Source organism: Gobius niger (assembly GCF_951799975.1).
Source record: "Gobius niger genome assembly, chromosome: 14".
In the NCBI taxonomy this organism is placed as follows: Eukaryota; Metazoa; Chordata; class Actinopteri; order Gobiiformes; family Gobiidae; genus Gobius; species Gobius niger.
Genome location: NC_136865.1, coordinates 7,469,246 through 7,591,141, shown reverse-complemented (window position 1 = coordinate 7,591,141; position 121,896 = coordinate 7,469,246). Strand labels below are relative to the sequence as shown.

At 41.4% G+C, this 121,896-nt stretch overlaps 4 protein-coding genes across 5 annotated transcripts; 2 read left to right on the top strand and 2 right to left on the bottom strand.

Annotated features, from left to right (window-relative positions):
- Window positions 1-4,106: 4,106 nt before the first annotated feature.
- Window positions 4,107-20,000, bottom strand: matcap2 (microtubule associated tyrosine carboxypeptidase 2). The gene is made up of 7 exons (XM_079570716.1): window positions 19,816-20,000; window positions 13,884-14,533; window positions 9,404-9,547; window positions 7,416-7,548; window positions 6,836-7,141; window positions 5,560-5,657; window positions 4,107-4,323 (listed from the first exon to the last, which is right to left on the bottom strand). Exons 1-7 carry the CDS (start codon window positions 19,838-19,840, stop codon window positions 4,165-4,167), a joined length of 1,515 nt encoding a protein of 504 aa, XP_079426842.1. The 5' UTR covers window positions 19,841-20,000; the 3' UTR covers window positions 4,107-4,164.
- Window positions 20,001-21,391: 1,391 nt separating this feature from the next.
- On the top strand, window positions 21,392-38,718 carry anln (anillin, actin binding protein). Of its 2 annotated transcripts, XM_079570714.1 has the most exons (24): window positions 21,392-21,547; window positions 22,704-22,854; window positions 23,010-23,450; window positions 24,593-24,924; window positions 25,105-25,390; window positions 26,286-26,488; window positions 26,577-26,681; window positions 26,788-26,896; window positions 27,923-28,275; window positions 28,463-28,590; window positions 28,662-28,803; window positions 30,187-30,322; window positions 30,488-30,664; window positions 30,824-30,953; window positions 31,040-31,088; window positions 32,503-32,556; window positions 33,038-33,070; window positions 33,155-33,173; window positions 34,218-34,330; window positions 34,886-34,939; window positions 35,644-35,730; window positions 35,810-35,917; window positions 37,198-37,370; window positions 38,417-38,718. In XM_079570714.1, the coding sequence occupies exons 1-24, from the start codon at window positions 21,530-21,532 to the stop codon at window positions 38,529-38,531; spliced, it is 3,516 nt and encodes a 1,171-aa protein (XP_079426840.1). In that variant the 5' UTR covers window positions 21,392-21,529; the 3' UTR covers window positions 38,532-38,718. The 2 variants fall into 2 exon arrangements, with proteins under 2 accessions (XP_079426840.1, XP_079426841.1); XM_079570715.1 differs by lacking the exon at window positions 34,886-34,939.
- Window positions 38,719-44,441: 5,723 nt separating this feature from the next.
- asns (asparagine synthetase) lies at window positions 44,442-53,030 on the top strand. The gene is made up of 11 exons (XM_079571133.1): window positions 44,442-44,709; window positions 44,780-45,017; window positions 46,397-46,582; window positions 46,880-46,981; window positions 47,633-47,760; window positions 47,856-47,982; window positions 48,781-48,887; window positions 49,037-49,137; window positions 50,309-50,390; window positions 50,481-50,636; window positions 52,568-53,030. The coding sequence occupies exons 1-11, from the start codon at window positions 44,461-44,463 to the stop codon at window positions 52,775-52,777; spliced, it is 1,686 nt and encodes a 561-aa protein (XP_079427259.1). The 5' UTR covers window positions 44,442-44,460; the 3' UTR covers window positions 52,778-53,030.
- Window positions 53,031-58,308: 5,278 nt separating this feature from the next.
- tac1 (tachykinin precursor 1) lies at window positions 58,309-62,220 on the bottom strand. The gene is made up of 5 exons (XM_079571395.1): window positions 61,869-62,220; window positions 60,741-60,849; window positions 60,608-60,631; window positions 58,996-59,052; window positions 58,309-58,910 (listed from the first exon to the last, which is right to left on the bottom strand). The coding sequence occupies exons 1-5, from the start codon at window positions 61,986-61,988 to the stop codon at window positions 58,864-58,866; spliced, it is 357 nt and encodes a 118-aa protein (XP_079427521.1). The 5' UTR covers window positions 61,989-62,220; the 3' UTR covers window positions 58,309-58,863.
- Between the last annotated feature and the right edge of the window lie 59,676 nt (window positions 62,221-121,896).

The window sequence follows — 121,896 nt, the reverse complement described above, 5'->3', positions numbered from 1 at the left end:
AAGAAATAATCTTTCTTCTGACTTACTGGGCATAAAGTTTAATTTTCATTCAGAAAAAAAGACCAAAAGTATATTGTATAAAGTATTGTTTTGTTGGGGAAATTATCGAGGTAATGAACACTTAGGCTCATGTGTAAGGTAATGTATGGTGGACTGGTGCCCCCTTGTGGAGTTGTTGGTAAATTGGATCAAAAGAGCTTCTGCCAGCTATAGGAAATATAAATAAATTAAAGTAATCTCCATCAGCGACACATGGAGAAAAATTGAGAATACATAGAGTTGAATATTTTTGATTGTCAAAAGTTTTTTGAGCGTTTTTGAGCTTTGGACACATGATACAATGTTCTCTCAACAATCAGGCACATACAGTCAGTCAGTCAGTCAGTCAGTCAGTCAGTCTGCAGGTCTTTTTCCCAAGTGCTCACACTCTTCCCACCCGCCACTTGAAAATGTCATGAGGTGGTGCTCTTCAAAATGTGCTCAAAATGCTCTTCAAATGTTTTCAAAGTCCATAGAAAAATACAGTAGTACCGTGTTATTTTTGGCGACTAAAATTGGACTAAATCTAAATGAAAAGTTTTTCATGAGACTAAAACTAAGACAAAAATGTCCAGATATTTCCGTCGACTAAAATAAGACTAAATAAAAATGAAAAGAAGAGACTAAAATCATTCAAGTTTGAATCCATCAATCATTATCATTTAAGTCCTCTGCCAGAGGAACAGCTCTGAGCCTCATGTGAGAGAAGCTCTATAAAGCAGAGGACCTTCATTAAATATGATTATGATAAATATTGTGAACGTAAAGTCGACTAAAATTAGACTCAAATTGAAGAGATTTTTCTTTAACTAAATCTCAACTAATATAAATGTCATTTTTCCTTTCCTCTAAAACGCAAACCCACCCTATCAATTCGAATGACTCATGTGACCGAGGTACTTCTCTCAAGTTTGGTTCTGCTTCTACAGTAAAATCTACTTTGCACCATCAGAAGACGACAAAGATTTGTTTCAAACAATCACTCACTCTGTACCTATTATTATATTATTATCTTGATTTAATTATTTAATGTTTTTTTTTTTTTTTATTTAATGTTTTTTATTTAATGTTTTTTTATTTATTTAATGTTTTTTTTACAATATAGCTTATATGTGCAATTGCTACCTTGTCTCTTGGCCAGGACACTCTTGAAAAATAGATTTTTAGAGTTTTAACCTCGTTAAAGGGACTAGATAAAGTTGTCATTTTTATACTCGCTACTGCCACCTCAGGTCTTACACATAACTGCAGTTTCTTTATTCAGCTGGTGACAGTGCTTCGAGCCGAAGTAACAACTTTTTGAGTGACAGTGCTGGATGTTGATAGGGGTGTCAATCTTGTTTGTGTCGTGGGCCCATAATCAGCCTGGGGCAGACTGGCCATTTACCACATGGCTATGATATGCTGTGTATATCCCGATCTCTTATTGCCCTCTCCTGGACAGTTTTCCTTTTTTTTAATTTAAGCTGCCCCCTAGTGGCTGGAGTGAGCATTCTGGCTATTTCTTTAAAAATTCACTCAGCACAGTAGTGGGCGAGAGACTTTGACATACTTAGAAATTAATTTGGGCTCTACAAGGGGCCGGATTAAATCTTCTCCGGCCCGCGGGCCTCGTGTTTGACACATGTGCATTAGGACATTACTGAAGCGCGTAGGGGGTAGAAAATACATCATCTACATATTAAACTCCACCTAGTCCCGTTAAATAAAGAAGAAATAAAAAATTAAGAAAAAACAATCTAGAGAATAACAAGCCTCAAAGCAAAGAAAGGCTACAGTATCTCACTCAGATTCTAACAAAATATTATGCAACTGATGAACTTGCAGCTGGTGTTATCCTTCTAAATAAGTCATATTTTCAAGAGCATAAAACCTGTCATATGCATTTGAACTGCAATCTCCTCTCGCTAGTCTATTTTCTACGCTTTTTTCGACTCCGTGAATTCCCCAAAACGCTCACTGTCTATAAGGATTGTGCCAAACTCTTCCAGTGGCTTTTTGTTGTTTTATTCTCATGTGCTTCTCCATGGTCCTCAAGGCGAGAAGCCGACATTGCTGTAATACCATCCCCTTGTGGCCAGGGGCGACTCCAAAAGACACTTGGAACATAGGATTCTAATGGGACTTCAAACCTCCCAAGAACGGCTTAAAAGCCTGGCTCCAAAGAGTTTTCTTTGGGACCATTACCGTGAATGGGGCTGAACGGGACTCACTCATCTGTATTATATTATACCTATGGGCCATACATACCTGAGTAGACAGAAGCGGGAAGTAAATAGTTGCCATGGGTTGCTGCTGTGAAAATGCTGTGACAGGACGTGCTGTATGTGAATGTGTGAATGTTGAAAGTGCTGGTGTCCTACCAGAAAAAAGGTGAACATTATTTCTTTATTTTCTCCAAACAGAGTACAGAACATAGAGGGTTATCATCTTTCAACAGCAAGTGACGTACACTTTCTACAGTGGGATAATGCCCATGCCATCAGTGCAATTTGAGAGTCATAAACACAGGGAAAAGAGTGCAATGTTTAAATCGGGCTTCAAGTCATTGTCCGTAGACTGAGAAGACTGGCAGCTCGCAAGGATTTAGATAATGCAAACACAGCCCACCTACAAAGTTCATCAGGACTTGGAATCAGTGCAAGAAAGTGTTTTTTTTAAGAGCAGGTAAGTACACTTATAAGAAGAAGATGGGAGGATAACTACCCTCTAATGACATCACAGGACAGCATAAAAGCGTCTAATGACTAAAGTTCCTCTAACAGGCTGAAGGACATAGTTGTTTCCCTGGGTAACAGGTTAGCTTAAAGGAATAGGCCACCGTTTTTATATACTAAGACATGTTCTTACCTAACCTTAGTCGAGTTAATATATACCCGTCTGGTCTTTGTCCGTGCGCTCTGTCACGCAAACGGAGCACATACGCAGCCTCTCCCACATGTCACATAGCTCCAAAAAAGCTCACGATAGAAGCTACCAAGCTCTTCCACGTGTTCCCTATTTAAATAAAGTTACGTGAAGTGTTTTCATGCGAAGTATATTTACACAGAAATGTAGCATGTCGATTTTATAAGCAGATAAAAAGGGGGACTATAAAGACTTCCCCTGCTCACTTCCGTCAATAACCTTTAGGAGTTACTGCGCGGACGTTTTGCTCCTCGTATCATTACGCCTCACAATATAGTCCCCCTTTTTATCTGCTTATAAAATCGACATGCTACATTTCTGTGTAAATATACTTCGCATGAAAACACTTCACGTAACTTTATTTAAATAGGGAACACGTGGAAGAGCTTGGTAGCTTCTATCGTGAGCTTTTTTGGAGCTATATGACATGTGGGAGAGGCTGCGTATGTGCTCTGTTTGCGTGACAGAGCGCACGGACAAAGACCAGACGGGTATATATTAACTCGGCTAAGGCAAGGTAAGAACATATCTTCGTATATAAAAACGGTGGCCTATTCCTTTAATATAAATCTTTTTTCCAGCGTAACATAATCATTCAAACAAAGCTTTCTCAACTGTTAAGGACCGAAATTAGCTCCTACACAGATCAAGTATTTTATTTTGACCTGCCAGCTATATTCAGGGACAAAAAGACTGTAATAAATTATACGAAGAACGAATATTCCAGCTTTGCGAACGAGAAATTGTTTCATTTTCAAAATGCTGTCAAGGCTACAATGTCCAAATGGCAATAGTTAAATGCGCGTTCCATGAAATTGACTGCCCTGAGAGCTTTATAATGTGCTAACTGCGGTTTTGAGTCATGACTTTTACTTATTGCTCACCTAATCGTTTGATTGATTGATTTGACAGATAAAACAATACCAAAAAAGCAAACCGAGACAAACCTGTGAGAGAAAGATTGGCACTAAAGATATATCGGTAAAATAAAGTGTCAAAAACAAGTTTAAAGATTGGCACTGGTAAATATTTAAGTAAGCCTACAATCCCCCTAAGATGTACATTAAAAGTCATATACTGCTTAACAGACCTTTGAAGGCTTTTAAACAGGACAAAGGAAAAACATTGAGCCAGTGCTCCTCACACTGGAGTCAGCCTGGCAGTGCGTTGCGTCATTGACTTTATTCGCTCATGGGGGGACCATTGTCGAAGTGAAACTTAGATAATGGTCCTCAGTTCTTCGTCCGTGAGCCGGTTCACCGCCATGATCTTGGTCAGCTGCTCGTGGTACTTGGCCTGGTCCTGCATGAAGTGGGGGATCCGAATGTTGTCCATCTGAGCGAGAGACTTCAGCCTGTCCACGTCCTCAAATGCAACCTGAGTGAGGACGGGGAAAAAGAAAACACACAAACAATTACATTTGACAGGTTTATTTTCTTTATTTTTTTACTCAACCCCCAAGCTCCCCCCTTGTTGTCTCCTCTTCTGAATAATAGTCCATATGTTTATCTTATATTATATTTTTATATTATATTTATCTATTTTTTTTCATTTGTACATTATGATGATTTAATGTAAAAACTACACATTGTTGCATCCTTGTCACTTGGTGTTGTTTAAAGGCGCATTATGGAACTTCTATGTAAAAAAAAACAAAGAACATTGTGCGTAACTGACCTTTCAGTGACCTCATGGCTGCATGAGTGGTTTGCATGGTGCCTTTACTTTCCATCACAGTGGCCTCTATGACGCCCCAGGATCAGCTGCTTTTTGAGTTTCTGGTAGGGGACTGACCCTCTCACGAGAAAACCTACAAAGCAATGAATCCTGGAGCGTTGTAGAGGCCACTGTGATGGACATTATAGGTGCCACGCTGACCACTCATGGGGTCACAAAAAGGTCAAGCACAAATATCACGCTTTTTTAGTTTGCATAAAAAGTTGCATAATGCGCCTTTAAAGTGCATGTGAAAGGTTTTAATGCTGTTGGAAAAATGACTTATTTCAAAGGATAACATCAGCTGTAAGTAAATAATCATCATTTTATTTCAGTGAAGCAGCCATTTAATGAAGTTTTTTAAGCTACTAACAGGAGGTGACATAGAGAGAGGTAAAGTTCCACAGCAGTTTGAGTCATTTCCCATTGACATAACATGGTTGGCACGGCAACAGTTTAAAATAGTTGTCCTCTATCTATGTCACTTCCTGTCAGTGATCCAATAAGGAAGTGAAACTATAAACATCACAAAAATAATAAGCTGGGTAGAATTTTGAGCAAAATGTTAAATATAATTGTGTTAACTATGTTTTAGCAGTTTAATGTGTTTAATGTGTTCTATGCACTTTAAATAAAAGGGGAAACTCATTTTCTATCATTTTGAACACATGATAATGCTATAATACACTCACACTCTTAACCCTTGACTTCAGTTTCACCTCTGAGATCGTTCTAAGAATCCTAAGAACTTTAAAAGAAGTATGGAATTTGGAACAATACAAGGTTATTGTGTTTATAAAATATAACCTAATTCCTCTTCAAGAAGGATTTCTATCTATTGGAGAACAGAGTTAGCACCAACTCTTACTGTGTTCTTTGTGACCAAGACAATGTTACCTTTCCCAGCGACATGAGCAGCGGAAAGTTGATCTTGTCTCTGTATCTCAGGATCTTGAGGATTCCCTCCAGATAAACCTGGTCTTTACTAAAGCAACCTGTCACAGAAAAGACAAACCAGAAAGTTAGGAGTAGGTCATTATCTGTAGTGCAATCTGAAAAAACTACAACATACACGATTATCTTAGTTCAGTATAGTGCCAATGTATGTAACCACTACTGTATGTGGCAATCCCACAGCTCGTAACGTGATCTCATCCACATGACAGAAACATCATCAGAAATATCAATGGACATAATGTTTTTAAAAATGCCTCAGACGATCATCTCTCACTGCCCCCTGCTGGCGTCTTGCCTCTTTGTTTTCTGTTCAGCTGCAGGTTTTTCCGTTTTAAATGCTTTATTGCTATGGCCGTGATCCTAATTTGAAATCCCTTGAAACCCATGGATAGGTTATCGATTGACTCAAGTCTTTATTATTGAACTAAGCAACAAAACGTATTTAAAAGTGTGTCTTGCAGAGTGTAAGATTTTCTAAAAAAAATATCCAAGGAGACCATTAGCGCTGTCAATCGATTTGTTTTTCAAAATCAAATGAATCACAATTTTGAAATGTTATTAATTGCGGTTAATTTTTCACAAAAAATATATATGTATTATTATTACAACGCTGGCATACAAGGCTCAAATTTTAAGTACTTGCTCACATCTCACTAAAAAAAATGAGTTTTTTTTTTTTGTTTAATTAGCAAAATAGACAAGTCTCTTTCACGCATCATTTGCGATTAGTTCATGATTAATGCACAAGTAGTTTTTTTTTATTAATCGTGAGTTAAAGCTTTATCTTTGCCCTATTTTCAACCAGGGCAGCACTACCGTCTTAAAGTGACAGTCTGGAAATCTAAATGTTGTACAGATCTGATAAAATGTGCAAAATCAACCACCTGGTCTTGTATTTTGATGTAAAATAAGTAATTCTATATACATTTTTGTAAAGTCCCTCCTTCACGGATCTCAGAAACTATTCTATTCTAATCTAATCAAATCAGAGTGTAGTATCCTCCCGTATTGGCCAATGAGACGATCTCTTCCTGTTAACCAGCCTGTCAGGTCCAATCAAGAAGGAGGGGGAGGAGCTTGATCGTTTACTTTTGGATATTCTGTTCCTGCTCTCCTCGTTGTGCAAACTAAGAAGGGCTTCCTGGTTAAAGAGGGGAGGGATTAAGCCCCTCCTACATTCACAGAATCCTACTATACGACATTAGGCGTCTGGGACCTGGCTGTGCGGTGTCCGTCTGCCCCCTCTTGGCCCTGACGCAGTAGTCCCAGCGGGTGTGGGGGTCCTGCACGAAGCGGCCCAGGCTGTGGAACAGCTGGCTGAAGGACGCGGTGCTGGCCTGGTGCACGGTGTAGTAGAGCAGCGCGGCCCTCCAGAGCGTGGGGTCGCGCCTGAAGAGCACGCTGTGGATGCTGGCCAGACCCTCCTCCGTGGGGTTGAGCGGGCGTAGGTTGTGTTTCCTCCGGCCCGCGCTGCTGCTCCACGGCTGCTGCACGTTGTTCAGGCCACGGAAGTAATGCGTGCCTGTGAAAAAAAAGAGTTTAAGACATATATGTGGCTCAACATGTAAATGCTATGCTGCAAAGCTCTACAAAAGTGGCAAACAGTGGTATTGTTCAGTCATAGCTAGTCAAAATAATAGCTGTTAACATTGTCAAACATCCTCCACTGTAATCATTTTCAGATGATGGAATAGAGACTTAGAAAAGAGTTTTACCAGCATGCCGCCACCAAAAGTGACCAAATCTTTGCTAAATTGCTGTCGTTCATCTTCAGCGCATTGACAATGTCCACGTACCGATCTCATGGCGGAGCATGCCCTCCAGCCAGTGCTCTCGGGCTGTGGCCGTGTTGATGGTGAGGGTGGGTCTGCTGTTCACTACGGTCATGGAGGCTCTGGAGAGAAGGTCATCCGTCACCTGCACCACGATCTGACACAGATACACCAGTTTTACATACTCAAATTACAACCAGTTTTATAGATTTATGAGGATAGCAGCAGAAGGCAGAGGGGAATTAGCTGGAATCGTTTTACTTTTAATTATAGGTTTGTGAGTTTTGATCAGCCATGCCACACCCTCTTCAAGTCAACTCATCGCTAGGGCTGGGACAATATATTGTTTAGCAGTATATCGTATACAGTATACATTGCAGTATACAATTAACATCTAACAAGTTCTAGACAATTTTCCATCGTTTTTGTCCAACTCTCGAAATATTTTTTTTATATCTTATGCACAGTATTTACAAATAAAAATACACAACCATTCATGTTTGTTCACAGCGACACATTCTCTCGCTCTCGACATGGACAGTGTTTAATCACAGTGGAAGAAACAGTTTGTAGTTTGTCCTGCACTGGCCGTGGTGTTTGACCAACGCTGTCCTTGCGCCAGGCGGAAGATCAGGCCCTGTCGCTTTTATGTGTTTCTTGAATGCCAGGAGAGCTCCTGACTCTTACTTCTTTCTGAAGTGCATTCCAAAAACTAATTCCTGTCACTTTTTTCCACAAAACCAAGTATCAATACTTTATCAAAGTATCAATACTTTCAGTACTTCTTGAATGTAATATTTCTTCTTCAGGAACAGTTGCACAGCAACTGTTGAATCCTACAATTTGCTTTGGTAATGCACACTCCTGACACTTCAAAAAATGCCGGGTGGCATTTGGTTTATAACTTTTGGAAACATCACTGTTTTCTTGTTCAAAAGTTTCACAATACGTATTGGATTGTGTTTCAGCTGAAGTGGATTGTCCCAGCCCCACTAATCGCCGCTCAGGGCTTGTTTTCGGTCGACTAAAGACTTCTTCGGCCCTCGCTCAGTGGCACATCTCCATTATGTAACCTGCACTCGTTTGTTACATAAACCGCTGCAAGACTCAAGTGAAGTGCTGCTTTAGCGATGGTTGAGGCAACGTCCAAACAATGGTCACATGTGAGACTATTTTCTTGATTGAGATATATTTTCACATGGCCGTGTGTGTCACATGAGTCACTCCAAGTCATGGTGATATTATCGGCTGAGCAATAGCAGCACAAAATGACATTAAAGCAGAACTAAGTAACTCATGCCCCTAGAGGCCATAAGTGCCACTGCAGGTGTCGTGCATGTTTTTTTTTGTCCGTGAGAGTAAATATTACGTCAAGACAACGGGAGAGAGGGATATTGTACATCCAATTACACAAAGAAACTGTTTACACGGCCGCTAACAGTTAGCTTTGCCCGTTAACCAGTTAGCTTCTTCTTCTAGTGATTCTATTGGTGTGTATTGCGCCTCCGGGTCGGAGCAGAGAAAGTTGCAATTGTGGTTTTCTGGCCAGAGACAGCAGGGGGAGATTAAAGACTCCCCAATCATCCCATCAACACTTGAATTACCCCCAGAGGGACTACGAAAAGGATTTATTATTCTTGGTTAATGTCATTTAAAGAATGATTTTCTTCTGTCAACCATGACAATAACTACATCAGTCAGGAAAAACAAACATATTCATTTGACTTGACATTTTTTAGAACTTCTCCACTGGGCGGCTGGGCTTTTACTGTATCCTTGTTAAGAACTGGGACAAATGGGTTAGAGAAGTTAGAGTTTGGATCAAAACAACAAACAATGCCATTTTCTCCCCTCTCTTTTATTGTTTTGTAAACAAAACAAAACCTGGACCTATCAAGTCAATGTATCACTTGAAATTTGCCTCGTTGTCTCTTTCAGTCTGAAACATCACACGTTATTCACTGATTGTCCCATTTGCAATGTCGAAGGTTTGCATTTAGTGCAGTGTTTACCTCTCCCACGCAGCCCTCTTTCTCCATGTACTTCTTGACGCTGGTCCAGATGCGGCTCTTGCTGAGCAGGCTTCCTCCGGTCGCCTGTTCGAAGCGCTCGTAGCTGCCGTAGCGCTGCAGGGCCACCTCCATGATGTGCACCGCCTGCCAAACACAAAACAACACAGCACCGTATGTCCCGGCGGCATCACCTTCATTCTATAGTATAATAACTATAACTACAATGGTTTAGCTTTAGCTTTGTTCAGTGTTGATTTCGTCAACTGAAATGTTTTGGTCATGAATTTAAGTTTTATTTTTGCTGACTAATGTTGGACCAAAACTAAATTAAGAAGACTACATACAAATAAAAAGAATAGATTGAAAACATAACTGATCTTTAACTTTGATAACTTTGAAAGAGCATAACCAAACTCGAATGGTCAGACAAGCATAATGTCTTGAGTTAACGTCTCCGGGCACTGATGGCACATAATTAATGCATCTTCAGCAATTATTAGAGGGGAAAATGCAGTGTTTTACAAATATCAAACTAATTCAATTCTTATTTGGGTCACGGCTTGTCATCCTAGGGCAGCTGAGCAAGAACTACTGCTCTGATTAGGCTGATCCGCCCGTTTGTCAAGTATCAGTACCTTTTATAACAATGGCTTTTTAATGGACGGACAAACCGCCTTCAGAAATGGTAAAGTAAGCCCTCCTTAAAATATTGAGCAGCACTTATGGTGTAAGCGCTGCCTTTCCTCCCTCTCCCTGTGACACAGCATGCTCTCCTGTAAGTGGCCCGTGTGCATACATGCATGAGGTGTAAGGGTGACAAAGGAAACTGTACTGAAGTAGGCCAGGACTGAGGATCGCCCTGCGGAGGATCGCCTTACCGCCCACCTCCTGCTCACTCCTCACTGTCACTCTGCCCTAAGTGAGTACTACCCGTGTACTTGCGTGTACCTTTGGTGTACCGGTGTCACGTACAGCCAGCAGCGTCCGCACACGTCTATGAATAATGACTGACGACACGTGTCCTACATCTAACTGATTTGGGCCAAGTTCATGGATAACGTCCGGAAGGGAACGCAGGACTTTGATAGTGGACATGTCATCCATTGAAACCTTCAAAACATCCTTTTGAGGGATTCTGCATTCAGAACTTTTTGCCCTGAGCTCCCTCTGCAGGCAGCAGTGGGAACGACGCAATGAGAACACAACAAGCTTTCGATAACACCTAACGGCAGCTATATGACAAGCACACACTTTGAGGGTGATGGATTATGGGCTTTCAAGTTGTGGAAGACAGTTGTGTTTTATCTAATATTTACACGGTTTACACGGGTAGAAGCAAGTTCAATTTTTAATGCCCAAATACAAATCTTAAAGGGGGGGTGTTATGCAAAATCGACTTTTTCAAGCTTTACATCATGTTATTACGTCATTCCCTCATTAAAAACATGCCTGAAGTGTTGCCTTGGCACATTCAAGTATTTTTGAGAAATCTATAAAAACTCTGATGGCGGCCATTTTAGGGATAGGTTTGCCTGAGTCCTCCTAGGAACGCCCCCACCTCCTGGAGACGCCTCCGAGCTTTCGTCACCAGCCGAGTAACCAACCACTGCTCCTCAGCAGAACCCCCTCCCCACTGATGCCCCAGACAGCGTGTGGAGGGGGCGTGTCTGAAAGGCTCAGAGGTTCTTAAAGAGACAGAGGCCTATTTCAAGACATTCACTACAGCCATTTTGAGAGAGCAATTTTATACAAGGCAGTTATTCTAATTTACTGCCTTTACAGACCAACAGAAGGTTTGGTCATCATTGTAGTGTGATATAGACTGGTGCTGTGTGATTGAAAAAAGCAAAATACCCCCTCTTTAAGATTTGCAAACATTTTATCAAAGAGAGGAAAGAGAATTGGACAAAACGTGCAACTTTTAACCTTACATTTCTGCCAACACTGCAGCTGTATATGTTTCAGACCATAATTTTAGTATTTAGACACTGAGGCCGTGATTTTGGCACAATTGTAGAGGCTTCATGAGTTTTTTGGAGGAAGAAAAAAATTGCATTCCTAACCGAACAGTTCTATTGTGGTAACTATGGTAACCGTCAAAAGGCTGCATTTTGGACCTGGTGTATGGTTCGTATCGCTGTAATGGCTGGACCTACAAACATGAAACAATAACGGTCACAAAGTTCATTGTCTTCTCTCTCAGCACTTATGAACCAAGGTCTAATAACAGTCTCATAAAGGTGTCCCAAAGCGGAGACAATATCCAAAATGGCGTGCTGGATGTTGGACAGATGAGAGGACGTTCAGGCATGAGAAGAACGTGGCAGGTTTGAGGATCCAATCACATCCACAGTAATGCAGTTTCTGTTCTCGAGCCATAACGTTACTCTGTCTGATTTAAATCCCAGTACCTGTCCGCAGTCAAGTCTTTAGATTAAATTCTTAAGGTTCTGAGCTTTCAAATGAGGCCAGGTTCGGATATGATTAAGAGTAACTGCTGAGCCTCGACAAGCCACTGCCTGATTATAATTCAAAAGCATTTTTCTAATTGGATCTGTACCACAAGCCTTTCAGCCAAGGTTCAACACGAGGAGGGATGGTGTAACAAAATACTGTGTGCAGGAGTCATATTTGTGTAAAAGTAATTACTGCGCAGTATCGGCTAACATGTCACTGTCTCTGCTTTCTACACACAGAGACAGGGTTGCGTTTACAACATTATTATTAGTCAATGACAACAATGCAGCCTGGCAGCTCATTTGGCTGTTGCTGTGCTGTAACGTCACTTGCATCCCCTCTCTTGCTTCTCGTCCTCGCATGCTCCTGGAGGAAGTGTCTCCAGTGCTCAGGTGGGGAAGTGCTTGCACAGCAGCCCCCACAGTCAGGCAGAGCAGACAGGAGCGGGTCTGAAGCAGCCAGCTCAGCACCGCTCACTGGGTCACTGTGAAGAATGACCTGTCAGTGTCACGTTGACTCTCAGTCTGGGGGGCAGGTACCGGCAGGGTGACGTAGCTTTGTTGAAAGGGAAGAGCCTTTCCTGCTGTTCAAGCACTATAGGCTCCAATGTTAGCTTTGACAACAACAACAACAACAACAACAACAACAACAACAACAACACATTCTTATTTCTTTTTAGTCCAGATTCAGGCAAATAATTCAATTACATTTAAAGCCACACAGCGTAACATCTCACCCATAAAATACACTCAAATATGTAACAGCATTTGGAGCATTAACTAAAGGCAGCCAAATACTGTATAAGATTTTAAGTGCATATATATATATATATATATCATCTTTTAGTTTTAGTTTGAAATTTTTTGTGATGTTTATAGTTTCACTTCCCTATTGGACACTAGAGCTGAATGATATAGACAAAATTTAATATCTCGATATTCATGCCAGATATCTCAATATCGATTCGATACGATATAGCTATGGGTTGGGTGAAAACCAAGCATTTCTCAGAAAAATAAAAACATAATAAAGAAAAAGAGCAGTTTTATTGATGAAAATCTATATCATTTATGTCTTGCTTTTTTTTATTTGAATGTTTTGAATGTTCATATCTCGATATCGATATGTCTTTCATTTCCATATTGGACGCTGACAGGAAGTGACATGAATCCAGGCAAAATGAGTGAAAAATACAAATAACTTTTCTGCCCAACATTTCTTCATTAGAACTGCTGCTTCACTGAAATAAAATTAGAATTATGACTTACACCAAATCATAGTTTCAAAAGCAATAAAGTAGTACTAAGTAACTCGTGCACCCTAGAGGCCATAAGCGCCACTGCAGGTGTTGTAGCATATTGCGTTTTTTTTTTACTTATTAATTGTCCGTGAGAGTAAATACTGACAGAAAAGACAAAGGGACAGAGGGATATTGTACATCCAATAACACATTGGAGATCATGTTTTTAACTCAAACTGTAAATACTGTTTAAGTGGTGCTAGCCCACAGTTAGCTTTGCCCGTTAGCTGTTAGCTTCTTCTTCGTGATTCCATTAGTCGGTATTGGTGACTCCGACCCGGCAGCAGTCAAGTTGCAAGCATGGTTTTCTGGGCAGAGACACCAGGGGGAGATGAAAGACCCTCCAATCATCCCATAAACACTTGTATTACCCCCAGAGGAACTACGAAAAGGATTTATTATGGTAAACAAGTTACTTAGTACTGCTTTAAAACCTGTCATATGACCTTAAAGCACAACGAAGGTTCAGAGAGAGAGATTCAGTCTTATTCAGGTGAGTCCTGGCCCTAAAGGTTTCTAGCAGGAGGGAAACCTGAAGCATGAAACCGTCTCCGAAATGAGGTAAATATTGCAAACTTAGCGCAGAAAGGCCCTACTCAGTGCTGGAATCAAATACAGCAAAATTACTGTATCTGTTGGTATTACATTATTTGTAGCCTTCAAAATACATGTTTTTACACCACAAATACTGAATGAAAGCATCTCTTCCAAACGTTTTCTTACCTGTGTCAGAAAGCGATCGGACGCGCTGCTGTGCCTGGCCAGCGCGACCTGCGCCAGCGGAGAGCTATACTCGAACTGCGGATTGTAGGTGAAGTCCGACTTGAAAAACCGCGCCTTCTCCTGCTCCACGTTGGTCGGCTTGATGGCGGTCAGGACGCACAGCTTCTTGGAGATCTCCGCTTCCTCCAGCCTCGCCGGCTTGCTCAGAGAGGGCAGTTTGGTCGGGGGCAGGCTCGGGACGTAGGCCTTCCTGAGGTGCGAGCGCGGGATTAAACCTAACGTACTCCCCATGACCGACATGGCTTTGCCCGTCTTGGGCAGATTGGACGCGCTGCTTGAAAAAATGCAGCTGGTTTGTGTCGCTTTACCTTCTTGGCTCTTTCTTGAAGCCAGGCCAGAGTTCTTTTTCTTATACATCGGCAAACCTTGCTTCGTCACCTTCCTCTTTCTATGCGGCGAGCGCTTGGGACTCTTTTTCTCGCCTTCTTCGGCCCGTAGGAGGACATTGTAGCTGCTGGAGCGAAGCGTCAGGAGGTCTTTGAGGACTTCGGCGGGGAACTTGTCCAGATAAACCTGGCTCGAACTCATAGCCTTGTCACTGTGGAGGACGGACTTCTTGGACATTTCCACTTTGGGCCAGTGGAGGCATTCTGCGAGAGAGCGGAGAAGAGCTCATTTAAATAAGGTACACTTTATCATCATCACTGTAGTGTGGGGAAAAAGTTGTGATATTCAATAACTGTAATATCGACTTTAGAGTTCAATAAATCATAGATGAAACAATATATTCCATAATCCATATTTATTGTCATTGTATCTTTTTGTTTTCAGTAATAATTAAACATTTTCACAAAGTTATGTATGTTTCATATACCAACTCAAATGTTACTTGAAACACGGTTAAGTCAGACAGAACCAGTGCTTAATTTGATCTCCCGTTTGGGGGAACGCATTTCCCCAATTCAATTTTTTTCAGGGTAAAGGATCCGGGAAATACAAAAAATGTATCTGATGTTTGGCCTGTTCCCCCAATCAATCACATCAGACCAAAAGTGTTCCTGAAAATACTAATTTAAAAATTAAGCACTGGACAGAACTAATCGATTATTGAAATATTATTTTTAGTAATTGATTAATCATTTTCAGGTGAAAAGAGCAAACATGACATGGAAACAACACTATGAAAAATGTTTGTTTTTAAAGGAACAGGCCACGGTTTTTCCATACTGCGATATGTTCTTGCCTGAGCTTAGACGAGTTGATGCGTACCTGTCTGGTCTGTGTGCGTGCCCGTGGAAGAGTGTGGTAGCTTCCAACTTCACCCCCATTTGGAGCTATAGGAATATGCAGGGAGAGGCCAAATGCTAACAACATTTTTGGTCGCTTTGCGTGACTGAGCACACGCACAAAGACCAGACAGGTACGCATCGACTCGTCTAAGCTCAGGTAAGAACATATCAGTCTGGAAAAACGGTGGCCTGTTCCTTTAAAGTTAGGGTTAGTAGAGTGTTCTGTACGTTGTAAAAGTCATAAATATTATCCCATCAGAAAGAAGATTTAGCTCCACCAGTTTGGGAATAAACTTCCTCAATCCCAGCTCTTGTCCTCGATAACGTTCCAGTCAGTGCCAGTGCAACCTCCTGTCGTTACAGCTCAGTGGCTGCACTCTGGAGGTGCTTAGCTTTCAAATGTAGAATGGCCTGTTCACAGAAACGTGTGCTTGTAGTACTACTAATAATGCCTCCCACTTATGTAGCGCTTTTCCAGATGCTCAAAGGTGCTTTACAGTTTTATTCATTATTCACAAAGTCCTTCCCAATGGTGGTAAGCTACTAATGAACTGTAACCACGGCTGCCCTGAAGTAGACTGATTTGAGTTCATGTGCCACTTTGAGCAGTTGTAGTGACTTTTTAAAGCACTAAGAGCCTCCAAAAAACATTTACTCTAAGTTTACTCCATCAACATGTCCGTCACGTCAGCTTTATGTGGTAAAAGATGTGAAAAAGTACTAGTTTCACAGCCATTAACCGATAAATCGTAAAACAAATCTGCAGATTCATCGGTCACCAAAATAATCCTTAGTTGCAACCTTAGTATACATGTGTTTCTAATGACGTCACACATAGATCCCGTGGCCATTTTGAATACCAAAGTAGCATTATGAAGTGCTACAACGTGTAACAATATCTCTTCTCTTTACAGTTTGTCAGAGAGAGTCTCAGTCAGAGTCAGTGTTTAAGCTGCTCAAGACGTTAGCATGCTACCGGTTAGCAAATGTCATCAATCAACTGTGGTGTTGCTGACTGTGTGGCTCACATCTATGAACCCTGAGGAAAAACTACAGTACTACAGGTTCAGGGCTTTCTCTTGGAGAGGTCAGAGCTGAGCTGTTGAAGCAAAATGCTAACCGGTAGCATGCTAACATCTTAAACACAGACTCACTGGTCTCTTCACATAAACGTGCGTCTCTGGGGCCGTGTTTTTACTGTTATCTTTAATGATTACGAGTACATAAAAATGCCACTGTCAATCAGTTCATTTTCATCCTGAGTAGAGATATTGTACTACATAATGCTACTTCGGTATTCAAAATGGCCGCCATAACAACACAGGTCACACGACTGAAAGGCATGCATAGTACAAAGAACACTGTGATTTTCATGCATTAGGGTAAAAATTTGCTCAACTATAATCTTAAATAATATTGTAATAATAATATTTGCATCAAAATATCAAACTTCCAATTTTGTGACAGGCCTGGCAACAACCACATTATTGCAATCCTTGTAAACCAAACAATTTCTTGCAATGTGGATATTACGTTGTGTCGTATTGCGATACCGATAACTTGGCAAATTCCAGATCTTGAAGCGATTAGGGCTTAGCTATTGTGCATGTTTTGGATGGATCGGGACAGCACCCAGAGGAAACCCCGAGGATCCGGGACCTTCATGCTGTGAGGAGAGGTTAGCGACACCCGCGGCGCACGTGCAGAGCTCTCAGAGAGATAGACTAATCCTCTTAACGCAGCGGGGGGAATTAGAGCTAGTCTCAGCTTGCAGCGAAATCAATACCATTTGGACGGATGTGTGAAGGAGAACAATGATCGTTAATCATAAGGGTTTGTCGTCCAGGGCTGCGTCCATTCCAAAAACTACTTATTCATTCCCATTGCGTAGTTTTGTAAAGTCATGCTGTCATTATCTTGAGGGGCTAAAATGATGGTACGGGATGAACAGCAGTGGCCAGTAGACGGTCACTCAGACAAGACGATTTAGAGCACGGTAATATGTAAATTGTAATGCGATTTTAAAAATGCTGACAATGTTTATCTGACCTTGTGTGACATCATCAAGCGTCTCTCTCAAAGTATAGTATGTCCTTGTGTTCCTTAATTACCCAAAATTATTATGCCATTTTTTTTTTTTTTACAAGAAATGTGCACTGAGGAAAGTTTTGCAACATTGATGAGACCCATGGTGGTCACTGGTCACACTGTGTGCTCTGGTGGAACTGATGAGGTTAGATAATGATTTGGTGATAGGTCGTCTCTAGTCCAGGGGTCTCCGGCCTATGACTCAAGAGCTCCCATTAGCTCTCCACCTCTGTCCCTGTCGTGCCCTGAAGCAGTTTCTTATTGCCCTGAAGCAGTTTCTTATTATTATTATCTTATTATGCGTCAAGCAAATGTTATAGATGCATTTTCTCTTTGCGCATGAAAAACAGTGAGTCATAAACACAGTCTGAGAACAATTTCGGAAATAGAATAAAGTGTAAAGAGGATATTTACTTCATATCGTCTTGACTAGCAGTTGCTCAAGGTGTATTCCTCCTTTCAGGCCCATATTTACTTAAAGTTGCACTGAAAAAACTTGATATCGGTGCATATTTGACCTTTTAGTGTCTCAGTGGCGTTATGGGTGCAGCATGGCACCTTCGCGTTCCCTCACAGTGGCCTTTATGATGCTACAGGCTCACTTGTTTTTCGGTGTCCGTACCAGAAACTGTCCAGTAAAAACAATTGACTCTGGAGCGTCAGAGAGGCCACTGTGAGGGAAAGCAAAGGTGCCGTGCTGCACCCATAACGCCACTGAGTCACTAAAAGTTTTCTTTTTTTTTTTTACCACATAAAAGTTTACATAGTGCACCTTTAAATATCCTCAAAGCAAATGAAGCTCTCTGGATTTTTAATTTCCTACAAAGCATCACACAAGTGAAAAAAAAACAACAGCAAAAACAAAGCAGTAAAAATAATCAGTGGTGGGGGTAACATATTCCAAAAGTAACAAGCTATAAAAATATATTGCTTTTTTCAGTGACTAAGGAATATAACAAACTACTATTACTTTATCATTTAAGTAACTCAGGTGCATAAGATGTGCAGTTTTGCGTAAAGCTATTGTCGTTAAAAACAAAACAGACAGAATAGGGGAAAGAGAAGGAAAAGGAAATCTTTGACTACAGTTTTGCTTGGTGGTATATTACTATTTATATTTTGCCAAAAGTAACTAAAAAGTAACTCACAGTGGTGTACAGCAGGGGTAGGCAAGTTTGAGTTGAGGCGGGCCGATTTTCATCATCGCCAAAACACCAAGGGCCGAACCTCAACATTATAGCCCAAAAGAACTTTTCTTCTGCAAATGCTGAAGTTTTACATCAGTGGTTCCCAAATCGGGACCCAAGGTTATCCTCGGATGACAGGCCCAAATAAAAAAAATAAAAAAACTTACATTTGTCATATACTAAAGATTGTGTTTACCCACACAGGTTTTTATTGACCAAGCAGTAAATGTGCCTTTAAATCTGAAATTCCATGTAGTTCCAGAGGGAAAATATTGAAAAAAAGTTTCTTCTAGTCTCGCGACCCACTGAAAAAGGTTCCGTGACCCACTTTTGGGTCCTGACCCACCAGTTGAGAATCACTGTTGTGTTACATACTGTAGGACCAAGTAGGATATTCTGCCAGGGCATTTTTAAAACACTGACACTACTTCTTGCATTTTTAGAGTACTGTAAAAGCAATTTGATCTCTTATTTGCATAATAATGCTTCTCAAAACAATCTTGAGGGCCAGAGGTTCTGTGCTGGAGGGCCGGATTTGGCCCGCGGGCCTGACGTTGCCTACCCCTGGTGTACAGTAACTCAGCTACATTTTTGAAACGGTAATGTGTAGCTGTGTAATACAGAATATATTACAGTTTTAAAGTAACTTGCCCAACACTGGTAATAATAGGATCATAAAGGACAGTGCATTTTACAAATTGAAGTGTATTGATTTTACAGCCCTGTTTCCACAGCCAAGCTTCCTGGTCATTAGAGTCTTGGGTGAGGACTGGATTGCCTGGCCTGGCCTGTCAGACACTCCCCCTGTCTTTGAAATATCTTGCATGCAGTTGTGTAGCATGTAGCAGGCCAGGCAAAGGACTCCAGAGATGTAAAACACGCCGCACAAGTGCAAACTAAAGGCACGTGTTATGGCCTCATCCTTCACTGTCAGGGCACGATCTAGCAGCTCTCTGACGAAACAAGTGCGTCGAGGTAGAAACCACGCAAACACAAACGAACCAGCCTCATCAGTCATCATTCCAGCCATCCTCCAGTGAATACGACAGCCCAGTCAGCGAACCAAACAGCGTTACCTAACAGCAGCACATTTACTCTGTGAAAGTTTGTTTTTCTCTCTCAGTAATCGTGCAACTGATGCATTTTACAGCGAAGTTAAAACGAAACTAGCGTTCATTGAAAGACAGATGGGGGGATGTAGAACAAGATGACCAAAAAAATCCTCCTTGACTGCGATAACTTTTGCTAGCTTCATCCAGTACATAGGTTTGACACGTGTGTGAAGTGCGATGTACTTTGAGGTAAAACATTAGCCGTTAACGCTGTAACTATTGCACATCAGGATAAAAATAGATGAGAGACACTTACCTGTCACGTTTATAGACTCCAGCATTGTTGATTCACTGTAGTTTATATCAACAAGAAGAGACTAATTCAATCTGGACAGAGATTAGCTGCTGAATGACGGAGCTTTACGGCAGCTCCAACTAAACGTGGAGGCTGTGAGGTTTAAATACCAGTATAAACGCCACGAGAATAAAAATAAATAAAGAAGAAGGAGAGAGAAATAAACTGTAGCAGGAAACGACACTGTTTTTGATCGACTCGCCCTCACAGAGCTCACTCCAGACGAGTGTGCAAAAGGAAAAGCTCTCCTCCGCATCCACTCCGCCCGTTTCCATGGTTTCACTGAGAGCGTGGCGGCGCGGCGCGAGAGGAATTGTGGGAAATGAAGTCCACCGCAACATGAATAAATAAACAAAGTAATTAATTAATAAAACAAATAAAATAAAAGGCGCACTGCTGTTTGAAACAAGCCGGAATGACTTATTTCAATCTTTTATTGTTGTTTTATTTGTAGAGAAAAAAAAAACACCCCGCAAAACTGACTCATTGAAACATGCAAATCATGAAAGATCATAGTTTGTGCAGGAAAAATCAGGTACCCCAGCTTTAACCTCTTAACTCCCGCCTAAACCGAGAGGATCTTTTTTTCCTCACGTCATCATATTTTTTATCATCTTTTTTTCTTGGGTATTCAACTAATTTATGTAACTTTTTTGTATTTTTTGGGGTAATTTTTTGTCGCATTTTTGTCATTTTTTTGTCAATTTTTTGTATTTTTTTGGTCAAATTTTTGTCACATTTTTGACATTTTTTTTGTCACATTTTTGTCAATTTCTCGTGACATTTTTGCCACTTTTTCATTAATTTTTCGTCACTTTTTGTCAGTGTTTCCTCGCTTTTTTGTCACATTTCCATCATTGTTTTCGTCTCCGTTTTGTTGCTATTTTCCCAGCTTTTTTCCAGAAGCTTTTGGACTGGGGTAAAGCCAAACTGGAGAAAATGTGCTCGGTTCAGGTGGGAGTTAAGGGGTTAACTAACCACCTTTATAATATGTATATATTAAATCATTTTATTGATAGAATATGATGACAACGTTTTCCTTTCTTTAGTATTTGAACTAAAAAGGAAATACTTTTATGTGTTCTGTATCTTGGTGGCCAGTAGCCTACACCACACACACTAGCATCGTACCTCCCCTTGAGCAAGACACTTTATCCAGACTGTTTTTGTAGTTTGGACCAGCATTTGTGAACATCAAAGCCTTGTCTGAATAGTTCACTCATAAACTATTGGTGTTATCTGAAAATAGCAGACTGAAGAGTATGTGGAGCTGTGGCGGGCTGGCAGCCGCCTGGATGAATCATGAACGCCTCCATTGCCTCAACAAAAGCAACACGTCCATGAGAAGCACAAGTGTCACATTTTCCGAACATTCCGCCTCTGATTGGCTCAAACTTTTAAAGCCCGAGCCCTCGCCTCTGATTGGCTCCGCGCGCTTCCGGTGAGCGGTTGGAGTCTGCGCAGTAACCGCAGCGCTGAAATTCAAATTTTGAACTGACGTTGTTTTGCGTAGAGGGAGCAGAGAGCGGATCCAGAGCTGAGCAGAGGACGGGGAGAGCACAAGGCGAGAGCTCCTCACGTCTTACGTCTTATTTATACACACACAATCGCGTACTATTACTTGTAATACACGTAGTTTGTGAAATACCGCTGGATCTGGCGTACGGTCTACGACATGGATCCGTTTACTGAGGTAAGTCCTGGCTAAACTAGCATACAAGCAGGAATCCTCTGGTTAGCTCGTGTCTCTACGAGCAAAAATGTTTCGTAATCTCTTATTTGTGTGTTAGAATGCACTGCTATGTACGTGTTTATGTGTTTAACCCTCTATCGTGCGTCGGTTTTGATACGAACATAAAATAGTTTTCTGACATTGCACCGATTCAAAACGGTGAGAGGTGTCACGTGTTGGCCTTTGTTTTGTTCTGACTAAAGTGTAGATCACATTTTTACACAAGGAATGCCCGTTGATTTGTTTTCTCCTCATACATTACTATATTTACAAAAAAAAAAGGTTTGCAGATTAGGCTATGTTCATATATTTAATTTGTTGCACTATAAGTATGAGACAATGCATAAATGTTTTGTAAAGACCCTAATCTTGTATGAATGTAGCTATAGTTTAGTTGTATTCTTTGCTTACTTTAGTTGTTTTTTGCTCTTAATCTTGTATCATTTTTATATTTAGCTATTTATGATTAAATATAATAATATCCTGGACACATTCATTGTATCCTGTCTAATCTAATGTTTTTCAAGTGAATAATCAAGCCCCTCTCCTTGTAAAGCAGTGGCTTATTCAATCTACTCCAGTGCAAACCTCTGAGATTTTTGACCTTATAAGTGTTTGTCAGCTGTGAGGAGTCATGCGTTTCTGTGTTTCCCGACCACAGCCAATAGGATTCAAATTTGAAATGTGGTTAACTGGCAGCAGGAGTGGCTCATGGCTCGGGAATGCTGTAAAATGTGACTTGAGGTTTTTTCCACTGTGCACAGAGAGGGAGCAGAGCACAGTTACAGCAGGAATGTGTTTGGACTTGCAGCTGAACGTGCAGCACTATTAATCAGCTTGTGCGACAGGCTGAGGGAAGAAAAGGAAGGGCAGAACAAAACGGATGCCGTTATCTATTTTAGACAAGGGCTGTTGTGTGTCAGTTAACTAGGGCATGTAAATAAAAGAAAAGCTCACTCAGAAAAATGTGGCAGGTTTAAGAATACAACCACTGTCGGATATCATGAAAAACATCTGCACATTTTCTTTTTGTAAAAAACGGGACCTTGTCATGATCATCAAAACTATCCATTTCAGCCTCACTCCAAATTGACTTATTTTTCATTTTCTTAACCAGAAACTTTTGGAGCGGACGAGGGCTCGCCGGGAGAACCTGCAGAAGAAAATAGCAGAAAGACCCAATGCCGCAAACAGGCAAATGGTGAAGCGGCCTCGAGAACCGCTGACTGAGACCAACAGCCTCATCTGTGAGACGCCGATCGATCAAGGTATGATCAAGCTACCAAAATATCGAAGAAATGAAAGGATGCGACAGTCTGGTGGTGACTTTAGAAGATGCAACACACTTGACCTATGTCCCATCATTAACCTCTTTAGCTTCTCATTCTTTCTTTTTCATTCTTTTCTCCCGCTTCTCTTACAGTCCCCCAGGCCGCCCCCAAGCCGTCCCCATCCAAGCGCAAATGTTCGGGGGAAAACATGCCGTCTCCCGCGGTAGACGAGGAGAACAAGGAGCCGGTGCCGCGCAAATCTGTCACCGCTCTCCTCCCGGACCCCAGGACGGACAAGAAGCCCCCAGTGGGCCCCGCCAGCATCCGGAGCACCCCGTCTTTGGAGAAAACGAGCAGGCCTCCTGTCCCGACTCGAGAGGAGAAGATGGAGAGCGAGGAGCCTGAGAGGAAGGCTGTGGTTGAGGAGGCAGTGAGCAGCCGAGAGGAGGAGGAGGAGAGGATGGAGGTTTCGACGGTACAGCAGAGCAAACCCGAGGAAGAGGAGGCGGCGGAGAAGCCTGGCCCATCCGCAACAGGCATGAGGTCCCGCCTGCAGATGCTGGCCAACCAGAGGAAGGGCTGGGAGAGTGGGGGTAAGGATGGCACACTGGCACAAGCTTTTATTTGTGCAACAAGCTACAAAATGCATTTTTTGGACAGATCTTTTTTTGTTCACAAAAGCATGGGTGTTTAAAGCAGCACTAAATACCTTGTTTACCTTAATAAATCCTTTCCGTAGTCCCTCTGGGGGTAATATTAGTGTTAATGGGATGATTGAGGGGTCTTTCATCTCCCCCGATGTCTATGGCTAGAAAACCATGCTTGCAACTTCACTGTCTCCGGGTCGGAGGCACCAATACACACTAATAGAATCATGAAGAAGAAGCTAACAGGCTAATGGACAAAGCTAAGAACCGGTGAAGCTATCTGTACTTTTAATGGAGTTGTGGAACAATGTACAATATCCCACTCTCCCTTTGTCTTTTCTGTCAGCGTAGTATTTACTCTCACGCAATTAATAATAACATGCAGTGATGCTTATGGCCTGTAGGGGCATGAGTTACTTAGTTCTGCTTTAAGTATATCAGTCATTATCTAAAGGTGAAATGATAAAAAATAGTACAGTGATGGGTGGTTAGCATCTGGGTACCGCTACATTTTATTGTTAATATTATTTTTTTACCAGTACCTTCACGATACTTGGGTAACAATACCGATACCTGAACGAGAAAACAGAGCAATCATGTGTGGGAGATAGGCACATTTCCAATATCGGGTTCATCTCCAATATCAAGAAATGTGTAGAATAATGAGGACTAATTTGTCACACACAAAAAGGGGGGGGGGGGGGTATTGAGGCAAAAATAGGCAATAAACTGGGAGAAAAACCTGCTTACCTGCTTTTGATTTGACTAGATTATTTTTGCGTCGAGAGCATACTCATCAAACTTTAACTTAAAAGGCCTAATATCTGATTGTGTCATTTTATTTTAGTTTATAAGGACATTTCACAACGTTCAGGGTCACTTTTACTGTAATAAAAAGATAGCCAATCAATACATAATAATTACATGAACACTGAACTGTATTTTTTCACACTTATTCTATATACGGAAGCAGGATGAAACAAACTAGTAAAAAAAAATAAAAAAAATCAGCTACAGCGAATTGACAAAGCTTGTGTGTTTATAAGGTCTACAATATCTGACTGATCACTGCAAATCCGCTTTTGTAGATCCCACCGCTGCCCCAGACTGCCCCCCTCTGGCCATGATGAGGAGACAGGCCGATGTCCTGCCGAGCCCTGCTCCCTCCTCCTCGGTGTCCGCGGGTACTCCCCTGGGGCGCAAGGGCAGACTGGCCAACCTGGCCGCCACCATCGGCAACTGGGAGGACGACCTGAGCCACGCCAACATCCCCAAGCAGAGCGTCCTGCAAGAGAAGCCCTCCTTCTCCGCCTCTGTCCCTAAAGCGCTCACCAGAGAAACCAACGATGCTGTTAAATCAGCCGGCAGCGTGGTCACGAGTTCGACTGCTCAAGACAAATCAGCAAACAAATCTAATCAGGTAGGCTTTTACAACAAAGGGCCCGTCTTTTTGAGTGACTTTTAGCTGTGCCATAAAGTACAGTAGTAATAAATGTAGTGTCTCACTGTAAAATCTATGTAAAATATGTGCATTTTACTTCCAGTTGAAAATGATCATGTTTTTCTGCTGTCGTAAATGGGGTATTTTCTCTCCCCTCAGCCCATGGTTTCCTCTCCAGTCAAGGCCAGCCAAGTAATGCCACAAAAAGCCGAAGCACCCGCTGCTCCGTCAGCTCAAAGTCCACAGAAGACCTCCAGGCAGGATGTGTCCTACACCTCCAGCCCGCGAAAGGAGTGCCCCAAAGCTGTTGCATCGAGCCCGGTGAAAACCCCCCTCCCCTCCAGAACACTGGGGGTCCTGCCCAGTCCACACAAACCAGACCTTCGGCCCAAACCCGCCGATTTGAGCTCCTCCAGCATCCAGGAGAAGAGCGCCGGAACCCCCAGTAAGTTTTGTTGAAATTGAGGAAAATCTAAATTACAGTTTTTCCTGAAATCCTCAAAAATCTACAATTATTTTGCTGATCTAATGCCCCATGCAAACTACAAAACATGCTCACCTTCTGCAAATGCAAGGCGAGAACTGACTGAACTCCCAGCTTTCCTGCTGAATGTACAAAATGTTGAAAATTCGGTCACGGATCAAATGTATTTTCTCCATAAGTACAACACAAATACAAAGGATATGGTCCCAAACACGCTTAGGGTTTAACTTAATTTTTTTTTTTTTTAAATGTCCTTTTATTGTTTAGGTTAATTCTTTTTTTACTTACGTTTTTGCTCAAACGTTATACGATATATTGCAAAAAAATATTGTGTTGTTGCCACATTTTTCTTTTTTTTCTTTTTTTACAAACTCAACATAAAAAAAAATGCATTGAACTTATAAATGTGCAGTTCTGTTTTTGGTTCTAATTGTCCTTATTTAGTTCTATTTTAGAACTGTTTTAGTCCCAATTTTCTGAAAAACTAATTCCATACGATGATAAAATTGATAAGAACAGCGTCAATACTGCGATATCGTTGCTGCAATGATGCACACACATATCACAAGTTTTTTCAATATTGTGCTCTGCTACTTTTGATTCAAATTTCCATTGAATTAGCCAAAATATCTTTCTTTGTTTAGTGGAAAGATTTCAAAGCTTGAAACATACATTTGTAAATAATAAAAAATAATAATAATGGAAATGGGCATGGTTGATTGCACAATGCACAGTTCTACCCTGTTGTAGTGAATGTTTAGGAAAACTTGAACATATAGATTTTTTGCACTGTGACAATCGGAATCTCGTCACAAACGATGGCCCTGACTCACGAGCTTTTCAAAAATGGTTGCAGGCGTAAAATCGTTTCTGGAGCGCTTTGGGGAAAAATGCCAGGAGCGCTCCAACCACAGCAGTCCAGCAGGGGGCAGAAGTCAGTCCAGGACTCCCACTGTGGCTTCGGCGGTGACCCCAAACACCAGGCTGGTCCAGGAGAAGCTGCGAGCCGCCCAGTCGGCCAAAACCACATCTGCCGACCTCACCCAAAGGCAGAAGATGGTGAGTTGGGCCAGAGTACAGTTTTTTTTTTTTTTTTTTGGTATCCACTCCTTAACCAGCCGTGCTCATGCGACACAAACCTTTACAGGAGCGCGAGTCTGAGCTGGCTCAGATCCGCAACCGCTTCCAGAAGGCCAACAACATGTGGAAGAGCAAGGACGAAGGGTCAGACAGGACGATCAGCGACACAGCGGTCAGCCACATTTATTAAAGAAGGACCTCGAAATAAGAGAGGACACTTTGAATATATTGGCGGAATCACACTGTTTAAAAGAATGTTTCTATTTTTCCTTTCCTAGAAACCAATGAACACAACAGTTGAGAGTGAAGTTCCCTCCTGTCAGTGGGATGAGTCAACCGCGCCCTCTGTTGAGAAAAGTCAGAGCCCCACCAAAAGTATTGTTTCAGGTACTATTCAAATGTTTAAAATACTCTTTAGACTGAAGACTCTCAGTATTCTGCTTTATTCTGTGTACTTTGGTGGTTCTTCATCTGTGTTTCCTGTATTTTTGTGCGTAAAGATATAACTTGTAAGTGCGGTCTTCCTTTTTCAAGCCCGTATATTATCCGAGGGCTCTTTCTGAGTAGCTCTGCACTCAAACTGGGTTTAATATGGAACAGAATGGAAGCTTATTTATGTAGCGGTTTTCATATGACACAAGTCACCCGAAGCACTTATGGCAGGGGTAGGCAACGTCAGGCCCGGGTGCCAAAACCGGCCCTCCATCACCAAACTATGGCCCTCGAGATGATTTTGAGAAATATTATGACCCAAATCAGAGATCAAATGCCTGTTAAAATACTCTAGCAATGTGGAAAAATACTGTCAATTCCTTAAAATGTCTTAGCAGAGCACCCTTTTAGGCCAGAATCCTAAAAGAATACTCCAAAGAATACCAAGAAATGACTTTAATCTACTTGAATTAAGAGATTAAATCGAAAGATTGAGTAGATTTGGTCTGGCCTTAGAGCAGATATAACCTATTCTTGCCAATGGAACAAGCACAAGTTTTTTCATAATTGAGATAATTTCAAGTGAATAATAAATATTTTTTACAGTAAAAGTTAATTTGCCTGATTTCCAGTGGGATTTCTATTTGTTCCATTGGCATTAACGTTTTTTTTATCTGATCTTAGATTAGTTCAAACAGACTCAAATTTAACAATCATCTCATTTAAGATGGACACTTTTACAGTGTATTTGATGTACAACACTGGCATATGTAGAAAGTGATGCTTTACTTCAATTGCTTCAGTTGGAGGGTCCGGCCCTTGGTCTTTTGACGATGAAGAAACCCGGCCCTCCACCGAGCAAACTTGCCTACCCCTGACTTATGGCATTATAGCTGTTTATTGTTTACTCTAAAAGAAAAAAGAAGCAGCAATGTAACATGGACAGCACTGAATTCTTTACAATGCGTTTTATAACTTTAGGTTTCTTAGATTCACCCCCTGCATCGACGTCCAGCCCGCTCAAACCCCTCGGCCATATCGTCAAGGAACCAGCCAGTGAGAGCCCAGAAGAGGAGAAGAAGAAAGAGGAAGAGGAAGTCAAAGATACCGAGATGAACGTGGACGGATCTGTTAACTCCGCCGTGACCAGTGAGCAGAACGTGAACGGCTCCATCACCTCCGCCGTCATCAACGATCTGTTTGATGGAGTCCTGGAGCAGAGTGATGAGGAGGAGGAGGAGGACGAAGACCCACTGAACATCTCCTCCATGTCTCTGCTGGCTCCGCTGGCCGAGACCGTGGCCGCCGTGACCAAGAGCCCAGAGAGGATGATGGTACGTCGTAGAGTTGAAACAATTCTTCGTATAATTCTATGATTTGAGAACCACAGTTCGGATGTTGACCTTTAAATTAAGGAATATTTCATGTAATTGAACTTGTGGTCATGCAGCCCTCCCTGTACTTTATCGAATGATGTTCAAATGAGTCTTGATTGGAGCTAAAAGTGTCTTGTTTCTGCAGACCTCGACTCCAGCCAGTTCGTTTATCGTGAAGAGCCCACTGGAAAAGACCCCGAGGACCAAACTGCGGCGGTCGCTTTCGTCGGACAGCATTCACGTGCTCAGCCCCGAGCACCGCCTGCCCTACAGGTAAGGAGATCAAGATTCTGCTGTGTGGAAGCTGAACGGTCTAAATACATGTGAGCTTCTTTTGGGGTTAGCATTGACGCGTACAGATCCACCAGAGTGAAGGATACGGAGAGGCCTAGCATAAAGCAAGTGATCGTGAGGAAAGAGGATGTGTCCCAGAGAGCAGAGGAGCACAGAGGCTCCAGTCTGTTCAGTGCCAAGCAGAGGATGAAGGTATGTGCTTCAGTTTCATGTACATTGTGGGATGTATGGGTTTCCAAATCACCATTCAGTTCAAACTGCATTTAGCTTTAAAGCAGTACTAAGAAACTCAGGTGTCGTACTGCAGGTGTCGTAGCATGTTGCGTTTTTTACTCATTAATTGTCCGTGAGAGTAAATACTACGCTGACAGAAAAGACAAAGGGAGAGAAGGATATTGTACATCCAATTACACGATGGAAATATTTTTTTTTTTACTCCAATTTGGCTGTAAATACTGTTAATGTGGCGCTAGTCTGCACCTGTTAGCTTCTTCTTCGTGATTCCATTAGTGTGTATTGGTGGCTCCAACCCAGAGGCAGGAAAGTTGCAATTGTGGTTTTCTGGCCAGAGACACCGGGGGAGATGAAAGACCCCCAATCATCCCATTAGCACTTGTAATACTCCCAGAGGGACTACGGATTAAAGTAAACGAGTTACTTCGTACTGCTTTTAAAAAAAAAATCAGCTTGTCATTTACTGTGTATGGACTTAATGTTCAATATGAGACTTCCTAGGGTAAGAATTGTTTCCTGTCTGTGTTTTATTCCTATGGTGAGTTAGCCGTGTCTTGTTGAATAAATACATATATATTTAAAGAGTACATGGCACAAAACATGCAGCTCTTGGTTTAACACTTACTTAAAAAACTTTACACAGGATGTAAATACTTCACTGGTTGAGACGAACTGTAAGTGTTTTAGCCTTGAAGCTAAAAGCTAAAGCTAATTTAATGCTAGCAAATTGTAAAATAGAACCACCATCTGAACTAATTCATATGAAGCACACTTGTCTTCATGTTTCTTTAAGTTTTGTTCTGTTTTTCAAATCATATGTTATTTATAAATTACGTTAAGGGTTCACTGTGCAACTTTTTATGTAAGGAGAAAAAAAAAAGTATTTGACTTTTCAGTGACCCAGCGGGTGCTTGGGTGGTTAGCACAGCGTCTTTACTTACACTCCCGGTGACCTTTAGAACACTCCAGGATCATTTGTTTTTTAGGTTTTCACTGCTGATTGAACCCTCTCCGTGGTAACATACACATTCCATTACAAAAACCTACGAGAAACCCTAGTAAACCTGAAATAAAATTGATCCTGAAGCATCATAGGGATGAAAAACGTAGGTGCCACGCTAACCCGCCCGTACAGCTGGGTCACGGAAAAGGTCAAATACGCCCCAATATGAACGTTTTTTTTACAGGAAAAGTTGCATAGTGCACCTTTTAAAATGTGGACAGGAAGTTCTCAATTTATTGGACTTTATGATATGAGATTATTCTAGTCATAATTCAAATCCCGTTTACGAAACACATTACAAAGTTGGTGTTCTTCATGTCTTCCTGTTTTTGTTGTAGGTTCTGACCAATGACATGAACCTCCAGCAGACGGTGATCCACCAGGCCAGCCAGGCCCTGAACTGCTGCACCGACGAGGAACACGGGAAGGGCTCCCAGGTGGAGGCCGAGGCTGAGCGTCTGCTGCTGGTGGCAAGTGAGTCAGTGCAAAGGATTGTAGAGTCTGCCAAGGTTATATTTGTCAGCTGGTTATGGTCTAATTTGGGTGAATAAAAAGAACTGCCGACATGGCTTGACCGGCTTGAGGGAGATGTGGGTCTGTGTGTTTGTTATTTGACCATCTCCCTCTCCTCCTCTTCAGCGGAGAAGCGTGAGGCTGTGAAAGCGGAGTTGGACCGTCTCAAAGGGGACCCCTCCAGTCACAGGAAGGCCCCCCCTGAGCACTCCGGACTGTCCGCCACCCGAGGCTCCATCACCCTGCACGAGCTCCGACTGCCGCTCAAGGCCGACTTTGTCTGCTCCACCGCCAACAAACCGGGTAACTACAGCCGGCAGCCGTCCTCTTTTTACATGTACAAGTTATAGTGAAAGACTGCAAAAACCCTTTGATAATACTGTTTTAAGAATGTGTTTAGAAAACCATCCATCCAAGTCTCATTTCAAATCTTGACTGAATTGGACATTTTACCTTTTGCAGAAGCGGCCACCAAGCACTCGTTCTTTGTGATGATCAGGGCCGGAGCGGAGAACACGGTGGCCACACCTTTAGCCAGCACACACCGAGGCCTGAGTGGAGACACACTCACCTTCCCCACTAAATTCACTATGTAGGTGCAGCGATACATCACGCTCTCACCCTAAGTACATCATCTTTGCACTTTGATCAGCAGATTTATCTTTTCCCTTTTATCAGGTCTGATGTCTCCAGCGACTTTCAGATTATGATTGAGGTGTACTGCTTGGTAAGTATCTCTTATATAAATGTTGTATATGAATTTATATGTATTTAATCTAGCTTTTTAAGAGTCATTTACCTTTTGTTAATAGCTCCTTTATCCACATTTATTAGGGCTGGGATGACTTTTGTCACGATCTGATACTACCGTGTTTTCCGGATTATAAATCACTCCGGACTATAAGTCGCACGAACCAAAAAATGCATAATTAAGAAGAAAACGTGTATAAGTCGTACCATCCCTGGCAACTACCTGGACATGGAGGCATAACTTTACAAGCCTTTCATGTCGTTCAAGCTCCCATTTGTAAACTCATTCCTCTAGCTGTGTGGCCAACTAGCTCTTAGCCTGCAATTAGCTTTTTTTAAATGTTTTCTTAATTTCTAAATCTTCAGTGGTACAGGAGTAGCAAATACACAAGTCTAGAGCGCCCTCTAGTGGCTGTCAGTGTGGGGAAAAAAGTTTTTTTTTGACATGTATAAATCGCAGTATAGTCCAGTATAAGCCGCACTCCTAGCCAAACTACAAAAAAAAAAGTGCGAGTTATAATCAGGAAAATACAGTAAGTAATTATAAGTATTATAATTCACCATAAAATGTCTAAAAGTCATGTGTCCAAAGTTCATAAACCATATGCCATTTGACATTTAATGAAGCGTTAAGATTGAAGTGCATTAACACAAAATGTAATAAAGAGCTGTTACTGGAAAACAAAGGAGTGCAGGAAATGCCTCAACACAAGTATTGAAAGTATTGCGATACTTGATACATGGTATTGCGATCCGATCCGATATTATTGTCCCAGCCCTAACATGTTGGTCAACATTCAATAGAAATGTAGTAAATTAAAGGTAATTGTAAAATCAAAATATATATTGGCAATTTCTTAAAAAGTCCTGGGAATGGAGCAGGACTACCGCTGTTTCGACCTCTGTTGTGTGCAATCAGATATTTGAAATGTTTGTCGGGGCCAGCAGGGCTGTCATAGGGCCGGGTTTGGGCTCCAAGCCTAATGTTGCCAACTGGTCTAGGGTTTGATTCCCGAACTGTGTGGACCTTTTCTGTGATGAGTTTGCACATGCTCCGGTTTCTCCCTTCAACCCAAAACATGCACAAAACTGAATCCTCCCGCTTGGTGATTCTGGACCATAACCTTAACCTGAGCGCGTCAGGAGCCGTGCCATGTCCAGACCTTGAACTAGGTCGATGGGGGAAATTGAACTACCTGGAGGAAGCCCATCAAGGCAAAGCGTGGGAGATGACACAAGCAGAGATCATTCAAACTCCGCACAGAAAAGCCTGACCAGCGGAAACGGGAGCTTCTAGCTGTGAAAATGCAAACTGTCTTACATTGTTTAGCTTTACATCTTTAAAATTGTATTGTTACTCGCTTGTTACTAAACAACTATGGCACCCGCAGGTCCAGAAGCGAGAGATGTGCGCTGACAAGAAGAAGAAAATCAGCAAGTCAAAGGTAGAAGAAACCCCTCTGTGCTTTTCCCCTGTTGGTTACTGACTACAAGTTTGTTGAAATCCTTAATCCCCGATCTGTCGCGTTCAGATGATGTGGCAGCAGGTGCATGAGGCCCATGATTTGTGTATGTCGGTATGAACTGTCACTTTTAGTCCCGCACGAGTTGGTTGGTGAGCACTGGAAAGAGGAGGTGGTTTCTACTACTAGGCGTGGGCAATAATGAAAAAAAATCAAATTCCTTTTAATGTGCATGTGAACGCCATGGGAACACACAAATGGACCAGTTTATGAAGGTTTTCTGTCATTCTTAGTTGGAACAGAGCAGATTTCTCCAGTAGGAGTGCAAAACCGCCACTCGAAGTTAGCCGATAGCATGTAGCATGAAGCGAACGTTAGCATTCTCTGTAATTTATGTATTTATGGGCTGTTGAACCACTTTATTCTGAATCTTTATAGTTATAAATCTTTTTTCTTTTCATAGGCTATCACTCCAAAGAGATTCCTTGCCATCACGGTGAGCATTTTTTTCCTTTTGCACATTTATTTATGTATAAGCCAAGTTTTTTTAATTGATCTTTTTTTCTGTTTTGTTGTACAGAAAAGTGGACAAACGCCAGGTATGTTTTGAATGAACTTACATAATAATGCTTACATGACTAGGGCTGGGTACCGTTAAACAATATACCAGTATGGTAGTACTGGGGGGAAAATGTGTTTTGATGCTGTTGGTCCAGGGATAGCATTAAAGGAAGTGACTTGGTTGTTTCTGCTCAAATAATACATTTTTTACACCTTTTTTTCCCGCATACACTTTTATTTTTTTTATTTTTCAGAATTGTTCCTCGATTTCTATTTCAGGCAAGGCAGGTTTTATTTTTTAACCTCTTGACCTCCCTGAACTGAGCACATTTTCTCCAGTTAGGAATTACCCAAATTTAAAACTTCTTGAAAAAAAAAATGCCTCAAAATGGCAATTAAATCGAGAACAGAACGAGCATGAGAAGGCAATGAAAAAGCACCAAAAAGTGCCCCAAAAAAAATCCACGAAAGAGCAATAAAATGGTGACACAAAAAAAACAATGAGGTGCAGCAACATTGTGACAAAAACTCGACAAAAGTGACGCAAATGCAGTGAAAAAAAGCCACACAAAAAAGTAAGCAAGTACGAAAAGGGCAACAAAATCACAACAAAAATGTGACAAAATATCGATAAAGTGCGGCGAAAAAAATCGACATAAAGGTGGAAGAAAATTGTTACAAACGCAATAAAAAAAAGTCACAGATATATCAACAGAAAAGTAGCAAAAATTAGATGGAAAAAAGCGGAAAAAAATATCCGATCTGTTTTGTTGGTCTTAGCTTCCAGTCCAGAAGCACAAATTGGCGGGTTAACATAATTTTTCCTTATTTTTTGCCACAATTTCTCCCAATTGTTCCCATATCATACCCTATTTTCACATTTCTTGACTTTGGAGATGAACACGATATTGTAAATTTGCAGGTCTTCCACACATTATTGCTCTGGTTCTGTAGTATAGGTATCGAAAAAGCCTCGGTATCGTTAAAGTACCAGTATGGAGAAAAAAAAAATGCCACAGTCCCCATCCCTAATGCACGACTAACACAAATGAATTGACACATCCCGGTTTCGTCTTTTGCAGTTGTGGCCAGTCCAGGAGGTCCCAATGCAGTGCGGACCAGCAACTTCATCTTGGTCGGGTCCCACAAGCTCACCCTCGCCTCCATCGGGAAAAACAAGTTCCCTCTAGAGAAGGTATGAATGGTTTTAATCCGCTGCAGGTTTGTGGAAACTGTATTAAAATTACTGAAGTTAAATGTATAGTTTTGACGATTTTTAATTGACCTCTTAACCCCCACCTGAACAGAGCACAATTTCTCCAGTTTAGCTTTACCCGAATCTAAAAGTTCTTGGAAAAACAAGCATCTAAAAACTTTGACGAAGAAGTGAGAAAAATGGACAAAAAAGGCGATGGAAAGAGTAGCAAGAAATTGACAAAAATGGTCAATTTTGTTGGTCTTAGCTTTCGAATTAGGCGTTACACCGGCCTTATAGCCTCCAGTCGAGAAGCTTTTAGATTTGGGTAGAGCTGAGGAGTAAGAGGTTCAGTTAATGATCATCAATAATTCCCCTGTGGCTTTTGTTTGAGACATGTAAGACACAGCTGTGCTTCACTGGAGCCTGAAACGTTCCTGCTGTTTCCTGCTCTGTTATTCTCTGTCACACTCCCTGTTTTATGCTCAGAAAACATCTACGCTTCTTTTTCCTCCCACAGTAATTTCTGCATTCGCTTATTTTTTTTGTTTTTAGATCAAATGTGAAGGAAGCGAGAGAGAGCTTCTCGGTGACAGTTTTCTTAACCAGGTTACTGCTCCCTCTCCGGGTTATGGCTGTTGCTTTTGGGAATGCTGCTGGTGCCACTAACCCAATCTTTGCACTTGACTAACTTGCAGTGATTTGCTCGTGTGTGTGCTTTTGGCTGGTGCTTGAAGCTGAATTACAGTGGGTTCAGAAAGTTTTCAGACCTCGGATAATTTCTCTGTTGTGCTGCGTAGCATTCCGTTACTGGAAATGATATAGTAAATGTGTTTTCTGTTGGTCAAAATTCTACACTTGTGACTTACACTGATTTAATATCCTCATGAGAGTGAATCTGCTAACATTAAAACAAAACATCTGGACTTGCTTTTACAAGAGAAGCCGACGTTTCACTCTCCATCTGAGGAGCTTTCTCATGGCTAACTGCACATTTCCGATATATTCACTCCTATCTTCGTCTTCTACACTCAAAACAACAACCTTGATATAGAGGTATTTCTTGTCCAAAGCCATGTTACATTATTCGAACTTGTATGATAAGAAACGCCAAGACCAAGCTGTTTAAAATGGCAGAATAAACTTAAAGCAAATGAATAAAAACGTCAGTGTTAGTATCAGCATTTCAGAAGATTAGCCTTGGAATAAACAGAGGGTTTTTATTTCTTTCTGAACCCACTATACGTTTGTTTCTGTTGTTAGGCATGCTAGGAATATTGACATCAACGGTATCCCTTTTTTCAATCATCTAGGTCCCGTTCCTGTGTCCCCTTGAGGGCCACATCTACATGAAGATGCAGTGCGAGGTGGGCTCCAATGTGGAGGAGCGGGGTTTCCTGGTGAGGCCAAAACACTTGTGTTAAAATGGAAAAGTGCTTTCGAATGGGAGTTGCTAACTGTTGTTGGGCTTTTCTGCAGACCATGTTTGAGGACGTGAGTGGATTTGGGGCGTGGCACAGGAGGTGGTGCGTCCTGTCGGGATACTGCGTCTCGTACTGGACCTATCCCGACGACGAGAAGCGAAAGGTTAGCAGAGTTTCCGCCGGGCAGTATAAAGCCATTAAATTAATTTAGGCTAAATCAAGGCCTTAAATGTTCTCAAAAAGCATTAAATTAGATTCAAATTGGCAGTCAATCAAAATTTATTGGTAAATTATAACATTTCTCAACAATTTTTACTGTGCAAGTCCATCGAAAATACTGATGATCTAAAACATATTCAGTTGCAGTTTTGGCTTCAAGCAGTACTAAGTAACTCTTGCCCCTAGAGGCCATAAGCACCACTGCAGGTGTCGTAGCATGTTGTTTTTTTTACTCATTAATTGTCTGTGAGAGTAAATACTACGCTGACAGAAAAGACAAAGGGAGAGAGGGATATTGTACATCCAATTACACAATGGAATGTTTTTTTTTTTCACTCAAACTTGGCTATAAATACTGTTTAAGTGGCGCTAGCCCGCAGTTAGCTTTGCCCATTAGTCTGTTAGCTTCTTCTTCATGATTCCATTAGTGTGTATTGGTGACTCCGACCCGGTGCAGGGAAAGCTGGATGTGTGGTTTTCTGGCCAGAGGCACCGGGGGAGATGAAAGAGCCCCCCAGTCATCCCATTAACACTTGTATTACCCCCAGAGGGACTACGAAAAGGATTTATTAAAGGGGCTAGTTAGCCATTTTATACTCACTGCTGCCACCTCAGGTTATACGTGTAACTGCACCTTCTATATTAAGCTCGTGCATGACGGCACTTGCGACCCGAAGTAACACCTTTTTGAGTGACAGTGCAGGATTTTAGAGGCAGTTGTGATGATTATGTCTGGGCTCATTCTTCACCTAAGGACATTGTTGGAACATGTAGGGGGAGGAAAATACATCATTTTAATGTTTTTAAACTCTGTATAGTCCCTTTAAGGGAGACGAGTTACATACTGCTTTAAACTAACCACACATTTTCACTCAAAAGTTGCTGTCTCTGGTGAAATGTTTGCAATCGTGACAGCTTTAATGAAATATGTGCAGATTTCTTTTGGCATTAAAATATAGTATTTGGGCATTAAAAAGCATTAAAATGGACTTCTACCTGTATGTTCATACAGCTTAGAAGATTTATCTGTCCGTTATATATACTTCTTGGCCCAACCTTATATCAGGGCAGCTGAAGCTTGCCACCACTTATGGTCCACTTTAGGGTTTTGAGAAAGTTTGTAAAGCTGTGAATAGAAACCTTTTATTTCCAGTCTATGTCCTAATGAGGCAGTGGGATCAATATCCCAAACAAACATTCATGAGAAACTTTGTGTCTCATCAGAATCCCATCGGCCGAATCAACCTGGCCAACTGCACGAGTAAGAAGGTGGAGCCCGCCAACAGAGAGTTCTGCGCCCGGCCCAACACGTTTGAGCTGATCACAGTGAGGCCTCAGAGAGAGGACGACCGCGAGACTCTGGTCAGCCAGTGCATGAACACCATGTGTGTCACCAAGTGAGTACCAGTCTGTAAAAAAAACTATTCACTTTTCCTCTGGGAAAGATGGCAACACACTATAACATAGCTAGATAGTGAAATCGTTTTTAATTAAATGGCAAGACAACTAAAGGATAAGGGTGAAATGGCAGGCTAACAGTTGCTAATGCTACTTTTGAGTTTAATATTATGTATTGTTTGTGCAGTAAAACAAGTCTATGGGGCTCATACCAGTACTTTAAATGGATATTTCAGGAGTTTTGACATAGGGCCTCATTTCCTGGTTATCCAGAGTGTTGCTGGTACCTGGAGATATTTTTTTTGTAATTCATGCAGTTCTTATGTTTGAAAAGTTTCGTGGCGCTAGGCTAGTGCAAGGCTAGCACATTTCTACAGTATCAGCTAGCCTGCATTAAAAACAGTCTGACTCGCTCCACAGTGCACCTGAGGCAAATCACTTATAACGCCAGACTAACCGTATAAATGTCTGTGTCGATAGAATAATTTTAACCATTTTGCATTTAAAATACCTTATATTTGAGCAGCATCAGCTTTGAGTTTGTATAAGCTACGCTGCGGTGGAGTGATCTGCGAGAAAATAGTCCCTCAAAAATGTGATCATTCATGTGATGCAAGGTCAGTTATATTCCAAAATTTATTCTATCGACACAGACATTTATACGGTTAGTCTGGTGTTATAAGTGATTTGCCTCAGGTGCACTGTGGAGCGAGTCAGACTGTTTTTAATGCAGGCTAGCTGATACCGTAGAAATGTGCTAGCCTAGAATTAGCCTAGCGCCATGAAGCTCTTCAAACATAAGAACTGCATGAATTACAAAAAAAATATCTCCAGGTACCAGCAACACTCTGGATAACTAGGAAATGAGGCCCTATGTCAAAAATCCTGAAATATCCCTTTAATGATACTTGGTTTTCGAGAGTGAGTCATGAACAATATCTTTTTTTTTGCAAATTTACAATATTGGGTTCATTTCCAATGTTGGAAATAGGGAAAATATTAGTACTATAACTGTCTTATATTAATAATCATGTGCATTTTACAGAAACTGGCTGAGCGCTGACACGAAGGACGAGAGGAACTTGTGGATGAGGAAACTGAACCAGATTGTGGTGGATTTGCGGATGTGGCAGCCAGACACCTGCTGCAAGTCGCCATAAACCTAATCCAGCCCCGCGTTTGGACTTTCCACATCAACACATGCAATTACTAAGTGCAATACCAAATGACAATTGTTGAATATTTTTTTTAACTTGGGATTGTTTTACCTTTCACGTTAACCACCAACATAAGTTATAGGAGTGGGAATAGTTAATAAAGCCATACATTTTGAAACATTTCAGTATTTTGTGACGATTTCACTTGTGCGCATGGCTTTAAATATTATGAGAGCTGAAATCTGTTTCCAAAATTGCAGTATAGTTTTTATCATTCACAACTGCTGTACGTTGTATCCTGCATGATGGCATGGCACGCGGCACAAGTTTTATCTAATCGTTTACAGCTCGATCAGGATCTTGGATTTTATACTTATGTTCCTGTGTGTGTGTGTTTCCTATGTGTGTCTATTTTTCAATGTTTACTCGTCTATGGGAAAGTCTGTTGCAGGCTAAGGGGTAATATTTTAATACAAATTGATTTATACACTGACTGTTTCTGCATAGGAGATGAAAAAATGACTATCCTATGCGCAGTGGAAACTATATAGAAAGCTTGCAATAGACTTGAACCTTGTCTTTTTGCTCTGAATTTAAATGTTTTTTGTTTTTTACCTGAGATAAAAGATGGCCGATTTTATGCTTGTTGTTGAACACAATTTTCTATTCAATTTCTTAACATTTCAACTTGCCAGGTATTGTAGAACACTGAGCATAAATAAATACCTGCTTTGGAATGCCATTTGATATCCATGTTTTTTAATGTTTATTTTTTCACAATTTTGATGAATTTATTGTGGAGAATTAAAGGCTGGATGGAGTTCGAAGCACAACCAAATAGTGGGTCAATCATTGCATTCTGTTTAACTATTACACCCAGTGAACCACTTATAACTTGTTTTGCTCTGTCTATTCTCAACGTTTAGGCGCCAGTTTTAGTCTTGTTCAAAATTCTGCAAAACTGTCTTCACGTTAAAATGGTAGGCTTACCTGTTACTGCCTAAAACATGTACAATAGGAATCCTTCTATGACCATGACTCCCGATCCTGTCAGAACTTGGAAGCTAAGCAGGAAGGTCCTGGTCGGTACTTGGATGGGAGACCGTTCAGTAACATCAGGAAGCCTGGGTGAATGTACTGAGTGGTTGGTGGTGGTCAAATAGCATCATAGCTTTGATGTTGGATTTCTTAAAATGCATAAAATGTCCTTAGCACATCCAATTGTGCATGTTATTAATTTGTCGATTAAGCACTCCATTGTACCACAAACATGGAAGGTGGCCACAGTTACCCCCATTTTTAAATCAGGTGATAGAACTAATATAAATAATTACAGACCAATTAGCATACTGTCAGTTTTTTCAAAAGTTCTTGAGAAATGGGTTGCAAAGCAGTTAATTGAACATCTGCAAACGGGCCAAACTCCTTTGCACCCAATGCAATTTGGCTTTCGCGCACATCACTCAACTGAATCTGCCATAGTAATGTTTCTGGAAAAAGTCAAAAGTAGTCTGGATAAAAACAATTATGTAGGAGCAGTTTTTCTTGACCTGAGAAAGGCGTTTGATGTAGTGAACCATAGTATACTATTGTCAAAGCTGAAAACTTTCAATTTCTCTGACCAAGCCTTAAAATGGATGTCTTCATACTTATCAAACAGAAAACAAGCTACTGTAGTCAATGGAAAGAAATCGTCTTTATTGCATTGTACACTAGGGGTCCCCCAAGGGTCCATCTTGGGACCTATTTTATTTTCACTGTTTATAAATGATTTACCTGATGTTTGTAAGGATGTAGACATTCAACTATACGCCGATGACGTGGTGATTTATACAACTGCAAAATCATCTGAGGAAGCAGCCCAAATTCTTACGTCAGCCCTAACTCGAATCCAGCATTGGCTTACTCGATCATGTCTTCAGCTAAACGCACAGAAAACAGTCTGTATGTATTTCTCAAAAAAAAACTTTAATATTGCCCGCTCCAATGTATACTTTGGAGAGCAAGAACTGCAATTAGTTCAAGAGTTTAAATATCTTGGTGTTTTGTTAGATTCTACGCTGTCCTTTAAAAATCATGTTAAAATGATATCAAAAATAATTAGATTTAATGTGTCCAACTTCAACCAAATACGCAGGTCAATGACTGATCAAGCTGCTATGATGTTTTTACATAGTATGATCTTTTCGCACGTAAGCTACTGTATAACTAGTTGGTCTCTGACAGGTCTAACGATTCTTAAACCAATTGAAAGACTTTATAAAAAGGCACTGAAAATCCTTGATAAAAAAACATTTGGTTACCACCATTGTAATATCCTCTCCAAATATAATTTATTGAGCTTTGAACATTTCATAACATTTAAAAACTGTTGTCTAATTTATAAAAGCTTACATGGGTTGGCTCCACCACCCCTAACAAGATATTTTAAATACAGAACAAGTGCCTCGAGAACAACTCGGTCCATGAGCAGAGGCGACTGTGAGGTTCCTGTGAGGAAAACCTCCTTTGGTCAAAATGTCCTGTCCTATAAAGGCAGTGTCCAGTGGAACAAACTACCAACCACTGTGAGGGAGGCAATCAGCTTCAAATCATTTAAAAGTCACTTAAAGGAGTGGCTCAGATCAACACAAACCTGTCAACATAATCGATAACATTTTATGTAAAACGTACCTTAGGGCACCACAGCACTTTAGATAGGTATTTTAAAGAGAGAGAAAAAAAACTTAATGAAATTTTAGATTTTTATAAATCCGTAGCAATTAATGAATTAAGTCTTCCCCTGGGTTTGTGGAAGTGAACCGCCTTCGCTCCCATTTTCTGCCTCACCCTTCCCTGTCCTCCCTGTCCTCTGTCCCGTCCAGTCTTTTGTCATTGTATTTGCCTGAGATCCCTAATGTTCTTTGTACAGTATATTTGAATGTGTATCTTGTGGTCCCATTGTTCCTTGTCCTGCAGTCGTTCTGTTCCTGTACTGTCTTGTGACTTTGTTGTGTGTCATTGTTAAATGTTCAATGTGAAGTTTCACATCAGCCTGTCTAGGGACAACAGATGGAAATTAGCCTATGGCTAAAATCTGACATATTTACATATTTTATATGTTCATTAATATGTACTGTCCCTACTTAAATAAATAAATAAATAAAATAAAAAGGGGCCCATGGCACAGACTGGTTGCCTCGCTTCCGTCAGTCTACCCCAGGGCAGCTGTGGCTACAACAGTAGCTTACCGCCACTAGTATGGAATGAATGAGTAATGGTGAGAGTAGTGCTTTGAGAAACTTGGTAATACAGGCTAATACAGACCTGAATTTTAACAGTCATATTAAGTCCATTACATCAGCAGCCTATTACCATCTAAAAACATTGCCAAAATGAAAAACGGTGTCAAAACCAGATTTGGAGAGATTAATTCATGCATTTGTCTCCAGTCGGTTAGATTATTGTAATGGCCTGTTCACTGGCCTTTCCAAACGAGCTGTCCGACAACTGCAGTTTATCCAAAATGCAGTGGCTCGAGTCCTGACCAGGGAAATACGACCATGTTAGTCCAGTGCTCCGGTCTCTGCACTGGCTTCCTGTCACTCAAGAGAATAGACTTTAAAACAGCCCTGCTTGTGTATAAGTCTCTTCATGGTCAGGCACCAAAGTACATCTCTGACATGTTACAGCCGTATGAACCACCTCGGGCCCTGAGATCCTCAGGGAGGGGCCTCCTGGTCAGTCAACATATTTTATTTTAGTTTTTGTCTTAGTCTTTTGACTAAAATGTAATTTAATTTTAGTCAAGATTTAGTCAAAAAAAAAACTTTTCAATTTTAGTCTAGTTTTAGTCGACTAAAATGAAGACTTATTTAGTCGACTTATATTTATAATATTTATTATAATCATATTTGATCAAGGTCCTCGACTTCATGGAGCTGCTCCACATGAATACAGCTTAAACCTGTTCATTTGGCAGTGAATTTAAATGATCTGAGGCTCTTTCAGACGGTCAATAGAAGTTTGGATGATTTTAGTCTCTCCTTTTCATTTTTATTTAGTCTTATTTTAGTCGACTAAAATATCTGGACATTTTAGTCATAGTTTTAGTCTCATGAGAAACCTTTAATTTAGTTTTAGTCCAATTTTAGTCGTCAAAAATATAACTTTGACTAAAATTAAGACAAAAGTCTGGAACAGTCTCCGTGAGGATGTGAGACAGGCCTCAACCCTGACAATGTTTAAGTCCACGCTAAAAGGACACCTTTTTACTGCTGCCTATGGCAATTGATTGTATTTTAACGCATTTTAACATATAGATATATATATATATATATATATATATATATATATATATATATATATATATATATATATATATATATATATTATATTATGATTTTATTGTGTTTTAATGCTTTTTATTGCATTTTTTGTGTGTGTGTTTGTGTGTCTGGTGTTGCTGTGCGGCACATTGAGTTGCACACGTACATGAAATGTGCCATACAAATAAACTTGCCATGCCTAAAGTGCAATAAGTGTAAGGCATTATTATTATAATAGTTGGTCTGGCACATATAAAAGCCAATGTTCTCATTAGTATTAGATTATAGTATTAGACACTTTATTTTTGTATAAAAACTTCTTAGCCTGTTTTAACCATAACCATCTGTAACCTTAAGCTACATATCTCCAAAACACCGTTATTAAAACCGCAGCTTGGCATATGATGCAATATTTCCTCCTGCTTCTTCTGCAGCTTTATGTTAGCATCGATGTGCCAGTCTAACGGTGCACACCCTTTTTCTATGTAGCACATTGTGCATTTGATCCTCTAGTAAGGTGCTACACTGTAGTGACATAAGTGAAGGATGTCTTTAAAATGTATCGAACATGTGAAAAGTGATGCAACACACTACCGGCATCAAGCTCCGTGAAGCTCATCCAGCAGCTTCCGGTCAGTACAAATAAAACACTAAACTCTTCTCTACCTGAAACGGTCGCCTGTCATTGTGTCTATAAAGCGGTTTCTAAATCAACATGTTTTCCCTATTATTCAGTATTCACTCGTTTTGTGTCGATATTTGACACAACTGAAGTGGTTTAAAGTTGGGCTCTTATTACGAAATTACAACTCAGTTTCCGGTTCGTTGCGTTTACGCAAACAGCTTTACAGGCGCGTGCGTCTCCGTCTGCATCCCCGAACTACTGCCTGATTCATCATTCACTGGATTTCGCTCTGAAACAGGTGAGTGCCTGTAGAAACGAATCATTTAGCGAAGGTACCTGTAAAAACTGTTATGGTTTCACGTCATTTCAATACTGCCCAGATTGTGTTGGCCACCATATGTGCCAAAGTTTGTTTTGACTGTACTCCCCTTCCCTTGGACCGCGACTCTGACTGAATCTCCCAGAATTACGTCAACTTTTGTGTCTTTCAGTATGACAAGTCAGAAGTCCAATTGTATTTGCTTCTAATCGACAAATCCAATAGCACATCTATAAAAACATCAAGCATTTGGAAAAGGTTTTGTCAATTAAAGCAAAATGCAAACAACTCACATGGTTACTAGAACAGTAAAATAATTCAAATCTGAACTAATTGCCAGGATTAGTTGAGATCAAACACAGAAAAGAGTCGATGATCCGCTTGTTTGAACTTGCACGACAGTTGGCTCACCCCACAATTAAGTGCATTGCAATAATCCAGTCAGGTCACAAAAGCATGACAGTCTCAAAGAGCTGGTTCTCATCCAAATCCATTCTTTCATTTCAACTGAAGGGGCCTGGCCAGAGCTACTTCACCTCTGATTTCTCCTGGTTTAGATCCATGTTTTCTCAAGATGGATCCAAGCGGGTGTATATATATTTCTTCTTTGTCTGTGAGATAAAAAATGATAAACTTTACATCTGGCGTGTTTCCCCCAGTTAGCCTCCGGACCTCGGGACAATGTGTGGTATCTGGGCTTTGTTCGGCAGCGACGAGTGCCTGTCGGTCCAGTGCACTAGTGCCATGAAGATCGCTCACCGGGGGCCCGACGCCTTCCGCTTCGAGAACGTCAACGGCTTCACCAACTGCTGCTTCGGCTTCCACCGCCTGGCCATCGTGGACCAGCTCTACGGCATGCAGCCCCTGCGGATCAAGAAGTTCCCCTTCCTCTGGCTCTGCTACAACGGGGAGATCTACAACCACCTCACGGTACGTAAAGGCGGGCCGGCAGCGAATCCACAAAAGCATAACGTAACTTGATTGTTTGTTGTTTCTGTAGCTGAAGGAGCAGTTTGAGTTCGAGCACCAGACCAACGTGGACGGGGAGGTGCTGCTCCACCTGTACAGCCGCTTTGGCATTCAGAAGATGGCCTCCCTGCTGGACGGGGTGTTCGCTTTCATTCTGCTGGACACTGCCAACAGGAAAGTCTTCGTGGGGAGAGATACGTACGGAGTCAGGCCCCTGTTCAAGCTCCTCACCGACGACGGCTTCCTGGCTGTCTGCTCCGAGGCTAAAGGTGAGAGTTCGTATGTCTGTGTCATCTGGTCAAACAACTCTGGCTCCACAGCGCTGGCCCACGCTGGCTGCCCACTGCTCCTACAGCTCGCCCCAGTGGCATTGAGGATGGGCCAAATGCAGAGAGGAAATTTCCCTAAGTGTGATCTCAGTTTGGATGCCTGATTTTTGTTAAATGATGCTGGAGGAAAGCATTTGTTTGAGTTTGAGCTGAGGTTTGTATCAAAGGTCTGTCTGAGTTCATGAGTCAGCTACATGCATTTATTTTATTATAAATATGAAGGAATAAAATTGAATCAAAAATCTAAATTGAATGATATTAGGGGGGAAAAGCCCTATAGGTAGCAGGTAACATTTATTTATTTATTTATTTTATCTATTTATTTCTGAACATATTTTTATTGGAGGATCTGCCCCAGGTCTCGGCGGACAGTGAGTTACTGATGAACATGTTAAAGCGCTGGTTGTAAATTTAATATTTCACTGGAGGAAATTCTGTGATCATGAGGGTAGAAGTCCACATCAGTTATAATGTAACCGATATGCTGCGTTCAAGAGGACTGGGGCGCTCGTTTAATAGTAGTTTGTGAGTAAAAAAAAAAAAGCATGTAAATTTACTTTTTGCTAGCATCGATGTCGGGCCATTTCACTTGGCATTTTGTTACTCCAAGGATGACGACGGCTCAGACTTAAGTAAGTGCTTTACTTGTCATTGTACAACCATACAACGAAAATTGTGTTCCGGTGTTAGTCCTGAGCCGCGCCGCCACTGTGGGCCGACCTGACCGGCATGTTTTTGGAGGTCGGGGAAACCGTAGCACCTGGAGGAAACCTGGCTGGCTGCCTTCAGTGCCCCTCTGATCCTCTGAAACGGTGAACCGCCTCCTGGGTGTGTCCCCGTTTCAGAGCGTGGTGTCCTGCACTGGTCAGCTCCCTAGACTCCACAACAGTCTTTCACCATACTCTGGGAAAAGTCAGTTAATCTGTTTTATTCTCCATTAGCCAGAACAATAGAAGGCATGTGTGGCCTAGCGGAGAGTCTTGCCCGGATACCTCCTTGTTTGTCCGTTTTGTAGGTCTCAAATGTCTTCTGAGTTCCCCAGTTGTGTTCACGTGCATTTTCCAAAGGACCACATGAACGGTGTAGGTTGTTGGTGTCAGTATCGGTGGTGACACTTAACCCCACCATATCGTAATAACCATATTAATATTACTTTAGTCGGTCGTAACTACATTTATATATAATATTTTTAATAATTCAAGTCATTTCTGTCTTGTTTTCGTACTGCACGTTTACTTTATCCACCCATCTGTATTTATCTTTCTATCTAAATCTGTGAAACGTCGATGTGTTTAGCTTCTTATTTGTTTTGATCGCAGGCCTGACACAGCTGTCCCACACCATGTCCTCTCCGGCCAGTATCGACCCCTTCCTCCCGGGACACTTTGAGGCCTTTGACTTGAAGCCGAACGGGAAGGTTGAGTCCATTCAGATGGCCCAGTTTCACTGCTGCACCAAGGAGCCTGCCCACGCCGCCTACGACACTGTGGAGACACTACACACAAGTAAAACCTCACCCTGCTCTTGACAAAACTATGTAGAGTTCAGATTAAAGCTTCACCATTATGTTTTTACACAAACTTGTATTTTTATTTCATATGAGCTTTTCATGTGTATAAGAAGTATGGTGTGAAAATAACTCTTACAATTCCAAAAGTTTCTCTGATATATGTCTTTGTGTAGCTGATATCTACAGATCTACAGAAAAAGAAATCCCAAACAATGAAGCCATTTTTTTTTTAGTTTTTCTGACTGTGGTTTGTTTGTGATATTGACTCCCATGTGTTGCCAAATGTGTGCAGGTTTTGATGAAGAAGCGGTGAAGAGCAACATCAGAGCTCTGTTTGAGAACGCTGTGAGGAAGCGCCTCATGTCCCACAGGAGAATCGGGTGTCTTCTCTCGGGTACCACCATTATTTACCAGGCTCTTGACTCCAAAGCAGGAGACATATCATGCAAAAAAAAAAACTTTTCGAGATTTTAGCCATGTTATGATATTGTTCTTGTCAAAAACGTATCCATTCAGTCTGCATTAAACTGGAATGCAGCCTGACTGTATTTAGTCCTGACTCTGGGACCGGCAGGTGGACTCATGGCTCTAACGTACTGATAGACCATGAAGAGACTTGTACGCAAGCTTTTAAAGTCAATTCTCTGAGCGACAGGAAGCCAGTGTAAAGACCTGAGCACTGGACTAATATGGTCAATATTTCCTGGTTCTATGTAGTCAGGACTCGAACAGTAGCATTTTTGATATATACAGATCGTTCTGTAAGGCCAGTGGGCAGACCATTACAGTAATCGAACCTAACCTCAAAGTACAGTTTCACTTGCTGATCAGAAATTGGTAAAAGTTAGAGGTTAAATGTATTTCTGACCTTGATTCTTAAAAAAAATTATAATACCCGGTGTTCTATAAATTGCAACTGTTCTCAACCCAAAGCCACCATTTCCAAACCATCATCTGAAGCAACAATTTTATTATCATTATTGTTATTTTTGTTTTTATTATGTAAATGCTTCATTCCCTAATGCATAATCTATTCTGTCCACAGGCGGCCTGGACTCCAGCCTGGTAGCAGCCACTCTGGTGAAGCTGGCCAAAGAGGACAAGCTAAAGTACCCCATCCAGACGTTCGCCATCGGGTCCGACGATAGCCCAGACGCACTGGCTGCGCGCAAGGTCACCACAGCTTCAAATCTCCATATTGTTTTTATTACTCCAGTTAAATGAGCAGCTGTGTGGACTGAGACGTGCCGGTTGTGTCTGGGTGGCAGGTGGCGGCTCACATCGGCAGTGAACACCACGAGGTGAACTTCTCTGTGGAGGAAGGGATCCAGGCTCTAGAGGAGGTCATCTATCACCTAGAAACATACGACATCACGACCATACGTGCCTCTGTCGGTGAGAAGCAATTCGTCGATCTTTAGAAAGAGTACTTTTCTTTAGTTTTGGTAACAGACAGAAAGGAAGGAAAACTGTACATTGACCGTTAAAACACACGTCCACCCAAACATCCATGTGCTCAGTGATGTGGTAAAAACGTGTCTGGAATGTGTGGTCCCCTTCCTCCTCACTGGCTTGATTCAATAGGCTAGTCAAACAGAGGCCCAGTAGAATTAGTCAGAAGTCATCCGTGGATAGGAGATTCTTTGCAGCTCAAAATCAAATCAAAAATCAATCGAAAACTTTATTTATAGAGCGCTTTTCATACAAAGATGTAGTGCAAAATGCTTTACAGATTAAAAACAATTCCCGCCCGCCCAATTCAAATAACAGACAGACTGTGAGGAAGGATAAATAGACAGTGAGTTTAATATTGGTATAAGTTTCTCTCACTCAGCCTCAGGACCGATGACTAAAAGTTAAAAAGTGCATCTATTGGCGGGAGATATGGAGGTGTACAACTGTGTATCATCAGCATAACTGTGAAAGTTGACTCCATGTCTCCTGATGACATCACCAAGAGGGAGCATATACAGGTTAAAAAGCACTGGGCCTAAAATTGAACCCTGAGGCACACCACATGTGGTTTTGTGGACCTTAGAGGAGAAGGTATCCACACTTAACATGAATGTCCTGTCTGTGAGGTAGGGTAAACCATTTGTGGACAGCACCAGAGAGGCCGATGTGTTTTAAACGAGTTAAAAGAATAGTGTGGTCGACTGTATCAAAGTTATCATCTGGTCAAATGTTTCGTAGCCATGTACCTGTTGTCCAAGTACATCCGGCAGAAGACCGACAGCGTGGTGATCTTCTCCGGGGAAGGATCGGACGAACTGACTCAGGGATACATCTACTTCCACAAGGCATGTTCCCAACTCATCTGCTGTGAAGTCCAAAGTGTCGTAATGCAAACTAATGAATGTAAAATGTTTTCAAAGAGGAAAGGTCATGTAGAAATAAAACAGAGAAGAAGTTATGGTAAAGCAAAGTAACGGTGCTGTTTTGTTCCTAGGCTCCCACTCCCAGAGCAGCCTCAGAAGACAGCGTGCGGCTGTTGAAGGAGCTCTACCTGTTTGACGCGCTGAGAGCTGACCGCACCACGGCTGCACATGGGTAAACCCCTCTCTATAAAAAGTCAACCTAGACCTGCATTATGCTTAATGAACAGCAGAGGGTGGTGTTTACTCACCTTTCCACACACCATTATATTATTTGTGACATTCAGCAAAAGACCTTTCAGGAGATTACTATTTGAAATACACATATAATCGAGGGCCACCTATTGATGTTTATACGCCGTTAAGGGCCACAGATCGGTGGTCAATGCATAGAAACCTTCAGGTGCATTTGAGAGAGCTTTTATCCATGTACCACACCATACTTTTAATTTGACTTGAGGTACGTTTTGAGCCAGGTCTTAAATGTAGAGACCGTGTCTGCTTCTTTACATGAGCTGGGAGTTGATTCCATAAAACCGGAGCTTGGAGCAAAAGGCCCTACCTCCTACAGTGATTTTGGAGACTCGAGGAATCACTAGGAATTAAGTAATTAATTCACAGTGGTGGTGCGCTCAGTCGCACCTAAACACTATTTTGTTGTACAATTGTAACAAACAAATTGTTACAATTGTAATAAAGCACTTACGTACGTAAAACTTCAACATATTCACCCTGATGCAGTGTAATGTGGTGCATCTTTAGTTTTTTAATTTTTCATTTAAGTCTCATTGTATTTGCCTGGCTCTGCCATACTATTCCCTGCCCATTCCATGCGGGCCAAACTCGCACAGATTGTCAGTGAAATAAACCAATCAGCCATTAGCGGACGTGACGACAGCTGTAGTCCAATTCACAAAATATGAACTGAATATAAACTCACACGGAGGCAAAATCCATGACTGGTTTTGGCTGATAACTTCTGCACGTGTCACTGTTGATAGAACTACAACATAGTAGTGCAGCGAGGGACGTAGCCTTGTCTCTCTGATGGCTTTAGCCGCCAGTCAGTCACTTGTTCACCGTGTATGTCCAGACCCACCTTCTTTGGCGCAGAAAAGAAGTGGGTGTGGTTTACCAGGCGTCATCAGCATATCATTATGTGAGTGCTCTCAGATGTAAATGTTCTTGGAGGTGCACTGTGAACTGAATCGACACAATTAGCTACAGTATTTTGACAAAAACCCTGCCCGTCTTATTAGAGGCCATTTAACTGACGTGATTTTACACCATCAGCCAACAACATCAGTTCATTGCGTTCCGTTATTCACCCCATATTTCTTCCCCAGCCTGGAGCTGAGAGTGCCTTTCCTGGACCACAGGCTGACGGCGTACTACCTGTCTCTGCCCGAGGAGATGAGGATCCCCAAGGTGGGTTGATTTATGCTCCCGTCGAGCCTTTTTACTGACATGTTATTGTTATATGGAGCCTATTAAAACAAGGCCTGGTTCTGTAAACAGAGCGGAGTGGAGAAGCACTTGCTGAGGGACTCGTTCAAAGGCCTGAACCTGATCCCAGAGGAGATCCTGTGGAGGCGTAAAGAGGCCTTCAGCGATGGCCTGACATCCGCTAAGAAGTCCTGGTACATGTGCCTTCAGGAGCACCTGGAGTCTATGGTGCGTATGAGCAGAACATGCCCTTTTCAGATCTGACTGATGCATGATATTAAACAGACCGGGATTAAAGGTAAAGTATGTTTTGGAAATATATCATAAATGTGGCCATAGGCTACTACAGGAACTTTTATCATTGTGTGTCATGCTCTTGTACAGTTATTCTAAAACTGTTTGTGTTGTATGCAGAGCTTAAGACAGTCTGACATTGCTTGTGTTGAATGAGATTAAATAAAATCAATAGCAGTAGTACTAAAACAAGCACTAAGTCAGAGTAGCCCAGTGATTCTGAACTGGTGCGTCTGATAATAATTGTCTAATAATTACTGTTGATCAATTGTTTTGATAATTGTGGATAGTTTGTTTGTTTATTGTCAACGACCTTAGTGATATACTGTGTTTTGGTATTTCTAAAATGGAAAACAGGGTATTTTTTTCTTTCTGAAAGGATGAGTGTAAGAAAAATCAACTCTTTAGAGCTTCTCAGCATGTCACAATGTATCAAAAACATGCTTGAGTAATGCTTGAATCTTCTCCGGTGACTAATTCTAGTGCTGTAGTGGCAGAATATACAAAGCTCCTCTCCAAGCTCCTGCCGCAGCTCTAAGTAACCAGGAAAGGTTTCCTTACCTCACAATCTCTTGCACAATTTATCCCTCCATCAGAAAGCAATAACATTGCAGAAGCTGCAACAGCACGCGGTATGGGCATTTTATATGTTTTTATATGGGGATCGAGGGGAGGAGCGCAGAGAGCCACTAAGAGACGACGCTCTTGGTCAATCAGGAAGTGATAAGCCGTTTTAGATCCATACAGTGTTCACATTTGAAATTCATATATATATTTTTTATTTGGATTGGGACTGGTGTTGATAGGTTAAAGGTGGTTCCCTGAGGCAGTGGCGGTTTGCAAGATGATTTTGAGACTATATTTAAGATATTGAATTTGATGTATGTTCAATTTAAAACAGCGTATTTTAGTGAGATTAAGCCAAACATCAAAATACAGAATCCAAACTAACAACATTAAAGGGACTGTACAGAAAGAGTTTAAAAATGTTAAAATTATGTATTTTCATCCCCCACATGTTCCAGCAATGTCCTAAAATCCTGCACTGTCACTCAAACGGTTGTTACTTCGGGTCCGAATTGCCGTCATGCACGAGTTTAATATAGAAGCTGCAGTTACACATATGACCTGAGGTGGCAGTAGTGAGTATAAAATGACCAACTTGACACTTGCATCTAGTCCCTTTTAAACCAGATTTGAAATGTCTTAATTCATAATTTAAGATGATTATAAGTGCTAATAACATTTTACAGAAGGGGGTCTGGAATTGTTGGTTGAGTGATTTTTGGGGGTTGTGGCCTGAAAAGTTTGGTAACTCGCTTGACAACCACTGGACTAGACCACTGCAGGTGTAAACTAGAGCTTAACTAGTTCAAAATCGAGACCAACAGCACATGAAGACGGGGTCCTACTAGTTTTCTCAAAAGCTGCGTTAAAATGGCCTTGGCTTGTTTGAGAATTGCCTATGATAAAAGAAAAAAAACAACACACTGTATTTATCTAATGTCATAAATGACTAAACCAAAGCTAAACATAATACAGCACAGTGTCAGAAAGGAGCTACATGTGGAAATTCATGTGAGGGAGTGGGTGGTTCGTGCAGCTGCACAGAGTCATCGCCATCATACGTAATTATAATTACTTCACGACACTTTCAGAGCTGAACACCGTGTAACTCGTGTGCAAGAACGTTTATGCATATTTATACAGACTGACAGGTGTTGGACAGAGCCAGCTAGACATGCACCGATAAATGTTTGAAAACTTTCTGAAAATGTGAAAAATCTGTGTAAACTTTGGCAGCTTGTTATCAGTGCCGGGTCACCTGATCGTAAACCCCTCGTGCTCACGCTTTGCTCCTCCAGGTGAACGACGAGCAGATGAAAAAAGCCCACGTCACGTTCCCTCACAACCCGCCTCACACCAAAGAAGCCTACTACTACAGGCAGGTGTTCGAGAAGACCTTCCCCGGACGCGCTCAGTGGCTGTCCCATTTCTGGATGCCCCGCTGGATCAACGCCACCGACCCCTCGGCGCGCACCCTCAGCATCTACAAACCGGATAAGGACGAGTGACCCGGACTCTGTCAGTCACACAGCAGCACTTAGCGGTCCCACATGAGGTTTTATCCAGGCTTTATAAAAAACAAAGTAATTCGAGCACTGAAACGATCGTGTTAAATCCGGCTGTCTGGACTTTAGATTGGATTTAAATTAAAGTGGCTCATTGCACGATGTGGCTATGCTACTTCCGCTAGCCATTTCTAAGGAAGATGAGCCATTGGAATTATCATTTTTTCATATTTTTTTAATTGGTCCTAGTTTGTGGAAGCAGGCATGAGCAAAAGTAGCATAACTGTTAGCTGCCTCTGAACAAGAAGCTTCATAGAACTTGAGGCGAGACACGGCAGGTGAAAGTATTGATTTTTTCACGCAGTGGTCGAAGTGGAGATTTGTATCTATTTTCCTCCCTTTACATCGTAGTTTTCATGTCAGATATAAAAATGACAAAACTCACCCGCATGATGTTTATTTTATGATGTTTTGTCTGCGAGGCGGAGGTAACCCGGAAGTAGCTGCTGCGGCGCGTCAAAAGTCCGTCTTTCCCGCGGGTATCCATTCACAAATATTGACAGATTTTACGTCCACGTGTCCTGCTAAGGGGCCCCGTGATGACGCTTTCACCCAAATATGGTATTTTTCCTCCAACGAGACGCCCGGTGCGGAAAAGCCAAAGAACGGGCCGCGCATGCGCACTCGCTACAAAACTTCAGGGCTGGTTTTCTCTGAATGAGAGAAGGCCGCACTCGGACAGCGAGTGAGCTCTTACAGCAGGATCCAAACTTTCCAGTCTTGGACTTAACAATATTTTGAAGGTTTTTCAGAGGGATTTTTTAATATCTAATTCCAAACCTGATTTATTCAGTTTTGAAACCAAAAAAACAGGCGGAATTTGAGTTTTTACAGATTTTTTCACTTATGATTAGTTTATTGAAAAACTAAACAATATATCCAAAATCTGGGCTCTGAAAAAATCTTAATGACTAAAACGTCAATAAAATTAAACCATACATTTTAATCTGGCTCAATCCATTATTTGCATTTCGTTGCCCAAAATATAGGATTTTTTGGCCATTTTCATGCACAAAATGCCTTATTTTTATATGAAAACATAAAATGACAGAAAAATACATTTTTTTCTCATATTTGTATCAGTCATGTTCAGCAAAAGTTACAAATTGATATCTCTACATTTATTTTTTTCCCCTATTCACCTGCAGTGTCTCGCCTTAAAGGGGTATTCTCCTGTAAGGATGTATTTATATGTATGATTTAAAAATTTCTATACAAAAATCAAAAGTAACATAATTTTACTAAAAGTACATATTTAAAAAAAAGATAAATAAATAACCCTATATAAGTACTGTTGGATCAAAGGTTTTCCATAAGTAGTCATCTGTTCTGGGTTTGAAATAACAATGTCTCGTCTCTCACTTAAAAGACTTCTTCAGCTCCTGTGTTTCCCGCTGAACGCTGCATTTAAGTTCTCTTCCTGTGGCGAGGAGTTGGACTCGCCTTGACTCTGGTTACAGACGCCATGAACTAATTGTTATGCCTCATCACTGAGCTAATTGTATCAGCTCCGCCCGGTCTACAGATCGCAGATCACTGTTTGAAAACCTTTACTTTGATTGAAACTCCAGCACGACTTACACAAGCGTATAGGCGGTGTTGGGTAGTAACTGAATGCATGTATTTAGTGGAATACATGCAGAAAAGTGAAAATGACTTAACGAGTTGTTTTGATCACAATTCCAGATTTAAAGGCTGATGTAATAGTTATTGACTAATGATTTGTGGGGAGAATACACTATTTGCATTGTATTTAGCTAATAAATGTTTTTTGGGGGTTACGGCTTGTTATCCCTGGGTAACAGTGGGTCCCGAAGCCATACCAGTTGAAAACCACTGATTGAGAATCCTTTTTTTTGCTTCAGAATACTCATTTTACAGGTTACTGTATTCAGCTACAGTAGGAATACCTACATACAATTTCAAAGTATTCTCCCCAACACTGCGTATAGGTACTGGTGTTTTTCAGGAAGTCAGTAAACGTATAAAACATTCATTATTTTGGTTCATAACTGAAATTATGTTTGAAGCTGCTGGCGCATCTTTGAGTAATCTTTGAATCTTCTCCAGTGGCTATTTTATCATCGCGACGGCAGCTCAGAGAAAACTCCTGTTCCCAAGCAACTCCTTCTGAGGTCCTGCTTATCCTTTCGTCAAAAAGTAAAAACATTCACCATAGCTTGACGACATCCACCCGAGGCCACTGGTCTACTTCTGTATGTCCTTCCTTTTTTTTTTTTCATCACGGCAGCAGCAGCAAATCGAGTGGCAAGTCTGCGATGATTGTTGCTCATGTTTGCTTTTCCAAACTAGGAGTGGAGTGAAAAATTGCTAACTCGCCATGGCTCATTTTAGAAATCAAATTAAATGTTGTTTCATTTCAAAAGCAGACACTGATTTGCGCTTAAGTCTCCACTGCACGGGGCGGTGTTGCAGTCGGCATAATACGAATGCAGATTAAGGAGGAACACATGAATCATATTGCCAACCAGCATTCCCTGTCCAATCATCCTTAATGAGCCACTTAGTCTTATCCATGGAGTCAAAAGCGGAGATGCAACTGCTTAATTCAGTGTTGTTAAAGAATGTGATAAGATTTGCTACTCCATGTTGTGAATTATTCTTATATTTGTGTGAAAATGAAGTATACATAATTGATTTGCAGCCTTTGGACCTCAAAACTTTGCAAATGCCCGTGCGGATTCGCTGTCATAATGTCACAAATATGTCAAAAAACGGTGCAGAATGGACACCTGTTGAGTTGGGCTCCCATATGGGCTCCGTGCGAGAACAGGCAAGAGTGGGCGGGTGTCGTTGAACAACGCAGCCCGGCAAACCCTCTACTTATTTTGTAATCTCCGAGCAAAACCGAACAGAACACATCGCTACGGAACACATTGAATTTTGAAAAGCGTATTTGTCATTTTCATACCGTGGTTCCTCTAGGATTTGTATTTTAAACTCCAACTATTAAAGGGACATTTCAGGATTTTTGACATAGGGCCTCATTTCCTGGTTATCCAGAGTGTTGCTGGTACCTGGGGATGTTTTTTTTGTAATTCATGCAGTTCTTATGTTTGAAGAGTTTTGTGGCGCTAGGCTAATGCAAGGCTAGCACATTTCTACGATATCAGCTAGCCTGCATTAAAAACAGTCTGACACTCCACAGAGCACCTGAGGCAAATCACTTATAACACCAGACTGACCATATAAATGTCTGTCGATAGAATAATTTTAACCATTTTGCATTTAAAATACCTTATATTTGAGCAGCATCAGCTTCGTGTTTGTATAAGCTACGCAGCAGCGGAGTGATCTGCTAGAAAATAGTCCCTCAAAATGCGATCATGTGATTCATGTGATGCAAGGTCAGTTTTATTCCAAAAATTTCATTTACATTTATATGGTTAGTCTGGTGTTATATGAATTACAAAAAAAATATCTCCAGGTACCAGCAACACTCCGGATAACTAGGAAATGAGGCCCTATGTCGGAAATCCTGAAATATCCCTTTAAGACTTCATTATAGAAAGGTGCATTTCTATCATCAAAATTTAGTTTTAAGATCCAATCGATTTAACTCGAGTCTTGCGTGGTCATCGTAACATTCTAAAGTTTAAAGTTTACCTTGCTGTGGGGGCAGCCGTTTAAAGGGGCTGTACCCATTTTCAGCATCGTTGTAAAACAATTAGCATGGCTGGAGGCTAACGCTGTGTTCATGTGAAATGTGAATTGAGGGGCTCATTTCCCAAGATGGAATGTCGTTTGTTTTCACCAAATAAAAATAGTCATTTATCACTGATTAGCGTTTAACTAAGCTAGCCCTTTAAATTTGGTGTTAACAAGTCAGAAGCTATAGGTCGGTTTGGTGATTTTATAAAATGTCATGTACATTTTCTTTTTGCTAGCATTAAAGTCCGGCATTTCTCACACAATTATTACTGCGAGGACAATGACAGCCAACAGTAAAACTCAAGAAAGCAGCTGCGTAAGCTCTCATTTAACCATAGTCAAAGTCAAGTTAGCTGATATCCGCCGCTAGGAGTGAGGGAATCTTCTTTTATCACAACTTCCCCAATTGCTAGCCCAAGTTGAGTGGGCGTTCATTTGCATTTTCCAACTACTCTCTGAAAACATGCTTGTAAAAACGCATGTGCAAACAATCATGAAGTTAGCAATGTAATGTGTTTAAGTTTAAAAATGAACAAGCTAAAAAGAAGAAGCTATTTTTCAGTTTTAGGTGCAGGACCTTTAACTGTCATGCTGTGCTAGTCCTGACTTATCTTTCTCTGTGACTACTGGAACTACTCATCTGAAGGAAAAACAGTCGCCAGCTTTAACGGTTCTTATGCCAGTACAAATGTTTATTTTTCTTACAGTAGAGTCGAATCACGGTGGAATTGCTCAAATATGTAGGCGTGTTGCCAGTTGAAAGGAAAAACGATTTCCAAGCCTTGGTACGAATGAATACAAAGTTAAGTGGCTGCTTTGCAATTCAGATCTTAATTTTCTTTGACAAACTGTGCAAAATTGTCATTGTCATTGTCAGGGAGGGACACATGTTGACTATATTAACTTGCCCGACAAAGCTGCTAAATAAAAGAAACGCTGTGTGAGGACTCTGACTCTGAAGTTGCCCCGTCTATGCTGGATGAATAGTTGGGAAGTCCGTGTGAAGAACATCTTTGCAGTTTCTCATTGATGCTGATTCACGTGTCCGTGCCAAAGACTCTGTCATCGCATTTTTCACCGCGGAACAGGGCTGTGCTTAGTCATGCTATGCAAACTGTACTCACATAGACCAGTGGTTCTCAACCTGGGGGCCGGCAGAGGGTATGAAAGGCATTTTGAAAGGCCCTATACCTGATCTCCTTTTTCTCGAATTGGAACGGAATTTGATTGGTCCTCCTTTAGTATATTGGAAACTCAAGACATTTGTGATTAAAAAACACTGCGTCTAATTATAAAGTATTTGTATGAATTTAATGACATCTGTTTTGTTTTTTTAAGCATTTCTGTGAAAGTGACCTTGAAAAGTTGTGAAATGTGTCCTCTTCCATTGTTTCATTGTCATTAAAATCAGGTATAGGGCCTTTAAGTACATTGACTGGAACATGCCCTGTGAACAGCCACTCTTATACTGGGGGCCTTGACTTAAAGGGTTGAGAACCACTGATATAAGTAATTACAGTGCGGGTAATTATAATGCACCGATAGTATTAGCCTTTTTGTTATTGCCATTCATCTGTTTTTACATTTCTTTTTAATTAGTAATTTGACATCTTGCTGCTTGTGCACTAAATAAAGTAATTGGCAACTAAAATGATCTTTTGTAGCCTTTTTTCATTTTATAATAGTCTATCACGATCAGTTTAACGTTCTCAAAGCCACCTGTCCTTCACTTTCCTCCCACTAGAGGGCCCCCTTAACTAAACCTCTCACTTCCACACGCCACACATTAGAAGCCACGCTGATTGAAGTTGAACAAGTAAAGAAAATAATTTTAATATTTCTCCAGTTGAACACACAGATATGCGCATGTGAGAGGGGGGGGAAAAGAAATTACAGCATTTTAAAAGCCCCAAAAAAAAATTCTACAAGTGCTGAACTGTCGGAACAATCCATCGTAATCAATCCTATGAGGCACTAAACAGCGACTTTGGCAGTGCAGTCTTCTCCCGCAGTGCAGCCTTGCTTCTGATGGTCCACGACGACATGTGTGGTCTAAAACGGTCACAAAAAACTACAAACATGGCAGCAAATGAACAACATTTCTTTCATTTTTGTCCCGCCGTACCGTTTTTAAACCCCTCCTCTTTCCAACTCTCCGCTGGGGACAAATCAAAAGTCGGCACGGGTACAGCACTGCTACGTCACTACCAAATGTAAACAGAATCTTTTTTTTTTTTCCTATTTGACTTAACGGCTACGCACGGGTCGGAGAAAACAAATATGGCGCTTGGTACCCCTCCCATGTACAGAAATGAGCGCTGGCTAAATGAGAAGCGTGTCGGTTGGTGGCAGTGCTTTTAGCGGCGTTTGTCGTAACTATGTATTGTGCTCCATTCGTAGGAATCTGCGAAAAAACAACAAGAGACGTACAATTTTTTGTTATTTGAAAGTTTTCTTGTTTTAACTTTCCATAACAGATAAAAGCGTACCTGGCTCTTCGTCACTCCGTTTTCCCATTAGCCCAACAAACGAGTTGATTTTATGCCCTGGAAGAAAACACAGTTCATCATGAGAGAAAAAATAATGTACATTTCTCTTTCTTTTACTTTTTCTCTTTGTAATGGAGCTAATGGAGCTATTCTTCTCCCAAAGTTACAAGCATCTTATTGAATTAACTTCCAACTATGAGAAAAATATCCCGGAGTCCAGTCTGAAATGCTTCTCTGAAAAAAAAGATGTCTGGCCTCTGCATAATTTGATGGACAGTAGTGATTCAGGAGAAAATGGCCGCCCTGCCAATCACTGTAATTAACTGTAATATAATCAGGATTGGCTGAGGGGAGTGTATTAGATCAAATTGGGGAGTTTGGAGGGACGTGACACATCGATATTTGTGTGAGCCTAATATGAGAGGGCGCTGAATCTATAGGAATGTCTGTCTTCGGTCTTTTACAATCAGCCCAGTCAGTGCAGATGCTGTTGGCTACAAGTGGGAAGTAAAAAAAAAAAAAAAAGAAAAAATCTGCGGCTCCTTCTTCCCGTCCGCGAGCGTAAACAATCCAATTTCACTTGGCGGATGTCCTTGGGGCATTGATCCCAGTCTCTCGCTCCCTAATCATGAGTGACTTATGGTCATGGCGGCATAAGAGCAGAAATGAGATGCAGACTTGCGCCGCTGTGTTGCATCAAGGAGTGGGTGACTAATTTGGACGGGAGAGGAGTGACAGAGGGGGGAAAGAAGAGGAAAATCCCTTCCTCTTGATTCGTTTTATCTGTTGCCGAGGCTCCCCCACTCGCAAATGACTGTTGTCGTCTTCAAAGACAACGCAAGGAGGACAATCACTGGCCATTAATTAAACGCTGCCCACTCCTCTAAAACTATTGAAATGTTTATCTAGCAGTTTGGCAGCGTGGGGAGAATTCAAGAGTTTGGAACTTCATGCAAAAAACTGATTCATGCTGTGGCCAAAGTAGATGATTAATAACTTCAATTATACTAAAATGTAAAGGCATCACTGCACTGTTTATTGAAAGAGAAAAAAGTTCCTTCTTAAAAAAAGTCTACTGAAACTACTATGCCGAAGGTGTACAGTACAGTAATTTGCTTTTAATTCCAATGATAAAAATCATCGCAGGGCAACTATGTAAATGTACGATTGTGAAATCTACAAAAAGAATAACCTGACAATGTTAATAAAAGAACGTGAAAAATGTATCAGCAAATTCTTCCACTTTTCAAAGCTGTTTTTTTTTCCAAACCGACGTCCCTTTCATGACCAGCCCGAAAATATTCAAGTCTTACTGTGGTACGTGCAACCAGCTTCCGGAAAGTTACGTCGTCAACGCCACGTCGAAGCTGCGTCGACCGCGTTTTTCCCCTGACGTCATTGCAACGTCTCTACACAGGGCGACGTCACGTGAAATCCGGACAGGTATGAGGTCACGAAACGCCATCGCCTTGATAAATAACCAGTGACTCATCCCTCCCGCTGCGCAACTTCTAGCACCGTACCCACCCCCACCCCCACAGGTCACGACTTGGGCTTTTTGAGGGGGAAACAAACGGAGCAACGTGCAATTGTGGCTGTCGCGCGCACTTACTTTTGTGGGTGATCTGTGCGTTCGCTGCGTGAGGGGAGACAAAAGGGCACAGTTATCACAAACCCAACTGCAAAACAGACAACGAGTGGGCGACGAAAAAGCCGGAGCGAGGAGGTTTTTTTTTCGGTCATACCCAATGTGGCGCGCTTCCCCATCAGCCCGATGAACTGGTGCGGCCGTGGCTTCCTGGTCAACCTCAGGAGGGCTTCTCTGAAAGACTTGGGGTTCGAAATCCAGTCGTCCTGAAAGGCAAAAACGGGGGAGAAGATTGATGAGTTCGGGTCGTTAAAAACAGTGACATTCAAACAGGGAAAGGATATTGTGAATGGACGGCACCTTAGCCCCGCCTCTTAGCACTTAGTCATTTTGAAACATCATCAAACATGTATCTCTACAGTGTGCATTAGAGCGAGTCCCCAGGGCCGGTAACGTCTGCCGGGGCCGCCGCGCGAGCAAAGAGATTTATGGTCCATTCATCTGCAGAATGGAAGTGGCCAATAAGTTGAGAGTATTAGCAAAGAAGCTTGGCGCGCTTCCAGCTCGCAAAGTCAAACCCTGACGTGGGACGTGAGCTTCATGTCAATGGGGGGGGGGGGGGGGGGGGGGGTAGTCGTCTGGCCCGTGGAGCTCGCGGTGTAACGGAGAGCACTTAAGGCGTGATTCCATTAGTGTTGGGTAAGCCTTTTTCGGAGCACCGGTGCGCGCTCCTCTCCGTGTACACACAGGTGGGTCGATCTCATGACGTTATGCCTAAAAGCGGGAACGTGCCAGAACGGAATCTCGTGTTAACCGGTGAATACGACGGTGAGAATCGGTATTTGGGTTCGCATCGATTTTTTCGAATCCTAAAAATGTGTTCAAGTAGCGAGTGAAAAGGGTCAAATGAATTGCCATTTCACTTCTGAATATGTCAAATGCCAAAAGCCTAAATTAATTTTGTGTAAATTGCCATTCTTGCTAATTGAAACTGAAATATTTATACTAATTCGTTTTAGAGAAGAAAAGGAGTTTCCATTTCAAAATAAATTATATAATCAATAGCAAATAGGAATGGGCAAAATACTAGCGACCCAAAGCTAAAGATGTCGTGTTATGCAAGTGCACACAAAACAACCAATTACCAATCACACACGCAACAATATATTTTTTTTTAATGATTAATGATTTTACCACATAAAGTAAAAGCTACTGTTTCTTTGTGTGTCTTCCATCACCTGAACTGTCTTTCCCCGGTGGACTGCGGATCAAAAGAACCCTTTACCTGCTGTATCTGGTTACTGCTGGTCCAGTAGTCAACATCTTCTCTGGGGTTGCTCTCCTCACCGAAAACTTCGCATGTGGCAAAAACGGCCATCAAAAGTGGTAAAAGCAACAATTTCATCTTCACGCAAACTGTTTTTTTCCGACTTATTCTCAGTATTCAAAAGTAAAAAAAACAAAAGTGTGCGAAGTCGTGCGTTGCGCTCGCGCTGCTGCGGTGCGGGATTCTGCTCTCTCCGGTCTCCACTCAGCGTTTAGTCCATAGCGCGTGCGTCGGTCGGACTCCCGCCACTCAGTTTTCTCTGCACCTCCTCGCGCTTGTCGCTCTTTTCTTGTTGCTCTTCTCCTCCCGCACGCGCTCCTATTTAAGGGTCCCGCAGTGTTGCCTGGTTACGCCATTACTGTAACGCGATTACCCCCGTGCAGTCACGAGGAGGTGCGGCGTCACTATTTTTTTTTTTTTTTTTGCGGAGAAGCAACTTTCTGTGAACTTTGTTGTCGCCCCAGCCTGTGTTTTTGTGGACACGCAGGATTACGTACTTGTGTCTTCGCACTTGTAATGGACGACTCTACTTTATCTACTCTGTCATTCTAGTTTAAGGACAGGTGGCTCGTGATTAGCCTCATCAAACTGCGTAAAATGGCGTTTTAGCCCATGACTCACTGTAACTAATAGAACATAGGCCAAGGAAAACAACAGGCCGTGCTAGTATTGTAGCTGATGTAACATTTCTCAAGGTGACTTTGGATTAATTGGCCCAAATGCAACAATGCACTCCTAAGCCTAAGCCTAGTTTGTTTTTAAATCGTTTTGTTCCAGATAATATTACATTCCACATTAAACCATAACGTTAAAGGTTTGATCGTTTGAACAGGACAAAAAGTTGCATCGCTGTAATGGCATCACGTAGGCCATACACTTGTGATGACGCAGGTCGTCTCACGCAGGTTTACGCATCCCCACACTTTGTGGCTGGCCTGGAGCCAGGCCATATTTGGATTTTATTTCATTTCAATATTTCAGCCCCTTTGACACTAGTATAATTTATATATTTTCTGTGAGGATGCCTTAAATCTTTTGGACTCATATATTTCTTTCTTCTCCCGTCCAAATCTTTTTTTATTTCGCTTACTATATTACTACTTTACTTTTTATTTTTTTCCTTTCCAATAACTTGTGCATTAGCCTCACCTTTCAAAGCCTGCGCTGATGAAGGCAGAGCGTGCCCAGAGGTAAGTGTGACCTCAGGGTGCCACTCATTAACATTAGAAAAGCTGTTTTTTTAAGAGTGAGTCGTTGAGGATGAATAGAAGAATACACAGCCACATCAAGTTCGTCGTCTGTACACCTCAACGATGCTTGTTTGCTTAAGTGGCCCTCTTGTCTCCACAATAAGTTCATATTATTTACCCATGTGCTAACATGGGTAATTCATATGCATGTGCGAAGGGAGATTTACATAATTCTCAAGTAATTCTAAACATTTGATCTTTTTTTGTACAATTCATGGCTTGCGTCCTGCTTTAGTGTAATGTTGTTTTCCTGCTGTACACAAGAAGAAAAGGCTGTTGAAAGCTTAAAGCAAACTTTTGCAAAGACTATTCATGCTTTATAAAAAAAAAGCTTTCAAGTTTGGTATTTCACTACTTTATAACTTAAAATAAATTATGGATAACGGTATATAATTTCTGAGCGTGCCAAACTCTTGGACCCCCTGCTGACACCCAATGGAGTGAAGCTGAAAACAATTGTTGATTACTGATCTTGATAGAATGGAACTTGTTTTGCCGTGTTTCTGAAACGTAGAAGTGCACCTTCTTCCACCACGTCATGTCATGAGCCGGTGCAGGTCACGTTTTTTGAGATTGACTGAATAAATTGGTTTAATCAAATAAGCATGAATGAAAACAACTCCAGGTATGTTTTTTGATGTGTCGATGGTACGTTATTGATACATTATTATGGTCGTCAGTTCAGCAAAATATGGGCTTTTTTTTTTTTTTAAGTTTCCATTTACTATTGCTCAGCAACTCCTTTAGAACACAGTGTGAAAATGCCTGGTGAACGTCACTGAGGGTAAAGCCACTGACTTTTTATACCTGTATACAAATATCATGAAACGGTCTAAATTCAGTCAACCTACTTGCTTTAGGCCCCTGTTTGTGCCATGTACCTTATTCTTCTGTTCATTAATAAAAATGACATATGATGACATTGTATAGTGCCTTTCTACCTCTCATTTAAACATCTGTCTTTGCAGGCGTGGAAGTCAAGGAGGGTCAAGTGTCTTGCCTGAGGACACAACGACAGTGAGCACTGGCGAGAGACGGGATCACACCACCGAGCTTTGGATCAGTGGATGAAAGCTCAACCAACTAAGCCACTGCCGCCGATGTAACCACACGCAGCGAAACCTGAAGCACAGATCTACACGGTTTGCTTCTCATGTTTTCCCTTGAAGCCGTACTTGGAAATTCTCACTCCTCTTCACTCTTCGTGTGTTCCAGGGAAGACCCGGTGGTCACGGAGCCACTTCGGACTTGAATTCAATCATCCACACAACTGTGACAGCTCATCCAATTAACAAACAGAAGGGGGAGGCGAGAGAGCGAGGCTGCAGCCCTGGGAGGGACTGAGCTCCACAGAGAGGACGACGTAGGAGGTAAAAGCAGCACCTATTCAAGTCCAGCGCTGATAAACATGTGCATAAGAGCTGCCGGTTTACGCCCCGGGCCGATGACGCTAATCAGGGTCCGTTAATGTGTCTGGCTCCAAACCGGACGCGAAACGTGAACGCATCCGTGCGAGATGGGAACGGATCCAGAGCTGATCACTTAGTGGAAGAGAACGACTGAGTCAGACTGACATGGTGCCAATAATTAATGCATGAGCGTCTCGATACGGGGAACCCCAGGTGTAAACAGGCAGGGATTAAATAGAAAAGAAACAGGGAATTTACATTTAAACCAAGGCGGCATAATGGCGACTGGGAAAGAAACAAACATTTAAATGATTTATAGTTCAGAAAGGCTGTCATTTCAGTTTCATTTGAATGTAGAGTAATGTAATAGGGGTGGGCTATGTTGACAAAAATAAATATCGACTTTGTGTGTGTGCGTGCGTGCATATGTATCAGTTTCCATTTCGCTGCAACAGTAGCGATATCAATGTACCATCTGTTGGCCTTTTGTACAGTAACATCTTATAGGGATATTTCAGGATTTTTGACATAGGGCCTCATTTCCTAGTTATCCAGAGTGTTGCTGGTACCTGGAGATATTTTTTTTGTAATTCATCCAGTTCTTATGTTTGAAGAGTTTCGAGGCGCTAGGCTAATGCAAGGCTAGCGCATTTCTACGATATCAGCTAGCCTGCATTAAAAACAGTCTGACCCGCTCCACAGAGCACCTGAGACAAATCACTTATAACGCCAGACTAACCATATAAATGTCTGTGTCGATAGAATCATTTTAACCATTTTGCATTTAAAATAACTTATATTTGAGCAGCATCAGCTTAGTGTTTGTATAAGCTACGCGGCGGCGGAGTGATCTGCTAGAAAATAGTCCCTCAAAATGCGCTCATTCATGTGATGCAAGGTCAGTCATATTCCAAAAATGATTCTATGGACACAGACATTTATATGGTTAGTCTGGTGTTATAAGTGATTTGTCTCAGGTGCTCTGTGGAGTGCGTTAATGCAGGCTAGCTGACATCGTAGAAATGCACTAGCCTTGCATTAGCCTAGCGCCACGAAACTCTTCAAACACAAGAACTGCATGAATTACAAAAAAAATATCTCCAGGTACCAGCAACACTCTGGATAACTAGGAAATGAGGCCCTATGTCAAAAATCCTGAAATATCCCTCTAAATCCTAGACCTATAGGTATTTTCTAGAGGCACTGCTCATTATTTTAAAGTCAAGGCCCAGGACTCCAAAAACTTTTTAAAAAGACGGATAATCTTAAAAGTTCTCCTGGCCACTTTCTTTTCCAATACATGTGAGGACGACAGACTCCCCTGTCGTGACTCCATTTACTTCGACACACAGGGCGATAGACAAGAGTGGTAGATCTGAACACAAAGCTAGTTTTACTGTGTTGGAAATTAGCTCAAACATCTGTGTTACATAATGTTTCCTAAATAATGTCCAATCGGGTGGCTGCGTACCATTGATGCTAAGTAATCAGAAAACCTGATGAAGTTCCTCCCAGCGTCTTTAAGCGTACATAAATCACAGCCTTTGTATTGATTTTCCAGAGGTAATGGACCCACCTCAAGCCAGGAGCGGACAGAGCAGAGAAAGGGCTTTCTCCAATCCGTTTGGAAAAGTGGAAGTGGCTGACATAAACAAGATGTCCGACGGTGAGGGTTAACAACGCGCCAGCAGTGGTGAGCAGTAGAGATTGACCCGGTGGTCTCGCATGTGTTACTTTATCGAACCTCCCGCGGCCCGCACTGCTGCATCAATGCAACTATTATAAACAATTATAAATATGAATCTGAATAAATTATGGCTTTACTTCAGTCGGCAAAGGTTTCCAAAGAAATAGCAACTATATATGCAAGATCTACGATAGGCAGCAATAAAGCATTTTAAGGAGTTGTCAGAAAAACATCTTGAGTGGACTGTGTCTGAAAAGTGAGAAAATTGAGTCAAAGACACAAACCACAAAATACCTTTTAAATATTTCATAACAAAGCGCCACTGGTTGTAAGATTATGAGAAACTTCCGAATAAATAAGCAACCTATGGTAATGCATTTGGTGTAATTACAATGTCTGGCAATAATGAAGTAATCACTTATTAATGTGAACTGACTCATATCGCACTCGTCGGGCTGCAAACAAACTCAGACAGTAAGTAACGACTTCTCAAGCGGTCATGCACTGAGATGAGAGCTGAGGTTGTGCTCGTACTCTCTGTGAGCACATACTTCGCTATAGGAGCAGGTTACCTCAGCAGCTGCGGAACCAGATGGCTGCCACAGACTTTGACATACAGGCTCCTGGTAAAAACTGCGCCATGAATAAAACTAAAATGATTATTTGCAATAGAATCAAAATTGCAATAGTTTTTGGTCTCAAAGAGTTCATGTAAAATCTCTAAATAATGAATACAAAATCCTCTGCAAACTACAAACAAAAGTAAAGTAGTCACAAAGAATAAACTTACCCTGAAGTTTAGAGCTATTAGATAATGTTCTGAAAGACGATTGATTGTTGTAGTTCAGCAGATTATGTCAGTCCTGAAATTAGGGCTGAAACAACTAATCGATTAATCGTCAACTAATCGATTACTAAAATAGTTGTCAAATATTTCAGTAATCGATTAATCGTTTTCTAGTGAACACAGACTAAAATAGAGCAAAAAGGAAAATTATGTATTTTGAATTAAAACCTACTTTGTTTTTAAAGTGAGGGTCTGCACTGTTTTGTACATTGTGAATTTCATAAATATCTGTCTTTGTCTTGTCCAATCAGAAAGCAGAATTAGCACAAAGAGCCTCCTACAAACGTTTACTTTAAGTTTACTCCATCAACATGTCCTCAATCGGCGCCACTTTAGCGTTATGTGATAAGAAAATTGAAAAAAATACAATTTCCATGCACCTTTCACAGCCAAGTGATTAATCGATTAATCGTAAAAATAATCAGTAGATTAATCGATTACCAAAATACTCGTAAGTTGCAGCCCTACCTGAAATGTTATTGCTCTTTGACAGGTTTAAAATGTGTATTGTTAAACATGTTCAGGATTGACTCTCAGTCATTAAAAATGTCCATGGAAGTAGAGATTTACAAATATTGGCGAGTGGACCAAGTTGACTGAGTTGACATTGTGTTGTCATAAGTCATACTGGTCAAAAAAGAGTTTCACTCGTGGAAACAGTCTTTTCGGATGAGCTGGAGTGAGACTGGGACTGGGAGTCGGTTGGTTTTGCATGAATTTTGCATTAATCATTACATTTGTGGGGACCACTGTAATTTGGGAACAAATTATGTCCCATTCCCCACCTATACGGCTATACGTTTTTCACAAAGATGGCCCTCTTTTCTGAGTAAAGGTCTGACCTTTGACTGCACAAGTGAAACATCCTCAACTCAATCAACTCAGTCCAGTCAACAATATTTTAAAATCTCCTCTACAATGTGATTGTGAGGGGAATCTTGATATGAAAACGAAAATTGCAAATCAAATTACAATAAATTGCAAAGCCTGTTAGAAAAACACAATTACATTTTTGTTGTTGTTCAGCTCTAATTAAAACACAATCAATGAAGGTAGGTAAGCGCCCAAGTTGAGCAATTAGTCAATATTGTGCTTCTTTTGTTGTGGTCAAAACCAAGAAAGGTATGAAAAATTCAACAAAAGCATCTAAACCACTTCTTCCACACGACTTAATGACTCAAAAGCATGTTTGAATAGAGCGCAGCGACTCCTAATTAGCTCCATATCTCTTGTGCATTCATTTCACACCGTCGCCCCAACTGACCATTTGTACAAATCACAGAAGTGCTCGTTCCATTTAACTTCATTTAAATTCCACAACCGACGCCCACGGTAAGTCTTTTGTTGCTTTTCCTGCAATTTTTTAGGAGAAATAGAAGCAAGGAAATGTTCTGAACACCTGTTACTTACAGACTCTGTCATTTGGGTTGAAAAAAAGATAGGACATTTGCTAAAAGTAAGTTTTTTAGGATTGTAGCAGAAGTTTGCACTCTTTAGTTTCGCTTTGTGTTGATTGTAGTGTGAGATTGTTTCCTTTACTTAGCTCAGAAAATGTGAATGTAAATACTTGTCGAGAGAGGATGTGAAGGGAGATCAGAGTGAAGAGGGATGGAGAGTGGGGAGAGACATTTAGTCAGCACGGTTTTTTATATTTGTTCTTTGGATTTTTTATTATGTATGCCTCTTTGGACCCCAGGAAGACTAGTTGCTACCCTGGTGGCAGCTAATGGGGATCCTAATAACAAATACACAAATAAACAGCTAGAAGGTCTCAGGTTCGATTCTCACCTGGTCCAGGCCATTCCATGTGGAGTTTGCATGTTCTCCCTGTGTCTGCGTAGGTTTCCGCGAGGTACTCCGGTATCCCCTACCACTAAAAACATGCACAATAGGCCAGGAGGAATGAGAGTGTGTTTGAGAGTGTGGGGCAACGGACGCAAATTAGCCCTAAACTGTCAAGACATAATAAATAATAGACTCCATCTCCTCACTCCTTGTTTACCATAATGTGCTTTGATGGGTCTGTTCCTAAAAAGGGCATAAGGGCGGGATCTTCACTCTAGACTCGGCCCTCGTGTGACATATAGTTCGGTTGTAGCTGCGCCCGTGCCATTTGCTCTCATGCTAACGGCCTGTCAATCAAAGTCTGGCCCTCATTAGTATACGAGATTTCTAACCTTTTTGGTTGGGCGTGTTGGGTGGTGCTTGGATGGTGGAGCCAGGTGAGCTAATAGACAACACTATTGGACACTCATTGATACAGTTTATCAGCAAAAAAAAGGATTAGATGGTAAGTTGGTGGAGCTCTTGGTCTGTGGAAGTGTGGACGCTCGCCAGGGTCTCAGGTAGTTTTTGACTGTGTATGGTGGTCTTTTATTTGTGGATAATTGTGGATGTAATGTGGATTCATATGTGGAGTTTGTGCTTGTGGATTGCCTGTATATAATCACACTCAACACCCTCATTGAACCAAAACCTACATATGGTAAATCTGGACATTCCTTTCACAACTAAGCACGTGCTTGGCTGAGCTACAGCTAAAAGACCCGACTGCTATACTGACAAGGCAACTTTACCACTGCAGTAATTCGAAAACTTTGGCCTTCAGTCAAAAACCTAGTTATGAACTCATTGAAATATAATGGATTAGTTGTGCATGACAAGATTTGTGTGGCTCATTTCCCTTTTGGAAATTTAAGTGGACTGAAATACATTTCAGAAGCAAGAAAGATTTTTTCTGTTGCACAGCTTCTGCTTCTTGGATGCAGTGGTCACTTGATGCAATTTAGTGGATTTCCTCTCACAATGGCTGAGGGTGCTTCTATAACTACTTCAGGAGCGGTTGCTGTTGCAGAAGATGGTCACAAGAAGGAAACAGTAACGATCATAGATGCAAAACTGGATGGATTACTCATGGAGAATGGTGTGCTCAAGCCCTCTGTGCATGTCCCTCAATCCTGTCCCTCAATCATGTCAAGAGTGGATGCTCCATGCGTTGTACATCTTCCTTATTCCAGTGCAGGTTGGCAGTGCAAGTTGACACACTTGAACGCAAAAGGACCACTGAAGGAAGAAGCTCTTGCAATCGGAATTGTCAAGCTACAGCTAAAGGCCCTGGTACAATGTCTGCCTTCAAACACTCTCACACCACACTCCTTATACATCATGGTTGAATTTTTGTTACTGACTTTCAACAACTGCAGATGCTTTATTTCACGATATGTGCCTGACATATCCACTTCTCTGCTCTTGTGGCATGTGAGTGAGGTTCTCTTGTGCGATTGATTGGTCAATCTGTTTGTTCAGAAGTCTCTCGTGTCAGTTTGGACATTCTACCACAGATCCCGACAAAACCACATTATGATTGGTTTGTTGTGTTCAGCTTCTGGGCGATTGGATCTGTGTTCAAAGTGGGAAAGACTGCCTGACTTGTGATGTGCCAAGACAACAAACACCTTGAGAGAGTCACCCGAAATTATAAAACAATATTACGGTAAAAAATGTTGTTGGACGAAGATGAATGAGTGTGGAGTGGACTTCAGACATAATGGAAGCCTTCAAACAAGGCTTTGGACAATTCTGCTGCAGCTCAATGTAAGTAGTTGTGCTGATAGGACTTGGCTGCCTGGCTTTATCAGAAATGAAATTGACTGTCATGAAAATTGTGTTTTCTGCCAGGTGGGAAACATGAAACTGTAGAAGCTCTGAAACAATGCCCCAACTGATGAAAAACAAAGCTCTAATTTCAGTCTGTAGTGGTCTTCTAAGACGACAGTCGCATTGCCCAATGTTCTGGCTCAATTTGACAGAGGTTGGTTGAGTAGCCAAATACTTAACAGTACAGTTACTTTAAAATATTTTTGGTCAAGTTGGAGTTGATAGTAGTCCATCCATCCACCTTCTTCCGCTTTATTTAGTGACCCAAATAATTACTCAAATTGAAGTTAAAAAAAAAAAAAAAAGTGGAAAAGCATAATTTCATTTTTAAATCCCTATACAAGGAGAAACCAAATGTTTTTCAAGAGCACTGTTGAGAATAACTAAAACTGCTCAAAGAAGTACAATGACGCCTCCACCTTCTGAGGAGATTGAGGTCCTTCGGCAGGACAAGAACAGTCTGAACAAGCTGGTCAGGAGGGCCAGCTCTGTCCTGGGCTGCCCCCTGGACTCTGTGGAGGAGGTGAGGGACAGGAGGGTGTTAGCCAAGCTCACCTCCATCATGGACAACACCTCCCACCCACTGCACGGGACTGTAGAGGAGCTGAGCAGCTCTTTCAGTGGAAGACTTAGAACACCCTCAGTGCAAGAAGGAGCAGGGCCTTCATCCCCCACAGACTGTACAAAACTGTAAAGTAACATGTGCAATAACCTCTTGCAATTGCAAACTATTTGCAATAATCTATGTATCTACGTCACTTTATCTGCGTCACTTGTCAACCACATGCACTATGGCTAAACCTGCACTGCTAACGCTGACATGTTTTACTATAGTATGTTTATTTTATTTTTTACTGTATATACCTTTTTGTTTTTGCCCCCCTTACTATAGTCCGATAAGGCTATTTTATTTTATTTAGTTTACTGTATATGCTTTTTATACTTTTTTGCCGCCTCGAAGTTTCTGATAGTCATTGTAGATCAGGGTGCCTCTATTTGCAATCTAACAGTTTGCATATTTCCTGTTCATCCTGCTCACCCTGAGTGTTTCTTGAGAGCTGAATGTGAATTTCTCCATTGTGAGATCAATAAAGACTTATCTTATCTGTTATAATGGCCAAGGCTTGTGTGTGTTTAGTGTTATATTGATCAAAGCTGGTGTGCTTATTGTTTTTTGAGGAAATAAGCTAAAGAATTTGACTTTACACATGAGATGGATTTCATTGTATTTGGATGGTGGTGACATAATGAAAGTTATCGATAGTAGGTTTGGTTTTCTGTGGAGTGTCGGCATTAGAGTTGTATAATCTGTTCTGTACATGAAATACTGTGGTCTACAGTACTGTCCCTTCCTGCAAATAGTTCCCTCTCTCCTTATTGGGATTCCCTCTCCCCATATGGGTTTTAGTGTCACTTACTGTGTGGCTTCTTTCTATTTTGTTTATAGCAACTATTAATGGCACAACTTTAATTAACTTTTTATTATGGAGATTTTAATTTTGAGCCCAGCATACCGCTGCGCTAGACTATTGGGATGCTTTTTAATATGTTATGAATTGTTGTGTGTATTGTGAGCTATTAATTTTAACAATTTTGAGGCGGAAAAAGCTATTTTAACTGTAAGTTTGTTATTTTACATTTTTTCTTAAATTTGTACTGAGCATTTTACGTTTCTGGCAAGGAAACATGCATTTATTTACACATCTACTTTTTTCCATGGGCTTATTACTACACAGACAGATAGATAGTTGATAGTTGTCAGTTATTATTACATGGTTTCTCTTGCATTAAAGGGACTATACAGAGACTAGATAGAGTTTAAAAATGTTAAAATTAAGTATCCCCCCCCCCCCAAATGTTCCAGCATTGTCCTAATGCAATATAGAATGAGCTCAGACCTAGTCACCACAACTGCGGCACGGTAGTACAGCGGTTAGCGCCTCCGCTTCACAGCCAGCAGGTCCTGGGTTTGATTCCCACCCGGACGGGGCTTTTCTGTGTGGAGTTTACATGTTCTCCTCGTGTCTGCGAAGGTTTCCCCTACCACTAAAAACATGTGCAATAGGTGAATCCTCCAGCCAGGTGATTCTGACCGCCACATCATGGAGATGGGTCCCCCCCGGGTTGCCCCTGTGGCATCAAAGGATGGTTTCAATGCAGAGGACAAATTTCCCTACAGGGACAATATAGTATACAAACAAACTGCCACTAAAATCTTGCACTGGCACTCAAAACGGTGTTAATTCGGGTCCGAAGTGCCGTCATGTACAAGCTTAATATAGAACCTGCAGTTACGGGTAAGACCTGTGGTGGCAGTAGTGAGTACAAAATTACCAACTTTCATCTAGTCCCTTTAAGAAGAAGCAACCATAGTTACATTCTGAGTTAAATCCGTTTGCGTAGATCACAGAAAAACAGAACAGCATTACTGGAGCAAATTACAGCATAAACTTGATATATCTTTATCTTTATATTACATGCAGCCTTTTGTTTCAATTCATAACACTGACTGTTTCGATAATCAGTTTCCTGCTGAGGCCCCCACTGGTTTAATTAAAGTGGACAGTAACACACTTTCCCCCTGCGGCTCACGGGGGGTGTACTGGGGTCGCCAGAAAAGCCTGTATTACATGTTTCGACAAAGCACTGATTGAGTTTCACCACTCTTTAATTCCTTGATGTCAGATTAGATCATACCCCACAAAAGCACAATTTCAGATATGACCTAAAACACAATCCAATGGAAAGTAGTGAATTCCATGAAGCACAGCTCAAGGTAGAAACAGGCTGCAAATCCAGTCAACTTGAAAACATATTCTTTCATTTGTAACTTGCCCTTATGTCTGTTATCACAGGTACAATGATAATTTGCAACTTGCTAACTGTTAGCCTGGCTAGATACAGTCGTCTAGAACAACAACATAAAAAAGATGGGTTGGGAAAGAGAGCATTTTAACATATTTCACAAGAAAGTTTTTTCTAGTGAAACGTTCAAGGCTGTTGGCTGCTGTTTCGTACAGGACGAGAAGCAAACAACGATCAATATCACGTCATGAAGCAGAAACAGATGGAGGTCTGAGAGGTCATGTTGGACGGCCGGTGCAGCAACAAAATGTGTTTTTGCTAGCAAACGTGAAACACATGAAATCAATATCAACTTACGTCTGTGGCTATATTTGGCACCTTCATTTCATTTTCAACCTTGTGGGCTATTCACTTTGTACAGATAACTTTGATAATTGAGATGCCTATAGGCTCTCTCTGTTTTTCATTGCCAAAAATAGTGTAATATAGACATTACCACCGGGTAAATCAATGCCAGGATCCAACATTAAAGCCACATTTAAATATTATCCATTTATGAAAATCACTGTCATTGTTTAGAGGCTAAGAACATATGAATAAAATTCCAAGTTCAAGTTCCAGTTCTTAAATGTGCTAAAGAGGAACCATTCAGGTGTAATCACTAAAATGACATGTTTTAGTTGTTGCTTTAACATTAAAAACGAGCCTTGGTGATGTTTTGAGCTACTATTTTCCCACTAAGAGCCGCGGTGTGAAACCCACAGCCGAACGCAGCTGCAGCATCAAATGGAATCCAAATGTACCCAAATTGAAGCCAAAGTCTGCCAGTAATGCCAGACACATTCATGCTTTCATTTAGTCTCTCCTTTAATGCTGTGATGGAACAGTCACGAGGCGTCTGGTGGCATCAGCCTGTGATCTGCTTTACTCGCATCCCCGGGGACGAATTACTTTGGCCACTGGGTGTTTGTTGCGAACAACGCGGTGACCTTCTGATGGAGTTGGTCCCCCGGGCTCTATCTGGTTATAATGCATCCTCATGCGGTGGGCAGGCGGCTCGGATAGAGTGGATATTGATAACTGTGATCAGCTTTACCACAGCTTTACCTCCTATATGTGCTTACTGGATATTTGTATTGTAACTCTTCAAAATGTACCTTTTTAACATCTCTTGTTGTGAATTTTTCTTATTACTCACAGGATGAACTTTTTATTGACTTAGCGCTATCCTCCTCTTGGGAGTGGATTTTTTTACTCAAGTAGCCACAGTATATTTTAAAGAACAGAATATCGCCTCTGGTGACTGGTCACAATTTTCCTTGTGGTCGCTCTGTGGTTCTACAGTCGGGTTCAAAAAGATTTCTCTTTTAAGGTACCAATACTTTTATTTTCTGCCTTTTTGTATTGATTCACTAATAGACCATTATAACAATTTTGTAGTGCATTTGTAAGTATATGTTTGAAACCTACTCGCCAGTTGACTTTCTTATATTATTATAATAATAATAATACATTTTATTTGTAGTGCACTTTACATTTGACACCAAATCTCAAAGTGCTACAGTGGACAGCAAAGTTTAAAAACAGAACAGTATAGCATACGATCTTACGTACGATATTATGTTTTATTTCGTGTCTTGTTTTATGTGTTTATGTGTTTTATGTGTTTTCATGTGTTCTTATTACTTTGTTCTTATTACTTTGAGTGTCACATAAATTCAGCATTTGTGTCATAAATCTTGCTTCATTTATTAAAACAATTGTATTTTCCCCCCCAAAAAAAAAAGATTTCTCTCTTAAGAATTAGTGTATTGAGTTCACAACATGGACTTTTCCGACCCTTCAAAAAAGATTCTTATTTGTAATAGTCCCGCGCTGAACTAGTTCTCCCTGATAGGTCAGACTCAGTAAAATTAGGTTTTCAGTGCACATGTTTTACTGTGACGTCATTTATTTTTGTGAAAGCAGTTCCATGATTTCAACTCACAGTCCAGATCATAAACAGGGTTATGCCATCTGCTCTAAAATCCTATATGTATTTCTATGCAGCCACCACCCTAAAAAGCTGTTAACGTGGGATATGTTTTTATGCTTTATGTCCTTCCATATCCGTTACTGTTTGTCCCGGTAAAGCACTAAGATTGTGGAATCTTTCCATATGGAATATTATCCCATATGGCTTCCAACAATAATGTGACATATTTACTGCACTCCTAATGTGAGGCCATTTCACTAAAGCCTTTTCACGACAGGAATAGGTCTCTCGTTCCTGTGTACCCCTCTGCTTAAACCCATCTCAGACATTAGCATTTTATGGTCTTTTCGTTCAAGTAGCCGAGGTAAATTTTGAAATATAAAAAATGCCAGGTTCCACAATGACTTCTGCTTTTATCAAATTGACTGTAACCCTATAAAAACAACGGAAAACACTTGACTGAGCTTTGCGTAGTAGAAGTCTGCAAAGAGAAGTGGCTGTGCTCAAATGTTAAGCGCGTGGGGAACAAAAAGAGCCAATTGTTGTAACTAACTATTGAACAATGGCGCTTCAAACTCAGGTTAGGTTTGAGAGTGTCAAGTGCACCTATAGAACAGCGTGAACACACGGCTGAGAGAACTGAAGTAGCACAAATGGTCCTTTGCGAACCCAGCCTACATGTTTACTCAAAATACAATTGTATGGTTACGAAGGCATTTTGTCTACAGAGTCACGTATTGTGGCATCTGGAAGAATTTATTTTCATCAGCTTTAATTTGAAATTCATCATTGTGTGCCCTTCCACACCTCTCAGACACCACACACTAGACATATGGGGATAAAGAATGAATCACCGCGTAAAGTTGCTCAGGGGTGACAGCCTTGGGCTGCATTTATAGGTGTTTTTAATCAAGATTCTCCAGATGGGACATGTCGGGTCTAATTGGCAGCTCTGCGGGGCCACTCCTTAGGAGCAGATACCTGCTTCAGCCTCACACCTCCACACTCCGGTACTTTTCTTTAAAAGATTGCTGACGTGAGCCCACGCATGACACGCTCCTGGGTCGCTCTCCCTCTGGCAGCTTTTGCTAAAGGCGACATCTCCTTTCACCTGCACCTCGAAACGAAACATGCTAGGTAAGTATTACTCTCCGAAATTTATTGAACACAGGTATTGGATTTTATCCTGTGTTTTATTGTGATAAGATGGTGCTGTTCAAAGGCCCTGCGGTGCTTAACAGAAGAGAGACAGACAGAAGTAATAAACTGGCTCTATCACTGTTCCAAACATAAATATGGACTGGACGTCTGTTGTGATCTTGTATCATCAGCACACGCATAAATGATGTATCACTAATGTTTACATTATCAGCAAGCCTGTGGCTAATGTCATATTTTCACCTTTACAGCTTCGACTTTAAGTGGAAACTCACAGTCTCTGAATGTACCGTATGTATTTGGAAAATACTACATTTGTCATTATTCATGTGATCATGTGTGTCATATGAACTTGCTTTTTACAAAAATGATTCTATGGAAAAAACTTTATTTTCTTCACAGAATTGTTACATTTGTTGGATTATTTCTAATGTACAAGAACAAAGAGTCCTGAGGTCGACAAACTTAAAAGACGAAGAAATTATCTAGCAATACACTGTAAACTGATAATGAAACATTTAGTAGTTCTGCTGAATGTAATACAATATGTTTCAAATGGTACAATGATAAAATAAAGTGCATTATTACAGCCATCTAGCTCTAATGATGCTTTGTGTTTCTAGTGCCGGATCCTGTTAACACTCAGACAGATAGAAGACTGTTAGTCAGCAACTCAGCATATGCGTAAACCTTTCCTCTAATTTTATATTTCTAAAGAGGCTACTTCTACTACATGTTGGTAACAGCCCAAGTCATCCACACATGTAAAGAACCACAGTAAGAATGTGAAATGGGAACGGCGTGGGGATAAAGGGATGTAATAACACATCAGAAACCAAATAGGAAATATATTTGCCTATGCGTTTGGGATAAGTGCCACACCAAGATATTCCCACTGCCAAATTTCACTCACGGTATGGTGTGGTTTTGTTGTAATATTGGTTTCCGGGGTCATTCCCCCATAATACATGGTTTGATATCTTTACATGTGTGAATTACTTATTAACAATATCTTGTGAAAAACAATAAAAGGCTCACGAGTTCAATAGTCGCACTCCCGCTGTGCACCATTGCACCAACTTGTGACTCACCACCCACCAATTGTTTTTTATTAATATTCAGTTGGATCCATTTTAGTTAATTTGTGTCAAGATGATCTGGCATTACATCATGGAAGCAGATGTAAGACTGTGTGAACCCATGCAATAGAATTATTATTCAGCCTGTCTTGCCCTTTATTTGACCAACTTGAACGCCTTTAAAATTGTACGGCGCAATAATTGAGCAAGTAGTTGTGTTATATCGAAAAAGAAAACAAAGCGTGATTCCTACAGTATGTCACTGACAAATGCATCCAAATCAGAAGTTGCAGATGAACCTCGTGGCTCCCAGTAATAATTGCGAGTGGAGGCGTTTTCTGCAATCACAGCTCACTTTTATCGTGGCCTTGGCTGTCAAACATGACACCCCCTGACACTTGGAGTTTGCAGCTTGTGTTCACCTGCTGCTGATGAGCCTCCCCAGGGGGCCGCCTGCGAGGGTGGTTCTCTCAGACCTAACACTACGTATATGGGCTGTCTGTACATCCCACCATGCCAGCGTGGCTCCTCTCCCGCTGGCATGACCTATTGTTTCATTTTGTGTGGCTGGCACCTCCAGAGCTCCTGTCTCTTGCATTTCTTCCTTTTAGAGTCAGAAATTAAAAGTAAATCAATTATGAATCGTCCATTCACCATGTGCAGTACTTAATTAATTAGCTGCCATGGTGCCTTGTGATTAAGCAGTCTTATTCAAATCAACACAGTGCATTTTTTTGGCATGTAATTATATCAACAAATTGAGCTATCAGTCATTATAGCACATCCTTTGAATAGTTTTCATACACTGCCTTGCAAAAAAGTGGCTACCTGGTTACGATCTGGGGTTGCTGCAGTTGGTCAGGAATTTCTTTTATTTTTAATTGATTTATTGATTTATTTGACAGGGACATTGCAAGTCAACACAGTACAAAACAAGCTTGTTACTGATGCGATGCAAAAAGAGTTTATAGCTAGTGCTAATTTTCAACTTCAACCATACCAAAGAATGAGATCAGCCGAAAACCTGCACATCCTGAATGACCAGGTTATTCCATGAACGTCTTCTTCTCTGATGGCACGGGCATGTTAAAAGACGACAAAGCCATGATTCATGGGGCTCACATTGTGAAAGAGTGGCTCAGGGAGCACGAGACAGATCGGCCGCCACAGAGTCCAGATCTGAACCCCACTGAGAATCTTGGGGATGTGCTGGAGAAGGCTTTGCGCAGTGGTCACACTCTCCCATCATAAATACGAGATCTTAGTGAAAAATGAACACTACACTGGATCTTTTGACATTGCAGAAGCTTATTGGAACAATGCCACAGCGACTGCGCACTGAAGTCAAAGCTCACCAAAAACAAATATTAGTGCGTGTGACCTTTTTTGTGTGTGTGTGGTGACTTTCTTCTTTTCAGGCAGTGTGTCATGTGTTCCAACTAGTTCTGCTTCTGCTAACTCAGATATACAGATATGAAGTCACAAATCTCTTTAGTGGGATCTCCCAGCAGACCAAGAAGCCCGTTGTGGTGATTAACCCAACAGTATCTAATTAATTAAAGGCTTTTTACAAACCAAAGAGTGGGAGTAACAGTGAAACAGCATGTGGCACATGGTCAAGAATATAAATCTCCATGACGACTGAAGGGTTAACCCTGCCCAAATGCAATTTTTTTTCAGTCCACGTCCTCAGTGGAAACTATGGGAACTGTATATGAGGCGAATTTAATAAGAGTGCACAAATATAATGGGAATAAAGGTTTATTGTAGCTAAGGGAAGGCAGTTTGTTTGGCAGGTAAACACCCGCTTGTGATTATGTAACGTGTATTGCGTGCAGGACTTTAATTATGGACACGCTATTATCAGTTTATTGCAATCCAATCAAAATCTAGTTATCTATGAGCACAAGCCAACAACTTTTCTCCGTTTCCATCTCCTATTTTCTACAATAGGACTCCGAGAACCCAGAAGACTAGTGGTGAAAAGGAATTCCTAGTTCAGATGTGGGAAAGGGGTAAAAGGCAGGTCAGATCACCCCTACAGTGACACCTTGTAGCTCTTATTTAAAAGTCTGGAAATGCTTTAAAATATAGCAACCTGAATGAGTTTTCCAAGGTATCTAGTCGAACTTGTATCCAGGCTCCATATCTTATGTGACCACAATGCCTAAAGCAACATGTTCATCAGCTTTATAGCACAATAAACCACACGTTATAATTACACGTCAGGCTGGCCATTGCATGTAAAAGGGTCACATCATGTATCTTTGTGCAGCTGCTGTTCGATCATTCTTCTTTTTACAGGTAGCAGCATTGAGTTTGTTCTGCATAAACAGTAAACGGCTGTATTTATGAGCTACTGAAACACCAAACATAGAGCCTTGCTTTAGGAGTCAACTCAATTAAGAGAAGACCAAACATCGCTCTTGCCTGACCAGCCAGGTTTGAAATACTGTATCATGAGTGAATGTATATTTATTAGGTTAAAACATTAGGTGTAAATGATGGTCTTTTTGTAGAACTGATTTGAAATGGTTTAAATTAAAGTTCTCAGTTCTCATAAAGGGGGGCTGTGTGTTACAAAAAGCTCCTCCGGACGTTTGAGATTATTTCCAAATACCTGCAAAAAGCGTAGTAGCCCTTCTTTAAAAATGATTGGCTTTTTGAAAAAATAGTCAATATGTTGTTAAACTTGAAATCGACAAAAATATGAATATTTTTGCATTGGAATATTACGCAAACTGCACTGTGTGGAAGTCCAGTAACTCCCACCAGGGCCATGCGTCTAGCGTGTATCGATCATACAGTGAGAACCATATGTGTACGTACACTTCATAAAAAGACACATTTGCATGTTTTTCTCACTGTCAGACATGAAATGAATTAACATCTTTTTTTTTTCTTTTTTCTTTTTTTTTTTAGGTCAAATAGAATTTAAAAAAATATCTCAATTTGTCAAATTCCAGAAGAATGAGAGATAGAATTTTCTCCACATTTGTCTATAACTTTTTTTTTTTAAAACAAAAGTTTACATACATTTCATTAATATTTGATAGCATTGCCTTTGAACTGTATATTTTGGGTCAAACATTTTGGATTTCCTTCCACAAGCTTCTCACAATAGTTGGCAGGAGTTTTGGTCCATTCATCCAAACAGAACTGTTGTAACTGAGACACATGTGTAGCCACCTTGGTGCACATGCTTTTCAGCTCTGCCCATACATTTTCACCTGGATTGAGATCAGGACTTTGTGATGACCACTTCAAAACATTGCCTTAGTGATCCTTAAGCCACTTTGTAGCCAGTATTGGCCATGTGCTTTGGGCCATTGTCCATTTGGAAGACCCATCTGTGCCCAAGCTTAATTTCCTGGCTGATGTCTTGAGATGTTGCTCCAATATTTCCACCCAGAGTTCTTTCTTCATGATGTCATCTATTTTGTGAAATGCACCAGTCCCTCCTGCAGCAAAACAGCCCCACAGCATGATGCTGCCACCCCTGTATTTCACAGTTGTGATGGTATTGTCAGGCTGCAAGATTCCCCTTTTACCTCCAATGATGATGATCATTATGGCCAAAAAAAGTGTTTTTTTCTGTCAGACCACAGGAAATGTCTCCAAAAATGTAAGTCTTTATCCTTGTGTGCATTTGCAAATTCCTGTCTTTTTGATGTTTCTTTTGGAGTAAGGGCTTCTTCCTCTCAGCCCATGTCAGTACAGGACTTGTTTCACTCTGGATAATGACAAACTCTTACCAGTTTCAGCATCTTCGGGTGTTTTGCATTTGTTCTTGGGTTGATATTCACATTTCAGACACAACACGTTCATCTCTGGGACACAGAATCTGATCTGTGTGATGACTGGACATTTCTATCATTGTTTGAACTAATGAACCTGAACCTTCAAGTGTCTTGAAATTACACTCAAGGATGAACCAGACTTGTGATTCCAAGATAGTAAACTTGGTGTATATAAACATCTGACTGTGTAACAAGTAATAAAACATTGTGTAGAAAATTCTATCTCTTATTCTTTTGGAATTTGACAAATAGAAATCATTTTTTAAATTCTAATTGACCTAAGACAAATTCTGGTTTCACATTAGACAGTGAGGAAAAATGCAATTGTGTCTTTTTAGGAATTGTATGTAAACATATGGTTCTCACTGTATATTCAAGCCTTTATTTAGGAATTGGAAACTTAGTGCCTGCTTTGTCTCTCACTAAAACATCATTTATCGAGGTTATGCTTGTCCAGAATTATTAAACTTGTTGTAAACAGTACCAGATCTGGTAATATGGGCCAATTCAGCAAGAAGCCTGAGGGCCGCATACTTTTAGATACCCCTGGTTTAAACTATGTAGGTGACTCTCCTGGTCATATCAGAGCTGAAACAAAAGATTCAACAATGCGATGAGTGTGTAAGTGACTTGTTTATCGTCGTTCGAATTACTTGCTCGCCCACCTGTCCTGTAAGGAGTGAACCAGCTTCGCTCGTAAATGACGTTGGCTTGTAGGAGGAAACCATGTCATGTTGGAGAAACGGGAGCGAACTGTTCTATTGCGCTCCCACATGACAATTAGAGCGTCCCGTTTTATGGCTTTCAAAGTCATTTCTTTTTTGTGCAAACTCACAGTGAACAGTCGAGAGATTTCCACATCATCCTGAATGAAAGTCCCCTTCCCTTGTGTGAAGTGCTTTGGGCCACTTGAGTGTTGTGAAAAGCGCTATGCAAATAGGATTCCCTACGATTATCTTCTCCTTTTAATACAAATAAGATTCAATTCCCCGTTCATAAAGCGCACGCCGAATACTTACAAGCTTTCCTATGTCAGTGTGTGCTTTCTCTCCCCTTCAGTGTCACTGTGAATTAAAAAGGGCAGAGAGCAAACAACTCAGGCCCTGTCCGACTCAAAAGCTTCTCTGAGTGAAGTCAGTCTGCTGTTTTCTTTTATGCCAATGACGGACAGGACGGAGCCCAGACATTATCAATCACAGTCAGACAGGGAAACTACGCAGAAGTCCCCCAGGCAACGAGCGTGTATACCTTTCGGGAGTGCGATCATCATCCAACCCCTCCCCGCGCTTCCCTTAAACTGACTGACAAGGAAGACTCCCACGTCATCATGGCTAAGTGTTTCTGTAACAGTATTGGTCATGAACATTTTTGTGTGTGTGTGTGTTTTTTTTTTTTTTTACAAAAGCACTGACTGTTTTACCCTCTGATGTTTTTTTTGCCATATTTCAGTCAGGTCATGATGAATTACTTGGGGCATTGTAAAGAACACACTGATGGTCCAATCTCATAATGAATTTACCAATGTGGCTGATGCGCTTGGCCAGGAGCCCGGGCCGGATGAATGGCTTCCCCGTGATGGTGCCAGTGCATTTCATAAATTGTCATTGAGCGTCTGAATGGGGCTTTTAGTACTGCGCGCTTACTCTTTCATCCGTTCGTACGTAAACGCTAACATGTTTGGCGGCGCTGCTTCTTCTACAGAGCTACAGGGGTCCGGAGTTCAAACGGAATGAACTGAGACTTCACTTAACAGGGCGCTTTGGGAAAGTGAAGTCCAACAAAATCTTTTTATTTAACTTGATTTCAAAGTGATGTTTTCAAATTGAATAAAGGAGATCCAAGTGAAAAAGATAATAAATGAGTAATTATTGTGTTGGCTTTGTTCTTGTATTGATGAGTTTTGGCGTGAACTAGAGAAAGCCTGAGGACTTAAGGTTGCGTGGATGAGTGATGCAGTCTGTGAGTGACTGAGAGGCAGTTGTGGCTTCGTACACCAATATTTTTACTACATATACTGTATATTTAAGCTTGCCACATTTGATTATGGAGGGAATGAATAATGCAAGCGATTGTAAAGTGACTTTGAGCGTCTGGGAAAATGCCCTTTAAGACTAATGCATTATTATTTGTGAATTTTATTGAGTTGTGTAGTTATTTATTGATTGATTCTATTTCTATTTGACACTTGATGTCTGCCCAAGGACTGCAGATGAGAAATAATAGTGTGTATGTGTGGCACATGCTGACTGTGCTGGTCGGGCTGCTGAAACTGCCAGAGTCTTACCAAACTTCAATGCCCTTTCAATTGCAGTGTGAAGAAAAAAAAAAAAAACCTAGCATGCCCTTCCTTTCCTGTGACACAAAGGTCCAGCTCTTAGATCTTTTTAGGAGAATGGTGAGGACTTGCAGCTTCTCCGGTGAGGCCTCCCTCAAGGTTTCCACTCAAAGAAAATACTTTTGCCGGAGGCCACAGAGTGACATGCTTTTCAATCCTGCATTCCACTTGCTTTATGAAATTTGTTTACACGACCTTTTTTTTTTTATACTAAGGTGAAATGTTATTCAAATTGTATCAAAATGTTCCAGAGGATTTTCAATGAAATCAAAGCATGGCAGTCAGTCATGAATTGTGAGAATTAATTTCTGCCAGTTTGAAGAACCACTTTTCGTAATACAAAATGATATTGGATCTTTTAATCAGCGGTTAGGTACAGAATGTGTTGTTTTTGGAAAATGCGAAAAGGGGTTATCGGTGTTGTTTTATGCAGATAAAGTATTTTCCTTTTTGTGCTTAGTATTCTTTTGGGGAGTTCGGTGCCGGTGTTCCGAGGAGTACACGTGACACCGCTTTGAAGAGTCAAACAAGGGACGATCAATAAGACTGATCAGGATGCAAAGCTTAAGCCTTGCCTTTCGTTGGCGCTCTATGTGAAGCAATGGTTTATACTATCTCATAAACACAATTATGCAAAGTTACATTCTGATATCTATAAACTTAAACAGGGAATACACTGTGCTGATCATATGATGCAAGACCGAGCTTAGTCGTAAGGATGTCAGGAGCAGGGAATCTTGCATGTTTTGCCACCCCAAATCAGGTCAGTGTATACAAACATGGAGGTATTCTTCAAATTTAGTGTTTCCCCTTTCTAAACTAAACAACTTTTGGTCGCAGCAATTGACCCTAATCTATATTTGCACAGTGTCCTTCTCAGTGACAGTCACTGCGGTCATAAAAAAAGGTTCATTTCCTAAAAAGGTGCGGCTGCTTACAGTAGGCAGTAACCTCGTTGCCATTAAATAAATAAAGATGCCATGTTTATGGTCCAGTGTGGCAAACATAATCGCCAGGACACACGTAAACTTCATAAATGTACAAGCTGTAAACCTTTATTACTTTGCTGCGGAAATTGGCATTCAATTATCACCATGTAAGAAAGTTTCTATAAGCCTGTGTTGAGTGCTTAGAGCTATTTCTAGTTTGTCTCCTTTACTTGTTGGTTGATATTATTATCGCCTTACTGAATGTTAGTTGCATGTGTCTGTTTGATTGCTTTATGAGGTCCTCACAAGGAAATGGAAAGTGAGACGCGGACAAAAGTATCTCTGTCGCCAGTGGAGCGTTTTCTCGAAGTCTTGTTGTTCGTGCTACCTTTGGGAAACAACTCCAAATCTATTGCAGCATTCTGAATATTCATGCAGGCTGGAAAAACAAATACTGAGGATCAGACGCTCTTCCGCTTACTAATCTTTTTTGTTCTGGGGAAAAGATTGCCTTTCCTAACAACCATCGTTTCGAGAGTTTATGCCGCATGTAAGAGCATGAGTACTCTGTTATAAAACGTGTAACTCAAGATTAAAATAGGTGAATTTGTTACTCATATTAATTATCCGAGGTTAAGAAAAAAATCTCTTGACATCGGATAAGCTTCTTTTGTGCTAACCCAGTTTGAGCCGTGCTCACAGTTAGCGTCATTACTTCAGTAAACATTTTAGATGGATCTTGGTTAATTGCTGCTGCTTTGTAGGGCTTCCTAATCCTCGCCGTTCACTTGGAGTATTCATTACTTAAGGCGCCGTGGGGTCGTGCAAAATTAAAAATAACGAATGTCTCTTAAGTGCATCACAACCCAGCTGGATGACTGATTAGTATTATTTATTCACATTTGGGTAATTGCATATAAACACTCCATTTCTATCTGTTTAAATCCACAAGGCACAGCAGACTTTTAAGAATCCATGCACTATAAAGTCAAATCCGTTGTTGCATTTTAGACTTTCCGATAAGTTTAGCAGAATCTAAACTATAATTTGAGCTTCCACAAGTATAGCCTTTATGAAGAGGTGCATTGTGTGCTGACAGTAGGGCGCTCTTGGAGGCACTCTCTGTGTCCAATGGGATAATTACAGTGACAAGAACACAAACAGGACTCCCTGGCTAATTTCAGCTCTGGTGACTACAAAGACATTTTAGTGTAAGCCAATCCAGCTGCATTTACAGCATGTGGCAGCACATTTTCTAGATAGTGTGTCATTGTTATTTCCTGATGCTTTTCTCTATCCTCACCAACTCTTGAGACGTCATTGTCCATTTTTTACAATTGTTCATAAATGAATGCCCACAGTCCCCATTATGTGCATCTTCCAACAGTGATTATAATGAGCATCCTGAACAGCTCCATTCAGAACATTTGATCGCAGATGATCCCACTCACCCGTCACGCAGCCTCCCCAGTGGACTGCAGGCAGACTCCAGCCGACTGAAGAACAGCTGTCGGGAAGCTGAACTCTCACCCTTCCATGCCCGCCCTCCCTCCCTCCGCTTCCATCTGTATTTACAGCCCCGCATGCACACCCACATTGGAGTAGAACCCATCACCTTTATGGCTACTCACAATAAAGATCAGGGTTGTGTTGCCACTATAATGTGAAATAAAGTATAAAAAATAAAATAAAAATAGAGTTCACCATAAATTATTCTGAAAGTATAGTGTATTGACTGAACTGGAGTTTTTTTTCTCTGCAGCTCATTTCTCTCCTTCCTTGTATTGTTTTGAGTGTAATGTTAATCAGGATGGAGGATTTTGTTCGATTTGCAACATTATTATTTTTCTTTGTTTCATTTCTTTGGTTTCTTTGATAGGAGCAGGGAGTTTTCCCGGTGGGCCGATGTACTACGGGGAGAGGTCAGGTCCATATTGCACCATACTGGCCCACAAGAGATGCTGCATATTATATTGACATGCTCTTCACTATATGGGTGCAATTTCACAATATGTCCACTAGAGGTATCTGGCACTTTTTATACCCCTCCGTTGGCATGCTTTCTTGAGTTATGGTTCCCAGATAGTATATAATGAGCGAGGGGCCTCTCAGATACAACATTACTCCTGCCCCTCACATCATATTTGCCATTATAATTGAAAAGAGTTTATTGTAACTCCCTCCCAGACCCAGAGAACTTCCAACTTCTATTTTTATTTTAGACAAACGTATGCAAAGAAGTGCATGTTGGGAGTTGTCAGGTGACTCACCCTCCTGCCCCTCGTCTCAGTGCGCTCAGTTTGGAAAAAAGCTTCTGATTTCCGTTGAAAGGATTTACAATGTTTCGTCCTTTTTGGGACCTCTATTCTCAGTCCACCCCTCCCTAACTCCGTGGTGAGTTTTACCATTTCATTAGCCTACCGAAATCTACAGTGCGATCATTCATCTGATTGGTTTTTGATAAGTTTAAATGTGTCATAGTCGTGAGAGGAACATCCTTAACGGAACGCGCATTTTAAGATTGTTTTACATATGTGGCAGCAAGTTGTAAATGACTAGATTAAAGTGTTGAGTGCTATGAGGTGCTTGAATTCGGCAGAAACAACATGCAGCTACTGTCTACTGTTTTGTAGCTTATACTGGTTTAGTTCAAAGGCTTATTGTATTGCTAATGGCCTTGACAAATGCATTGTGCTCGTGTTTTCGGGGCGGTTCATAACATTAATTTCTGCACGGCGGCGGACCAATGCTCTGCTCATTTAGCTCCATAGGTAAAGCGCCAGGCTCATAACCATGAATGTGTAAGATCAATTCTGACCCCCACCCACTGGGAAGGACATAAATCAGCAGTAAAAGTCAGGGGCGGACTGGCCATAGGTCCATTCTGGAGGAGCACAGAAGGGCTGCTGGCTTGAGGGCCATCAGTCTGTAAGGGGGTGCTGCTACCCGGCCTTGCAATTGCGCAGCGAAGCAGCAAAAAAAAACAACTCTCTATTCTATTTGTTTAACTGCTCTGTTGTTCATTGGTGAAACAGCAATTGCGCAATAAAAATTAGGCCTATTATAAATTGATTTTCAAAATATGTCTTTGTGGACACGTATGTCTACACTAACTTGGGCCGGGCTGGTCAGAGTCCAGGGCCGTTTTTTAGTCCCAGTCCGCCCCTGGAAAAAGTACATTCAATCCCAAACCCCATAGAGCAAGAATTGTGGACTGAGAATGTAAAACCCTATATTCAAAATCCATGAAACATCTTTATTCCCTTAAGCTTAGGTATTTAATTTGACTTTGCATCCTGTTAAATCTTCTTTTCCGAGAGGCAGATTGGGCATTTTATCTGCACAAGCCCATAAACGTCCTCCTTGATGACCGTTTTCTCATGCTTATCTTCACGTTGACAAACCGTGTCATTAGGGCTCAAGTCTATTAGAAATGTTGAGACGCTCTTGGAAGTTAATTTGAGGCAAAACCTAAAACACAGACGTTATGACTTAAAGGGGGGGTATTATGCAAAATCGACTTTTTCAAGCTTTACATCATGTTATTAAGTCATTCCCTCATTAAAAACATGCCTGAAGTGTTGCCTTAGCACATTCACGTATTTTCGAGTAATCTGTAAAAACTCCGATGGCAGCCATTTTAGGGATAAAACGCCTGATTCCTTCAGGAAACGCCCTCGACCTCCAGGATACGCCTCCAACCTTTCGTCACCAGCCGAGTAACCAACCACTGCCCCTCAGCAGAACCCCCTCCCCGCAGTGTCTAGCCCTAAGATGTAAACAGAGTCATCATGGAGGATTAGCTTCATGTGTTGTGAACCGGAGCCACAGCAGACTTTTACAAAGACACACATCAGTGTTTCTGTTACCGAAACACCCAGGATTAAAACCGGTGACAAGAACACTTATTTCAGTGTCTGGTTCTGCGCTGGGCCTTGATGATGCACAGAGCCTCCGGAGAAAGCTAATGCTAAGCTAAACCTCGAGTCATCACGTGAAAACGAGACATATGCACAAATAAAGTCAATAAAACCACCACACACATAAAGAACCGTTTAACAATGATCACACACGGAGCCAGGCTTGTTGATTTGGAAGTTTATTGCTCACATTTCATCTACAATGGGTCATAGCCGAGTGGCTTTCTCCCGGAGCTAACAAGCTAGCCGCGACAAGCTAACGGGAAAATTCACTGAATACAAGCAGCATATTATGCATTGAAAACGTCACTAAAACAGGCAACTGCTTGAAGCAGCCTTTATGATGATGACACACGGAGCCTGGCTTGTTGATTGTGTAGTTTACTGCTCACATTTCATCTACAGTGAGTCGTAGCCGAGTGGTTTGTCCCGGAGCTAAGGCACTATTAGCCGCGACAAGCTAACAACCTTCACCTTCACAACATTCATTGAAAACAGGCAGCATATTATGCACAAATAACGTCAATAAAGCAGGCAACTACTTGAAGCAGCCTTTACGATGATCACACAATGAGCCTGGCTTTACACATTTGTGGTTTATTGCAGACTTTTCATCAACAATGAGCTGTAGTCGATTATAACAAGCTAACGGGTAACCTCGAAAAACCACTGTCCACATGCACAGATAATGTCCGTCTTTGAATCGTATGGGCTCCTGCAGATCCTGGTGTCGTCCATGGGGGTACAGTTAGAGATCCATAGGGCATGGCAGATGCAAAGAGAAGCCTCCAAACAGCAGTTATTTTTCAGGCAAGAGCCCCTTCCAAGCGTCCGGTGTGGAAAGTTTGTCTCCAAATAATATCCTGTGTGGCCATTGTTCACAAAGTGATAAACAGTAGCTCCTTTCCAACAATAAAAATTAAAATGCACCGATCGTAGTTTCAATACAGTTGAGACAACGAGCGCAGTGTTGTTGTGATGCCACAGACAGCGTGTGGAGGGGGCGTGTCGGAAAGGGTCAGAGGTTCTTAAAGAGACAGAGGCCTATTTCAAGTCATTCGCTACCACCATTTTGAAAGAGCAATTTTATACAAGGCAGTTATTCTAATTTACTGCATTTACAGACCAACAGAAGGTTTCGTCATCATTGTAGTGTGCTATAGACTGGTGCTATGTGGCTGAAAAAAGCATAATACCCCCTCTTTAATAGCCAGGGCTGGGAAATGTATCGCATTAACACATTGCATTAAAATGATAAAATCATCACGTTAGAATAAATGAAACAAAGTGCAGAAATTCCCCTCTCTTCACTGTTAAAGGCTGTTCCTTTAACAATGTTGAGGTCAGTCATTTTGCGATTGGTCACCTGTAATAATATGACGATACATTGCTCTGCCGTACTTACAGGGTCGACCACTAGCATTTCCTGGCAGAATTTTTTCAAGGAGCTTAATTAATATTTTACTTGGGATTGATATTAATCATTGGTAATAGAATAGATTCTTCCAAAAGCAATTATACAGCACATACTGGTTGGCTTTGTGCCCAATGAAATCAGTATTTTTCTCTTGGCAAAACAGATCAAGGCTGTAGCTTCAGCATAAAACCAGCGTTTTTGTGTGGGACTGTTGCTCGAGGTGTGATGGGGAAGCTGGGCTCAAGGTTATGTTGATATGATTACGGCCTTGGCTTCGCACTGACAATGCAGGGGTTTTTAAAGAGACGGGAGGCTCATTTGCCAGAAGAAAAGTAAAACATATCTGGCTTCATTCTCTTTTTCTTTTGCATGTCACTGTACAAGGTAAGTGTAGGTGTACTCTCACCAGGGCAAAAGCTAGAGTGCTGTGTGTCAATGGGTCACTAATTGGTGGAATGCAGACACAAAGATGAACCTTTCAGAAGAAGCAGCTGAACATGGTGCTCATAAGTGAAGAGCTGCATTAGCCAAAGATTATTCATTACAAGTAGATAGCGGTCGATATGTTCAGCATGGAGTTGCACCTTACCCTCAATCTTTCCAGCGAAGGAGATGTAAAAGTGGATTCACAACAACCAAGCGCTAACTATCCGTTCACCCCCTATACAGGAATACTAGCCAGATTAAAAATTGCAAAGAAGCGTGATAGTTTGGAATGGAGCGATCTTGTGTTTCTAAATGCAGGCTTGAGACCAGGGGTGAGCAATTAATGTTCACAAGGGGCCACATGAGAAGCCTGAATGGAGTCGGAGGGCCGCACCAACAATAACTCAAACTTATATCGGGATATAAGTATAGTATATGGGGAGTGTATCGCCGGGGTCCATAAACAAAAGCTCCAAAATAAAAAACATTTTTGATTTGGAAAATACATTGAGGACTTTATTTCAATAAATGAATAATAATGAGCCTGACAGGACTGTAGCCTCATAAAAACGGCTTGCACTTATTGCACTTTACAACTAAGCCTGTGTCACAAGTCTCTGCTACATTGTCGTCAATATTCATTCACTCCACACTCCGTGGTAGTAAGCTACTATTGTAGCCACAGCTGCCCAGGGGCAGACTGTCCATATCCCACTTGCAAATCACACAATGTGTTGTTTATATCCTGATTTCTTATTATGTCAGTTCCCTCTGCTGGACAACTGTGGAATTCATTCCTAAATTTAAAAAAAATCATAACTCCCCACAGGAATGGGCTAGAGCAGGGGTGTCAAACAAACGGCCCACAGGCCTGATCCGGCCCGCGAGATGATTTAATGTAGAGCATAAATTCCAGAGTATGTAAAAATAAAAAGTAAGTCTCTTGCCCATTCCTGTGCGGAGTTATGATTTTTTAAAGAATAACCAGAATGCTCATTCCAGCCACTAGGGGGCATTAAATTAAAAAAAAGGATAGAGTTCCACACGTGTCCAGCAGAGGGCACTGACATAATAAGAGCTCAGGATATGAACACACATTATATAGCCATGTGGTAAATGGACAGTCTGCCCCAGGGCGGCTGTGGCTTCAACAACAGTTTACCAACCACCAAGTGAATGAATAATGACAACTGCACTTTCAGGAACTTGTGACACAGGCTTGTAAAGTGCAATACAAGTGTAAGCCGTTGTCATTGATGAAGCTACAGTCGAGTTGGGGCTTTGATCAAATCACAGCTTATTATTATTCATTTATTGGAAACATTTTCTCTATTATATGTGGCCCGCGACCCGCCATGGGAGCTGAATTTCGGCCCGCGACCCAAAATGAGTTTGACACCCCTGGGCTAAGAGACTTACTTTTTTTTTTTTTGACATACTTCTGAATTTATGCTCTACGAGTTGTGGGCGGACTGAATCATTTTACCATATTTTGCCCAGGTCTGCTTTAGGCTGTAACGCTCGTGCCGATGAGGTGCGCTCTGTGTAATCTTCAGCTTCATACCTGGCGCAGTAAGTGGATTGACCGAGCTCTTCTCAGCTCTGTTCTCTTTCTCTCGGGAGTCAGGACACAGCCAATCTTGAACTCACAGTGGGATAAAGTTTGTGGCGTGTCCTGTGATAGCTTGAAAATGCTGAATGAAGCACATGAAGCAATGTTAGTGCAAAGGTGAGGAGAGAGAAGGGGAAGCTGGCAGCACACCACGCCTCAGTCGATCCAGTCTTTCTAAGCCGCGGCCCGGTGCCCTGGCCATGAGGGGCATGTTCACACGTGTATGCACCATTTCCATATTGACATGTGCTATAAGTAAAGTGCACATGCATGAGAGTCTATTTAGTGTTGAACTATGAATCACTGGTTGCACGTTGATGAATAAATAACTGTCAGTTCTGATGTGAAAAACGAAATCTAAATGGCTTCAAATGTATAGCACAAGTCAACACATTTTCCTTTACTTGATTGACTGATTTATGAAACTTTGCAGTAGTTGTTTTAAGACTTATTAAATGTAAATGTATCAACGTCCTATTTTAATGGCACAATATATATTTTTGAGTCATTGTACTAAAATGTGAACATAACTGAACTTTTGGACAAAAACATAATTTGTTACCAGGTGCTGAGGTTATACTTTTCTGAATCTGCCTAAAGTCACTGAAAATATATCATGAACACATGACTCGCCTGGACCTTGCTTTTGAGGAAGTATGTTGCTTTGACCAAGCCGATTCAGTGTTTTTGTTTTGTTTTTATGTAAGCGAGCGTTCTTATCTCACAATATACTGAGTAGGAACGTACTTCATCTTGGAAATCAAGAGCTTTGCCCTTTGACTCTGCTCTTCTGAAAAATTACCTATTTACTGCAGAAAGAGCGCAATTCCACCTGTGAATCTTATATACTCATGAACTGAACAACCTTCTACATGAACTTGAACAAAACAATTTCCTGTGAACTTAAAGAAACACTTAAAGAGAAACTGCTCTGACAAACATGTCTGTCTGAGCAGTTGGATGAGTTTATAAGAACCTTTAATTGCTGTTGTTAAGTGCGTGTTTTTAACTCTCCAGAGAAATTACTGTTGAAAAGAGACATCTTCATAAAATATACATGTCTTTTCATATTGCATTTCAGAAGTGACGAGTGATGCACTTAACTTTGAAAATAGAACCACTATTAAAAGTAACATTTTTAAGGGAATTATCTTTTGATAATGATAGTTCCATCACAATTTGCATTTATCTGAGAGAGCTTGAAAAGTAAAAAGATGATCAAAAAAGCATTTTGACATCTGGTGCGACTGTAATTGTCCTTGAAAGCTGCAAACCTTGTGCAGACGCAGGTGGGAGTCTGTGAAAGTGAACAGAGTGGATTCACACCTATCTTTGAGGATGTTGTCAGCCTGACGTGAGGTCAAGGACTTCCATGGACCACTCCTGCTGTTGAACACATGACTGAAAACAATCAGGAGGGTTCACCTGTTAACAAAACATCCATAACTATTTACAATACACACTGATGCATCACTTTACTACATTATAAAAAGTATAGTTGATATTTCCTCATGTGTCGTCCTTATGGCTTATCTACATGTGTCCGATACAGTGTGCACCTTTTCATGAATGGTTGCACAGCTTGTCCGTCTGTTTCATGACCAAGACAGAGATCCTTCACAACTTTTTGTCAAGAAATTTGATGCATTTCCTCTTAAAGCTTTTTATTTGGCTGCCTCTGCTGTGTCCACAGATGTCTGTGCACATCATGGATATTAATGTGACCGGTTGGCTCTCACAGCTTGCTTTTTCATCTTAGGAAACAGATGTGATGTCACACATTTTTAGGAATAATGATGGTGTGTACACAGAATTATTTGTTTTTCCATGTTCAATTTCCATTTCTTATTAAATGTTCTCAACATAAAAGCTACATTTAACCAGCACATTGCCTAGTGGGTTTAGCACTTCTGCCTCTCAGCAAAAAGGTCTCAAATGGGATGAGCTCGGACCGCAACACAACACCCAGTGGCAGATTAGAAATATTCATCAGGTGAAGCACACCGGTGGGATGATGAGGACTGAAGGATGCTGAGAGCAAAATGTAGAGAGATGAAAGTCAGTAAAGTAGGGAGAGTGATGGGATGTCCACCAGGGTTTCCGTTAGCCGGCTGTAGCCGGCTTTTGGCCGGTTTGAAAAGCAAATGGCCGGTAAAAATAATTTCCATCGGCCAAATTGGCCGACAGTAAAAAAGTGAGAAAAAATATAAAAAATAGAAACATATATTGAACATGTCACCTAAGTCAGTGACTAACATAACAAAGTGTTTTCGAGACAGGCCTAAATATTAAAAAAGGTTCAATATTTCTATCAAAAAAGTTTGGATTTACGCCTTTAGCCCGTTTTACAAAGCGCAGTCGAAGCGTCATCATCGCTGTGTGGATATGTAACGCTTTTTCTTCGTGCTTCGTCACATTTTCCAAGAAAACTGCGAACTACAGGTACATTTACTTTTATATAAGTGTGTTAAGAACTCAGCAGCTAATACGTTTGAGTAGGATATTCTTGAAACGCGCGTGTGTTCAGTCAGACTGACGCGCTGTCCCGCAGCGGCTCTTCCTGGGAGAGTGGCCGAGTTTAGAGGCGCTTCCCTCGGTCAGTCTGCGCAGACGCCTCGGCTCAGTTACCGGTGTTGGAGCCGCTCTAAAGCGCAGCAGAGCTGGGTCCGTTTTGAATCACTCGAGACAGACTTTTGTGACTTTAGTGCTGTCGATTTGTCTCTCCACAATATTTCCGTGGTGAGGGACTTAATCCCTATTTTACACCTGAAGCCACGTAAAAGCGCAGAAGGGCATCTACAGCCCCGCCCTCGCTGAGCAGCTGGTCAGACCTGGATAAGGTCAGCGTGAGGGTCGTAGATATCGGCTGCTTTCTGTCTGAGTTGAAGTGCATATGAGTGGTGTATATCCGCGCGACACCTGCTGCTCCACCGTCTCCACGCGCACAACTTCATGTTTGGATTTTCGCTGTTGCTACATTTTTCTCACGTCAGTCTTTTATTAGAAATAGCCGTGTTTTGGGATCCACTAAAGCACTCGTGTAGCTCTGTCTAAATGTAGATTGTTGTTGATAATAAGCCACGTTCATTATGTATATATATTTTTAATGGCCGGTAATTCTTGCGAATGGCCGACATTTTACGACCCAGCCGGCCAAAGTGGCCGACAAAAAAAAAGTCTAGCGGAACCTCTGATGTCCACATAGCATTTATGTGTGGACATTACTTGCCCAGGTCTCTGTAGGCTTCCCTTATGCCTATCACTGCACACATGTACAAGAGAGATCTCAATGGGGACAGGAAAGACATTATTTCTGCCTGTGTACATGCCACTAACACTTTGCTATTGGGCAGGAGAAAAAAAAGTCTCAAACAATTGCAATGTTGCTTGAAAGCATTTTGGGAAGTTAGCTGTTGCGGGTGATAGAGTATATATCAGTAGAAAAAGCAGGGTTTAAATGGTCCGCAAGATCCAGATCCGTCCGCCACCTTGGGTAATGACTCCTTTTTTCCCTGCGTCACCCCCCACTACCCAACAACCCGTCTCCCTTGCCCCTTCCCGGCCTCAGAGTCTGGTTGGAGAAAAAAGGTTGTTGTACATAACATCGCCAACGGCCATGAGTGTTTCTCCACCCCGCGTACTTCCCACTTAAATGTGCTAAGTCTAGGACAGGCGTCTCGGTCTAGGAGCTGCAAGATCTGAAAGTGCCCTCCTACTAAGTGTAAAATGTAGCACTATAATCTGCGTTTGCCCAGGAACTCTACAGACATACAGTAAACTAATCCATAAACGGAGTCCACTCTTCTCAAGCCTTTGGACAATTTTTATTTCTGCAACAACCGGCCTTATATTTGCACCTGTTTTCCTTCACCTTCTACACACAACATTCTGGGAGTATCTCAAAAAAGAGCATCCCTACAAATGTGTTAATCGGTAAACTGGTTTGAAATGTCTTTTAAGAAATTAAAAGCAATATGAAACACCCTCTGTTACGTAGCAATCTATATCCTGGACAAGACGTATAGCCTACCATATACGTCCGTCCGTCCATCCATCCATCCATCCATCCATCCATCCATCCATCCATCCATCCATCCATCCATCCATCCATCCTCCACTCATCTTCCATCCATCCTCCACTCATCTTCCACTCATCTTCCACTCATCTTCCACTCATCTTCCACTCATCTTCTTCCACTTGTCCGTTTCCGGGTCGTGGGGGCAGCTGTTGGAGCTGCCCAAATCACATTGCACCAGCCCCTATGGCTCCTCCTGCAGGTGGTGGGTCCACGGAAGAACTGCCTCATGATTCAAACTGGGCCTGTTGGTCTCTCATAAGGATCTTCTGAACCGCTCTTTGTCTGACCTGTCACCTAGGACCTGTTTGCCCTGGGAGACCCTACCAGGGGCACGAAGCCCCCGACAACAGAGCTCCCAGGATCATTCGGGTGCTCAAACCCCTCCACCACGTTAAGGTGGCGGTTCCAGGGGGGGTACCATATACGTACAGTATCTAATCCCAAAGTCCACTTTAACCTCTGATAATTAGTATGTTTACACAATTAACCACAGAGCCAAGTAACCTTGTAATTGATTGACCAACCTTAACCTCTCTCTAATGAGAGTATTGGTATTTCAAACAGGAATCTAGTCCTCTGTTTATCTCTAACCAATGTCGGGTCACTAAATTGATCCAATTCCAAACTCTTCTAGGCAGAGGTGGTGATTACTTTAGTATTTTCTTGCTTTCACTTAGTAAACATTTGAACATACTTATATTGATGTAATATAGTACTTTTACACATTTAAAGAAAATCCAGTACTTTGACCACCACTGATTACGACTAACCCTTTGTCCTGTAAAGGCCAATGCAAACCCATGTGCAGAAGTTTAAAAAATGATTAATATTCGTTTGGAGCAAGTGACCAAATCTATTCATTAAATAGCAATATCCTGATGAAAGAAAAGTTTGCCAAAAATGTACTGTACCCGAAGAACAGTAATCACAGGAGAATGGGCAGCTTAATCAGAATAATCAGACATTTCCTTGATTGAACAAGGAACACAGCTCAAGAATATAGTTGAAATCTTTTTTAGCAGTTGATGATAATGGCTTGTATAGCTGCATGTGTTAGTACAGTATAGCATCTCCAAAAGAACAAAGAACAAAACACAACTCAAGGTCAATACTAATCGTACTGTAAACTATCCAAACAATTCAAAACATTAACATTTTTGGTTTGGTTTCTGTGACTGTGTGACTCACTTTTGGGTCCTGACCCACCAACTGAAATTAGGGGTGTGACAATATATCGATCTTACCATGTATCGCGATATTTTGCAGTATGATACGATACTGATACTTTTTATTCCGATATTGATATTTTTGATGGTGTCATTGTCGTCATGAATGTTAACGAGGTGCTTTCAGAGTCAGTTGGGGGATGGTAATGGTCCAGAAGTGAGAACAGTAGAGGGCAGCTCTATGGTGTTAAGCATTTGGATCAAACACTGTCGCACAAATACAGTATGACATATATGACAAAAAATATGACTGTCAATTACTTTTTAAAATATGTATTGTTTTATTTACTAACTTGTTAATGTATTCATTTTTGCAACAGGACTAGATTCTTGAGGATTAACTGTAAATGTAAATGAAGTGGTGCCATCGACACCCGACGGTCAATCGGCCCTTTTTCAGTAAGTCGGAGATCAGTTATTCACGTATTTATGCAAGAGAAAGGGGAACAATGGACAAGAAAACCAATGTTAATCATATGGAACCAGTGAAAGGAACACAGCTACAGGCAGCTACAAGTAACAAAAATTGCATGTTTCTTCATAATCATGATATATCGTTATGTTGTGCAATATATCGATTATCGCAGTATTGGCATATCGTGAGGTTGGGCTATGCAATTCCAAATACATAAAAACATTTTCGCTGTATGATAGGCTGCGCGGCTCTGTTTCATTGGACAGGTGTAAGGGCTGGCCAGCAGGGGGCAGGTGTGACATCAATCAAAAATATACATATTTTTATTAAGGCAACAAATTATCGTTTGAATAATCGTGATTTCAATTATGACTCAAATTATCGTGATTGTTATTTTTTTCTGTAATCGAGCAGCCCTATCGTGAGCCATGTGTCGTGAATCGTGTAGAACCATGAAGTACCCGGAGGTTGTTGAGATCCACTGGTCGAGAGGAAGGACTTGGAAAACTTGCAACATTACATTACATTATCAGCCATTATTAGCTGCAACTTTTCTTCATAATTGTCATCACAAGTTCACAACTGAAACCTGTTTGTTTGGGTTTTGAAGACTTTCCCACTCAGGATGTTGTCATTTGTTATTAGTCACCCGACCTCACACTGAGAAGGTGACAGTGTAATTGCAGGGACTTTGCACGCAGTGGGCGAGTGCTTAGACCGTCCGTCCTTAGTCCAAACAGAGGCTCAACGCTCCCCTAGTGCTCTCTCCCAGCGCCAAATCTCAGTCTGTCAAAGCCACATCAAACCAAAGAAAACACGATCAGCGCTGTCAGACCACTTCTAACTTTGAAAGAGGAAAGGTTTCAATCATTTTCCAGAAATGGTCAAATCTCAGAGGGAGCCCAGCATGGAGGCTTTGACATATAGATTGCACAAATTGCCCCAAAGTAAATGATTGCGTCTCAAATTTTCCCAGCGACCACTTAGTCACAAGGAAATTCGGTCTAAATCAGCGAGTAGAAGAAAAGGGCATTTTTATCAATAGCGTGAGTGAAATAAATGTCTAATCACAAGGATGGATTTTGAAAGTCGGCTAAGGCACTTAAGCCAAGTGTGTGCAGAGATTGCTCTTATGAAATTTATGAAAATGAAAAAGGAACTGTGGTTTCTGTGGGACTTTAAACGTCATTAAATGAACTGTGCCAAAAATCAAGGCATTAAATGTCATTAAAAAGCATTCATTTGGAAATTTGGAAATGGAAATTTCTTGAAAAATGATGACATAGCTCAACAACTTTTACTGTATAAATTTCTCGAAAATACCAAAATGATGGTCTATATTCATTGACCCCCTTTTTTTTTATTTATTTTTTTCCCATTTCGTCCAATTCTCTTGTTTTATAAAATGTTTATTAAATCAGCACTGTTTCTCTGTTTGTGGCTTTAGAATGTAGTGTTTGGGCATTAAAATGGCATTAAAAAACATGAAATTTGACGTTCTTGTGCCTGTACAAACCCTGAGGAAGGGCTTTTATCTAAGTTCAATTTGTTCCTTAAGAATTGCTGCTAACTGCAATGTGCACTTGTAACACCCTTTTCGTGTGGATTCGTTTAGGCAAAGTGACCACTGATGTAGCATCTGTTCACTGTTGAAAGGGAAACGCTTTAGAATACAGCCCGCGAGTTCCAGGTGTAAGTACGGGTAACAAGAAAGTAATTACACATGTAAGTACAGGTACTCTTACAACGTGTAATGGGGGAACAATGTGTAACAAGGAAGTACAAAGTTACACCTTGTTCCCCCTTGTGACACTTTGTACTTCCTTGTTACACTTTGTTCCCCCTTGTGACACTTTGTACTTCCTTGTTACACCTTGTTCCCCCTTGTGACACTTTGTACTTCCTTGTTACACCTTGTTCCCCCTTGTGACACTTTGTACTTCCTTGTTACACATTGTCCCCCGTTGTGACACTTTGTACTTCCTTGTTACACATTGTTCCCCCTTGTGACACTTTGTACTTCCTTGTTACACATTGTCCCCCCTTGTGACACTTTGTACTTCCTTGTTACACCTTGTTCCCCCTTGTGACACTTTGTACTTCCTTGTTACACATTGTCCCCCGTTGTGACACTTTGTACTTCCTTGTTACACATTGTTCCCCCTTGTGACACTTTGTACTTCCTTTTTACACATTGTCCCCCCTTGTGACACTTTGTACTTCCTTGTTACACCTTGTTCCCCCTTGTGACACTTTGTACTTCCTTGTTACACATTGTTCCCCCTTGTAACACTTTGTACTTCCTTTTTACACATTGATCCCCCTTGTGACACTTTGTACTTCCTTTTTACACATTGTTCCCCCTTGTAACACTTTGTACTTCCTTTTTACACATTGTTCCCCCTTGTAACACTTTGTACTTCCTTTTTACACATTGTTCCCCCTTGTGACACTTTGTACTTCCTTTTTACACATTGTTCCCCCTTGTAACACTTTGTACTTCCTTGTTACACATTGATTCCCCCTTGTAACACTTTGTACTTCCTTGTTACACATTGTTCCCCCTTGTGACACTTTGTAATTCTTTTTTACACATTGATTCCCCCTTGTGACACTTTGTACTTCCTTTTTACACATTGTTCCCCCTTGTGACACTTTGTACTTCCTTTTTACACATTGTTCCCCCTTGTAACACTTTGTACTTCCTTTTTACACATTGTTCCCCCTTGTGACACTTTGTACTTCCTTGTTACACATTGATTCCCTTTGTAACACTTTGTACTTCCTTGTTACACATTGTCCCCCCTTGTGACACTTTGTACTTCCTTTTTACACATTGTTCCTCCTTGTGACACTTTGTACTTCCTTTTTACACATTGTTCCCCCTTGTGACACTTTGTACTTCCTTGTTACACATTGTTCCTCCTTGTGACACTTTGTACTTCCTTTTTACACATTGTTCCCCCTTGTGACACTTTGTACTTCCTTTTTACACATTGTTCCTCCTTGTGACACTTTGTACTTCCTTGTTACACATTGTTCCTCCTTGTGACACTTTGTACTTCCTTGTTACACATTGTTCCCCCTTGTGACACTTTGTACTTCCTTTTTACACATTGTTCCCCCTTGTGACACTTTGTACTTCCTTTTTACACATTGTTCCTCCTTGTGACACTTTGTACTTCCTTGTTACACATTGTTCCCCCTTGTGACACTTTGTACTTCCTTTTTACACATTGTTCCCCCTTGTGACACTTTGTACTTCCTTTTTACACATTGTTCCTCCTTGTGACACTTTGTACTTCCTTTTTACACATTGTCCCCCCTTGTAACACTTTGTACTTCCTTTTTACACATTGTCCCCCCTTGTGACACTTTGTACTTCCTTGTTACACATTGTTCCCCCTTGTGACACTTTGTACTTCCTTGTTACACATTGTTCCCCCTTGTGACACTTTGTACTTCCTTTTTACACATTGTCCCCCCTTGTGACACTTTGTACTTCCTTGTTACACATTGATTCCCTTTGTGACACTTTGTACTTCCTTGTTACACATTGATTCCCTTTGTGACACTTTGTACTTCCTTGTTACACATTGTTCCCCCTTGTAACACTTTGTACTTCCTTTTTACACATTGTCCCCCCTTGTAACACTTTGTACTTCCTTGTTGCACATTGTTCCCCCTTGTGACACTTTGTACTTCCTTTTTACACATTGTTCCCCCTTGTAACACTTTGTACTTCCTTTTTACACATTGTCCCCCCTTGTAACACTTTGTACTTCCTTGTTGCACATTGTTCCCCCTTGTGACACTTTGTACTTCCTTTTTACACATTGTTCCCCCTTGTAACACTTTGTACTTCCTTGTTACACATTGTTCCCCCTTGTAACACTTTGTACTTCCTTTTTACACATTGTTCCCCCTTGTGACACTTTGTACTTCCTTGTTACACATTGTTCCCCCTTGTGACACTTTGTACATCCTTGTTACACATTGTTCCCCCTTGTGACACTTTGTACATCCTTGTTACACATTGTTCCCCCTTGTGACACGTTGTAAGAGTAGTAATTACTTATTGTCTTCACCAAGTCGAGTGTTTAGATGCATAATTATGTCATCTACACTTCTACATTCAACATACAGAGAGTCCAGATCGAGCTATCATCATTTATTGCTTGATCAACATGTCTTTGGACTCACATATTTATTGCTGTTGAAAGTTTCCCGCGTTATTCTAATGTGGCCTTTCATGTCGCCGAAAGGTGCTAGTTGACTATGTATTAGCGTGTTATCTGAACTAACAGGCGTTTGGCAATCTTCAGAATGCAAGATGGAAATGCCCGTCATGGACCCAACATGGCGAAGTCTTTTTGGATTTCAATCGGACGCTTTTCTTACAGTGTTGGTTTTGACTGGCCTTGTTTTAATGGATGATCTCTGTTAGTCTTGTGGGACACATACCAGCTCAAGTGCCCTTACAGACATTAACATTTGTATGATTTCTGCATGTGTAGACCTGTGAAGAGGCTTAATGGTTGAACACCGCTATACCTAATCTGGCCTGGACATAGCATTGACTTTTGTGCTCCTCCCAGACAAAGGTCTTCCTCGGAGAGCCACAACACCTCCTCGTGGCATTTCATCTACATTCCCGGTCTTTGATGGAAGCGCTCTGGGAATAGATTTCAAACTGACCTTTTACATGGATCACAGTCTCCTTCCTGCACTAATCCATTGCGGGAAACCATGGCACCTATGGGACTCCTGCAATTATCATAGCGGCCGCTCAAGTGTCTCGGGCCTGTCGCAGGGCTGAATTTGTTAACCCTGCTGAAATGCGCGACGCTCGGGGATCAATAGAGACGTTGTTTTGCAATCGGTATGACTGTTTAGGAAAGGCAACATCTCTACAGGGTTCAGTATTTATAAAAGGTAAAATACATGAACAGACTTGAATGAAGAATATCGTTTTAATACAAATAAAGATTAATATCAGAATTAAATTCAGAATAGTTTTTTATTTCCATTGTTTGAGAACAGGTTCACAAACTAGGATTTTTTTCTCGGTGCAGATGTGCAACATAAAACATATAACTCAGAATTAAAATTAAAATAAGCTACACAACTTTAAACTATCTGGCTATAGGGACATGCATAAAGAATATTAAAATAAATAAGCTAAAAAATAAAAAGTAAATATGGTAAAATAACAACAATTTGGCATTGAACAACAGCAGGATAATTACAGATGTGTAGGTGTATGGAGTGATATAAAGTGATTAAGTGAAAGCAGCGGATCTACGTGTGGACACAACAGAGCAGAAACTTTTTGTTCATGAGTCTGATGGCGGAGGGGAAAAAACTGTTCAACTGGCGGGATCTATGGGTCTGGAGAGACCGTAGCCTCCTGCCTGAGGGGAGAGGGGTGAATAGTCCGTGTCCAGGGTGAGAAGGTTCAGCTCTGATCCAACCCATACACCTCCGGGTCCCGGAGTTGAACTGGTCCTGGAGAGATGGAAGCTCAATGGCCACAATTAGCAAATTGTAAAGCATGCAGTTCTAATGTCTTCTAAGAACAAACAAATAAAAGTCTGTCACCATATGAATTTCCATCCATCCATCCATCCATCCATCCATCCATTTTCTTCCATTTGTCCGTTCCCGGGTCGTGGGGGCAGCTGTCCAAATCACATTGCACCAGCCCCTTATGGCTCCTCCTGCAGGTGGTGACGGCCTCATGATTCAAACCGGGCCTGTTGGTCTCTCATAAGGGGCTTCTGAACCGCTCTTTGTCTGACCCGTCACCTAGGACCTGTTTGCCCTGGGAGACCCTACCAGTTGCATGAAGCCCCCGACAACAGAGCTCCAGGATCATTTGCGTGCTCAAACCACTCCACCACGTTAAAGTGGCGGTTCCAGGAGGGGCATGTGAATTTCCCTTGTATAAAACCTGCTTTCCGAGGGGGACCCCTGAAATATTGATGGGAACAACCCTCAATCTTTCTCAACTCCAATCGTAGCGGCAGTACTTGCAGTGAGGCCAAATGTTTGAGTGGACTATGCTGACATTCTGTACAGTTTAAAAGGAACATGTGCAGTCTACCAATGTAAAGGCTTGACTCATGACTGCACCGCGGGGGGCTGGACTCTCTGTACTGCGCCGACAGTCACTTTATTCCCTCCTCGTCAGTTTCATTCACTCAAATGTAATTTTTCAATCAAAGCCTGTTGTCACGACGGAGCTCTCCATTGTCTAAGTAGTTTGACATGCTGCCTGTCAACTTGACTGAAAGCCATATGGAACGTGTTTTCGCCAGACAATTTTGGTGCAAGGAGAGCCCCCTCCTCCCGACACCGTCTATTCTGAGTCTGAGCCGATCATAAATCACAGATGGAACATGAAGTGAGGGGAGCACCAGCGATGCGGAGGGTAATCAGTGCATTCAGAGTAATCACAGAATAACACGGTGAAATGGCAGCTATTCCCAGTTTGTCAAGAACCAGGTGTAACTGTGACTGTAGGAATACTGTACATCTAGTTTGGAACATGTGTTTTAGTCCATGTTTACTCAGTGGGAGACTTCAGCATTTTTTTCTCAGACAGTTCTTGATGGATGCTGCTGCGCTTTGAATAGGACAGAACATTATAAAGGGACAAAGAAATGCAAGATGTGTTTGAAATGGGGACACTGTTTAGGTGCACTGGGGGGAGTGGAGCTGAGTGGCACTGTGTGAAAAAGCATCTGTGTGAGAAAGTAAATTACATTGATCACAACAAAAGTGAACTACACAATTCTTTGGCTCCTGCTTTCACAGAATAAGTAGATGGGTAAGAACAAATTAAGGTTGTCAAATTAGTTACGGCTACCTTAAAATGTCGGTAGTGTGTTCCATAAGGTAAAAAAGAAGGTGGAAAGAGTCCAGTCTTGTCCCTACCTAGGTATAGTATAGCGCTTTTCACATGAGTGTTATTTTGGCAGCACTGTTAGCTTTAGTCTTTGTCTTTGGGATGAATATGCTTTAATAGTTTGATTCTGTTTTATTTGACAAAATCTCCAAAAGGTTTTGGTCTAGTTTTCGGTCGATCAGTATTGGAAATTGTTTCAAATTTTTTGACAGATTACACACACGATCGGCAGAAATGTCATGCATTGTAAACAGGGCTTGCGCTTTACCTGTCACGTTATCAAAACAAAACAAGCATCCACAATGCTTTAAAGCAGGGGTGCCCAAACTTTTTGTCTCCGAGGGCCAAAATGAAAAAGTGCCTGTGAGTCAAGGGCCAAACACAACGATGTCAAGCACAAAAAACACATATAGCTGCAAATTATAAAGTTACTTTATTTTATTTACTTTTCATTTTTCCGATTGCATTTGATTCTATCTATGCAAATAACATGCTTTATCAAAACGAATGGTAACTATGGCAAAAGCCTAATTTTAGTAGAACAAAATCAACAATTGTACCAATTTAGTGCAAAATGTAAAAAAAAACAAAAAAACACACCTGTATCTACAGCACCTACAGTAATTTTACCTCATTCGTTTACTCAAAGAAAATGCCACATTAGATTATTTTGAAAGTGTCAGTTCAGCATCAATTCTTTTATAAGTCACTTTTTAACATATACTGATGTTGACGTCAACAACCTTTGCAGTAAAAGTTGGAAAACTGTGAAAGTTGATGCTACAACGCTCTGTAATTGATAAATACCAAGACACCACAACAGTGTTTCCTTAACATTGCGAAAGGAGTGAAACAGCGCCCCCAATTTGACACTCGTGGTCAAAAAGTGTACTGCATCCATATTTACCATTGAGAATGAATGGAAAAGAGTTAGTGTTAACCACACGCAGCGCAAAAGTAGGTCACTCTCTGGGCCAACAGAATTATAATAATAATAATAATGCATTGGTTTTATATAGCGCTTTTCTGGACACTCAAAGACGCTTTACATGGCATTATTCATTCATTCCATACTTGGTGGTGGTAAGCTACTATTGTAGCCACAGCTGCCCTGGGGTAGACTGACAGATGCGAGGCAACCAGTCTGCGCCATCGGCCCTTCCGACCACCACCAACCACTCACTCACTCACGCACGACATTCGCTAGGCTTCCTGGTGTTACCAAACGGTCTCCAATCCAAGTACCGACCAGGCCCTTCCCTGCTTAGCTTCCAAGGTCTGACGGGATTGGGCAGAGCAAAGGCGGTATGAATTGTGTGGGGCTCCACGTTGGGCACCCCTGCTTTAAAGCGAACACAGTTGTATTAATTCCGTACTTGGTGGTGATGAGCTACGTGCTCGATGTAGCTAAAGCAGCCCTTGGGGTCGACCGATAGAAGTGTGACACATCTGCGCCAACAGACTCACGCACCGCTCACTCACCCTTGATACTCCCTCAGAATCTCCCATCCAGGCCCAACCTGCTGAGCTGCTGAGATCGGACTGTTCAGTTGAACTAGAATGCAAACTCAGACCTTCGCTGCAAGAAGAACTAGATGTAGCTCTACGTTCTCCGAAGGCGGAAATTTGATGATGAACCGTGACAAAAAATTTAAATGATGTCAGAAAGTTTCAAAAAGTTATGAAATTTTCAAATTTATTCCAGTTCACACATCCCAGCACGGTCATGTTCATATTACAGATATTCCCCATGGCTCTTTTGGCATTTGTGAAGCTATCAGTGGATCAAAAGCAGAAAGAGTGCCTATGAGCTAACGAGTCTCACTGGATTTTGATTGGCTCCTGAGTTACCGCGGCGAGGCTTTTTGAAGGGCTCAGCACCCACAGAGACCTGACCTTTGACTTTCCTCTCGCGTACATATGCCGTCAAATTAGTCTTCAAAGCCCTTCCATGCTGTCTTATCAATATTTCCCCAGTCAAGCGGAAAATGCTTCATTGTAACAATTTGCGCTTCATTTACACTGGAAATTTTCCATCCAGTCCTCCAGTAGATGTCTAAGTCGTGATGAATGGAAGGAATGAAATTGGGGTCATGACTGATCGTGATAAGACATGTGTGGAGGGGAACTTGTTTGGAGAAGTGAGACTGATGAAAGTTGGTAGTACAGGTATACAGGCTGTGGAGATAACAGAGCATATTTACAATGTGACCAATTGAGAGGAGAAATTGTTTCATTGCTCAGTCATAGAAGCCACTGAGGTCAGGAAAAGTGCATCGAGAAGAATGAACCGGGACGTGGAAGCATGCACCTTAAGGCACGCCTGGGGGGCCGCGCTGGATAAGACATCAGAGTAGGCGTAAGCTGTCCATGCTATATATCAAATTTATCTGAGCTGTCTTTAAGGCACGTCATAACGCCGTCCTGAGAGGCTTCTGACAAATGTTACAGGAAGTAGTTGAAACTTGCAAAGCAGATCAGCAAAGACGACTGTATGACTAAACGGAAAGTGTAAAATCAACTTTTGTTTTAAGGTATACTTTATTGTTGCTGTAGGGAGATTCGTCCTCTGCATTTGATCCATACTTCGATGATCACAATCGCCTGGCTGGAGGATTCACCTATTGTGTATGTTTTCGGTTGATGGGGGAAACCGAAGCACCCGAACGGTGGGTCATCCAATGACAGGGAGAGAAACATGCAAACTCCACACCCGGTCCGCTCAGCCACCATGTCCAAGCTAGTTATTTTTGAGAAATGAAAGTATTGTGGGTATTAAATAGAAATGAAATAGAGCAGACATGTCAAACTGGCGGATGATTTAATATGGCCCCTTGATTTGAGGAACACAAATTCCTGAGAATGTCTAGCCCATTCCTGTGCAGAGTTAAGAATTTTTAAGAAAATAACCAGTATGTTCATTCCAGCTACTAGGTGGCAGTTTAAAGAGGGGGTATTATGCTTTTTTCAATCACATAGCACCAGTCTATATCACACTACAATGATGACCAAACCTTCTGTTGGTCTGTAAATGCAGTAAATTAAAATAACTGCCTTGTATAAAATTGCTCTCTCAAAATGGCTGTAGTGAATGTCTTGAAATAGGCCTCTGTCTCTTTAAGAACCTCTGACTCTTTCAGACACGCACCCTCCACACGCTGTCTGTGGCATCAGTGGGGAGGGGGTTCTGCTGAGGGGCAGTGGTTGGTTACTCGGCTGGTGACGAAAGCTCGGAGGCGTCTCCAGGAGGTGGGGGCGTTCCTAGGAGGACTCAGGCAAACCTATCCCTAAAATGGCTGCCATCAGAGTTTTTACAGATTACTCAAAAATACGTGAATGTGTCAAGGCAACACTTCAGGCATGTTTTTAATGAGGGAATGACATAATAACATGATGTAAAGCTTGAAAAAGTCCATTTTGCATAATACCCCCCCCTTTAAGAAAATAACCAGTATGTTCATTCCAGCTACTAGGTGGCAGTTTAGATTAAAAAAGGAAAGAATTCCACACAGCAGAGGGCACGGACATAATAGGAGATCAGGATATAAACAATGTAGCCACGTGGTAAAAGCCAATACAAGTGTAAGCCGTTATTATTATTTATTACAATCCTTTCTTGCGTATATTTTAAAAACACAGCTCATTATTATTAATTTATAAGAAACATGTTTTCTCAATATAATTATATCAATACTATAATAATAGTATTTTCATGTTTACATTACATGTGGCCCGTAACCCGCTGAGGAAGCTGGATCTCGGCCCACCACCCAAATGAGTTTGACACCCCTGAAATAAAAGCTGGTGTCTCTGTCCTTGGCGGTTTGTAAAACAGAATATATGACATATAGGCTACTAGCATATTGCATATTGCATCCAATTCCTTACGCAATACAAAAGCAACCGTTGCCAAAACTGATAAGCAAATACCACCGGATGTCACACGGCCTCTGGTCATCTGCTTAATGAAAAATCCTGCCAATTTCATTTCTCAGCAGTTAGTTTCTGAATGAAGAAACTCGAGTGGAAGGAAACCCACTTACTCGCACTTCTACACTTCTGACTTAGGTTTGGGTGGTTTCCTTTGAGGGTTGTTAAATGGAACAGTGAAGAAGTTCAAGTAAATTACAATGGAGAGAACAGTGAGAGACGGCTTTGCAAACGGCCGGTGTCCAAAGGTAAACCCGCCGTGCCCAGGTGAGCTGCAGTCTGTGGTGCAGCGTCGAAACTGAACGGAATCACCTTATCACTCTCCCCAGCCCCTTTCTGTGCGGCTCACAGCGAGAGTCTAATGCATGTTTGACCCAGAAGGCGTCTGTTTACAATATATCTCCAAACTTGTCCTCAAACCTCCAGCTGTTTGAGGAATATTTAGATTTCACTGCTTTTCCGTAACTTATAATTTGATAGATTGTATCGATGTCGACCAATTTGGCTTCACCACCTTGTGACGCATATGTAAAGACGAACACTGCACGCAACTGGTCATTTTGCTTCCAGCATCAGCCTATTGCTTTTAAAGCCTGCTGTTTACGCTTAATTGCTATTATTAACCACGATTTAACAGAAAAATGGCGTATAAAAAGGGTTAAGATGGCTGTCTGTATTATGAATAGCGATGATTACACTTTGTGACAGCATTTGCCGGCCTCAAAAGCAAAGTATAAAAAGCTGCAGTGACCTGTGACATAGGGACAGTCTCATCAACAGTCACGCTCCAGGCTGTCATCCAAGGAGTCTGGAGGTTAAATAATAGATACGCCCTCATGCTTATGCCCATGCTGCGTCTGTGTTCCACCTCCCCAGTCGACATGCCCAGAATAACTCATCGCATCCCTCTCCTCCCTCAAAGACACAGAGGTGCCACTCCTGGTTCTTTATGGACGTCTGAGCCATTCCCTCTTTAACGTCGTGACTCCACACCACAGGAGATCAATCCTTCCAAACTTCCCCGAGTCCCAGAGTCTCTCTTAATGTCTCTAAATTAAGACAATACTTTAAAGCAGTGGTTCTCAGCTGGTTTGGCATCGGGATCCACCATCACTACAAGATGGCAAGACCAAATATAAATATTTACTCCAATATAACAGAAAAGTTTAGAATCTGTCATATGCTCATATTTCACACTGTATTTCCCAAAAGATTTACATACAGCTAATATCATGGTGCAAACAACTCAGCACCAGCCACTGATAAATGTAGAAAAGGGAAAAAAGTTAGTCTGGAAAACAATTTTGGGCGTCTCAACTCCTGATCCATCAGTTGAGAATCACTGTTATACGAACTATTTCACCAGAACGTATTGGGCTGGATCTTGTGGTTCATATCGCAGGCTGAAGAGCAGACGATTCCACAGACGGGTGGCGCTCCTTGTGATCTTCAGTGTCAATGCAGGCGCAGAGAGTGGGCAGGACAGGGGGTGGACAGACTCGCATGCTTTCCCCAGATACACCGAATGAAAAGGATTTAATTGGTCGGAAACGGTCACATTGGAGAAGCTGCAGAGTTATGCAGCAGTTGCAAGGAAATTGTAGCTTATTGGAGCAGTTGCCGGATTTATGGAGGGGCTGAGTTGATGAAAGTTTTCTATGTGCCCCGTTTGTGAAATACGCTCCTTGGATTTTGCACTAAGCTGTTCACGAGGATCAGCGATGCACTTTTTAAATGTAACAAATGTAACAAATGCAGCTGCTCATATCAAATGAAGCCAAGGCGTTAATTCAACCTGGGAGACGATTTTCAGCATCACATACCTCCAGCCAATGATCGCTTCCGAGAGGGACCACACCTCCACCTCAGCCATCAGCGTAAGAGCCGCACCACCGTAGCAGCCAATCATCGCCCTCGGTCCCAGCAATTATGGTTTGTTCGCTTCCCAGCTGCGCCGCGACCCACCTCCGCCCCCGTCTCCGCCTCTTCCATCCACGGCTTCTCCCTGCTGCATCTTCACGGGTCTTCCATACCACCACCAGTGTCCAGGCTCCGGGGGAAGACATCCCTAACTCCAAGCTGTTCATCCATACTGACTTTCATACATCGATGTCTACCGCCGGGGTCTGATCTGGCCCATAATGTTAAATGGTCTGAACCTTTACCCAAAGCGCTTTACATCAAGGAACCACTCACCCATTCACACTGTCATCCATACACCAATGTACGCAGACACTTTCATTTATAAAACACATTTACAAAACAACCAATGTGTCTGGTCTACATCGGAAGGAAAGGCTGAAGCAAAAAGGTGTTTTCAACTGAGTTTCTGTGAAGTTCCTGAAAAGGCTCGGTCTCCACTGGGCAACATGAAATCCTGTACACACTTTGATGTATTACAACCTAGAATCTTCCAGCAGATACTTGTGTGGCAATACTTTACTACACTGAAAGTTAATTTCTAAAAGAAGGGAGAAGCACTGAGAAAAAAAACATTGGCATTGAGGCTTGAAATTAAGCCAAATTTCCTGCTCAATTAACACCTAAATTCTGAATGTTTATATCATGTTTTCACACTGCAGTGTTTTTTGTGAGCTGTCGAGGCACATTGTAAAAGCTGCCCCCTCAAAAGCAAAACAAAAACCCCTGCATGTTCACCCTTTCTACATCACTTCTATTCACAAACCAAGTGGCCTTTGTCGCGTCTTATCTGCGCAGCCACACAAAAGGGTTAATTTCTGTCGGCTCTTCTCCTGAGAAACCCTCCGTAGTCGTTCCATCTTCAGTGACCTAAAGCAAAAGTAAACATAGCACGAACTTGGCTATCTTTTGTAACAGCCGAGCCACAGAGCTAACGCGTTGTGTCAGCCCATTGTGCGCAGCTTAAGCCGGAGAGAGAGAGAGACAGAGAGCGGCCCGTCGTGCGGCGGGGCCTGGGGTTTGGGCGTGTGGCTCTGTGGCTGTGCTAAGCCGGAGGAAACTCGGCCAGATGAAATGTCAGGGATTTCCGTGGAAGTGTCGCTCAGAGGAGGGGTTCCATTCTCCCGGACGCCTCTTCAATTTAGACTCCTGTTTACGGCTCCCAGTTAAGCTACGGCCACCAGACATAGACACTGAAGTGAACCCTGTAATGAACACAAGGGGTACAATAAAGTATACAATAGCTTTATTGGAAATGCGTATTGTGAGTGTGCATTTGAAGATGGCGGTGCAGATGGTAGATGACTCAGATAAATGGCTCAAGCTGGCGGCCCACGCAGTAAACCTGGTACGTAGATGTGTAGATTTCGGTGGGGATTTGGCGTTTGTGTGTGAATGTGTGTCGCTTAAGTAGGGGAGAGCGGGGAGGATTGGGTCACATAGGACATTTCTTAGCTTTACTGCCAAGGCTTTCAGCGTTTTGCCAAGATACTAAGTGTCCACACTCTCCAGAACCATGAGTAGATAGTGCTAAATCATGAGGCTTTATTATTCAATACAAACCGAAACCTGGTCAGTCCAAGGGGAGGGTTGACACCATAGATATAGTATACAAGAAATCGATGATTATCTATTCAGCCCCATTCATTGCAATGGTGCCGAGTGGTCTGTGAAGTTAACATGGCTGATACATCTCCTCCTATGAAGCCTGTTCCTCAAAAAATGGCAAAAAGGCGGGAAGCCCTGTATTTGCGGGCTGGACGGACCGGCTACGAGCCTCCGCAGAGCTCTGAAAAGGCTTCCACTTTTTAGTGCTGATGTACAAAAACCAGCATGGTTTAAAATATGTCACCGAGCCCAGCGTTGTCACATGAGTCATAGCGATTTTTGAAAATATAAACTCTTTGGAGCCAGGCTGTTAAGCAGTGCTAGGGAAGGTCAAAGTGCTCATAAGAATACTGTTTACCAAGTGTCTTTTGGAGTCGCCTTGGCCACCAGGGGGTGGTACTACAGCAATGTCAGCTCCCTGCCTTGAGGACCATGGAGAAGCACGTTTCTCGCCCCTTGGTTGACACTAACATTTATCTATTATAGGATGACATTTTGTAGACTTTTAATTGTTTATTTGGTAAAAGTTGTTTGTGAAGCTTAAATCGTCCAGTTGAATGACAATTTGGTAAAAGTTACAATATTGAAGCATGAAACAGGTCCTTCACATAAAAAAAAAAAAAAAACTTATACCGCAGTTTTCGTCATTACTGAACTTGAACTACTGAACCAGGTAACCACTAAGATCTACAGGAAACACAACAGATGGAGCAGACCTGTCAGCACCTCCTTCAGATACAGGCATCAAGGATGAAACATCAATGTCTTACCAACCCACAAAATTTGACCCAATGCTTCCCAGTGAGCAGCACATTTAGTCAATGATTAATCAGAACCTAATCAGTCTTAAGATTATGCCTATTCATCCCAGAAATTACAAATGAAATGAAAGTGAAGTTATATGATGTTAAAGCCGACCCATGCTTGACAACCCAAAGGTTTGCAAAAGTTGGAATGTGTTTGTTTTTGTGACCATGACCTCTCAGTTTAGGCTGGTCTCTGTTATATGCTCTAAAACACAGAGAGACCCAACCCTCATCGTGACCCAACCCTCCCCGCTCTCTTTTGAGAATTCATTTTCCAGCTAACTCATCATTTTACTCACCATCTTAAAGAGCCTTAAAGAGGGAAAACTTGCACTTGCGACCTAATGTCAAACAGAGCAACAGGAGCTTGGTCAGAAGACACAGTTCACTAATCTCAAGGCTGGCGCTTTGTTTCCGCTACTGCCAGTGCCGCAGTTCCCAAACACGAGAGTGCCATGGCCCCTTCGCACGACTAAAGATCCCAGGGGATACGATGACTATGAGAGGGAACACACGGGGCCCTTGCATACATATTATTTGGGGGTGAATTGTTTTTTTTTCTTCCCTTGCACTGAAGCAAGAGTCCAGACAGTGCTTTCTCTCATCCTTCCCCCCAAAGTTTCCAGCCGCTGTGCCTGTCAAAGTGCGTGTTCCTTAGTCTTGAGCATTACGTTAGCCACAAGACCCAATGCTGTGCGTCAGTGGGCATCACTTTTCTGCACTGGCTAAAATATTGTCCCTAAGCTAATTTACATATAAGGTTGCGTGAAATGTTGCATGTTGTCACAGCGACTCCACATTTGTGCATCGGGTGTGCGACTGTGAGACGTGTGACTTTGACAAAGCTCTGTCTGTGCTCATTTCCCGCTCAGGCAGAAACATTGTGAGAGAAGCATATTTTTGCCACTCCGAAAAGCATATGCATCTGTTTATGTCTTCAAGGTTTTCCTTTGAGAGTGGGAAACATGATCATAAAACTGTTATACAACTTGTGATAAAAATAGTCTAGGAACAAGGAGTACTCCGTGTGCCATGTTGATTAACTGTTTATTGCGGGGGAGTTTTTTTAAAAGCTGTGTTGTTATGATATATCATTTTCAGCGTTACTGCGGTGAATACTAATGTGCATAAAATGACTTTGCATCAAATTCAAGGTTGATTTTTTTAAATATATATATATACATTTCCTTATAACTACTGTGTAACTCTTCACCCAATACGTAAGGTGAAATGAAATCATTAATTCAGTCAGTCAGTTGGCAGAAGTGCTTGTGCTCTCTATTCAGCCGCTCCCTGTCAGAACACTCAGTCCCCTCTCTTTGGAAGTCCTCACTTAAAAAGAAGAAAACGCCCCCTCTTCTAATAATGACTATCGTCCAGCTGCGTTGGTAATATCGTTATTAATGAAATGTTTTGAGAGGCTGATCTTAGAGATAGACAATAGATCACAAACTTACATTTCAACCCAATAGTTTCTCAAAGTGTCACCAACGACTTTATTTTCTCAGGAAACGCCGTAAGCTTCGAGTCCACTGGTCAGTCGTCACTGCTTTCTATAAATGCTTCATTTATTCAGACAGTCATAACCATTTAACAGTTTGAGTTCTCCAGCGCCATTCACCGTAACCCACTCAACCAACTCATTAGGCTGAGCAGTAAAATGATCAGGTTCAGGAATCACAATGGACATCTACAATAAATGTACACTAGCCCATTTCCCTCAGGTTGCCAGCTCAGGTTGGCTCAGGTCTTTGATGGAAAGAGTACCCTCCTTAACTCATTCACTGCCATTGACGTCTATAGATGTTAATTCGACGTCAATTGTGTTTTTCAGTAGGAACGGGTGCAGTAAAGCCTTATGCAACTTCTATATAAAGATCTTACTTGTAGATGTTATTTTATTGAGTCAACAGGTGGCAACAGTGCTCTTTGGATGCCCGATCACAGGCAGCAGAAGTAGAAACCACGGCTACTTCTTTAGATAACCCGTGATCTCAGGTGAGGGAAAGACAATGGTGATGAGATTAGGAGAAGATCAATAGAGAATGCAGAAACTTAGGAAAAAATACAGGCAACTTACACTTGAACAGGTTTTGGTTAGTGTTGGTTCTTGTAGTAAGAGTGTTGGAGGAGATGATGGTGATCATGGTGAAGGAGGAGGATCAAGGAAGCAGACGGGTGTTCGGCCTAAAAAAAGCCCCTGACAAGCATACTGATGAAAGTAAAAAGTCTATTCTTTCTGATTTTACATAGTCGTAGTACACAATATTCTGTGGGACTTGAAAAATCTGTGAAAATAATCTAAAACGCCTGGCAAGATGGGGTTGGTTGTTCTAAAACTGGTGAATTAGGCTACTGAACTCCTCTGAAGTGGTTTTAATCAGTGATTTTTCATGCCCCTGTTGTTTGTGAGCGTGACTGGTTGTTCATTGTTGATTCTTTTATTTGTCTCTGTGCACTGGTTAAAGTGACGCTGCTCCACGAGTGAAGTTCCTAAAGGATGAATAAACTTCTTATCATATCTTTATTTCAGTCTTTGGGGAATAATTTGTAAGGAAAAAACATAATAACAAAAATATCCATCTTTAATGCCTTTACTTGTAATTTTGCTACAGCAGGACATCACCAGGGGCCTCATTTTTTAACGCTTATGTATGAACAAAGTGAGGCCAAAGCGCAGATACAAGGAGAGGCGAGGAAAAGCAGTGACGGGAAGTCAAGTTTAGTCCATATTTAAAACGGCTCATTTCTACTTCATTTTTTTTAGAAATGCCGTATAAGAATTACATCACAGACTTTGTGTAAAATCTTTCTTTATACAAAGTGTTACAAAGCGTCATCTGTCACACTCAAAACGTGCACGCTCATGGATGCACATCCACCGGTGCACTGTGGGGCTGGTTTTGACTGAGAAGCTGGAGGGGTCGCAGTGTTCGTCTTACCATATTTCACTTTATATTTCCTATCTTATTTATTTCAATATTCTTTATGCATGCCCCCCCCTAAAACCTCATAGCTTAAAGTTTCAAAGCTTATTTTCATCTAAATTCTGTGTTATATGTTTTATATTTAGTGTTGAACGTCTGCACTGAGAAAACATCCTAGTTTGTGAACCTGTTCTCAAACAATGGCAATAAAAACTCTTCTTATTCTGCTTCTGTCCTATTGACCATGGTGAGACCAAGTCCTGCAGAGGCCGCACTCAGGCTTGGCCCAAAGCACAAGTCCATCCAGAGACCTTCCCCTCTCACTCAGACCACACTGACCACTCCTCATTCACATCACCCAAAGCGAACCGCTGCCTCATCCTACACGAGACCTCCACTCTGCAGCGTGCACAAGGAACAATATCAAAGTGATTGAAATGTCCACAGTTCATTCTGTAGTTAGGAGGAGGAGGAGGGGTCATGTCGCACATTTCTGTGACAGATGGGATCATGGGGAGATTGTGTGGTACTGCGCATACAAAGACCTTTACAAATCCCAATGTTTCTCTCCGTGCGTGAGGTTTGGGTTTTGTTCGTACGTACTCTTATAGTCAGAATGTCATGTACAGTTTTATAATGGAGGCCACTGCTCCGTTCCATGATGTTGCTGCTGTGCTTTGGTATTCAAGTGTAAGGTTTAGGAGAAGATTTGGGATCTCTGCTTTTTCTGTCTCGTGTGTTTTAGCCGTTTAGTTGATCTTGAGAATAAGCGACACATAAGCGATATATAACCTGGAATGCTCCGCAGCATGGTATGTCTTGTATTATCTGAAATCTTTGGACAAGGTTAAGGATATTTTGTCTCTCTTCCCTACCATATAGCCTGTCTTTTCCAAAGCTTCCCCGTTTCTATTTATTTTTATGTATATTTCATTGATTGTTCATTCCTAATTGTCCACTTGATTGTGTTTGTGTCTTTGCTGTATGGTATTATTTAGCACTTTGTAAAACTTGCCTTTTAAAGTACTTTATGAAAAAATATTCATCATTCATAACTCTTTACTCTTGCTCATTTCATCTATCTGACTAGTATTCAAGAGGGTTATCAGCCATAAATCAAACGGATGGGATGAGCGAGACAAAGCCCTTTGAGAAGAGAGGCAAAATATCCTCACCGAGTACAACTCAGTCCAGTTTTTGTTCAAATTAATCATTGGATGACTTACAGCCCACACGAACAAGCATGGTTTACATGAGGACAGTGGCTTCCTAAATAAAGGTTGAGACCTAAGACTGACCCCTGTGGGACCCCAGAATCCATATAAATACAAGCGACATAAGGCTGTATGCCAGGGGTGATGCATCAATGTCAATCTCTCATGTCAGAAAGATAAAACTCATGGCTTTGAGGACACGCAACAGATGCCATGTTAAAAATGGTCTCTTTTCCTCAAGGCATTTGAATTCAGAGTCGCGCTTTGAGATTTTTTTTACTAGTTTTCTCTTCCCAGATGCTTTCTTATGAACTGAATGCCAAACATGCACACTTTTTGATGAAGATTAACGACTGAGTACAAACATGTTTTTATTACCAAAGAGGGAGACTTGGTTTTCTCACCGCATGGAACATTAATCCAGCTAGTAGCGTTTGGATAAAAAGTAATTCTGCACGTCACGTTGATTCATTAGCAACTGGGAAACACTGCTGCTGTGTCGAGAATTTAAGGAAAGAAATGGTCACCAGATCCAAAATGATGCGAGAATGTTGAGATTCACCTTGTTGCTGCAGGAGATCTCTCCAGCTTGATCAAATCCTAAAAATACCACTGTAACATGCAGGAGTCATCCTCCACTGCGTCTCGTGAGAAAAGAAAAAGCTGAGTAATTGACTTTAAATAATTGATGCTCTCCGCTGATCCCTATTCATACTCATGGAGACAGAGAGGAGAAAGAGATTAGCCAGAGGAAGGCTTTATCACGCCGGCGTCAAAGGAAGTAGCGAGATGGTCATTATTAGCAGCAGATTAATAAAGCATTTCTGTATGGCAGAGCTGCAGCCTGGGAAATAAAAGACATAGCATATAGTATATATATTAAAGAAAAACTCTGCAATGTTTTATAGAGCACACTGAAAAATAGACATTTGAATGCCACATATTGCAAAGTTTACTTTTTTGAACTTTTAACCATGTTTTGATGTTCCATTATCAAAAATGTTAGGCATCCAGTTTATAATAATAATTGTCCTGCTAACTTTGGCTGTTTCTTCTATACTTCTACTGTTGAACATATTTCATTATGTTACATAGTAGATACAATACAATACAATACAATACAAAAGCAGCTCCGCACTTATTGTGTTGCCATCAACAGATCAAAAGAAAAAGAAATCTCCAAAATGTTCTTTGTAAGAAAAAGCATTACGTACTAAAATATTACAACATCAAATATGAATGAGATTATTCAATATTAAAGCCTCGGACTAAAAGCTTCTAAAGAACATTATGCAAATGAACCCAGATTGTTGCCATTGTTCTTGCTCCTAGCAGGTGGACTGCTATAAAGGAGCTCGATTTCTAAGAACACTATTATCCAGTGTATTGTCCAGTGCTCCGGTCTCTGCACTGGCTTCCTGTCACTCAGAGAATAGACTTTAAAACAGCTCTGCTCGTGTACAAGTCTTTTCATGGTTTAGCTCCAAAGTACATCTCTGACATGTTAGAGCCGTATGAACCATCTCGGGCCCTGAGAACTTCAGGGAGGGGCCTCCTGGTGGTTCCCAGAGTCAATAATAAACACGGTGAGGCTGCGTTTCAGTTTCATGCAGCTAAAATCTGGAACAGTCTTCATGAGGATGTGAGACAGGCCTCAACTCTGACAATGTTCAAATCCAGGCTGAAAACAGTTCTTTTTACCAATGCATATGACTGAAAGTATTTATCTGCACTCTCGCCTTTTACTGTAATTGATTAATTTTATGTTGATGTTTTTATTGATTCTATTTGTTTTCAACTGTGAAGCACTTTGAATTGCCTTGTGTATGAATTGTGCTCTACAAATAAACTTGCCTTGCCTTGCCATTATTCAGCTAAATTCACGCACAAAGTGAACGTGAGAAATGACACGTCGCAATAAGAACTTTTGTCATTGCCATTATTTTTAATATATAGAGCATTCCTGCTTACACAGCTAAAGGATCTCTGTCTCTTTTTCACAGTAATACATGTTGGATGAGGCATCAGGGAACGTCCAGTCACAGCACCGCTCTGTTAAATCAATAGTTTGAACACCATACCAAATTGTGAAGTCAACAAAATGGATTTTAATTGCCTAAATTAGCTTTAAAAGAGAGGATGATACAAACCACAGTATGAATCAATATTTTTTAGCAAGACAATCTTTACAGAATTCCTTTCTGTGCAGCAGCCATGAAAGATGGAAAGATGGACTTTGGATTGCCCATTACTGATCGGGTTTACAGTACAGGGGTTGCCCAACTGCAGTATATGGGATGCCTATTGAAGCTTGAAGTTTAATTTTCACCAAAAAAAAATTCTGTTGCCACAAACAGCATTAGTCACGGGAAAGCTGCATGTGGCACAATGTGACAGCAATCTCACAGTTATATGACTCAAGGTTGGCAAAGACTATTATCTGACTCAGTTGGACAATAGAAAAGAATGATTGTCTTTTTATGTGTTGGACTGATTTGAAATCAAACATTTTTATAATGACTTAGAGGATTGTGTATTCTTACTGCCCACATCATTTTTTATGTTTTGTGCTTGAAGTCAGGGGTATTTACGAAGCATGTTGAAGACACCAACACAAGTTTTTGAGTAAGCTGGTCTCCTACATTGTTTAAAAAAAGTAAAACAGTCAAACTAAGTTCAGCATAGTAAAACATCTCGGGCCCGATCTTCCAGCTGGGGCAAGTACAGCGTTGGTCGAGGCGAGGCTGTAATCTTGCACACACACAACCTTGTGGTAGTGCTTTCACCGGTAGCCTGAGGGCGTCGCTTAAGGAAAAAAGTGGGTCGGCAGGAGGCGTGTGCTACAAGTAGCGCTGCCTTCCCTTCGCTCGATCTCCTCTAAGAGTGCACTCACACTTTGACTCCATCCAAACTGTGCACAAGTGCGGAAAGGCCCTTCAGCGCAGTTTGTTTGTGTAGTGTGAGCACAATCAAACTGAGCTCAGTTCCAGACTTTGGTCCGCTTGGAGGAGGTGGCCCAGGAGGAGGTGCGTTTACCTCCTGATGAATGAACGGAGCTCGTGCAGCTCAGTCCAAAATCCAAGATTAGAGCGCATTTCACAAACAGGGCAAACTTTCATTCATTCAGCCCTTCCAAGAATCCTGAAACTATTTAATGTTTGGTGCAGCCCTGTGAGGCAACTCCTGTTGTGATATTGGGCTATACAAAAGAATTGACTGATTGACTAAACTGTCACGCAACTGTTCCAATAAGCTGCAATTTCCTTGCAACTATGCATAACTCTGCAACTTCTCAAAAGTGTCAGTTTCTGATCAATTAAATCCTTTTTATTAGCTAAATGTGTGCATTCGAGTGGTGTCCAACGCCTCCACGGGTTCAGCGTGAAGCGGCCATCGCAAAGGGATGATGCCTCTCTCTCCCCACTGGCCTCACGCTCATCTCGGATCTGACTTTGCAGCGAGCGCAAGTCTTTCCACTCTCGTTCATGTCTCATTCCTCTGCTAAACTGGGCCCTAATTTGCCGATAGGCTTTATCTGACAGATAAAGGGCTTTTATCCACGAAGCAAAAGCTCCAAGAGTGACAGGTGCCTGTCTGTCATTAGTATTAAAGGAGAAGATTTAGTTGCAATCCAACGTCTCCTGTATTCACTGTAAATCTCTCTCAAATATAAAAGAAAGGAAGTAGTGGAGTTTAAATTGTCAGCTGCAGCACCAACTTGTAACACACAAACAGCACCTCTCATTCAGCAGACAGCAACAAACAAGTGAAAGAAGGCAAAGAAGCACAAAAATTGTAATTGCCTTGAATTCACCATGCAAGAAAGTCTACCTATTGGCTGCATGACTTCATTTTGAGTAGGAGATGTCCTGCGTTCGCAACACAAACCACCGGCAGCTGTAGCGCCCACATGAGTTGGGATATTTTGATGCAAAATGACTCACCTTATGGATCGGTGATAAGGATCAAGAGCATCACAAATATTATATTTACTCTGCACTCCACTCAAGTGCCCCCGTCAGAAGTCTCCAATTATCCAATACGTTTCCGGCAAAAAAATATATATAAAAAATCCCAGGCATAATTTAATTGGCAATTTGCTTGCATGTCACTGAGTATGTTGTGTTAGCGTTATCTTTTATGACATCGGAAAAGGTCTGTGTACTGCAGTTTTCAAATGATATATATTTACACCACTGCAGCCTCCAGACTATGATAATTAGGGCTTGACATAAACTTTTCTGTTCACTGGTCACCGTGGCTTGTCTTTTCTCGAGTGTTATTGAACTTTTTTTTATGTATAATTTGTACAATGTAATAAGAAGTGCTGCCAAAGACATTCAAAACATTAGATTACAGACTGACTTAAAGCAGATGGTTAGTTACTTTACTCTCGGGCCCAACCGATATGGATCTTCAGAGTCCGATACTGATATGAAGGGGGTTTGCATGGCCGATATCAGATATATATTTGCAGATGTTTAAGTAATTTAATTTGATGGGTATATATATATATATATATATATTTTTAAATCTCCCAAATAGCCTATAGTTAAACATTTATATTATAGTAAAGGTTTCAATTTTCTATGCCTGATACCGATTATTGGAGATTTTGCTGATATTGATATGCAATGCTGATATT

What these genes read in the sequence shown, in the direction of transcription:
- matcap2 (XM_079570716.1), bottom strand. Translation starts at nt 19,840, where the DNA reads ATGCTGGAGTCTATAAACGTGACAG. An exon ending in AAGAGGGCTGCGTGGGAGAG is followed by an intron (nt 7,549 to 9,403) that starts GTAAACACTGCA and finishes TATCTGTGTCAG; the next exon opens with ATCGTGGTGCAGGTGACGGA. An exon ending in CATGCTCCGCCATGAGATCG is followed by an intron (nt 7,142 to 7,415) that starts GTACGTGGACAT and finishes TTTTTTTCACAG; the next exon opens with GCACGCATTACTTCCGTGGC.
- anln (XM_079570714.1), top strand. An exon ending in AGAGCCCAGAGAGGATGATG is followed by an intron (nt 28,276 to 28,462) that starts GTACGTCGTAGA and finishes TTGTTTCTGCAG; the next exon opens with ACCTCGACTCCAGCCAGTTC. An exon ending in GCGTCTGCTGCTGGTGGCAA is followed by an intron (nt 30,323 to 30,487) that starts GTGAGTCAGTGC and finishes CCTCCTCTTCAG; the next exon opens with CGGAGAAGCGTGAGGCTGTG.
- asns (XM_079571133.1), top strand. Translation starts at nt 44,461, where the DNA reads ATGTGTGGTATCTGGGCTTTGTTCGGCAGCGACGAGTGCCTGTCGGTC. An exon ending in TGTCTGCTCCGAGGCTAAAG is followed by an intron (nt 45,018 to 46,396) that starts GTGAGAGTTCGT and finishes TTTTGATCGCAG; the next exon opens with GCCTGACACAGCTGTCCCAC. An exon ending in CGCACCACGGCTGCACATGG is followed by an intron (nt 49,138 to 50,308) that starts GTAAACCCCTCT and finishes TTTCTTCCCCAG; the next exon opens with CCTGGAGCTGAGAGTGCCTT.
- tac1 (XM_079571395.1), bottom strand. Translation starts at nt 61,988, where the DNA reads ATGAAATTGTTGCTTTTACCACTTTTGATGGCCGTTTTTGCCACATGC. An exon ending in GCAGTAACCAGATACAGCAG is followed by an intron (nt 60,850 to 61,868) that starts GTAAAGGGTTCT and finishes TTTGCCTTTCAG; the next exon opens with GACGACTGGATTTCGAACCC. An exon ending in GGGGAAGCGCGCCACATTGG is followed by an intron (nt 60,632 to 60,740) that starts GTATGACCGAAA and finishes CCCCTCACGCAG; the next exon opens with CGAACGCACAGATCACCCAC.